Source organism: Chenopodium quinoa, unplaced genomic scaffold, assembly GCF_001683475.1.
Source record: "Chenopodium quinoa cultivar QQ74 unplaced genomic scaffold, ASM168347v1, whole genome shotgun sequence".
Classification (NCBI taxonomy): Eukaryota; Viridiplantae; Streptophyta; class Magnoliopsida; order Caryophyllales; family Amaranthaceae; genus Chenopodium; species Chenopodium quinoa.
This window is the reverse complement of record NW_018743518.1, coordinates 952,071-1,067,837: the sequence shown is the minus strand read 5'-3', so window position 1 is coordinate 1,067,837 and position 115,767 is coordinate 952,071. Positions and strand designations below refer to the sequence as shown.

At 34.2% G+C, this 115,767-nt stretch overlaps 10 protein-coding genes, 2 long non-coding RNA genes and 1 pseudogene across 18 annotated transcripts; 7 read left to right on the top strand and 6 right to left on the bottom strand.

Moving 5' to 3' along the window:
- Positions 1–3,424: 3,424 nt before the first annotated feature.
- LOC110740041 lies at positions 3,425–4,556 on the bottom strand. The gene is made up of 3 exons (XR_002514975.1): positions 4,270–4,556; positions 3,782–3,884; positions 3,425–3,675 (listed from the first exon to the last, which is right to left on the bottom strand). It is a non-coding gene; the product is annotated as an uncharacterized LOC110740041 (long non-coding RNA).
- Positions 4,557–6,512: 1,956 nt separating this feature from the next.
- Positions 6,513–14,559, top strand: LOC110740040. Its single transcript, XR_002514974.1, has 2 exons — positions 6,513–13,783; positions 13,891–14,559. It is a non-coding gene; the product is annotated as an uncharacterized LOC110740040 (long non-coding RNA).
- A 3,688-nt stretch (positions 14,560–18,247) lies between these two features.
- LOC110740039 (RNA polymerase II degradation factor 1-like) lies at positions 18,248–20,153 on the bottom strand. Its single transcript, XM_021920526.1, has one exon. It carries the CDS (start codon positions 19,922–19,924, stop codon positions 18,443–18,445), a length of 1,482 nt encoding a protein of 493 aa, XP_021776218.1. The 5' UTR covers positions 19,925–20,153; the 3' UTR covers positions 18,248–18,442.
- A 14,102-nt stretch (positions 20,154–34,255) lies between these two features.
- On the top strand, positions 34,256–44,593 carry LOC110740037 (fatty acid amide hydrolase-like). 3 transcript variants are annotated; one of them, XM_021920522.1, is made up of 21 exons: positions 34,321–34,500; positions 34,707–34,790; positions 36,727–36,836; positions 36,937–36,997; positions 37,800–37,990; positions 38,075–38,204; positions 38,310–38,387; positions 38,464–38,611; positions 38,937–39,049; positions 39,157–39,232; positions 39,537–39,608; positions 41,148–41,199; positions 41,317–41,397; positions 41,485–41,568; positions 41,698–41,801; positions 41,908–42,000; positions 42,402–42,470; positions 42,788–42,852; positions 43,881–43,942; positions 44,054–44,149; positions 44,261–44,593. In XM_021920522.1, the coding sequence occupies exons 2-21, from the start codon at positions 34,712–34,714 to the stop codon at positions 44,321–44,323; spliced, it is 1,827 nt and encodes a 608-aa protein (XP_021776214.1). In that variant the 5' UTR covers positions 34,321–34,500; positions 34,707–34,711; the 3' UTR covers positions 44,324–44,593. The 3 variants fall into 3 exon arrangements, 2 of the variants coding, with proteins under 2 accessions (XP_021776214.1, XP_021776215.1); XR_002514973.1 differs by lacking the exon at positions 42,788–42,852 and having other exon boundaries at positions 34,256–34,500; XM_021920523.1 differs by lacking the exon at positions 34,321–34,500 and having other exon boundaries at positions 34,712–34,790; positions 44,222–44,320.
- An 86-nt stretch (positions 44,594–44,679) lies between these two features.
- Positions 44,680–49,974, bottom strand: LOC110740038 (phosphoglycerate mutase-like protein 1). The gene is made up of 11 exons (XM_021920524.1): positions 49,615–49,974; positions 48,110–48,171; positions 47,864–47,971; positions 47,639–47,718; positions 46,939–47,101; positions 46,623–46,697; positions 46,456–46,544; positions 45,766–45,885; positions 45,352–45,396; positions 45,157–45,268; positions 44,680–45,076 (listed from the first exon to the last, which is right to left on the bottom strand). Exons 1-10 carry the CDS (start codon positions 49,760–49,762, stop codon positions 45,157–45,159), a joined length of 1,002 nt encoding a protein of 333 aa, XP_021776216.1. The 5' UTR covers positions 49,763–49,974; the 3' UTR covers positions 44,680–45,076.
- Positions 49,975–50,702: 728 nt separating this feature from the next.
- LOC110740035 (protein trichome birefringence-like 12) lies at positions 50,703–55,266 on the top strand. The gene is made up of 4 exons (XM_021920521.1): positions 50,703–51,427; positions 53,401–53,529; positions 54,076–54,325; positions 54,416–55,266. The coding sequence occupies exons 1-4, from the start codon at positions 50,865–50,867 to the stop codon at positions 54,692–54,694; spliced, it is 1,221 nt and encodes a 406-aa protein (XP_021776213.1). The 5' UTR covers positions 50,703–50,864; the 3' UTR covers positions 54,695–55,266.
- A 1,871-nt stretch (positions 55,267–57,137) lies between these two features.
- On the bottom strand, positions 57,138–59,839 carry LOC110740034 (protein RMD5 homolog A-like). 2 transcript variants are annotated; one of them, XM_021920519.1, is made up of 2 exons: positions 59,703–59,839; positions 57,138–58,554 (listed from the first exon to the last, which is right to left on the bottom strand). In XM_021920519.1, the coding sequence occupies exon 2, from the start codon at positions 58,527–58,529 to the stop codon at positions 57,369–57,371; it is 1,161 nt and encodes a 386-aa protein (XP_021776211.1). In that variant the 5' UTR covers positions 58,530–58,554; positions 59,703–59,839; the 3' UTR covers positions 57,138–57,368. The 2 variants fall into 2 exon arrangements, with proteins under 2 accessions (XP_021776211.1, XP_021776212.1); XM_021920520.1 differs by having other exon boundaries at positions 57,138–58,573; positions 59,703–59,791.
- A 113-nt stretch (positions 59,840–59,952) lies between these two features.
- On the bottom strand, positions 59,953–62,945 carry LOC110740146 (annotated as a pseudogene).
- Positions 62,946–67,925: 4,980 nt separating this feature from the next.
- Positions 67,926–70,257, top strand: LOC110740145 (CASP-like protein XL3). The gene is made up of 3 exons (XM_021920639.1): positions 67,926–67,958; positions 68,139–68,329; positions 69,592–70,257. The coding sequence occupies exons 1-3, from the start codon at positions 67,926–67,928 to the stop codon at positions 69,914–69,916; spliced, it is 549 nt and encodes a 182-aa protein (XP_021776331.1). The 3' UTR covers positions 69,917–70,257.
- Positions 70,258–75,178: 4,921 nt separating this feature from the next.
- Positions 75,179–77,876, top strand: LOC110740033 (peptide methionine sulfoxide reductase B5-like). Its single transcript, XM_021920518.1, has 3 exons — positions 75,179–75,571; positions 77,145–77,301; positions 77,447–77,876. Exons 1-3 carry the CDS (start codon positions 75,219–75,221, stop codon positions 77,609–77,611), a joined length of 675 nt encoding a protein of 224 aa, XP_021776210.1. The 5' UTR covers positions 75,179–75,218; the 3' UTR covers positions 77,612–77,876.
- A 931-nt stretch (positions 77,877–78,807) lies between these two features.
- Positions 78,808–85,971, top strand: LOC110740032 (K(+) efflux antiporter 3, chloroplastic-like). 3 transcript variants are annotated; one of them, XM_021920515.1, is made up of 19 exons: positions 78,809–79,057; positions 79,930–80,316; positions 80,826–80,927; positions 81,106–81,186; positions 81,457–81,558; positions 81,656–81,733; positions 82,162–82,230; positions 82,418–82,468; positions 83,041–83,154; positions 83,233–83,334; positions 83,445–83,579; positions 83,692–83,873; positions 83,967–84,102; positions 84,309–84,380; positions 84,476–84,577; positions 84,653–84,814; positions 85,030–85,119; positions 85,215–85,376; positions 85,496–85,971. In XM_021920515.1, the coding sequence occupies exons 1-19, from the start codon at positions 79,022–79,024 to the stop codon at positions 85,706–85,708; spliced, it is 2,376 nt and encodes a 791-aa protein (XP_021776207.1). In that variant the 5' UTR covers positions 78,809–79,021; the 3' UTR covers positions 85,709–85,971. The 3 variants fall into 3 exon arrangements, with proteins under 3 accessions (XP_021776209.1, XP_021776207.1, XP_021776208.1); XM_021920517.1 differs by lacking the exon at positions 85,496–85,971 and having other exon boundaries at positions 78,808–79,057; positions 85,025–85,119; positions 85,215–85,355; XM_021920516.1 differs by lacking the exon at positions 79,930–80,316 and having other exon boundaries at positions 78,810–79,057.
- Positions 85,972–87,741: 1,770 nt separating this feature from the next.
- On the top strand, positions 87,742–96,625 carry LOC110740030 (probable sphingolipid transporter spinster homolog 2). 2 transcript variants are annotated; one of them, XM_021920512.1, is made up of 17 exons: positions 87,742–88,021; positions 88,291–88,454; positions 88,923–89,051; positions 89,830–89,931; positions 90,602–90,706; positions 90,781–90,856; positions 91,158–91,232; positions 92,159–92,261; positions 92,349–92,411; positions 92,566–92,629; positions 93,161–93,240; positions 93,890–93,966; positions 94,124–94,237; positions 94,384–94,503; positions 94,645–94,773; positions 94,995–95,073; positions 96,079–96,625. In XM_021920512.1, exons 2-17 carry the CDS (start codon positions 88,291–88,293, stop codon positions 96,189–96,191), a joined length of 1,593 nt encoding a protein of 530 aa, XP_021776204.1. In that variant the 5' UTR covers positions 87,742–88,021; the 3' UTR covers positions 96,192–96,625. The 2 variants fall into 2 exon arrangements, with proteins under 2 accessions (XP_021776204.1, XP_021776203.1); XM_021920511.1 differs by lacking the exon at positions 87,742–88,021 and having other exon boundaries at positions 88,031–88,454.
- Positions 96,626–97,143: 518 nt separating this feature from the next.
- Positions 97,144–103,226, bottom strand: LOC110740031 (nucleobase-ascorbate transporter 1-like). Its single transcript, XM_021920514.1, has 14 exons — positions 102,796–103,226; positions 101,225–101,322; positions 100,529–100,705; positions 100,209–100,309; positions 100,023–100,098; positions 99,622–99,681; positions 99,353–99,540; positions 99,161–99,257; positions 98,871–98,957; positions 98,560–98,618; positions 98,380–98,471; positions 98,197–98,274; positions 97,965–98,119; positions 97,144–97,792 (listed from the first exon to the last, which is right to left on the bottom strand). The coding sequence occupies exons 1-14, from the start codon at positions 102,869–102,871 to the stop codon at positions 97,580–97,582; spliced, it is 1,557 nt and encodes a 518-aa protein (XP_021776206.1). The 5' UTR covers positions 102,872–103,226; the 3' UTR covers positions 97,144–97,579.
- Positions 103,227–115,767: the final 12,541 nt, after the last annotated feature.

The window sequence follows — 115,767 nt, the reverse complement described above, 5'->3', positions numbered from 1 at the left end:
TGTTACAAAAAATATTTAAATTATATTTACTTATTTTTTACGGCAATTTCATGAAACGCTATTGAGCACTTAAAAAATTCATGAAATGCCATCGTGTTTTCCAGAATTTATCAAATGTCACTGACAGACAGTAAAATGTCATGTCGTGCCATTAATGAGGTATTTCCGTTAGTTGACCATCAGTGGCCGTTAGTTGACCCCACTACTTGCCACGTGTTACTTTCTGATTGGTCCTTTTTAAAAAAAAAAAACCAAAAAAATTAAAAAAAAAAAACAGAAATAAAAAAATTAAAAAATTAAAAAAAAAAAAAGGAATTGAACTCAGAGGTGGCAGCCACCACCTCCTCCTTGCCGTTGAGCCCCTGCCCACCCCAAAACCCTGACCACCACCACCCCCTGCCGCCGAGGCTAGCACCAGGAGGCGCGCCGGCCGCCGGCGACCCCTCCCCTATCCCGTCGCGACCAACTAACCCGCGAAACCCCACCTCCCTTCCTCCACCACCCCTCGCCTCTTTCCTCTTCTCTCGCCCCTTCATCACTGCAGGTGAATTGGGGTGGTCGAAATTGGAAAAGGGAAGGGGAAGGGTGGGGCTTCGTCAGTGTGGAAGGGTGGGGCTTCGCCGGCGAATTTGTGGGTCTCTGGGTTTCATTTCGAGGGTGGGCGGGGATGTGCGGGTGCTCCTGGGTTTCGACGAAGGTAGGTGGATTTCTAAGTTTCGATGGGTCACAAGTAGGTGATCCAAGGTTTCAATGGATCGGAGGTGGGTGGATTATTGCGTTTCGAGTTTTGACAAGGGGTGGTTAGGTGGAGGTTAATGGTGGGGGAATGGGGAATGGAGGTTGACGTTGTTGTTGGTAGTTTCAGGGGGGGTCACTGACTCACTGGTGGTGGTTTAAGGGGGGGGGGGGTCGCTGGCACGCCTGCCGGTACAGGTCCCAGCGGTAGGGGTTTTGAAACCGGCGACATGCCTGGGATGGTGGATGCTGGGGTGGTGGTGGGGTTGGTGGAGGCAATGGTGGATGGGGTGGTTTTATATTTCTGTTTTTTTTTTAAAAAAAAAAATTTAATTTTTTTTGGTTTTTTTTTTTATAAATATTTTTATTTTTAAAAACGGACCAATCAGAAAGTGACACATGACAAGTGGTGGAGTCAACTAACGTGCACTGACGGTCAACTAACGGAAATACCTCATTAATGGCACGACATGACATTTTACTGTTTGTCAGTGGCATTTGGTGAATTCTGGAAAACACGATGACATTTCATGAATTTTTTAAGTGCTCAGTGGCATTTCATGAAATTGCCGTATTTTTTAATTATTAAAAAAATAATAATATCTAACTATAGTTAAAGATTCATTACAAAAATCATCATTAATGTTATTTTTAACTTAATATCAAAAATTCAGGTTTACCAAGGATAATAAGAATTTTTACGATTTACCACAGACAAAATTAAAAACTTTAGTATTACGAAAGAGAATTTTTCCTTTTTTTTATCTATATTATTCACAAAATACGGTCAAAGAAAGGGTGGTGAATAGTATAAAAGTCAAAGCAGGTCAAGTAAAAAAAGAACGGAGGTAGTAGATGTCTAATATGTTACTATGTGTGTGACTGTGTGTGTTGGCAAAGGCCCATGAGCCTTAGTAGGATTAAGCCTTGAAAAGAAAGCCCAATAATAAAGGTTTGAAGTTATGGGCCTACTGGCCCAAAAGGAAAAAGCTTGTGTCAGGGCTGGAAATTCTATCTGAGTCCAATTGCATCCTTAACATTATCTTGACAGATTTTGGAATAATTTCCGAGCTCTACAATTTGTGGTGGTTATTCATAGATTAAATAGTTAATGTTGATCCATTAAAAAAGTTTGTTATTCATAGATTAAATAGTTAATGTTGATCCATTAAAAAAGTTTGTTTACATTGTTGATTATTTACATAATCAGTGATGCACTAAAATGAAGGCTGTATATCTTTTCATTTGAGTGATACAAAGAAATTGGTCATTGTAAATTTTATCCGTTATTTGAGTTTGCCACATTTCACAAGTTTTTGTGTACGTTTTTATATTATTGCAAACTTTAAACCATTCATACACAACTTTTCTTTCATACAATAATATTTGGAGCTCATTAAACATGACTAGATACATGTATAAAGTATACATATGGAGTATTTGAAGCCTAGCCAAGCTCACTAATTTAGCTCGCTTGAATTTCTCGTGTTAAAGTGAAGGAATGATGAGAAATAGAGTTATAAAACCAGTTTCATATGTACGTAAAATTATTAACTTTCTGCATTAAGCCCTTTTCTTTTCTTTCCTTTTCCTTTTCCTTTTCCTTTTGTAACGGTTCTAGATGAAGTAACTAGATCAATTCAAAATGAGGTTCCATAGTATATGTTATTTGCGGATGATATCATTTTGGTGGATGAAACTAAAGATGGGGTTAATGCCAAGTTGGAGCAATGGAGGCAAGGTTGGAATCTAGAGGGTTTAAGCTAAGTCGGAGTAAGGCTGAATATTTGATATGTCGCTTTGGTACTCAAAGGGGGACAAGAGATGAAGTGGTGAGTTTGGATGGAAAGGAATTGACCCATGAGTAAATGTTTTAAATATCTTGGGTCGATCATCCAGAAAAATGGTGACATTAATTAAGACGTGGCCCACAGGATTAAGTCGGGATGGCTTAAATGGAGAGCAGCCATGGAGTATTATGTGACCGAAGCATTCCTTTACAATTGAAGAGAAAATTCTATAGGACTGCCATAAGACCAGTGTTGCTTTATGGTACAGAATGTTGGGCTTCTAAGAAGGAGCACATTAAAAAGATGGAGGTTACAAAAATGCGCATGTTAAGGTGGATGTGCGAGAACACTCTAAGAGATAGAATTAGAAATGAGGTTATTAACAAGAAAGTAGGTATGGCAGGCATTGCAGACAAACTAAGGGAAAATCGTCTGCGTTGGTTTGGGCATGTAAGACGGGGACCCGAGGGTACACCGGTTCGAAGAGTGTAAGAGTGAGACCATAAAGGGGTTAAACGAGGGAGACCGAAAATGACTTGGTTGAAAGGAGCTAGGAAGGATATGAAGTATATGAATTTGCATGAGGATGAAGCATTGGATCATAAGAGATGGAGGATGAAGATTTTTGTGGATAACTACACAGAATAATCAAATTTGATTCATGTAGCCGACTCCACTTATGAAATTAAGGCTTTGATTGATTGATTGATCTCACGACACGATGTTATTTTGTCATAGAGAATATTAACCTCTTTCTTTGACCAATAGAAAGCGAAACTACGTTATAATACTAGAACCTACAACCACATGAGTCAAGAATCAAGCAAAATGGTATACCACAAACTTCTCCATGGTTGAGAATCAAATAAATTTGAAAAAGATCCGATGAATAAAACAACTTTGAAGCATAACACATTCTCTCTGTTTAATAAAGCATCAATAATGTACATTAAATATTACTAAACAAGTTTGTGCAAACATTAAATCATTCCAAATTATCCATAAAATCATAGATGAGTAACATAAATCAAGCTTAGAGTCAGTTCTAAGAAATCATCTACTAATCATCGATTAATCTTAATCAATACAAATAATTGTTGGATCACAGCAACACTCATCCAGCAGGCAACAACAACATAGAGCTGCAAGGCTGCAAAATCAAAGATTAAACCATTAATTAATATTACCATTAACTAAAAATAATTATATCATAAGATTCATGACTATTATAATTGATTGAAATTAATTAAACTTACCATCCTTCCAGGAAACCTCGTTCTTTTCGAGGGGGCGGTGGTGGTGGTGGAGCTGCGTATTGATATTGAGGAGGTGCCATTACCGGAGGACCTTGATAATAGCCTATTTCAATTTTGGAAAAAAAAAAAAAAAAAAAAAAATTAGTCTAATACTCATAAATTTTATTTTATTTTATTTTTTTTTTTTAAAAAAAAAAAAAAAAAAAAAAAAAAAAAAAAAAAAAACTAGTAAGGACTCATCACTATTCTAGAAAATTGTTTTCCTTATACTTTTACAGGCCAAAACTAATTGTCATATCGATAGTTTGATATATATGTGGGTAGATTATATGAAAACTAAAATTTGGACCGACGTCTAATGGTACTGAAAGATCACTAATACATAGTAGACAAAAATAACAAAAGTGATTATAATCATCAACCAAATTAATCACAATCATAGGAAAAGAGATTTAGTTGAAAAAATGGAATAAAATCAAGCTGATTACCTTGAGAAGGATAGGGATAAGCATACTTGGGATCACTCATATTTGTTGTTGAACGTTAAAAAGACCAAAATAGTAGAGTATATGATTTATGAAGTTATAAAAATTAATGAAGGGATAAAATTTTGGAAAATACAGGGAATTGTTTGAAGAGTTAAGGCTTTATATACAGTGGAAGTTTGGAAAAGTTGGAAGATAGATAACGCGGTGTTCACGGCAACATACGTCTGGAAGGCTGCTCCTTCATTGCTAAGAATATTAGAGTGGTTTCCTAAAAAGCCCTTTTTTCGTTTATTTAGGTGATGATAAAATATTCCCTTAGTCTTTAAGAAAAGTATAATGGCTTATGTCAAAATAATGGCCCGTAATATTTCTGTTCCGAGTCTTGGATTTCCTACGTGGGGAATATAGACAGTAGTCGTCTTCTAATGTGATTTAGCACTTTGTTAATTATGTTTTATTTGTTGTTGTGTTGGCTTGTTACTTATTGCTTTAGTATGACTTGTTAGCCTTTTTCAAATTATAATTGTAATTATTTAGAGATAAGGAATGCCGAGAAAAAAATAAAAAAAAAAAAGAGAGGAAGAAATGAAGAAAAAATTTGCTACCACAAGGCACGTGAAGGTGCTAGAAATTGAGCGTTACATTAAATTGAATTTATGAATTTAAAAGCATACATTTTCAAACTTAATAATTGTTCATATATGTAGTTTGTTGAAAGTCATAGCATCCTATGAATCCTTTGTTCCCACTATTAATTTGAGAAAAGGACTAGATTCTTCTGGAATTTATTCTTGCTGTCATCTAAAGACTAAAGCTCCGAGGGAATAAAGACTTTTTTTTAGTTTATATTTTATTTATTTATTAATTTATGAGAGCTTGTGATTCTGCCTTGTTAATCCTCTAACTTTATGGTAGTTTGAAGCTATTATTTAATGGTTTTTTTTTTTTTTTTTAAGAAGGAAAGATACCCAAAGTTAGGCTCAAGACTATAACTCAACCTATCTGAAGTAATAAAAAAGGAAAATTTACTATCTAAAAAAGGATCAATATCCTGGTGCGTTTGCATGAAATGCCCTAAAGAAGCAACATAATCTGCTGCTCTATTGCCCTCTCTATAGATATGTCTGGACTCGACGAAAGAGAAAAGACGAAGGAGCTCCCTAATATCTTCCAGCAGTACCTGATCTTCCACGGGCACTGAATTTTACCCTGCAAGATATTAATTATAAGTAAGTTATCCCCTACAATAAAAATATGAGAGAAACTGTGAGACCAGGCAAGAAGAAAACCATTGCGAAGGGTTGTAGCCTCAACAATAAGAGGCGTACTTGTGCCAATATTATAAGACCGACTACAAATATGATTACCCTTTTTTAATGGTTTGTGTGTGAATTGGCTACATAATTAAAGTTTGGGTCAAGTACATGTAGCATCACAAGATTGGAGATATAAGAAAGGTGGCAAATCTCAAATAAAATTAGGAGGGATTTATTTTATTTTATTTTTGTTTAAAGAGCCACAAGATCGGGTGATGAGATTCGATCCCAAGATCTACTGAAATCGAGAAGGAAGCTCTAACCACTTGAACTATCCCTCACTCACATGAGGGATTATCTAAATGCACATAAAATTAGATTCGTCTACATATCTCAAATATGGATATGTGTCAATCAATTACATACTACTAAAAACGAATAAAAAAGACACTTGTCAATATTGCATTAAAAATTTTCCCTCCAAAAAAATTGTATCTAAATTATGACGTTTGTTTTATATAAAATATAATTCCTTTCCAAAAATATTAAACGGTCCATTATAACTGTTAGTCTGTTACATATAATTTAAATATTGTCTCTTGCTTCTTTTTATTTTTAATATACACCATATTTTTAATACTCAATTCATTCTATTTATATAATTTTTATAATATTATTTTCAAAAGTATTTAACAACCGTGCATTGAACGGAATTTAACCTAGTTTATAATTATTAAGCTTTATGCGAAAAGTTGTGTTTTGTGTAGAAATGACATGTATATAACACATTTAATGACTACCAAGAAATAAAAATTATTACAAGATAGTCGTCACAACAACAAAAGGACTTTGTTATTTTAAGCTATTACGTATGATTTGTTAGATGAATTGCTGACAATTCATATTCAATTCTTTTATCCTCATGACTTGAAAGGTTTGAAGTTTTTAACATCATTCACCCTTCTTATTTCTCACCTGCTAATCGTTGGGGTTTTCTAACTTTATTAAGAGGACAGCAAAAGCTTCATGACAAAATCACAACTTTGACTCGTATTCAGTGGTAATCTATAACTAAACAAGAAAAATAGTCTTTTGGAGTGTTGCGAGTCTTTTAAAGTGTTACATATGTACCAAGTATAAAGCAAAATCATTCATATAACTTTGCATCGAGGTGTCAAACTTGTAATCGAATGGCACATCAGATTTGTTCCATGAAATATTGAAAGATTTAGGGTTTTTAGATTGAATTTTACTGAAATGAGCTTCTTCAACCTATGCTGAAACCTGAGAGGAGAGAGAAACAGAGCAAATATCTCAACTCTCAAATGAGCTTCTTCAATTGCGACATTTCTGTACTAAACAGAAAAATCAAAGCTCTAATTGTAAGTCTCCTTTCATTTCTAACTACTGATTTTTGTAAGAAATTACATTTAAAATTATGTTTTTAACTTTGTGTATTTGAATTCAGCGTATATTAGCTATGCTTTCTACTTTCTTGCTTCAAAATTTCATGCTGAAAGAGTGAAAGTTCAATTCTTTGTTCCAAATTCTAATTCATTCATCTATGATCTATTGATCTGCATTGTGGTATACTGGTGTTTAGTCAGATACAAGTTTTATAATCATCAGTGGAAAAATTATGTTAAAACTGGCTTCTGTCCGGAATTAATAGTCGCATTAATAGTGTAATTTGAACTAATTACGTACTTATGTGAGCATGAGTGTGACCGTGACAGGATGGAGATTGTTTATGTTTGTGTCCTAGTTGTGAATATAATTTGCAAAATCCATGTGTAAATGTGGGTATTCTTTTGCTCACTTGATCAATTTTTGCTTATTTGAAGTGCTCAAATGTGCACAAAATTACCTTGGGTTTGCCTAGCTCTTGGGTACACAATGGAGCCATGGAGGTTTCTAATGGTAATTCTAGCATTCCAATCATTCAAATACACAATTTGCCCATTTGTGAAAGTATACTGCCCGTTTGGGGGCAGGGCGGGGGGAGTGGGAGGTTATAATTGTATACTAGTGCTGTTGAATTGTAGGATTTTCTGTGGGAAGATGTTTATGGGAGGGGAGAAATAGGGTGAGTTGATTGATGATGATTGATGATCACTTACATAGCAATTGTATTGGTAGCAAATGACCATCTAGTGATATCTTCGATATTGGCAATGGGTGTTGACTGTTGTCTTATAGTTGATGATAAAATATGATACACCTAATTTGAATGATTTTTAGATGCATCAACCCAAATTTTAAAAATTAATAGTCAGTTGGAGATATTTGGCCGAATAGTGAAGTCATGTGATATATGTGGGATTTGGGGGTTTGATATGATAAGCAGCTCCCCAGGGATCTCTGCTACTGGTTGATGACCAGATTAGATCCTCTGAACTGACAAATCATAGATCCTAACGGGATGGAATTTCCAATTCATGCACTGCAGGTATGGACACATTCTAGAGAAATTGTTGTTGAGAGGATGTACCTAGGAAAATCCATTCTTCTGACATTGCTGTAAAAATTAATGATCTTAAGTCTGAATATGGGACTCCTTAGCAGATAGGACATAGGAGGTTAAAGCAGGCTATTTCTTGATCTAACTTGGGTGAGGATGATGGAAAGGAGTTCAAGACTCGGATCTTGATGTTAATGTTAGATATTATACTGTGTCCAGCAACATGTGGCCAGCTAGCAAAAGATTTGTTACCAGCTTCAGGCCTCACAAAACAAACTACCCATGCACCATAATTCACCCTCACACTGGACTCCTGGGTGCAGGGTATTCATTTTCTGAGTTTGAGGCTTCTTATGAAACAAGCATGGGAAAGTAATGGTGGGATAATTATGGTGCTTGGATTGTTTCACTTGTTTGTTTTGGTAGGTGGGAGAATTGTTTGCAAGCTTGTGTTTATAATATTTAATATGAACGGTAGGGAATAACTAAGTGTAGTAGTTTTCAATGTGTCAACAAAGGTGTGATAAACTAATGAAAGATTCTAACACCTTAATGGAACCATGGGATACCCAGACACCAATTGGAATTATTTCTTGTGCTCTTTACTATCACTACAACATAATTCCGAAACAGTCTGAACATTAAACCAAACTCGTTTTCAAGGTTTTAGAGACATATTGTTAGGTCTTTATAGTTCCAAACCAACTTTTATGCCCTCGGGAGACATCTCTCTCATCCACTTTAATTTTGGAAATTTTCTCAAAATTCACCAAAAATCGTGGATTAACCTTCAATTTTAGAAAATTTTAAACTTTTTTAAACTTGAAAAAGGTAAAGGACAGGGTGCTTATCATGAAACCTGTGAGACCCCGGGAGGCCACTTGAGTAGTTAGAATCATCCACTTGCCTCATAATGGTCAATTTAGTCGGTTATAGATGCGTGTTCTGCCATTGGGTCTAGGCCACCCATGGGCTTTTATGAAACAACCAAAATCAACAAAGGTGTGATAAACCAATGAAAGATTCTTGACACATTAGTTGAACCATGACTTGCCCAGTCACCAATTGGAATTAGTTCTTGTAGCTCTTTACTACGAAAATCCAAAATAGTCAAAACGTTGAACCAAACTCATTTGTAGGGTTTTAGAGACATATTTTTAGGTCTTTTATGATTTCAAACCAACTTTTAAAACCTCGGGAGACATCCTTCTCATCCACCTTAATTATGGAAAAAAATTCGAAATTCATCCAAAATCGTGGATTATAGCCTTCAATTAAAAAAAAAAAAAAAAAAAAAAAAAAACTTGAAAAAGATAAAGGACAAAGTGCTTTATATGGACCCTATGAAACCCCCGCAAGCCACTTTGGTATTTGCCTCTTAATGGTTAATTTAATTGGTTACAAACACGCGTTTGGTCATTGGGTTTAGGCCACCCCCTGGATTTTATGAAACAACTAGCATCAACAAAGTTTTGATAAATAAATGAAATAATCTTGACACCTTATGGAACCAAGGGATGCCCAGTCACCAATTGGAACCGTATTTTTTTAGCTCTTGACTACCAATACAACAAAAATCCGAAATTATCACAACATTGAATCAAACTCTTTTTTATAGATCTTAAAGACATTGTTAGGCCTTTTATGGTTCCAAATTTTTTTTTTATGACCTCGGAAAACATCTCTTGGAAAAATTTCTCGAAATTTATCCAAAATCGTGGACCCTATGAGACCCCAGGAAGCCACTTGAGTTGTTAGAATCATCAACTTTGCCATCCTTGGACTTGATGAGATCGATTATTGGCTTATATGGCTTTAAACAATCTTTTTTTTATTTCGAGTAACATCTCCCACCATTACTTGAGTTTTTGGCACCGGATCTTGGAGATAATCCAATTTCGTGTGTTAAAATCTTCCATTTAGCATCCAAAGAACATTTTTGGACTGGTTAAGCGTCAAGGTGTTTTCCAAACTTCTCAAGGAACTCTTAGAGCCCTATTTGGTGGCTGGAACTACCTAAATCATGCTTTGGCTCATGACTTTGTTGTTTGCTCCTCTCATAATGTCTTAAGTTGTCTAAGCCTTGTTTTATCTTTCCAAAAATGTCTCTCAAACATGTGAAAACAATACCCTCTATGGCCACATACAGGTAGTATTAGGGATGAAGTGTTTGTATGCCTTGTCCTTGGCTCTCTTTTGCCTTAACCTGCTGCGCATGCCTAGTGCCTTAGCTAGGCAAATTGTTTTATGGCGATTTATCTTGGGTGCTTATTGTGCATCCATTTAAAAATATTCATCTGTTTTTGTGAACAATATATCTATTATAAAGTGCATGAGTTGAATTTTTTAACAGTGATCTGAATTTCTAAATAATAATCACAAAACCCTTTTCAACTCAATGATGACCAATTACTTTTCCGAAAATCAATGTTGAGTTAGATTTGAAGGACCTTTATGTCAGAGTTTTGTTCAAATGCTCTAAGTGATAAATGTATATATTAGTTTCCAAATTAGCTTCAATGGGTATTCTTCACATTGTATTCATCACGCTTTATAGTTATTGCTACTAGAGTGATCTGATCACTACGGATATATTAAAAGTCCATTCTGATCGACGATGGGATACAATCATGGTAGCTCATGTAACTCTTGACTACCACTTCAACAAAATTCCAAAAAAGTCACAACATTGAACCTAACTCATTTTCTAGACTTTAGAGACATATTGGTAGGTTTGTTATGGTTCCAAATCAACTATTATGATCCCGGGAGACGACCCCGACATTCACTTTAATTTTGAAAAAATTCCCAAAATTAAGCCAAAATCGTGGGTTATAGCCTTTAATTTTAGAAAAAATTTAACTTTGCTAGACCTGAAAATGATATAAGATGAGGTGCTTTCATGGACCCCATGTGACCCCGGGAGGCCACTTAGGTGGCTAGAAGCATCCACATTGGGTTTTAACATTCAATTTAGTTCGTTACTGATATGATCTAACATTGAGTTTAGGCCCTTGTGAGACCAACTAGTGGGTGTATATGGTTCTAATCAACATTATATGATCTCAGGAAATATCCTCATTGTAACTTAGTTTTTGGCACCGGATCCCGAAAATGGTTTGATTTTGTGTATTATAGCCTTCAATTTAGCATCTAAAGAACATTTTTGCACCCAACTAGGTTAGGCATCAAGGGGTTTTCCATACTTCTCAAGGGACCCCAAGCTGCGGGTTGAATCCTTTGCTGACTACTTAACTACGCGATGGGGTGGCTAAGCGGCCTTGCTGCCACAATCCACTGAGATTCACCCCTATGTCACTTTAATTTGTCCTTCCCCCCACCCTACTCCATGGAAGCACCTATATTTTGCTAAATGAGGTTAGCGAGGTTAGCTAAGTGTGGGATTAGGACAAGGCACGACGCCTAAGTGTTGGGGATGTTGGATGGTGCAAGGGGGCGTGTGGGCATGGGCACACGACATGTGCACCCAAGGACAAGGAATACAAACAACTATTTTTGGCATTTGAGGGTATGCCGTCTTTGCCTTTAGACATCATGATTAAGGATGGAAAAGACATGAATGAGATAGTTTCGGGCACTAAGTAGGACTCTCAAAGCCCTTTGGTAAAATGATCTACGGAAGCCAAAATTAAAGGTTAATTAATACACGAAATAGAAGCAATTTAGGAGGTTTTGGGGGCTAGTGTCAAAAAGTCATGGAATAATATGGGATGCATTCCAGGGTCATATAATGTTGTTTAGACCCATATACGGCCATTAGTTGGTTACATAATGGCCCCATGAGAGCCTATACACAATACAAGAGGGTGTGCAAAAACAACCATATTGACTGTTTAAAGGCAAAGTGGATGGTTCCACCCACTCAAATGGACTCTCAGAGTGTATTGGGTCTATGGGAAACATCTTAGCAAAAATTTTTTCTGGTTCCAAAATTGAAGGCTATAATCCACGCTTTTGGACCAATTTCGAATGTTTCGGGACCCGGTGTCGAAAAATCTCAGGATATTAGGGGACACATCTCGGGGTCATATAATGTCGTTTGGAACCATATATGATCATTATTTGTTGTCATAAATGTCCGTGGTGGCCTTGAGTTCATGAAGTAGGCTTAAGTTATAAATGGGTAAATTGATAGTTTAAAGGAAAATTAGATGGTCCTACCCACCCAAATGGACTCCCGGGATGTATTGGGGTCCATGGGAAGCATCTCGGCAATTTTTTTTTCGGGTCCAAAAAAATCCAAAATTGAAGGCTATACACGATTTCGAGCAATTTTGGAAATTTTTTCCAAAAATGAACTGAATGCATGGGGTGACCCCTAGGATCATATAAGTTGGTTTGGAACCATAAGACACCTGTAAAGATGTCTATAAAGTCCCAAAAGTGAGTCAGTTATGTTGCTATTTTGAAATTATGTTGCATTATTATTGGTAGTAAAAGAGTTGATTCCAATAATAACCAATATGGAGTTCTTCATCTTCTTTTGTATTGTTGGTTATTCATGCTTTGGCTCCTGATTTTTTAGTTTCCACCTCTCATAATTTTGTCTAAAGTTGCCTGCCTAGTTCATGCCTTGCCATGTCTTGGCTTTCTGAATATGTCTCTCAGACAAGTCAAGACAATACCCTCTATGGCCATGTATAGGTAGTTTTTAAGGATGAGGTGTTTTTATGCCTTGTCTTTGGCTTATGCCTTGTGCCACAACCTGCTGGGCTGCTGCCCATAGGCCCCATACCTTGTGCCTTGGCCTGCTGACTATGGGGTTGTTTGGAATCGGCGGTTAGCTGTGGGCGGTTGGCTTGTTTGCTTGACTTGTTTGACTAGCCGGAAATATTAGCCGTATGGATTGGCTTTTTAAGTTAGTTGTTTAAGACTTTAAGTCAGCTGTTTACAAAAGTGTTTGGTAAAATTATTGGTGGTTGTTAGCTATTTATTAGTGATAAAGTGGGCCAACAAGCCAAAAGCCAATAGAAAAAGCTACTCCTATTAGCTTTTGGCTTTTGGCGGAAAAGCCAGCTTAAAAGCCAATAGAAAAGCCAACTACCAAACATATTTTTTGGCTGTTTGACAAAACTAAAAAGCCAAAAGCTAGGCAAAAAGCCAATTGCCAAACACCCCAATACCTCGTGTCTTTGCTAGGTAACAGCACCTTTTCCTAGGCCTTGTGCGTTGGCTGGGTAGCAGTGCCTATGCCTTGACGTCTATGCCTTGGCATTGTGTCTTATTTGGGCAGCAACGCCTATGCTTAGGGCCTTGGCCTGGGCATAAACAGTAGCAGCACCTAATGTAAGTGATTTGCCTTTTAGTTTTACTCGTAGATTTTAAGTAGTTTGTGATGGCTGCACCATCTGTTTGCAGTACGTGCTACATAGTTGAATATATTGTGCGAATAGGCATGTGTTGTTTGTTATTACAAACTTTTATTTTTGGAACTACGTTCCTTTGGTATTTCCACCACAATCACTGCAGATCTTATATATTGTTCAGCTGAATAAAATGCCTATTCATTGGGGAATGGGGACAATGTCCTTTACTCTAGATTTCGACTAATACAGAAATCAACTGTGCCTGTGTGGAGAACAAGGGTGAGGAGGGGGATTACAGGAAATTTTGGGTCAGTAAATTCATTCTTTGCTCTATCTGCATGTGTATTGTGTCCTTTTACTATCTAGTTATGTGTTGCTGCAATGTATCTCTTTGACGTAGCATATGGTGAGCAACATCCTTAGGGTCAAGGGATTCTTCAATAAAGCGTCATCAACGCTTAGCCCTTGAGGTATTGCATTCTTCAGTATCCAAGGATATCAGGTTCCTTTGCTATTGAATGTTAAACTGTTGAAAGGTCTCATTGTGGTTACTAATATTATCGGTCACTTGACTCAGATTGCTCTGCTTATTCATTCATCTATGGCAAGCATTTCCGTCCAGTTTGCCAATTTGGCCTTCTGTATTACTGTCTAGTCTAGCCTGTTAACTCTAACCCAAAAATTCAGCCAATGCGGAAAGCAACATCGTCCAAGAATTCTTAGCAGCAGAGGCAAGAGTAGGCCGCCAAATTCATCATTGTGAATGTGCTTTCTCTGGTGCTAAATCCGTGAAGATTCATTGTATGACGCCCAAGTAGCAGAGATCGATGGTTAAATAACATAATTTAGTGCCTAACTGAGAGTTGGGCTCGTAGTTACCTAATACGCGAGTATTAGATCTCTGTTAACTATATGATTCAGGCCAAAAATAATGGTACATGGGGATTAGAGTAACAGGTGGGCTTGTTAACTACTCGTATAAGAGTTTATTATGGGTTGTTGTTGCATAGCTTATGACTGTTATGAGTTAGTTACTTAGTTAGGAGTGTATATATTGATTGTTTAAGTTGAAAAAAAATTATAGAAAGGGGGAGGTTGTGAAAAACTCCAATTGATTTTGACTCAATTTTAGTTAATGTTATCCTTATATGAGGTATATTCGGATGACGTTTAGAGATGAGTTTTATGATACGAACACAAAACAAAAAAAAAAAAAAAAAAAAAAAAAAAAAAAAAAAAAAAAAAACTAATGTTACACTTGACAGATCTTTATGGTGTATATATGCACTAATTGATGCACCATACTTCACCTCATGCCTTAGCAAATAACTAAATTAGGTGCTTCAATCATTGGATAAAACACTCTTAAAAATTTTGCGCAGATATCTTTATTTCATATTCTAAAGTCATACAGTTGATAGGAAGGTTAGAAGGAAGCAAGAAATATAGTGACAAAAAAAGTGGGTAGCTTAGAATTGAGTTGATGACAAAAGAGTGTTTTCCCATGGAGTATTTGTTGGTTGATCTTTTTCATGTTTGAAGCCTTTTCTTCTCTCTTTCCTATTGTGGTCCATGCTTAATTTTGCCCTTTTCACTTTCCATTTGTCTTTTTTATCTGGATTTATCATACATATTAGTAATTTAACGACAAATGTTATCCGCGTTATCTTCTATTGTCAAACTATTTAACGATGTAATTTATTTTGAGCTTGTTGTCCAAATTATCTAAATTATTAATAGTCCAAACTTGTTTGACTATGAGTGAATTAAACGCTCTCATAGTTAATTTTAATAACATGTTAGTAATAAAATAATAATAATAATAAATAAAACTTAAAAAAAAAAACCGTTTGTGGTCGAACTCTCATTTTCATTGATATGTGCGACCAAAATTATTAGACAATAAATGAATTAAATCACTCTCATAGTTAATTTTTTTTTAATGTAATAGTAATACATGGTACTTTATAGAGTATTATCTTTTTGAAACATACGACCTATAAGAAGATCGACTAATTGATAAAACTAGTTCATCGTAATCAAGAAATCAAGGGTTTAAGCCGTAACCGTAATTCTAATTTTTTTCCAAGTCTCCAAATTGCAAACAAGGTTACATACATAAAAATGTTACAAAATGATTATAAAAACATCATGACATCAAGAAGAAGTTTGAAAGGAGTTGTACAAAGAGACAAGTGTAGAATGCCATTTCTAACACGACTCTTATCACTCTAAATGATCTCATAATCTATCATAGTACACTAATATCTGCAGGACAAATCACCAAATGTGGTCAATTATAATTTTATAACGACATTGACAACGATACAACTTCAATTACATAATTAACCCTCTATCAAATACATCTTGTTCAAACTCCATTAGAAAAACTTGAATTTATAAAATTTGGTACTTGTGATTTGATAATTAACTAAAGTGACCTTTGGTGTTTATGTAGTGTTCTAGTAGCCTTCCTTGTTTCATTAATCAAAGTTACATAGCGACTTAACAATCCTAACTGCATAAAAGATTTCAATTTCAGATAAGTGCAATAGTATTTCATGTAATCATGTACAAAGTACGTATTAAGCAGATAAACTTTAAGCATCATGGTTATATTTTGAAACAGAAATTCAACTTTCAACAAATCACATTTATATCAGATTATCCCGTATAAATTAACTCATATCGTCATGGTCTCATAATCCGGTATATACTTATTCTTTTTCTCTTCCTTTCAATGAGACAACTCCCAAAGTTAGAGAATAGTTCTAATTTCTAAAGCCAAAATCCACTCCAAAAGTTCACAACTTTCCTTTGTTTTTGGATTTCATGTTACACCAAATTGTTGTAACATAACACACTGCTCCACTAAACAAGTAAAATGGAGTAACTGTAGGATGAATGAGTCAACACCAAACCCGTCTTCTACTTCATTCATTGGTAACACGCCTTCTTCTAAGGCTCTAACATGGCCCACTTTCCATTACCAAGTTTGCTTTTTTTTGTTGAAGGGAAAATATCTTATACGATGTCATTATTTTGTTACCTCATTGGTTTTGTGTACACTTCTTCGGTTGTGGAGTCAATTGATTGGAAAATCAAATTAAAAGGATGTTCATGATTTAATCTTATGTTAAATTTAATTAAAAGGATGTTTTCTTCCATTGAATTTGATATAAGAAATATTTTAAATTCAACTTTGTTTACCTAAAAAAAAGGGGGGGGGGTTATGCTAAGTTCATATAATTTTAATTAAAGTTAAAAAAAAAAAAAAAAAAATTAAAGTCAAGTAAGTTTTGTCAACTTCAAATGAGTTTAAATACTATGTAAGTAAAAGACTCAGGTGAATATAATACAAACTTTTTCTTAAAAAAAAAAAATAGAGAGTTAAACAAATAAATACAAATGGAGTTGGATTTCAAATGTAAAAAATGAACCCTCTCCTCTAAAATCACTATTAATATTATTGTAGGAAACTAAATAAATGTTACTCTAACAAATAACTAAATGCACCAACAACTAATAGTAGTACTAAACTACTAATGTACTAGTGATTGGTCAAAAAAACAAATATTCAACTAATTAGGTAAGTGCTAATAGTTGGAGACTCGGTATAATCCGTGACTAATATTTACATTTTCTATCAAAGACCTGTTTTTGATGAATGCTAAGTGATTCAAATAATAAATTGAGGCATATATATTGAATAAAATGTGATCTTAAGACAAAAAAATCACTATTATTTTGTCCTTGAACATTCCATCACAATCGCAATCACCATATGAAAAGTAGAATAGTCTCTTTCTTATATATTGAAATCTCTACGGTTCTAGACTAACATGACTCATATCTATATGACAATTACATGTAACCAACCCCTCTACAAAACAATTATATCTTTACCACACTCCTTCACATATTTATATAAATCACTCCTTAATGATTTTATATCATATTACTTCATCACCATTCCAACAATATATATTTGAACAATAGATATAAGAAATCAAGCTTCTTGTTTGAGTGATTAGATTCTTTGCTTTGATCATATTAATTAACAAGGTTTGTCTATACATTTAAAAAAACAAAGTTTGTCTAACTTGTTTGGCTATGTCAAAAAGAAGAAGAAAAAGAGCTTAATTAAACTAGTGTTAATCAAGATATGGTCTCGAGATGTCTATTTGGAGAATGAAACTATGTTTCTAACACATTTTTAGCCATTGACTGAAGGTCATTTTGGTGCATCTATCTAATCGATTAGTGAATACATGGTTTCATTAACCTTTTACGGACTAAGGATTCATTCCCTACCACTCCATGAGTTTTCGACGTTGGTTCCTAAAATCAATTTGAGCGATTCCCTTAAATTTTACGAGGTCTCGGGAGGCCAATTAGGTGATTGGAAGACTTAAAACCAATTATTGTCTCTTAAATTTTAATTTTCAATATAGGTGGTACAAACATCCCTCCCTCATTGTCTCAAGACTATGGATCTTTATGTGGCCGAATAATAGGTATAAACTTGATCCTAAATATTGTATTATTCGAGTTTACGATGGAATTCCAAAATCTCTTAAATTAGTCCCTTTTTGTGTGATACACAATTTATGCCTTCAATTTGACCTTCTAACATACGAACATTTTCAAACACGTCAAAAAGAGAAATTTAACAAGATACTGCATAGTAATGTTAATTCATTTCCTATATTATTATGATAATTCTTTATCAAAACTTTATAAGATCCAATTTGTAACGAATTTATGAATGTCGGATTAATTTTGGAACAGAAACAAACATCATAATGTTGAAAGCTCGTCCCTTTAATTTGAACATTCAATTTCCTCCAGAAAAGATATCACAAGTCTCACAATCACTAAAATACATTTGGTCATATTATTTCATAAAATGCCTAAATGAGTGAGTAATAAAATGAGTAAAATGAACAATAATTACTGCTAATATAGAGTATCAAATGTCACATTATTACTCAAACAAAAATAAAATAAAAAACACCAAAAAAATAATAAAAAATAATAATAATACATCTATTGGAGTAATATCTCCCATATTTTTTTTCATCATAATAATAATTATTATCTTGAAAAATAAAAAATAAAAATAAAAATCACACATTAGAATTAGACACAACTTTCTGAATTCCCTTATTACCCTCAGCAGGAACACTGGTTAAACCTGGTGGAGCAGTTACCGGTCTCATTTCACCACTCCCATTTACCGGAACTCCCTGAAACGGCGTCGTTACAACTCCCGCACTTCCCGGCGGCGCAGCATAGTACACCTGTCTCCCACTTCCGTTATCGTACGCCACTTGCGTATACCCCTGATTTTCCGCCCCCATACCTGCTACCGGTCTAGCCGGTAACCCCATCCCTTCTGAATACCCTCCTCCCATCTTCCCTGACCCCATGTTGTACACCTGCTGCTCCCGGTAAACCTGATCTGATGGTACTCTTTGCATCTGGTAGTACCCTTGATTTGGTTGTCCGGTTACCGGTCGCATCATCGGCGCGTGGTATACATTCCCTGGTGGTGGCGCGTGAACCATGTATACCGGCTGTTGTTGTGGGTGTTGCTGTTGCTGTTGTTGAGGATGAAACTGCTGGTGTTGTTGGTGTTGTTGCTGCTGTTGTTGGTGATGGAATTGTTGTTGTTGATGGTGCTGAGGTGGCATCGGTTGTTGTTGCGGTGGTTGTTGTTCGACGTTGACCGGTTGAGGAGGGGGCGGAGGTTGCCAGTAACCCGCCGGAATTTGAACAGACGCCGGAATATTCGCCGGAGCAGTTGTAGCATAGTTTACTTCCTCGCTTTTCTGCCGATTCATCTCCTGAACTGAGATCTGCATCCGGTTCATCTCCTGAATCCGGGCTTCAATTTGTGGATCCGGTTCATGCCGTTGTTGAACCGGTGCCGGAATCTGAACCGGGGCTTGAACCGGCACCGGAATTTGCGCTGGGCCTTTATCTAAACCGAATAAGAAATCCATATTACTGTTGACTGCCGTCGGAGGCGGCGGCGATGGACCGGAATTCAAAGCCTCGACGAACCGGTCGGATTCACGGTCGATCTTACCAGGATCCGACGAAGTAGATCCAAACGAACCAGATTTATGAATCGGAAAGAGGAAAATCCTTAATCGAGCCGGTTTAGTTGAACCGCGATAAAGTCGATCGTATTCATGCATCATATTCTCCAAATCGTCGTCGTTTGTGACGGAAATCAAAGCGTCGAGTTCTTCACCAGGAAGCTGGTATTTGAAGATGAAACCACCGGAAACGGCGTCGTTTACGGCGGAATCCGATGCGAGAGTCGAAGAAAGCTTGGAATACAACGACGAGAATTTAATCGATCGATCGACGGCAAGAATTTTGGTTTCGCCGCCGACGTAAGCGAGGAGATTATCGTGAGAACGAGGTTGAATTCTGCCGCCATAACTGACCATGAATTTGACCTTGTGGTTGAGTGAAGATTGCGGCGGTTGCTGCTGCTGCTCCTCCCATGACGGCGGAGGATTCTCGAAGTCGATTTCACGGGAACGAGGAGAAGAATCGCCGGAATCTGGGTAGGAATACGAAGGAAAATTCTCCATTTTTGGGGGGTTTGAAGGAAGAGAGAGAGAATTTTGGGGGTGGTTTTTGAGGAGAGAGAAAATGGGGAAAAGGGGGTTAAGGGAAAGGAAGCATGGTTTGGGAATTGATTGGAAAAGTGTTGAGAGAGAGAGTGTGAAGAAAGAGAGTATGTTTTAATATATGTTGTGCGGCGAGGGAGAGGGGGGACTCTATAGCACAGTTGGATTTCCCTTTTTCTTTAGGTTTATGGGTTTACTCACTCGTATTGTGTACGATTAAGGATTTACTTGGGCGTGTTCAGCATTAGTCTTTTAAGCTGAGGTTTTTTCTACGGTATTTCATTTAGGCCTATTCTTTTGAGTTTCTAGGCAAGTAAGATAGAGTAGAGCACATTTCACCAGCACAGGTGTTAGCAGAGCAAAACAACTTATTTATACTCAGCGGGGCGGAGCAGGTCACAGCAGCTAAAAAGAACACGGTCTTATTTTGATTTCAAATTACTCGTAGTACGGAGTGAATAAGATACGAGGTATGGGGGATTAACGTGTTTGGTATGAGTAATTGTTGAATAAGGTGATTCTAATGATTTTAAAATTAAGATAAAATCGAGAAGATTTGTGTTTATACAAGTTCGAATAAGGTCTTATGAGAGTTAATAACCATTATTCAAGTTCGTTGAAATGTAAATTATAATAAGTTGTGAAAAGGGTTGATAAGTTTAAATAAGTTTATACAATATAAGATACATTTAGATAAGTAAATCCGGTGAATAGAACATACTATAAGGTTTAAATGCGTTTAAGAGGCTATGCCCATGGATGCCAACTAAAAATCTATAATCTATAATAACTATGTATTAAAGGCGAAATAAATAATGACCCATGTCATCTTCTAGTTAAATTTTCCCTCCAAAAGTTCATTTTTATTTTTTATTTTTTGCCAAAATTTCTTAGACAAGTATTTAATACTTACTATATACCAGTAATAATATTTCACTTCCTATTTGGAAAGTATATTCTATTTATACACATTCAACAGAGATATTATTCTTTTATACAATAATATGCAATAATACTTTCTTATCTATAACTTTGTGATGATGTAATCCATAGTTAATTTTATTAGTCGTGCATGTATAATTCCCTCTATTTTCTTTAATGTGATATGATTTTTTTTAATAATCTTGTCAAATTGAGTTGTACATAGTATATTTTACTGAGAGTGAGGGATAGCTCAAGTGGTTAGAGCTTTTCTCCCAGTTCCAGGAGATCGTAGGATTGATTCTCACCCCGCCCTTGTGGCTCTCTAAAAACCAGAACATATCATAATTTACTTAAATAAACAACTCCTTTCCATATAAAATAAACATATATCTAACATTTTTTCATACTTAAAAATAATTTTAATTCAGCAAAAATAAGTTCAGTTCAGTAAAATTAAATTTCAGTTTAGTAAAAATAATTTCAGTTCAGCAAAAATCAGTAGCTCTAAAGAAGAAATATTATAGAGAATCAGTAAAAATAATTTTAGTTTAATAAAAATAATTTAAGTTTAGCAAAAAAGTGAAGTGAACATGTCCTAATACGAGGGATGAGTGATTGATTCTTCATAATTATTTAGTGCTAAAATATTTCTTTTGTTAGTGTTGCACTGGAACACATCAAATGACACAGATTAACTACGATAGTTGTAATAAATTATTTTACTCTATAATTTTGACTTTTTTATGATGGGGATGAGTTTTGACTTTGAAACAAAAATACACTTCCAACTCTATTGTTTTTTCCTCTTCTCTTTTTACCTTTTTTTTTCGAGGGATCTTTTTTTGCCCATTATATTTTAGGATATTGATTTATGTAATCTTACGGTTACAAATAAGGCCTTATTTAGTTCAACTTATTTTTACTCATTTTAGAAAAAATAAGTTCAGATAAGAATAAATAAGTTCAGATCAGATCATCGTTTTATGTGCAATTTTTTATCGCTAAATATCTTTAATTTCGTAATGAAAAAAATTATGAAAATTACATATTAATAAAATACACATTATTACGCATCTAACAAGATCGCACTTGATATATTTTTTCCTTATACATTATCGTACACTTAAGGTCAAAGTTTGGTCAAATCAGACAATAAGATCACATCAGATCAGATTATACCAGACTAGATCAGATCAGTCCAGACTAAACTAGACAGATAAGATCATATCACATTAGACTAAATCAAATAAGTTCAGATAAGCAAAAATAAGGTGAACTAAATAGGATCTAGAACTTAATATAATTTCTAATTTGGTATTAATTTATAAATGTATGATAAAATCACGCCCAAATTAATGTAATTAATGTTATATTTGTACTCCGTATTTCTTATTTGTTTTCCATTTTTAGCTCCTTATACAAATTTTATACGGAGTACAGTTTTGGATTTTTTAATCGGTACTTTGTTTAAAGATAACCTGAATTATGCATTTTGAGATGATAGTCCAAATTTAATAATTTTTGTACCTCGTACGAAGTATAAAAAGGATTCAGTATAGCCTTTTATTGCAATTTTTCCCTTTTTTTATGTCCTTGCACTATCAAATTTATCATTTTATTATCATTTTTCAGCCCCAGCAAAGATGGAAATTAATATCTCATTTATTACATAGTGATATAGTGCTTTTAGCTTATTTTTTAAAGAAATTTGATCGAGTATGACACTCGATTATGACCGATGAGTGTGTGATAATGGACGATGTTCATGGCAATATGGCATTCTTAGCAACGGTTTGACAGTTCGGTTTGAAACGGATTGGTTTGAAATCGGTTTAGTTGATCAGCGAGTTGGTTTTGGTTCGATTCAGATTATTATCGGGTTAGAGGGAGTAATTGACAACGAATTTAATCGATCTCTTTCTATGCTTGAGATTTTCTTATTCATGTCACAAAGAAAGCTCATATATACTAAGGACATGCATGGTTTATTTTTATTTGGAAAATGTTCAAATAACTCAGCGATTTATATTTATTTAGTGTATGGTGCTATCGTTAAAAAAAAAAACTTGTTATGCTTTTGTGCTGCTCTAATGCAAAAGCTAGGTTGCAATTTAGATATAGTAATAAATTAAAATTATGCTTTAGCAAACATTGGTAACAAATATTTGTATAAGAATTTGATCTCACAACTTTATACTTGTACTTTAATAGACAAAAAACCTTACGACTTACAAAACACCACTTAATTCAAAGTATATACAACAATATGATATTGTGTTTAATCGAAGTATCAAAGAATGTATAGTACTATGTAACAAGATATCGTATTAATTTATACTCCCTCTGTTTCACAAATATTGCAACAAGGATGAAATTACGCACCCCAAAACACATTTTATATGCTAAATATTTATAATTATATAAAAGTAAAAATTATAAAAAAATTGATATTGTGAAAGTAATTTACGAGACGAATCTAACAAGACCTCACATGACTATATTTTACTCTACTTTTAAATTATAATATGTGGTCAAACAAGTGTGATGAATAGTGTGAAAGTCATGTTGTTGCAATATTATTGAAACGGAGAAAGTATTATTGAAATATCTGCTCATAACTTTCTAGATCTTGGAAAATAAGAGGAAGATAAATAATTAGAATGTAGGGTCAAGAAATTAGGCAGTGATAGTTGAGGTTGAAAGAAGATAAGAGAGCGATTGTATTGAATATTGACTAGAAATTGAAAATAAGGACTTAGACTTACAGAGAGAAAAAGGAAAAATGAGTAGGTGTAATTAATTTTATTAAATTATATAAACATGAATAATTAAGGTGGTGGACATGGTGGGCTAACCTCTAATTTCAAGAAACAAGCAATATACTGAGTATCTCATCTAGTAAAAAAAATTAAATGAAAATGTTGCTAATAATCCATACTTAAGTTATACCATCTATCATCTATTATCTATCCATCAATCCATGTGCCCCCACTTCAAAATGGGACGTTGTGACATCAAAACTATACTTGTATATTATACTATCAAAGAAAAATGATGTCCTACCCACATTTGGTTGGTTATTATGCTTCAAATTATTGACCCCAATACCCCATGTCTCTATTTATGGATGTTTCTTAGTGGGTGTGCTATCTCACTTCTACATTACTCTCTATAAATAAGATGTGGATCGGAAGTCAAAAAGTCTTCTGTACTATGTCCGTGATCATAATAAATTATTAGTGATAAAAAAAAAGGCCCAACCCTAATTGGCTTGAAATAACCCGTATTTAATATTTTTAAGCTAATTTTTTCTCTAGTCCAAAACCTGACTAAATTATAAAAAAAACCCTTCCAAACCCGACTTAAAAAAAAAACTTGGCTGAATTTGACTCGATTCACCCCTTGAACAACTCTCTTAATACATACTACCTCCGTTTCTTATTATTTGCAACAAAAGGGTAGTATATTGATACACAAAAAGAGGTAACAACATATTTAGAATAGTGGAAAAACAGCAAGTTTAAGGGGTTTATGGTTTCTGCGTAGAGTTGGTTGTCTATCTTGCTTAAAAAATAATGCTTTGTTTGGAATAAAGAGGAAGGCCAACGTAAAAGTAGGGAGCACAATATAATATAACAAATAAGTATGAACAAATTCACAAGGTGTAGGCTACGGACTTAGAATATAATCCAATCAAATGATGCCTTTTAAGATCAAATTTGACAATAAAATCTTTAGGAAATTATGCCTTTCAAGTTTAGTTAATTATTACTAGTATAATTGTGCTTGTGCTGTATCTATGTTCATATGCATACCTTTCTCTAGAAGGTTAAGGAAGAGTTTAAGTTTGATTATATATTGTACGGAATTGATAGTGTGAAATAAATCATCGGAATATATAAGCTCTTAGAATTTTCTAATATATCATGGGAAAAAGAAAATCACTAATAATAAGGTATAAGGTATCTTCAATGATTATGAATATTGTAAAACACAGACTTATACACAAATTAGATGAAACCTGATGCACAGTTTATTTATATTTTTTCAAATAATATATTTTACTAAATATATATTTACAAAAAACGCGCTAATTTTATTTTTATAATTAATATAAATTTTTTTATCTAAAATAATTGTAATTTTTTTTTTCAGTGGCTTAAATATAACATTTTCCTATGTGACGCTCTAAAACTAATCTTATGTGGCAAAATCCTATTGTAGCGTTTTAAAATTATTAATCCTACGTGGCGTTTTTTTTATATTATAATCCTGCGTAGCGCTTTAAAAAACTAATCTTACGTGGCATAATACGATTATAGCGTTTTAAAAATATTAATCCTAAGTGGTGCTCTAATAATTTTTTTATCTAAAATAATTGCAATTTTTTTTTTCATTGGCTAAAATATAACATTTTCCTATGTGACGCTCTAAAACTAATCTTATGTGGCAAAATCCTATTGTAGCGTTTTAAAATTATTAATCCTACGTGGCATTTTTTTTAATATTATAATCCTGCGTAGCGCTTTAAAAAACTAATCTTACGTGGCATAATACGATTATAGCGTTTTAAAAATATTAATCCTAAGTGGTCTCTAATAATTTTTTTAAAAAAATAAAATCCTACGTGGCGCTTTAAAAACTCGGGAAAAACTCCCCTTTATATATATAACTAGTTTTGTACTTGGGCGATGCCCAGATGGTTGATAAAATTTTAAGATAATATTTTTACTTGAATGTTAATAAATACGGTCATATAATCCGTTATGATAATGTAGGATAATTAGACATACGATATCATATGACTTATATTCATATAATAATGTATTTTTTGTAGTTTTGTTTGTAAATATATATTGACTTGAAATTACTTATATTGAGCTTAAATTATTTTCACTTAACTTAAAGTATTTTTACCAAACTAAAATTATTTTTACAGATTAAACTTATTTTTACCGATTCTCTATTATTTTTTTTAAAAATAAATTAAATAACAATGCATTTTGTGTGCGGCTAGCCACACCATTTGACCGGACAAAGTAACCCCTATAAAACTGACCCAGTAACCCTTGTAATACTAACTGAGTAACCTCTAACATTGACTAAGTAACCCCTATCTATAACACTAATTGAGTAACCACTATAACACTTACCAAGTAACCCCTATAGCACTCACGAAGTAACTCTTATAAAGTTATAATAGTTCGTTGGTGACACGGTTTGACCAGCTACATATAAAAGTTTGTGATTAAATATATTATATATTTATAAAAAGTTATGATTAATTTTGTATATATGAAATATTAGAATTTTATCGATAATAAAACTCTATACAACAATTTCATCTTAAAAAATTTACCCAAAAATCGCTTACTTAGCCTCATGTGTGTCACAATAATACCTATTTATCGCCCACGTGGTACGACACTTGACGAAGAATTGGAATGCCAAGTGTCATTGTCTCGTGGCCTTGTTGCGAGACCGACTTTATTTATTAGTGATATAATTAGATTTCATAAACAAAACAATTAAACTTTAAACACACTTGAGATTAACTCCAATTGCATTGCTTCAAGCTTGACACGAGTGATGTTCTTTGATGTCTTTGCATCTTTCCTTAATGCTCTTACAATGACTCTTAATTTTACTTACTCCCTCCGCCTCTTAATTAGATGCCTACTTCTAAATTTACATGGGAACATGGAGGGGAGAGAGAAAAATATTTCTATGCAACCATTAAATGCCAAAAGCAAAAGTAAACAGATTTAGGGACAATTTGGGGATATTTTAGGGAATAAATTTGGAGAATAAGGATAATTTGATAAAAAAATCACTTACTAAAAGAGGCATCTAATTTTAAAACCCTTAAAAAAAGAAACTAGATATCTAATTAAGGGACGAAAGGAGTAGTACGGAGTAGGATATTTTATAAGTCATACTTAAAATCTATGCATGTTTAAGAGCGGTATATATCATGACCATAACGCCGCATCTTTGCCATACATTCTTAAACTATCACCATCCAATTAGGCTGAACCTTTCTTTAATGTGTATATAATATTGTTAACTTGAAGTATGATTTTGAGTTATATACTGTAATTAGTAATTAAATGTGTCAGATAATCTACACTAGCCAGCTTTAAATTTAGGTTTTCCAGTGTGCATAACCATTTCCAATGTCCAGCCCACAGATTATATTATATTCATAGAAGAGTCAAAGCACCTGAATACACTTCCTTTAATTATGTGTTTATTTACTTATTTTTTATTTTATTTTATTTTATTTACTTATTTTTTTTTTTAAAAAAAACCTTTAATTATATGCTCATTTGCTGTAACTTCTTACATTATTATTAATTGCATTTTTAAAAAAAAAAATTATCTCCTATATACAAGTAATAAATAAATAAATAAAATATAAAGTAGAATATAAAATTTTATGTTATAACGTTATTGGGAAGAGCCCTAAAGTGTAGTCCACATAGAATTATAAATATATACTTGGAATATAAGTGTTTTTTTACAGCAAATAAAGTTGGCATCATTTGGAATTTTCAGTAAGACAACTAAGATTCCTAGTATTCCAATTGATGTTTAAGTTGAAATTATTACTTTAATCAAGCTTATTACTACGTTACTTTATTAGTTTAACAAAAACACCTCATTTGGTTATTTATAATTTAGTAATAAACCTTGGAATAGGAGGAAAAAGGTATATAGGTTTGACCAACCACTGTTGTAATTTTATAAGTTCTATTGACCAACCACTGTTGTAATTTTATAAGTTCCCTTCAAATAATTAAGGTGCTTTGCTAACAAGGAAACGACCACAATAATTAATTTAGAGAACAATCACGATAATTACTACTTCTGTAGTTCTGACTATGTCATTAAAATACAAATTTTACTCATATCATTATTAAAACAAGTGCCCTTTCCCTAAATAATGTAACCAAAAGACTTAATTCACAAATTACAGTCAATTTTTCAAAAATTCCATGGATACCGTCCACGTAAACAAGTGGTAAAAAAACCCGTTTTTTTATCGGTTTCTAAACCCGTTTTTTTTTATCGGTTCAGATAAAAACCGTAATTTTAAGTAGCGGTTTTCAAAATTGAAGATTTTTTTAAAACCGCTATTTTCAAGTAGCGATTTCCTGCTATGATGTTAAAAAAAAAGTTCTTTCAACTTAAAAAACCGAACAAAACAGAGCCTTGATTACATAACTATAATACTCCATAACTATATACCCAAAGTTCTTTCTACAAATTTCACATAACTATAATACTCCAAGATTGATATAGTACTGTAATACTAAGAAGAAAATAAAACAAATCTAGAGTCAATTAAGATTGATAACACTCCAAATCAATCAAAAACAAAACTTAAAATAGATAAAAAAAAAAAAAAAAAAAAAAAAAAAAATAAAACTTAATTTGATTAGATCTAAATTACATAATTACAAAAATTGAAAAAATTAACAAGTGGATTGAAAAAATAAAAACAAGTTAGGGATTAAGTTAACAATTGAATTGAAAATTACCACATAAACTGAAGTCTATACTAACCATCCATCCCTATACAACAGCAGTGAGTTATTGACGGTGGCGGCAGCAACAATTCTCTGGCATTAAGCGCCGCTCCGAATGGTGGCGAAATCAAGTGGGATTCTTCCATGGGAGATGGATATTTTATCAGAAGCAAAACATGAGAGAGAACAAATATACTTCATATGAATGCTATTTTTTTTTTTTCTCTCTTTCTTTAATTACTCGTGTTATTTTGATACCCACAAAACCGCCACTTGAAAACCGCCATTTGAAGTAGTGGTTTATCTTAGTAAACTGCCACTTTAAGTAGCGGTTCTTTGTAAAAACCGTAAGAATAAAAAAATTCGATCAAATCGGTGACGTGGACGGTAACGTGAAAATTAAATAAAAAGAGACAATATAAATGGTATTGGGTCTTTTCTCAACAATATTGGGAAAGGCTCTTAAAACAACTAACATAGTTTAAATTATTCAAAATTTCAACACTATGAATATTAATACTAGTTTATCAACCTACTTACATTTTAACTTGTCATTAATATATACCGTACTCATATATTGATTTTGAAATACAGTCAAATTTAACATATACAGAGTAAAAAATGCAAAATTTATATACTAAATTTAAAATCGGGTCTCATCTACTCATATGTCACTGCACTTCCTATACAAAAAATTCAAAATAGAAAATCACTAATGTGAATTAAATACCATGACTTTATCATTATTAAATAAGTAATCATATCATGCCTTTTATATTTATTTGAATTCATGTGACCAAACACTAGTTTGCACTGCTTCGATTCCGTAGACTACCAAACACTAGTTTGCAGTTTTGCACCAAAAAGCCAAAATATTGTGGCTAACAGAAGGGATGTCTTTCACAAGGTATTTTAATTTTAAATAACCAACTACCGTTGCATAATGTGATTAGGTGTATAAATTCCAACCATTTATCTTAATTCTTAATCAAAATTTTATAATCTGGTACAAAAAATATGATATTCGTGGAATAAGTTCCACAGGTCAACATGATATGTCAAATACTAGAAATTTGGAGTATATATATATATATATATATATATATATATATATATATATATATATATATATATATATATATATATATATATATATATATATATATATTAACAAGATTTTTACTAAGGATTCCAATATAGATCAATCATAATATACTCTAATTAAAATTTTGAAACAAATTAGATACGAAGTACATATAGGGGTGCACTTTGATCACCGGGACCTCTTTATAAGAAGTTAACAAGATTTGTTTGAAATTATCGAACTTTATTTTAATTTTAAATTGAGTATGGCTAACATTTATTTAACCTGAACACAATCAACCTTAACTTATTTCCCCTAAAAAAATTAATATTATAGAGCGGAAAAAAATGGAAGATTCTTAAACTTAGTTTAAGGAGTACAAAGAGTGAGTAAGATAAATTAAAGCAAACCAAGTGGCATGATTTATATTGCTTAAAGTCTTTAACGATTGTTTAAAGAACCATCATTATAGGACACATAATTGATAATTGTATGTGCAAATGCTAATGATGCATGCATGTTTGAGTAAAAAACAATCCTTCAAAAGTGCAAAATTTACCCTTCTATTTTTATTTATTTATTAATTTTATCAAGTGGATTAGTAAAAATTAAGACTTCGTACTATACTTAATGCTAAAAATATAATTATATGTTGGATAATGTGCATTAATAACACTAGGTGGGAGCAAGTGTGAGTAGGACCCAGCTAGCAAATTTAAAAATAAAATAAAAAGGCCAACTGCATACAGTTAAATTAGTTCTGGGTCCTCCGTTATAATCACACAATTCCCGCCGATATTCTCTCTCCTCTTATTTTTGCATCAACCTGTTTCAGTGTTTCTAGCATCATGTTTTTTTTTTTTTTAAAATTTATTGTACAACTTCCTAAATAATTATTACTATATAAGTACTATGCTTATTGTTACAATTAAAATCTTCAATCATATGCTTTTGAGCCTGTTGTTACAATTAAATCTGTGTGCTCGGGTGATCGGATTGGATAACTTTGAGTTTGATACAAGTATAAGTTAGTTTCGGATGTTGTTACATTTAAATCTGTTGCAAAATGATCAAGGCTATAAAATATACCAAAAAAATTGCTACTTGTAGAAATCATAGATATTAGCTAGGTTGCTGTTAGAAAATTATATTGTCTGTTCAAGTTGTTCGACCAATTTGTCAAGAGGGAATGTACAAAATCTAGTTACAATTGCAATTACAAAAATTAAAGAATTTCAGAGCTTGTAATATACTCCCACCGTTCTTGAGTATTTGCAACACTTGTTTCTTTCGTCTATTTCTAAATACTAACAACATTTCCTAAGCTCCTATTTTAACACGAGACTGCTAATATTTTAATGTGCCTTTCTCCCTAATTTTATAAGGTAAGAGAGAAAGTAGTTCCGCTCTTTATTTGAGGTACTTACCCTTAAACATCACCTCAAATTATGTTAATGTTTGACACTTTCTTCCACCCGAGTAACAGTATCCATAAGGACATCAATTCCCCAATCCTTCACATTCACCATCATGGATCGGGGAAAGGAGGGAGGGGTTTTGGGGAGGGAGGGTGGGGAGGAGGAACTCCATTTTCCCAAAATATCTCCAATTTTAACAGGATAGTGTTTATTGAAGAAAGAGGAATAATGAATCCCTCCTTTTCCTTCCCCAAACCCCTTAACCAAACAGCAGAATTTGTTTTCCTCCCTACTTCTTGAATTTCCTCCTTTTCTCCCCATTTACTTGTATCCAAACAAAGCGTAAGGAAATAGTTATGGCAAGTAAAAGATGAGTTACAAGAATTAATGCTTCATAGTAACAATCCAAAGTTCAAACCCTTGCATTTGGAAGCATATCAATCAACACGAATGGTAGAGCAGAAAAAATCAGGTCAAGAATGCATGGGTTCACATGGCACAAACTAAACATCCATTTTCCCAAAATGAGGGCATCTCGAGTACTACAATTTTATTTTATTTTTAACAAATTCAGAGCAAAGATTTAGGAAACATGGAGTTTAAGGAAGAATTTAACCAACTTGAATGTGGGGTATGGCCAGTATGCAGAGGCTATTCCAGAATCCAGCATGTCAGTGGCAGTAATTTTAGACACCTATTGTATTATTGCCAGTTACAACAATACAGGAAAAAGGAGGAAGATGCTATTGGTTGGCTGTTTGCACAATTCTTGCAGCAGTTGCATATGTCTATTACATAAATAGCATGAATTGTTGGATACAACCCTTTAAACTTCATTTCTTTTGTAGGTTAGATAACTTGATTTTTCAGTTTCCGCAGAATGTAAATGTTGAATTATTACAGCCTAGGCTCAAACCTTGGCCTATATTTCATGGATATTTGGAGTTTGAGAGTAATGAATTTCTACAGCCTAGGCTTGAGGAGTCCGAGAGTTACTTATGCTTCCAAATTAGACTGTCCAGAATAATTAAATTACAACGCGTTCCCAATCTTCTCATGAGAACATAGAAATACGCCCAATGGTGCAACGATGCATTATTATTAGTAGGAAAAATAGTTAAGCTTGCCACAAGAGGAAAATGAAGAATTACCATCATAAAAAGTGCAACCCCAACAGCAGTAAGCATCATTGGCATGGTAGCTGTGTCGAGAAACGACCTGGACTCTGGAAGTTCCACAAAAACCTTGGTTTTCTTCATTTTCTCTAAACCAGCAACCTCTCTCTTAAGGCTTTCAGTCACTGTTTCATGGGAAATTGTATGCAATATGAAGAGAGTTCCACGGACAATATGCATAGTAGCCTAAAAGTATAATCAGGCCTGCTAACCACAAACAAAATACTGCTAATTTACATCTGAATCAGCCAGACATGATAAATCCCAACATGGTTTAATCAATTCAAACTCTATTTTCAAAAAAGCAACACTGGAATCTTTAAGTTATAACACAAGTTCGAATTCTTTAAGGGGAAATCGAATGCAACGAAACTACAACAAAACTCGGGCTATTTCGGCCAAATACACTTCTTACTTCTGTAATCCAGTCCTTAGAGAGCGAATTCGACTTTAATACTCCTTATTTCACAACATAAAACAATTCTGATGATTAAACAAGAATAATCTGAAATACAATATAAATTATCACAACAATCTTCTGATTTTGCATCCAATAACCTTATCCATAACAACAATCTCAAATGCTCAATCAACAACCACGAATATTGCTTGTATTAATCAACCATTCATCCAATATACAATCAATTAGCACAAAGGACAGTAAAATGCAGATTAGTTTAGTCTAATCTTAAATATGAGTTAAATAAAATAAACAAGCGCATTGAAATAATATGAATTGTTTATGATTTAAACTATTCAATACCTAAAGTTTTCGCAGTTCAGCAGTTTCTGTCTTCTTCCTCCGTTCTTCGTTCTTCTTGTTAGAAGTAGGAAAACTGAAATTAGGGCTTGAAAAATTTAGGAGAAAATGAAGATTAATTAAGCAAGTAAAAATTACTACAAAATTGAAAGATTGTAATTTTAAAGAGAAATTGGGATTTGTTGATGATGATGATTACAAATTCTAACCAGTGATTTTCTACAATCCAAAATTAAATGTATAGAATTACCAAGAAATTAAATCGATAGAGTAAGGCTTAATATGACAAATAATCCTTATAACACTGATAATAATAACCCCTATAACACGGATCAATAATAACTGTAACACTAACAAGATAACTCCATAATGTTGAAATTTGTGTAATATGACGTTGATTTATAAATTGTTTACATCGTAATTATTTTAATTAAGTATTTCAACTCTTCTCCATTTTAAAACAATTTGTCACATAAGCTACATTTAAAATGTTACAAACTATCACATTCAAATATGGTGAAGGTTTATGGTAAAATTTCATGTATTTGTAATTTTTTTTCCTCGTACTAAAGAACATGACGTGGGATTAATTGTATACAAAGTACTTATTAAAAAAAATGGCATTCCTTGTATTATGAGCAAAATAATCAATTTACTTATTAAAAAAAATGACATTCAATTTATTGATGAGCATATTAATCAATTTATAATAAGTATGATATTCCTTGTATTGATAAGCATATTCATCAATTTATAACGAGTCTCAAACTTTAAGCAATTAGTGTGAGTGTGAGAGGTTAAGGGGGAAGGTGCAATAACAATTAATGAAAATATTAGGTGAAAAGACTAGTAGACACTTCCAGCTAAAACCTAACATACAATATTAAAATTTTATTTCTTGAAAACCATAAAAAATGCATTATATTCACTTAGTTTTTACTTATATGATCTTATAAAAAACTAATTACACTCTAAAACTTACCTTATATACTGAACTTAACTTATGTAGATTTAATATGAAGCTGTTAGGTGCCTAACGTATTTTCAGTAAACCCCACAAAATTAAAACATACCCCTCAAAATAATTACAAATAGAAATAAATTAAGATGGATGGATGGAAAATAAGATTGGACTATTTCTTCCAAAGAGTGTCGTCCTACAAATTGGGATGGACTCATGCAATGGGCAATTGCATAAAAAAAATATAAATTGATCACTTCAGGGCTTGTTTGACATTGTTTTTTGTTTTCTATTTTTTTGAAAATCAAAAACCAAAAACAGGAAGTAAGAAAAAAATATTTCTACTTTCTTACTGCCAGTTTTCCAAATTATCAGAATTCTAATAAATTTAACTAATTTTTTATTTATTATATGACATATACCATATAATTTTGAAAATAAAAAAATCAAAAAACAAAAAACCACTGCCAAACAAACACTCAGTTTAAAGACACTTCAGCCTTAAATAAAAGGCAGATGGACAAATTCATAACTGCCCACCAATAAGATTACCAAAATGCATTTAAATTTGCGGAAAGCGACTCGAAAAACTTGCATATACAGCCTTCAAATTCTGTTGAGCTGAAACTTTCAACGTCATCATAACTGCAATCTTTGATTAATTGAGGAATTAATTAATTGAGGTAAATATACAGTCTTTAATAATTTTTTTATTTTATTTTTTTGCTATTTTATATTTTTTTTTACTATTTTATATTTTATTTTAATAAAAATTTGATATTTTAATTCTTATGCTTTGAGAAAAATTATTTTCTGTTGAATTTTGAGATACCCTTTTGAAAATTAGATGATTTGATGAAGTGGGTTGTTTGTTGATTATCGTTTTTAGGGAAAATGGTGAAGAAGAGAGTGATGTCACCTACAGATGAAGTTGATTTGACTGAAGTCAAATACCAGTATGAGCAGATTGAAGGTTTAATTCTCTTCATTATTTATAAAATTTCGATTTTGATTGGGAAACTGAAGTGGGTTCTTTGTTTGTTAATTGTTGTTTTTAGGGTTAATTGTAGTTTATTAGTAAAGTAATTGAATTTTTATAATCTGATGCTAATAAAATGGTTATATGAATTATGATGAGGTTTTATGATATTTTGGGTGGAGGGTTTTAGAGAGTTTTATGAGAATTTACTATTTAAGCATGCTTAAGTCTTCTTGAATTCAAATGAGCAAGTTTGGGAAAGGAATTTATGAACTGATATAAAGTGCCTCCAAAAGTTATCTTCGAATCAAAGATGAAATCGAGATCATAAAGTTATTTTGCATTGATATTTCTTTGGAGTACAATGTTATGGACAATGTTTTGGCGGAGGGTCATATACTCTTATATCCTCATGGGGGTGATCCTGAAAGGATTAACGAATGTGCTAGCTAGTTTGCGATTAACGACAATTAACAACAACGAAGACGGAAAAACAAGTAATAAATGAGACAAGGAGAATGACTGTGGGAAACCCGAGAACCGGGAGAAAAACCCACCAATTCACTATAGATTAATACTTTGATGAAGATTAATGTAGTTTACAAGCTTTCAATCACCATGAAAGCTCCCACCCCAAACTCACCCTCTCAAACACTCAAACCCTAAGTGTTTGGGTTTTACATTGAGGCTCTCTTTCTCTTTCTACATTTTTCCCTTCATCCTATTACTCTCCTAACAATGACAAAACAAGAGTATATATTGTGCAAGAGTACAAGGAAGATCAACGGCTAAGATTACATCCTGAGCGAAATAAAAGAAATTGCAGCGGTGGAACAGGGGTAGCCGGTTCGACTGAACCTACCCTGAGTTCGAGGTTCGGTCAAACTCTGGGAAGTCAGAAGCTTCTGCTCAAAACCTGATTTGATCGAACTTCTCAACAGTTCGGTCGGACTCCCGCACTGCGCGGACAGCTCTTCGTAAAACGGCCATAACTTCTTCGATTCTTAACCAAATCGAGCTTATGATCAGTCGTTGGAAAGCTCTTGAGACGAGCTATCACCTCCAACTTGAATCATCTCAATATCATATCTAGATCTTGAGATATGCTCATTTGAAGTCAGCTCCTGCTTTTCATTGTTGCTTTGCACCAAGCAAACAATCCATAGCTTAACTCCAAAGCTATGCACCCCCTAGCCTTCTTGAACCGTTCTCCGCACTTCTCAAACCCAACGATCCATGCTTGCATTTCCCTATTAAATGTTTATTTGTTTTTCCTCGCCTAGTGGGAAAAATTGTGAATTAAAATCTTTGATCAGCATCTGATTTTGTTGTATGATATTATGTGACAGATTCTACATCTTTAAGTGACTGATATTTGAGTCTAGAATGTTTGTAATCAATAGTTATAACAATACACAACTTAATTAACAGTTTGTGACAGCTAATGCAATAATATAATGGCCCATACTGGATCTTGCGGTGTGAGATTAAGATACATGTCCAACATGTTTTCATTGATTGGCCAGGTGGAAGCTCTTCCATGTTGCATTTAAATGATGGAATGATCTTTAATAGAATCCATAAATTAATGGTTACATAAACTATAAGGCTTGCATCCTCCATTCCTCATGTTTTTTTGACTGGCTAATAGAACCCAAGGATTCAAGGAAGAATTTGTGGAGAATTGAGTTTAAGGAAGAATTTTTGCTTGGCGAATATGGTCACATTTCTTGTTGTAGATAATCCTAGACCTTGGAAATTCCCTATCTCATTCAAGATAGGACCAATTACAGTATTGGTTTGATGGTCCTTGATTTAGCATTTTTGTGATAAGCCTTCCTAGCTGGATAATATGACTGTCTGATACTATGATGAAACCTGACTTTTAATAACCTAGATGCTTACATGTTACATTTGTTTTGGCTTACAGCTCCTCATATCACGGGATCAACTTTTGGATTCTTTGTTAACATTCTTGAAGCTCCGGTCATAGGTCCTCTTATTGTTTCTTACCTGAGAAAGAAGAATAATACGGTTGAGGTATTTTCTTGTTACCCGCAGATATAAACATGTATAACTTGCTTTTTAGTGCTACTTTTGAAGCTAAGAGTGGTAACATCATACAATTGATGACTAATAGCTGCTGAAGAATACTGTCATTCCAGAGATTCCCATGCATAGACCTGAGTTCCCTCCCCAAGGTTGTAACTTCTGCTCCAAGATTTATTTTATTTATTTATACATCTTTTGTATTTTTTGTTTTTGTCGTGAACTCCCCTATCATCTATAATCCATTATCTCCAGTTTGACAAGCTCATCCTGAATTCTAATCAAAGGATTGGCCTGTGAGTAAGGAGTTATTAATCTTATTATGAGGTGCCTGACACCTATAAATCTCATTGCTTTTGCTATAGAAAATAAGTATATCCTGTATCTCTGTGGCAAGAAGCTAAGTTACATATCACAACTGAAAAGTAGCTCACAGAGAAGAAACCAATGAAATAAAATGTTGTAATTGAGCGACAATATGAGACTTATTGTTTGTATTGTAATAAGGCTATATTGGATATTTAGTAGCTTATCACAGTCCTTATTTACGGGTCAAAAGGATACTGAACCATATAATGCAGACAACCTTTTAACTAGTGAAATAGGGATGTACATGTACCCATTTGAGTATGTGAACGACCTGTATCTTTTGCTATCATAATCTCATTGCTTTTGCTATAGAAAATAAGTATATCCTGTATCTTTGTGGCAAGAAGCTATGTTACATATCACAACTGAAAGGTAGCTCACAGAGAAGAAACCAGACTTATTGTTTGTATCGTATTAGGGCTATATTGGATATTTAGTAGCTAATGACAGTCCTTATTTTTGGGTCAAAAGGATACTGAACCATAGAATGCAGACAACCTTTTAACTAGTGAAATAGGGGTGTGCATGTACCCATTTGAGTATGTGAACGACCTCAATATAACAAGTTTGAACTATGCCTTTCAGAACCGGAGCAAAATGTTTCTGTTATTGAAGAAACTGGTTGCCCTGAGGACCGTGTGGCAGAAGCCTTAAAGTGTCTCCCAGAATATGATCCTGCTGGCTGTTGGGATGGTAATTTAGCAACATCATTTCGTTATTGGAAGATCCGTGATTTTGCTTATGCTTATTGTGCCAAGCTTGTTACCCCATCCAAGGTCTGATACCTTATTAGTAGTTATTTTTCCATTTGCCTTCCACTGTTTTGTGTTTTCATGACATAAGATCAAATATGAGCTCAGGTTGCTGAGAAACTAATCTCAACCTTGGAAGAGTTTGATAATACAAATCCTACTACCCCATTACTCATATCCTGTGATGTGGAGGATATAAGGAAGCAAGCAGCTGCTTCTACTCAAAGATTTGAAGAGGGTAATGCTCTTGTAAATTCGTCTTCGCATTATGTGTTTCTTTGACGAATTAGAATTTATAAATATATTTTAAGGCGTAGCTGAGGCGTTGACGTATATTTTGCAGGAAATCCTATATCAGTTCTAGATGGAATTTTCATGGCAATCAAGGATGATATAGATTGTTATCCACATCCGTCCAAGGGTATAATCATAATGAGAGTTAATTTACTTATGTATCTTCAAGCATGAAACTCAGCCTCAGCATTTTTTTGGTACAGGTGCTACAACATGGTTTCATGAAGTTCGTCCTGTTAAGAAGGATGCAGTTTCTGTCTCTAGGCTGCGCAGTTGTGGTGTAATTTTGATTGGAAAGGCAAATATGCATGAATTCGGTCTTGGGACAACTGGAAACAATGCTAATTACGGGTGAGTTTTAATTTTCATTAATAAGTAACATATTTGCACCACCAGATATGTCTCCATTAGTTCAATCATTTAGGACCTGCTACTATTTGATCAACTCAGTTTACATCTGCTCAGCATCTTGATATTTTCAACAAAAATTAGACTACCCTGGTTGCTGGAGGTGGAAGTTGCTTTGTCAAATGCATATTTGACTATAATTTTTTCTTCTTCAATTCTATATACTGAAAGTTCTTCTGTTTTCACAATCGAAGTATCTACATCTCTATGCTTCCCCATCTAATATCTTCTTTCTATTTGATACTAAAATATGGTTTGTTCTTTTCAGAACAACAAGAAATCCACATGCACATGATAGGTACACCGGCGGATCTTCATCAGGCCCAGCTGCACTTGTAGCTTCGGGACTATGTTCAGCTTCTCTTGGGACAGATGGTGGAGGTTGCTATAAACATAATAAATATAACTCAATGAAATTTTAAGCTAACAGCTCTCTTTTGGTAGGAAGATGTTACCTAGGAAACTGATAAGAACTTTGTGAACTCCAGGTTCAGTTCGCATCCCTTCATCCCTGTGTGGGGTCGTGGGTTTGAAAACAACGTATGGAAGAACTGATATGAGAGGGTAATCACTGCATCATTGAGTTGTAGTCCCTCCATTTCCATATACTAATTTTCACTTTCCGAGTCAAACTTTGACTATGAATATGGGTGTATTGATAATATGGGTGTATTATTAAGAAAGTACAATTTATCTACAGCAATATGTTTCTATTATTTTTATCAATTTGGTTAAAGAGTAATTAATAGTCAAATTTGACTTCAAAAAGTATGATAAGCATTTAAAAGGGAGTGATTTTTAAGAATTGGATATATCTATCAATGGTCTCCTCTATTACTTCTAATCTTAATGAATTTCTTATTTCTAGGTCATTGTGTGGTTCAGGGACTGTGGAAGTTATTGGCCCAATTGCATCATCAGTTGAGGATGCTATGCTTGTGTAAGAAATTATTATAATCGTATCATTCTTGATTTTCAATTTTTTTTAATTTTTTTTTAATTTTTTTTTTCTGCCTAATATGTTAGCATCTTATTGACTGAATTGTGTATTTATTTGCCGCTGTTGTTTGTTTGACTAGCTTTAGGTATGTTTATACTGTTGCAGGCTAGTTCATATATACTTGAGTACTTTTTTCCATTGTAAATGGTTTTTTTTTGGCGTTAATTTAGTAGGGTTGGTGGGTAAGATTTTACTAGTAGCATCCTAAGCTGCAATATAATTTCTGTGTGTACAAGTAATTTAATTGAAGTACAAATTTCAATTGTAACTCAATGCGTATGCAGTATTTTCAGTACTTGATTGTATTTTTAACAATAACTAGTTGTTGGCTCGGGCGATCCCTCGGGTCATCTAATGTAATACAGCATGAGATCAAAGATAAAATTACAATAATTTCAATGTCATTGTAACTAATTATGATACAGTAAAAATAGTTTGCAAAGAATCACGTTAGCCTCGAATTAGTGATTTGATTGATCCCACAAATTTTACAAGATGTAAGTTTAAGTTTATTGAATTGACCCTTGATGTTTGCATCCATTTTTTGGACTCTATATGTTTGAGATATTTTTTTTTATATCATCAATGGATAATCATGATGTACTTGTGTTACAATTAGTGAATGTGGTTTTCCAGCTATATTAATAATTAGTTTCATATTAGGTACGGAGTATTACCAAAACTAAAATGATTTTTTAAATTAATAGTTATGACCATCTAAAATGGGAATTGAAAAGGCCATGAATCATGTTAAGGCGTGTTTATATATTTTAAAAGCTATAACGTTTTCTCTAATTTTAAAGTTATAATTTATTGATAGCATTAATTTAAATTATAATTGGTTGCTTTGCTTTTAAGAATAATATAAATAGATCGATGTGACTATACATATTACTTGGTGCCATTTCATTGGTTAAGAGAAGGTGACATATGGCAACTTAACATATTTTGTCATTGACACATGGCAGCATGGCATGTATTGCCATGAGTTTTAATAAAAATATAGATAGATATAGATGTTTGGGATGACCAAGATTTAAGATTGCTGCCAAAGCGAGATCTTTTAAGTGTTCTTTTTATAGGCTGCTCATGTCTTATACGAAGAATTATGCAATTTGATTCCATGCTAGTTGAGATTGAATATTTTATTTCTATGTGTTTTTTTTTATTGTTCCCTTGAGATCACCATTATGTACACTTATTTCCCCAAGGTAATAACGTGACAGAGAGGCAAGACCAGTGTCAAACTGCTATGGCCAAATCCTTTCCTGCTTATTGGATTGTAGTTTTTTTTCTTGTTGAGCTCCATTATACACATTCGTTAGGATTGCTTATCAAGGCCTTCTTTTATAATTGACTAATTTCTTCAATAACTAAAATAAACTTAACTTAAACGGAACAACTTACTATTTCCCCCTTCTTCGATGCTTGACCCATAACTTCTAGAATGATCTCACTTTATCAATTGTGTTTCTAAAGGTATGCAGCGATACTGGGTTCCTCTCCTGCAGATAGAATTGTCCTAAAACCTGTAAGTTAAATTGCTACCTATATTCCCCCTCCCTTTCTGATTTCTTCTGAATTATTGAGAGCTATTGTATAAGTTATTGCCACACATCAACTGACAGCGCTCTGGATTGTGTTCCAGTCTCCACCTTGCTTACCCAATCTGTCATCTGAAGCCCGGCTCAGTGCTGTAGGGTCATTGCGACTTGGGAAGTACACGGAGGTAATCTAGTTATTCCTTTCACGGTGATATCTTTGTATATTGGGTGTGAAACATTTTGAGGTTGATTTTGTAGCTCTTGTGCTGCAGTGGTTCAATGATGTGTACTCTACTGAAGTCTCTCAGAAGTGTGAGGATGTTCTGAATTGGCTTTCAGAAACTTATAATTTCCAAGTAAAGGGTTTCTTCCAAGTACTTAAATACTGTTTGTAATATTTTGATTTTCCGCCCTCTCCCAGCCCCCAAAGTATGTTTCCAAGGTTAGCATAGAGTATTCTGAGACTTTCTGTTTGTATACATAAGACAGAGGAAATTACTATTCCTGAACTGCATGAGATGCGCACTGCACATGTAGTTTCAATTGGATCTGAAGCTTTGTGCTCACTAAATCCATATTGCGAAGAGGGGTATGTTTTCTTCTTTTTAAGCTTTTTCCTGCCAAGTAGATTCTTATGAAGTAAGAAAGTTTTGAAGGCCATTTTCTAATAGAAGCACAATGATTTCTCTCCTTAGGAATAATTCAAAGTTGACATATGATACCCGCACAAATTTGGCACTTTTCCGTTCCTTTTCAGCCACAGACTACATTGCAGCCCAACGGATTAGGTGAGGGAGCTTTACATGCTGAAAAAATCTTGCTTTTGTCGTGTAGAGAAAACTAACTTGCCTGGCATTATTTTGTGTCTTCATTAGATAATTGGTATTTGAGATTAAGCTCAGTAGTTTCAGATGTGCAACTATTACTATTGCGTGCTATGTCTAAAAAATATATGATATGTCTTCCGGTACAGGTTAGCTTGGTACAACACGAGTTTTCATCATAGCTTTATCTAACTTCCTTTTTAGTCTCATGTTATCTCCTTTTTTAGGGGTAGGGGGGCCTTCTCATGTTATTTCCCTTTTGGTTGTTTATGGATATCTTCCTGACTTATAATATAAAAACTTGGAAATTGAGCTGTATATTCCTTCTATGGTTTGTTTTTATGCCGGTTACTGGCTTAATGCAGGCGAAGGATGATGAACTACCACATGGAGGTCTTCAAGAAGGTGGACATCATAGTGACACCAACCACTGGGTATGCTTAAATTTTTTGACATATAACAATTGCACAAGCTAAAATGGGACCAATTTACTCTTCAGCAGTTTTGTTTTCCAATGTTGGGAGAACTCGTGAGGTTTTCCTCTTTCCAAGATATAATCTGCAGTTTTCCATAAGCTACTCTCGATGGCAACCAAAACAGCTCTTAGCTATACATATTTTTCGCATGTTTAATAATTTTGTGGTTCTCACATTACACTAGTTTAAATGTCTGCAATCATAGATGTAATGTCTTTTAAGTTTCTATAGCTTCAAATATTAATAACGATGCCTTTCAAATTTTTAATGAACAGCATGACAGCTCCACTTATACCCACTAGCGCTCTTAAATCTGGAGAGACAAACTTGCAGGTTTCAGGTGAATTAGATTTCATCATATATTTATAGTTTTATACTAGATTTTGAGGTTCAGTGACTGGGTACATAGAAAGCGGTAAAGGTTAGATACTAAGGAAAAGGGTTGTGAGGCTTAACGATTTAGAATATAGCTGTTGAGGTGGCTCTAGACCTGGTTATTGGGTAGGGAGCCCAATGATGATAGGGTCAGGGCCAAGCTTAAAGGGCTTTTAATGGACAGCGCCTCTAATGGACAAGACCCTTATTGGGTAGGGTCAATACAGGGCTAAAATGTTTTTTCAATTTAATAGATAAGGAAAATAGATATTGTAAAATAATTACATAGATAAATTGTATTCATATATATCTAATAATGGCTATGTCCAAAATACATTTTATTGATATTTTGGTGGTTTGTCCATTATTGACTCGTGACCCTCATTGGCCCAACCCACTATTGACCCTATAAAATGTGACCATTTTTAAACCGACCCACAATCGACCCGCTCCGACCCTGACCCGACCCGCCCAATTAACCAGGTCTAGGTGGCACCTGTTTCTCGGCAGGGTATATGTCCGGCATCTGGATGACAGGAAGAGTGGCACTTGCCTAAAAAACTCTTCCCTCTCACACCCGCCCATGATTCTTATTCTTTTGTTCTGTATAGCCTTATGAATGCCTCAATCTGACTAATGACTTCCATGGCCCCAACAAAAAGAAAGGTTTTGGTTTGAGTTCAGCTGGCCTTAATTGGACTACATTTCTAAAAATCAACATGAAATGGCTACTTCATGCCGTCTTGTTGTTTACATTGATTTGGAGTCAATAACTCAAAATACATTTATACATGGCCAATAACAGATTTTGTTATTATAGATACTAGATAGGGATAGTCATCATCATATGCAATTACATGGTCAAAAGCTAGAGAAAGAAATTGTGTTTGTTTTCTTTTAGTCATGCATAGATATTAGACGGAGATAGTGCAAGATTTTCATACTACTTGGCTAATGCAGTGATAAATCTTCTTCCTGTACTTCCACTAATAGGTTACCTGATGCGCTTTGTTGTGGCTGCAAATCTTCTTGGTTTCCCTGCCATTTCTATCCCGGTGAGCCATCTATTTTGGTTGATTATAAGTGATTTGTCAATCATTTGTTCTAGTTATTGAAGGATAACTCTCTTCACCAACTTAAAATGATTCAATCATATGTTCCTTCAGATTGGTTATGATGAGCAGGGACTACCGATTGGCTTACAGCTTATAGGCCGACCATGGAATGAAGCAACACTTTTGCGTTTGGCATCTGTCATCGAGGTATATGACTTCCATGAATGACTAGTGACAATATCATAATTGTTATCATGCTAACCTTCCTTTGATCACCAGCTTTTCTTAGCCATGTTCAATCGTTTCTCTTATGGTTAGGAATCATATGGGATGACCAAGAAAAGACCAGCTTCGTACTATGATATCTTGAAGGGTGCATAGATGGCGTCTCCCATTTCCGAGTCTCCAGAATTTACATTTTATTTAGATATGATGTTGGGATGTTAAAGATCCTATTCATGTTGCTTCCTACACATAAGCGGGTTCTAATCGGCATTATTGTTCTAATCCATTGTTTACAAGATTCATGTACATTATACATTGCTTCACATTTGAGTACATTATGATGTATTGCATTGAATAAAAATTCATTTGCTTTATATGTCTTATATAAGTTTCTTTACAAAGAAATGGATTGGTGAATTAAAACTATGTAAGACATTTGTTTTGTGATATTGCATAGATATATTGCCATACATATAGTTATAGATTTTTATAAGGCTTAAACAACTCGAAAATGAGAACTAAATATTTGAAGTCTAAACATTTTTGATAAATTTGTACATTTTGAATCCACACCATGTCAATATAGTTCAAATTCCTTTGCAAATATATCAACACAGCACTATCAAGAGAAAGATAAATAAAATTCAGCCTTCATAGAACTAATATAACTGCAGAATGCCTAAAACTCTCAACATCAGCCGAATATCAATAAGTATGTTGAATTTAACAGAGGTGTCTCAAAGAACATTTCGTCATCATCAAACAGGCCCTTAAACTTCTCGGTATGATTTCCATGTTCGGTGTTAACAACCTTGAGTCTGCTGCCACTCCCAATATTTTACCGTTCAAATATCATCATAATCTCAAATTGTTGGACGAGAACAATGCATGAACATCCATCCAACAGATCTGCATAAAAAAAGACTAGAATGTAAGTTTGAAATGAAAACTATCTAATCAAAATCAGTGTAAGTTATGATAGTTCTTACTCAGCAATGACTGTTTTCCTTTTCATCAGCAAGATCACTAGGAAGATCAGGCCCGTCTGGTATCTTGCCGGGATAATTGGTGACTGGTGCATTAGAGTTAGACCCTATCATACTGAAAACCAACTATAGTTAGCTAATGAACTCACCCAGAAATTGAAGAGTTGGGAATATCTCATAGTATAACAAAGAACTCACTTCCTATCGGCAAGGACAATTGAACGAAGCTCACAGTTTTTAAAGCTGCAACGTATAAAAGATAATGTAATTTAGGTTTAATATCAGAGTTAGAAAGTGGCAAGAAAAGACAAAGCCATTGACTCAGTGCTATGATAGATGGGTAGATGTTTGTATGGACATTATCGAAAAGGAATCACTCTCCATTGTCCTTCCACTATTGATGTGGAACGAGTTTTAACAGATAACTTAGCTCATACAGAAACTAAGATCAATTTCGAGCTAGATTGCACACACCATAAAGAATACAACTTATGATAACAGTAAAAAGTTGGTCCAAGTGAAATTGTCACATAATATGAAGCAAACCAGTATAGCTGATAATTGAAACATATAAGTGTCAATGGTGCAATAAAAAGGATAGATGGCACGCACCGTTTACTTATTTCATCCTTCATCAGAGGGTGACAGTCATTTCCAAATTGACTCAGAGTGTGCATCAAAAAACCACTATGAGTTACAACAGCTATTTCCTTCTCCTTCCTTGTCAGTAACCTGTGTAAGACAATTGGAAAGAAGCAGCGTGCATTTGTTATGCAAAGACTGTAATATCTGAAACAGTGTAACAATGATCTGAGAAAAGTATTCAGTTTGTGGGGATCTGGCAAGAGCCATGGCATGAAAAAGGTGATAAGCTTTTATTGTCAAGGGCAAAACAAGATGCTAATCCAGAGAAACAATAACTAACAATGCTCATATGTATTACTCAACTAACTATTGTGTAAGCTCAAATAATGCTCCTCAAGGAAACTTACTATCGTGTAAGCTCAAGTAACTCAAAGTGCAAAAAACATAATGTGAAGGAAACCAGAAGCGCAAACTATTCACATGATCTAGATGACAAATCAACTCCAAATTAAAAAAAAATTTGAAAAATAAAATAAAAAAAATGTACTGTGAAGGTCATGTTTTCACAGTTATTTTATTTTTTTATAACTTTGGTGGATGATGTAGGCATGCAACCCATAACAGTCCATGACTGGATTACTAGAAGATATTGAGGCATGTATTTAGTAACAGCATAAGAAAACCATTCACACATATCATATTACTACATGTACAAACCAATTCATGAAATTCATTCCCCTAGCTGCAACTTCTGCTTTGGTTTCCCGAACATCAGCCTTCCATAATGTATCTTCATCGGTTTCTATCTGCAAGTATAGAAACATATCTACGTTTCATCAGAGTCTGCTCTCCATCTTATGCATTTGAATGTAAAGAGTGCTTGCCTGTGAAAAGTCAATAGCAGGGAAAAGACATTGATAATCTTGAATATGTCTCCTCCTGTCACAAGGATGAACTCCCTGAAATTAGAATAATAAAATAGAGATGATCAGTAAACACTCCTGTTTCTCGAGAGAAATGTACATCTCTAACTAAAAGGCAACCATAGTGACATAGAATATCAGGTAACCGAGTAGTAGAGTACATTTGGTGGGATTGTGGTATAAACAATGCAGAGAACATGTAATATGTCTGGAATGTGAATAATTTCAAAAGTGCAAATGGTGCAATATTTAGGAACAGTAACATTTAAGAACATACCAAATGCTCACGACAAAGCTCAACAGCCATAATAGGTGGGCAGTTTAGGCTTGAAATGGCAGAACGGTCACTGTTTCCAGCATTTGCCACCATCATTGGCAGCACGTCCATCCCATCAGTATAGCCCTCACCGCCAAAAACACCAACTGTTGTTTGCAAAGTCCTGCATACAATAACAATCAGATTCTCATACATTTCATATGCAAGATATGATTATGTGTATACTGGCCACCTTTTTTTTTTTATCTTTTTTACTAACTCTTAAATTTGTTATAGAAAAGCATTATTGCTTGCAGACTAATGGCTAAAATCAAGTCATTAAGATAACAGAGCACAAGGAGTAGAGGAGTGAAATAAAACAATAACTTCATCTAAGCCATGTACAAAAATAAGACACTTGCGTGACTTAGGCAACAAGATTGCAAGAACAGACGTTCTTGAGATCATGGCTATCCCTAAAATTTTGAAATATGTTACCCCCATCTTCTTCTCGTGCCTAATATTTAAGTTTTTTCCATAAGTAGATATAAGCTAGTCAGAATTGACTAGATAAAGTACCAGTTGAGTGTAAATTTACCTTGGGAGAATAGGCATGAAAAGAAAAGAATACCACAGTTAAAATCTAAGCAAACCTTATGCATAATTTGGTTAAAATGAGAAAAGTGGATTATGCATTGTATATTGGTCCCAAAGATATTACCTTAGCAAAGGGGATGTTATGACTAATTCAATTTTATTATAGAGGCCACAATCACGAACATGCCGTCGTAAATTATCAACCTGCATGAATAACAAAAGTTTCATTGGTGTTTCTAAAAATTGTTAAAGACAATATAATTATTAATTTTCAAAAATAACATTTTTTTCCTGTGCAAGAAACAAATATACTCGTTAGCATAGGAGGCATACATGATACTTTTGTTACCTGCTGCCAACCTAACGGAGTCAAGGGAGCATCAAAATATTCAGGTTTCATATATGCCTTGTAATTCTTCTCGCCTTCTATATTGTGAAGTCCTTGTGCATGCCTCACCTAATTCATGGTGTACAAAACCACAAACAAAAAGCAAGAGAACATTCTTGACTTCACAAAGGCGAAAAAAAATAGCATCCTTAAACCCATGATGGCATGATGAAGATTCGCATGTGTAAGAAAAATACAGGCACCAACCAGGTGAATAACTTTGCAATGATGCAGTGGAAATAAACTTGGACTGCTCACGTTGTCCATGGCTGGAATTAAGGTAGAACATGGTTAAGTGAATGAACAAGAGTTAAAGCCCATGATAAAAACATCGATCAAAATGGGAAGAAGAATATAAATACATCAAGAGAAGAAAATAATATCAGCTTGCAGAACTGACAGTTCTTACAGCTGAAACATATAAAACAAATTATTAAGCAAATGCCAGAGTTTTACCACAATGTAACAAGGCCTCAATCTAACTATTTTAGACTTTTTAGTAATCATTTACCATAGAATAAGAGCCAGTGCTCTCTATTATTCTAAAATTCAGCCAAATTACCGAGAGCAACGTGCTTTCCACTGGCATTTTCCTAATCTATATCCGACGAAGTTTTGATTGCAAGAATATGCCAAGATGGCCAGTAGCCTAATATTTGTTATATGTCCTACGCACACTACCAGCAAATCTAGCACAATCTAGGGGAATTGGATGCGCCTTGTGGATTGGCTCCCCTAATGATTGTTGTTACATTAATTGAACGAATATGCTCTTGCACAATCTAGGCGAATTGGAATTACGGATTGTTGTTACATTAATTGAAAGAATATGCTTCTATGTTATGTACAGATGGTGTATCTAATAGGAGCTGTCTTTCTTTTGTTTGGTATAGTAAGCTAACAATCCATATAGGCATTATAGAGAATTGAAATAAGAGAACTTCCTTAAAAAGGAGAGAATATTCTTAATATATATATATATATATATATATATATATATATATATATATATATATATATATATATATATATATATATATATATATATATATATATATCATTTTTTTTCAGTTTGAAGGGAAGGCGCAAAGGTTAGATAAGAATCGAACCCTCAATCTCTTAATCGGGGGGACAATGGCCCCGGCTATTCTAGCATCTCTTGATTCTAAAATTCCAACAATTTGCTTTGAAAGGAGTCCATAAATACTTTAAGACTTAAGTTGTCAAGTTAAGTCATGGAGCCTAAGGAGTTAGTCTTGTGCATTAATTCACTTCCATTGTTTTCAAATCTTGCACATTTAGCACACCAAAAATGAGAAAGCGACATCTTGACTATGACAATCATTTCTTCCAATCAAACCTATTTACAACTCAAATTATACAAATAATTTGTGAAATAAACCTAATCAGCTTAATACACATTGAATTAATCATCAACACCTCAGAACCATCAATAAAAAAAAGCCAAGAAATCATAAAATACCCATTAATCAAATACCAAAAATACTAAAAATCCAACAGCAGAAACCATTTTTAATCACAAATTAGGGCAATTTACATATCTAAAATGCATGATCCGGAAACAAAGATTGGATTTTTATCAAGAACTTAAGGTTAAAAGGAAGAAAAAATAGCTCACCAAAAATAAAAAATCAAAAAAAGATTGGATTTTTATCAAGAAAACAAGGTTATGGAGAAAAAGAAAAGCTCACCAGAAGATAAAGAAATACAACGAATTGATGGAAGAGAGGAGAGAGAAAATCGTGGACGAAGAATAGCCGCCAAAGAAATGGAAGAAGAATGTGATGGTGTTGTTGTATGAAAGAAAGGTGGTGGAAGAGTAATGGCAACGGTGGTCATGTCAATAATAATAATAAGTGGATTCTCTAATATAATTCCAAATACATTGGAATTTTGGATATTTGGAATTTTGGATGGGTGGTCAATGAATTTTTGCTTCGTCTCTTTCTTTGTGTGATTGATGATTGGATTTTATTTGGGAAGAAAATTGAATTATTTGATTTTGATTTGTGGTAATTAGCTTGTTGGAAATTATAGATTTTTGTTTTAAATTAAGAATGGATAAGAAAATGTCTTTTTTAAGTAAATGATTTATAAAGCGTCTTTAGATATTTCCTTGGTAGGTGTCACCGTGTCACTGTAAACAACAAACATCAACAATGGTGCAACGTGAGAGCTCTGGGAAGTTAGAACCATTTACATTGTTTTTTTAAGTACTTTCAATTGAAACTATTACAGAAACACCTCTCGTCATTGATTTAAGACCTTCACATATGTGATCGGTTAATGGGCGTGTATGGTCTTAGATATCCTTTTATGACTTTGGGATGCCCCATAACATCGCTTGAGTTCCAACACCAAGTCTTGAACATAGTCTAATTTTGTGTACAATATTTTTTTCTAGAGTTGAAAAAAGTTAGAAGGCGAAAGGCTTACCATGGACCTCTAAGACCTTGAGATGCAACTTGGGTAATTGAAAACCATTTACCTTGCCTTTTAACTATCAACTAACCAGCTACAAAAAACGTTTCCCGTCATTGACTCTAAACCTTCCTGAGCCCTTATGTAGCCAATCAATGAACGCATATGTTTTACGAATCTAGGATGCCCCACCGCCACTACTACTTGAGTTTTCAACATAGAGTTTCAAAAGTGTTCAAAAATGAGTAAATTTCGTGTAATTAAGTTTTCAATTTTTTCTTTTAAAAGCATTTCCGAACCTAACAAGGTTAGAGAATCAAGATGCTTTTCATTCTTATCTAAAGACCCGAGAGTCCTATTTAGTGGTCAGAACCATGTATAAACCGAACCACCCCATTGTAGATCCTTAATGAATCACTATGCTCTCACCAGGAAATCGCAGTCCAAATTCGTCCTCTTTCCTTTTCCTACGCCATAACAGTGGCTGATCTCCTCTACTTTTCGCCATTAAAGAACTCCAATGAAAATGCATCTAAAAAACTCCACTACTCTCTTCACATCTCTAATCTTCTCAACTCTCATCCTTCTTTACCTCTACTCTTCTCTCCTCTCTTTCTCCTCTCCCAAACAACTCCCAATTTCCCATTCCAAACCCGAACCCGATCAAAAAACCCACTTTACTTCTCTAAATCAATGCAATTTCTTCAAGGGGAGATGGGTATCCGACCCGAATCGAAAACCCATGTATGATGAAACTTGCCCATTTCACAGAAACGCCTGGAATTGCTTGAGAAACAGGAGAGAAAAAATGGGTATGATTAATTCTTGGAAATGGGTGCCTGAGAATTGCAATTTGAATCAGATTGATCCATTTGGGTTTCTAGGTATGATGAGAAATAAGAATATTGGGTTTATTGGGGATTCTTTGAATGAGAATTTCTTGGTTGCTTTTTTGTGTATTTTGAGGGTTGCTGATAATGGTGCTAAGAAGTGGAAAAAGAAGGGTGCTTGGAGAGGTGCTTATTTCCCTAAGTTTAATGTCACTGTTGCTTATCACCGCGCTGTTTTGCTTGCTAAATACCAGTAAGATCACTTCTTCATTTGAAATTATGATTACATTTTTTTTTTTTTTTTTTTTACCAATAGTTCAATTTATTATAGTAATAATATAATATCTCTGTTGATGGAGAGATGAATTTCTTACAATTTAATCCCTCCATTTCTCTCCCCTCCAATAATTTATAATTGTTTACTTATTATAAAAAATATCTATAAATGTGCACTGTTAACAAATATTGAAAAGAATATATTTAGAAGTAATTGAATGCTAAATATCAGTAAGATCACTTCTTCATTTGAAATTATGATTACATTTTTTTTTTTAATGGATTTTAGAAGTTACATTCTTTACAACATGGTTTTATACATGTATATGACAATTTTGTGATGCAAGAGTGATGCTTTGATAAAACTTTATGATGTGTTGATGTCTTGTTAGTGTAGGAAGGTAATTATGAATTGTGACAATGTTTGGAGAGCAAGTATCATGAGCTCTATATGAAAGTATGAAACCTCATTTTTATCAGAATGGTGTAACTGGCCGATATCATATTTAGATCCATTGTAATTTAGCAATTTGGTAGATGGATTTGACCATAGTTGGTTCAAAGTTAATCTCTTGAGATGTGGAACAAAATTTTCTTAGTGATACTATTTGGAAGGTGATCAAATGATATGTCCTAGGATGGAAGCATGGTGTATGTCTTAATGTCTTAGGCATGAGCGTGCAAAGATAATTTTTTAATGGGATGTGAAGCTTCATTGTAAGTTAGGTGATTGGGAAGTATTATTAATTGATAGAAGAAACTGTATGATATAGCATTAGAAAAATATTAGTTTTAGGGTTGATATTCTTAAGAAACTCTTAGATGTGCTAGAGTGGTTATAAAGAATTGACGGGAACAAGGAATGCATAGCTTTTGAGGGCAGAAGTGGCCAGTAGATGGAATAATGTGATAACCAAGATTTGCTCATATGTATTATTTTTCATTCTGAATCATCACAAGGCTCAAAATAGTGAAATACTGGTTTAACTGAGGCCTTAATTGTGTGTACCAAGGTCTAGGTTTCAATTGTAGCCTGCAGGAATTGGTTTATGGGATTATAGCTCATATAAGGTGACGTTAAGGAGTAAGGACTAATTCACAACCTTGAGAGATAGGAGGATTCCTCTCTCATTAATTATAGCTTTCAGCTAATTATAGATTGCATAGGAAGCAGCTGGTGAACTTTGTCAGCAATAAGCCTTAGTTCACAAGCTGTTTCAGTAGAGAGATGCTCTACTAGACTTTGCCAAATTCATCTATCAATTATTGATAGGAATGGGGAGTAACTTAAACAACTCTCTAGGAAGCCTTGGATGGTATTGGTCTTTTGTCCCTGCCTTTGGTGTTTGTTATTGCTCCACAGGCATTGCTAATTTAGCTCTTAAAGTTATCTATTTATGATTTATGTGACATTGTGTTGGTAGAAGTCCTTTCATCTAGATGCTAGAAGTTTTTTTAATTTTTCATCCTCTATTGATAGAAGTTGGGCTGGCATCTCATGATGTGAATCATGTGGTAATTGTACTAGTGACTAGTAAATATTTTTTATGCTTATTATTGTTATGTTACCTGCTGATTACAGCAGACTGTATACAGAAATCAAAACATCCTCCATACAAATAACTGATATAAGATTTTGGTTATATTATGCACCCTGATAGTTAATTGAACGAGAAAGTGAATGAGCGGAGAACTTTACAATCTTGAGACAGTTTGACTTGGATTATTCTAAGAGAAATTCTTGCACGGTGATGAATTACTTAAGGGGTTGGACTTGAATTTCTCTCTCTTTTTTTTTTTTTTTTATTGTCGCTTTTCTTTTCTGATCTAATTCAAATTTCTGCCTAATTTAACAGTTATAAACACCATTTTTAGGTTGTGGTGATTTGTTTCTGATATTGACATTTTTTGCAAAACATAACCTGTTTGTGTATGTGTGACTGAGTATAGGTGGCAGCCAAAAGAGTCTGACCAGGATGGATTAAAAGGCATATATAGAGTGGACGTTGATGTTCCTGCAGATGAATGGGTCCAGATCACCAAATTTTATGATGTCCTCGTCCTTAACACTGGCCATTGGTAATCTTATGTTTTCTTGGCCATTTACATTTCGTTAAGTTATACTTCCTCCATTTTTTTTATAGTTGCAACATACACTTTATCACGGTATTTTAAGAAAAGTGGACCTCACATGATATAATACACTTAAAATGGGATTATGAGGTTGTTAGGAGTATAATCAAGTGGGCCATGAGTTTTAATAAAGGTGATAATACAATTTTCACCATAAAAACCTTCCTTCTACAGTGTGTGCAACTATTGTGACATTTCCATTTTAGGGAAGTGTTGCAACTGTAAAGAAACGGAGGAAGTATACCAAATGAATTAAGGCACACTGATTTGGTGCTATCAATGTGATAGTACATGCAGATAGTAACTATTCTCACCTGTTTGGGGGATCAGTTTAGATCCCTGTTTTCCTATTGTAACATCATAGAAAATAATGTGAGGCTGTTTTATATTTCAGCTTTATTGCATTATTTATTTGGTTTCCTTTTTGTTTCTTCACTTTTGTTGAGTCACTTCTTAACATGGTTTATATTCAAACAATTTTGTGCTGATTAGGTGGGGCCCTCATAAATTCCCAAAAGAGACGCCTCTTGTGTTCTATCACAATGGAAGGCCTATTCTCCCCTCCCTTGATTTTCAGGATGGGCTTAAAGTTGTCTTGAAAAGTATGATATCATACATAGAAAAGGAAGTTCCTAACACTAGGCTCAAACTTTGGCGGATGCAGTCACCAAGGCACTTTTTTGGTGGAGAGTGGAATCAGAACGGCAGTTGCTTGTTTGATGAACCCCTTGAAGAACCTCAGGTTTGGACTGCTTTAGGCTTTCTTTTTCCAGTTGCTCTTGTTGATTCATGGCAATTCACCTTGAATTCAAAAGAACTAATTCCCATGTAGCTTGATTTGTGGTTTGATCCCGTCAACAATGGAGTCAACAAAGAAGCAAGAGAGCTTAATCAAGTGATTGATGAGGCATTACGAGGAAGCAACATTCAAAAGCTCGACTTGAGTCATCTGAGTGAGTACCGAGCAGATGCTCATCCAGCAATATGGCTTGGAAAGAAGGATGCCGTTGCAGTTTGGGGCCAAGATTGCATGCATTGGTGCCTTCCTGGTCTTCCTGACACTTGGGTTGATATATTATCAGAATTGATTCGCTACAATTTTGGGGATTGAGTGTTCAATGTGAATAGAATTTGAACCATTTTAGCAAGAAAAGAAATCAGAAATCCTATTTTCTTATGGTCTGAAAGGGTATTTGCTGTTCAAGACTAGTTAGACAACTTCCCTTGAAATGTTTTGATATCCGGTGCTTACAATGTCAGGCAAGTTCAAGGGTCACCGAACAGGTTTTGATTACGATGTGGAAGCTCAACATCTGATTTCATCTGCTTAAGTTTATATCTTGGGCTGAAGACTGCGTTATATATTTCAGATTTCACATATTCACATAACTGGTCTGCCGGAAGATTAGGTTAAGTCTGCTGGACGACCTTGGATATGCTGTTGCAGAGTCCTTGTAGCTGTAATAGAACACAAGTCCTAGATGATTTATAGGCTTAATTCTTTCATTTATACATATGCTAACTTAGTAATACGAAGTATTACCCTGAAAATGTAGAGGCTTTCTTTTTCGGATTCGTTCCACTTTGTTAAAAATATGAAGTAAATTTTTGTAGGCAACAACAATACAATACTGTAATGAACTGGTGAGACTTCAGAAACTTCTAACATTATCACAGTGAAAATTTGTTTATCTGATTGGCAACAGCATCTTGCTATTATGTTCAACTCGTTCCTTTTCAATATTCTGTTGATGTTTTGGTTCATGTCGACCATAGATTAACAATCTATGATTATTAAGTTCAATTAAAACCAGTAAAACGAGTTTAAACAAATTCAAATAAGTTCTCATGAAGAGTTTCCAATGAGGGTTATAACTTGTAACCTTATAGGTTAAAATAACAAAGTCTAAAGTCTCTAGTAAGATTTTATCAACCGAAACAGCTTCATCCAATTCAAGCTCAATTTTTTTTTTACCTAAAATTCAGCTTGAAACTAACCTAATTGACTCAGTAAAAAAAAATAAAATTGTTGTCAATATGTTATTATCTTATTTGCCCAATAATAACCACCATTTAAGCAAGTCACTCATTCATCACAATCCAAACTCAAGAAAAAACTCAAACCTTCGAAAAATCATGTCTTTCTCCTTTAAAACACCTTCCTTTCTTCCTCTCCCCAATTTCAGAAACCCTCTAAAACCCTCAACAAATCCTCTTTCTCTCTCCTTCTACCCTCAATCTCAAACCTTCCTCTGTTTCAGCAGAGGAGACAACAACCCAAATAAACTCAACAAAATCAGTGATTCAGACTTAGCTTCAGACTTTGCTGCAGAAGTCAATAAGTTAAATACCCAGTCAAAGGAGAGAGAAAATGCTATGAAGATAAGCAAACAGCTGCTTTTCTCTGACCTCTGCAACTACCTTGATATGAACCCAGATGATGTTATGAGCAAATGGAGGAATTTGAGCCCAGATGATAAATTGGGTTTGGTTAAAGGGTTTGTTTCTGATTGGGGTTTGAATTTTCATCCATTGTCACCTAAATCTGTTAAAGATTTGGTTGAAGAGTTTGTGATGAATGATTCAAAGGAGAATGAAAGTTCAGATTTTTTTCAGAAAGATGAGTTAAAATCGAGTAATTCTGATGTTTTATTTCCTACTTTGAAGAAATTAATCATGGGGTTTTCCCCTTATAATTAGTGTTATTGGAGGAATTGTTTGATTTTTGGTTCTTTGAATTTTTGGGGATTATTTCTCCATTTGTGTAGTTTGATTATCTTCGACTTCATTGAATATGTTGATTATGAACAATGCTTGCTCCCCTTTAATTGGAGCTATTTTTGCAGATTTCTCTTGAATTTTAGATTTTTCTGTTCTCATACAAATATTGTTACTATTTATGGAGTATACTTTTTAGTTTGAAACATTCCATTAAATATGCTAATGTCAATCCATTTGGTTGAACTCAATTAGTGGGGATTATGTTCATATATTGCTTACACTTAACTTTACATTGTAGCAAGTTTACTACGAAGTATACTAAATGTTAAAACTTTACATTGTAGCAAGTTCGAAGAAAGATAGGCACTCCGACTACTCCCTCCGAGTCTCCGACCTATGTCTTTGACCCAAAATAAGCTCTAACCGAATAATCGGGCAATTCTAGTGGGATGGGAGGGGTATTCAACTGATTTACCTAACTAGTTTTGGCTTAGGCTACTGTGAAGGGGGAGGGCCGGAGGGGGAGGTTGATAATGAGGTAAAACTCGATCAATCTTTCTGGCTTAGCGGCGTACTAGTGAAATAGTTGGTGTATTTTTAACACTGAATTCTCAACAACTAACTTCAACAAGTGCATTGATGAAAAATTAAAATCGTTTAACCCTTAACAATTCCGAATTTATCAGGCCCTTCTCATTTAACTTTGAATTATACTTCGTATATTATGTCTATTTCAACAGACAGTGTGGCCTCGAAAGGCTTTCACTGTGCATCAACTCATTCAACTGTGTCCAAGCGGGGATATTCTGTCAAAAAAAAAAAAAAAAAAAACAAAAAAAAGCATAGGGATATCACTTCACTATTTACACAAAATATAAGCATTGACAAAAATATACTGTACATCAGAAATGTAACTTCAAAACATACCAACTGGGCTGTGAACTGTTACTAGCTTTATATAACGAGAATTGCCATTTGATAAATACAAATACTCTAATCCTGAGATATCTGTTCTCTGAATCTCTACGCATGAGACAACTGTAACTAAAAGGACTATACAATCATCATGGTAGATGCAGTTGCCTGCATTGTGCAACTGCTATATTATCACGGGGGCAACATGGGCATTTAAAGGTCCTGCTGTTATTCTTGGAGATACTCATGACTGATTGCCGACACAGCACATGTCCACAAGGCAGCAACATGGGGGGATTTTCTGGAGTTCCTTGATCCCTAGTCACTGGGCATATGAATGTCGAATGGAATTGAAAACCCATTCCAAGATCCACAGGAAATGGAAGCTCCTCCATCCCTTGCCAATCCTGTTTCACAGCCTTCAGATTCACAAGCTTCAAGAGAATAGGCAACGCTTCAGATCCTGCTTCTACAGCCACCGCCAATGGTGGACGACAAGAACGGCCTAACAGCACACAAAACTGCTGTGATAGTTCATCAGCTAACTCTTTCCAATTAGTCATAGCCAACTTTTCCCAATAAGGACATTTATCAAGCTTTCCTATCCATAAAAGACAGGCCATGAGCTTTTTAACCTCATCCATATGCAAAGTAGCCAAAGGAGCAAGGTTGTTTTTGGCATACTCTAGGGCATCAGTTTGGCTTCCCTGCTTCAGTAACTCCACATATCGCACCTGATGAAGTTTCAGCTCAAGACTTGAACCATTTTCTCTGAGCTTTTCATGGTTGGCAGAGACCCAGTTAAAGGCAGGTTGTAAATTCTCACTGTGAAGAGCCTCCAGAATCTGGGACATTTCAAAAAACTGAGATCGTAGCACATTAACTTCTGGGACAACTGCCTCTTTACTTAAACAGTCTCCAATATCAAACAGGCCTTTGAAAAAGAGATGATCTATGATAATCAGATTAATTGTCTGAACATCAAAGTCAATCTTTCCGTTCGCCTTAGATATATCAGGATTCAGTACTTTCTCAAGGAGCTTTTGAGACTTGTTGAGATGTAAGTTCAGCTCTTTCTGTGAGTTTTCCAGCTCCTTTTCTGAGCCATAATCAGAAAGCTTGGACTTCAGATCCCTCAAAATGGATTTAGGATCCTCTGGAACGGTAAGGTTTTGATCTGATTGCACTCTTGATAAAGCATGCTCAAGCTCATGGTTGATAGTATCAACCACATCATGACACTTGGAAGATGATAATTTTCGCTTCTTTACCACGTGCTCAAAAGATCCTTTGAATTTATTCAGCTCCATAATGTACAAGTAAATGTACTAGCGCCTGCAACCAAAATAAAGTTCTGGGGAGTTGTAGCAATTACATATCACAAAGGTGTTAAGTCACTTTGCTTGCCAGGCAAGAGGCAACCAGAGTGTTTGAAGAGAACTAAAGAAGGGATTAATTGTACATGTTAATCTTTCAGGAAAGCACATAGTAAGAACTCAGAAGCAAGCAAGCCCGGCCATTTCTGCACACAATTATATATAACTAAATTGCATAAATTAAGGAACTATCTGATGCACACACAGCCAATTACTTCAGGGTTCAGAACTGAAATAAAGCGTCCAAGGGGTTACATTACATTTAGGCTCGACTGCTGCATTTTTCCCTTGGTTCCTGAAGAGGTTTGAAAATCACACATATTTTGGAGATCTTGAAGCACAATACTGTATTATTGTGCGTAGGTGACGTGATGATCAGGAAATGGGATAACCAACAATCTATCAGTATTTTCCACTAACTGTAGCCTACTAAATTTACTATGAATTTAAGCCTTTTCCCTCTAAAAGAAATAGATCAGCTAAACAAATGCCAACAAAATAAACCACCCAATTTAAGCTGGCAAGATACGATCATACGAATGGAGTAAAGCACCCTTTTTTATTCAAAATTCTATGATGCAATCGGAGCTTAGAAATCATCAGCAACATTAAAACTAGCATGATAATGATTAAAAATTTTCCATGAAAACAATACAAAATCAGAACTGGTTGTAAATAAGGGAATCGACTTAAAGTACAAGAAATTAGGGGTTATAAAATGATTTTAAAGGGTTAATTTACCTGGAAATCACCCGTACATAATAAGAATTCCCATGTTAAAATTGCATTTTATTAAAATTGAACGACATAATTTGATCACAAAAAAAATCGACAAAGAAAAGAATTAACAAACATGGTACAATTCATCTACGTTACAAACAAAAAAATTAACGAGAATCAAACAAAAAACGATAAAAAAGAATAATCTGGAAAACCTATCATAAAATTCCCAAAATTTCCATGTTCAATATCGCAGAAATTACAAAATACAATGAAAATGGGAGAAATTACAAAGAACAACTAAAATCATAAAATTGCGAGAATAAATCGAAGCAAAAGAATTGCAGAAATTAATCGAAAAGGCGAAAAAATGGAGGGAAAATTTACCCTAGAAGTGAATGAATTTCCACCAGTTAGTTGTTCAGTATCTCTCCTCAGTCAGGAGCAAAGAGCGTATTGGGCGAATCGGAGTTGTTGTAAACTTGTAAACTGGTTGTTTTACGGCGTCGTTTGCTTTTTAACACACCAGAGCATCATGCGTGTCATACTTATCGTTAATTCATTAATTAGTGCGTGTCATACTTATCGTTAATTCATTAATTAGGAATGTTACTCGGAGTGTGACTTTTTTTTTTTGTTACAATGATAACAATAAATTATTTTAGATTTTTTCCTTTTATTCTACATTTTAATATGTACTTGTATTTTTACGTGATAGGTATAACATTATTTATTTCTAGCTAAGTTGGTAATGAGTGTGATCTTCATTCAATGAGATTCGGTGTTTAAAGCTCACCTTTGTAATGTAATTTTAATTAGTGATGCTTTGTTAAATTTAACCAAAATAATTGAAGAGAACAAGGCTCGATGAAAATAAGAGAAGTATATGATTCTTGACAGAAATCACAATGCAATCACATACTAATACATCAGGAGCAAATTCTCAAAACTGTTATACTGATACATGCCCTTTAAACAACAAAATTTTATGAGAAAGATCCCAACATAATCAGCTCATTTTCGTGCAAAATCAAGAACATTCTTGGATTTTGGATACGAAGCGAATTTTTTTTTCAACAGCATCGACCTTCCACAGCAAAAGGCGTAGGATCAAGTTTCAAGGAATTTCCCAATACCATATCTGCAATCAGTTCAGCTGTCCCAAGAGCCTGAACATAACATAAAAAAGTCAATTTATCTACCAAAATTTACATAATCTGATGTATTTTTCAGTTTCCATAATTCTGCTGAAAAAACAGTAATTTACCATGCTGATTCCTCCACCTTCATGTCCGGTTGCAAGGTATACATTCGGCATGGAAGGAATAGGCCCAATGACCGGCTTTCCATCAGGCACTTCATTCATATGTCATAGCATTAATATGTTATAAGCACTTGTTATATATGGAGTATAAAACAGAAGTTACTGAAAACTATATAAACTGTAACTCGTTCCATTCTTGTTTAATAGGCCACACGCTTCTAATTGAGTAATTTGTTTCCTCTCATAATAATGAGGATTGTTATATTAAACTCGCTAGGAACTCATATATGTGGCCTATTATCTAGGGACGGAGTGAGTCTTTTTGATCTTTATAGTTAGGAACTTACTGTAAGGGCGAAACCCTGTTCTAACTTTCATTTCTTGACTTAAACTTTCAAGGGAGATGTTTCACAAAGCAGGGAAAAACTCTTGAGTGCGCTTCCATATCTGCTCAACAATATGCATGTCCAGGTCTCCATTAAATCCAACAAACTGTCTGCTGCTCCCTAAAACATGTATATTAGCATAGGATATCAGATGACAGTAAGAGATCGAACATGTCTATTAACGATTACAGTTCATTGGCATGTACTTGCAACATTTCAATAGTGTACACAATTCATAGAGGAAGTATATATCATGGAGTACATATTGAGTAATTTTATACCGACAAGAAGATTTCCCTTTGCATCAATCGTTGCTGTCATTGAAATATCAGTTGATTTGCTGCTATTTTCAGTTGATGTTCTTTGATAATTAACATAGCCAGCTTCCATAGTTGCATGATTGAGTCTAAGATTAGACTTAATATTCTCAAAAACAAGTAGATAACCCTGCAAAAAACCAACAAAGCAAAAAGGCGCTCATCTCTAGGCTAAGCATTTTACTCCGTTGATAAGCTTATAGTGATTTTACCTTCCTAGGCTGTACTGGAACGTTAATCGTGACATCAAGATCTCTAGCTAAATTGTGCATCAATGATCCAGTCCAAGAACCAGCTGCAATAACAACAGCTTCCTTGGCATGTAAAATGTTATTGTTATTAGTCTTAACAGCATCAACCTTTCCATCCTTGCTAGATCTGCATAAAGATGATCAGTGTGACAGTATCATGCCATCTTTAGAATGTCCCTAGAATTAAAATACAATATGTATTTTCGAGAAGAAAAACTCTCACCTCATCAAACATACAGCTGGATCATTATAAAACTCGGCATATCTATTATGTGGTATGAAGTGTATGTTGTCCTATTGAAATCATACCAAATTAGTAGGCAAATTGAAAGCTAGATTGAATTTCCTAGAAACATAAGTGTGTATTTTTTAAAAATGAACCTTTTCGATTAGAGCAACTGCACTATGCACTTCTATTTGGGCATCATCTGGTAGAAATGCAGCACAACCTTCAGGACCAACAGTAAGTTCTGGTTCTTTAAGCCGTAGGTTACTGCTAGACCAGTATTCTGCTCTCAGTCCTGCATTAGATAGCTGATGCACCCTTATCTTCAGTTGCTCGGTTTCTTCTTTGGTTCTACCAACTAACACACTGCCTGATTAAAACAAAAACAGCATGAAATCACTAAATCTCCAACTGTTCGTCTCAGACATGTTACTAATCACACCATTACACCAAATTTACAACATTAGATCCATTTTGCCAATTATCTGAACTCGCTATCAGCTATAACTAAGACACTGCTTATTAAACTTCATGCAGCATTGCAGTGTACATCATAACCATGTGAGATAACATTATTCCAAACAGAACTAGTACATACGAATTCTGTACATGATGCTGAATGCACTAAAATTTTACCGCGAGTGAACTAATTTTCAGTAAATCACAAATCTTTATCAATGACCTGTTTTCTTCCATCCTACTGACTGCAGAGGACTAATGCCTTGATCTTGTAAGTTGTCGACAAACATCTGCCACAATTGTTGGCTTCTTTTAGCCAGATCCCACAGAGCAGTTCCTGGTGTTTTATGTATCATACATAAGTAGCCCTGCCCTACAATTAGTCAATATTAAGATTTTTGAATGAAGTATTGTCACATGAGTATATTCTTCAAGATTATACGACTATCTAATAAGAGAAAACATTGATCAAAGTTTGGTCTTGGAGACCACGCAAAGTCTATGGAAAGAGTACTAGTTAACACATACCAGCACCGGTTGCACCAGAAGAGAGAGGAGTGGAAGCATCAACAATGGCAACAGATAGGCGAGAATGAAGTAGAAAGTGCCTGGCAATGCTCAAGCCTATTATCCCAGCTCCTACTATAACCACGTCGTATGTATGGTAACACTCTGAAGCTAAAGCACCAACTTCTGGAGTATCATTGTTAGCTGCAGTTTCAGCCATTGATGTTAGAATGAAGTTACTATATTCCACAGGAATCATTCACTACAATACATACTTTGCTTAGTGTAGAATTGTTAATTAATAGTAGCATTATTTTAATATCGAAAAATTGACTCTTGGAGTCTTGGATACCATTACAGATGCTTTGGATGTAATAATAATACTGATAATAATTTATTAAACAAAAGATCATTGACCCTGAAAAAAAATATTCCTACTTATGCCTAGATCTTTCACCGGAAATGATAAGATATGATATACAAAGTATATGAAGAACGATCTATAGTTGTTAGTTCTAAACACAAGTATGTGTATTATGTACCTTAAGAGATGGGACTAATTGATCCTAGAGAAAAAAATAGCACAACACAATTACATCATAAGATTTCAGAAGCAAATTCTCAGAACTCTAAACTGTGATAATACTCGAAACATTAGGCTTGTTAAGTTGTTATGTAGCATATAAGTACAGGAAGCTATGTGAAACTAACTGCAAGGACTGCCTTAAACCTATCTTTGACTTCCATTTCTTGACTTACACTTTCAAGGAGAAATTTTCGCAATGCGCGTAAATTGTTTAGTACTCTCTCATGTCTCTCACTAGCTCAAAAGGTCTGGAAAGTGTATCAAATGTGGCTGCCGTTGAAAACGGATAATTTTCCTTTTGCATCAAATGTCTCTGACATTAAAACAGAATCAGGTGTGTTATTTTCTGTAGATATTGTCTGATAAATAATGTATCAAGCTTCTGTAATTCCATGATTGAGTCTTTATGAGTCGAAATTCTCAAAGACAAAAGTTGCAGAAAATACACCAGAAAATTAAAGCAGGTTATCCCTTAGCTATGTATCTAATCAATTAACATACTTTCTATAAGTCTAGCTCGAATAATCAACCTGCATTCTGATGACTGTACAGTCGTTTTTATCCCTTCATTTTGTATACTCCGTAATATATTTGGTCATAAGTCATAGGCGGATCTATTAAGGGCCTGAGATGATGTTACTAGACTAGTAAATTTGACAGCCACTTTAATAATCCTATATCCGCTTCATAAGTTGATTAGTTTCGTGTTTTACCTGGCCTTCTGCAAATATAATGGTCTATTCAACTCGATCAACATCAAAATCTACAGTTAATTTGTGCACAAATGATCTAGTCCAACAACAGGAAAAGAATAAATTGTTGCTAGACAAGTATTATGCCCCTATAATTGCGGTAATAAAAACCCTGTTAGAACGAAAAATCTGCCCAAAACCCAAATAAATATAACTCGAAAATACAAGCATAGTGATCCAAAAACCAACTTTTACAGTACCCAAATTCATCGATCATGTAAGGACTTAACTGATTGATTTCAATGTTATAGTGCAAGCATAAAACATAAAAAGTGTTACCCTTAACTGAATTAAATAATGTTTGTTTGATTTAAATTGAAGTACTTGCATAAGAACAAGACTAACAATTATCAGCACATTGTACAAACATATTATTTAATGAGATGGAAGTTGTGAACTTGTAATGAATGAGCTGTCTTTTTCCAACCCAATGCTTGGAAAGCTAGGACTGATGCCCTTATCATATGTAAGCTAAGTTGTCAACAAATTTTTGCCACAATTGTTAGGATGTTAGCTTCTAATTATCAGATTCCACAAAAACTTCCAAGTGTTCTATAGATCATCCATATAAAACCCACTTACAATAACAACACAACGTAATTTCTTAAGGATGGGGTCAGTCACATGAATCGAGAATCTATCTCTTGTGGTCATCCATGATGACTTTCTTCTTCCATTTTGCAGATTAAACCCTTTTTTTCAAATCATTTTAACTCCTTCGATCTAAGTCATGCATTATTGGCGAGCTTGCCCTAGTTTCTCTTAGTAATAAACAAAAATTAAAATTGTTTATCACATGTCATTTTCGTAAATACATCAACAACTTTATCCAATCACCATCAACTATAGAAGTCACCACATTAATGAAAAAGTTGTTGATTTATTTATGAAAACTTCATGTGATAAACAATTTTTGTTTATTACTAAGAGAAACTTGTATTTTCTGATTATTGGCCTCCCTTGACTTAATGAAATTAAATTTCCCTTATCCAAATCTTCTACCTTCTTAATTATTCTGACAATAATGATTCATGAAGTTTTAATTAAAATCATGTTATTCATGCTCTTCATTTCTTTTCAAATATCATGTTGGATTTGCTTACACGTACTATTAATAGGCTAGTCGTGGAGACACTTCATTTTAGACCAAAAACACTTGAAAATTAAATTTTGTTTGACATTTGAACACCTGCACATGTCTAGCACAGTACTCACTCACATTACTCTGTTGTAGAAAAAGTGATATGTGATTAGTACAAAAGTTAAAGGGGGATCGGAAAACAACATATGAATATGTATATACGAAAAAAGAAGCAATTATTAGGCTTTAATTACTTGTTAAACTTTCTAATCTTTGAATTAAGCTAAGCATTGAAATGATGGTGGTTGAGTTGTAGGAATAATAGAAACTTCATACTAGAAAGGGAATGCAGAAAAAGAAAGGGAAAGAGACTGAAATTAAAATGCTATTAAAACAATCCAAGGCCAAATCAAGCAGCTTTCAAGCCAAAGAAATTGTTCTTTTAAATTTCACTCTCACTATCTTAAGCCCTACAATCCTACATCATAAAGGTTTTCTAGGCAAATATCGAATGGTCATTAACAACTTATATTATTTTTTTTTTTTTTTTGCGAATGAGTTATAAAGGCAATATAAACTATAAATGAGGATAGGGAGATTCGATCTGGTAACCATATTTTAATTGGTCTATTTGTTAATCAATAAGCCAATACATGGTAAATGGCCTACATTTTAAATGTTGATTTGTAATTTGATTATTTTATATTATAATATTTTGATACATCTAAAAGATTTGCTATCTTTTTTTTTATGTGATTTATTTAATATTTTATTTTTGTTTTTGAATAGTGTGATTTAATTATTTTATTGTTCAATAAATATCTTATTTTTTGTAACCTCTTTTTAGAGATTTTTTGTGTTGCATAATTGAAGATTAATATCAAGATGAAGGTCGGATTCCGAGATCATAAATTAAATTAGTTGTATGTAGCTAATGTAGGGTTATTTTGTCGCAATGAGAGATATCGAGTCATTGATTATCAATTCGTTTAGGGTTGGAACATAATTATCAGTTATTTATATACTTCTTCCGTCCTTTTATTATGAGCATATTTGGGTTTTTTCACGAGAATTAAGAAAGTTGTTGATTCCTTAAAACTAATAGTAATTGGGAGTACAAATATGTATGTGGGGTTAAAGAGAGACGGAGAGAAAGAAAAAGTGGTTGAGAATTATTGATGAGAGGAAGAGAGAAAGTATGAGGAATTGATGTCAAAAGTACAAAAAAGAAAAAGAAAAATGATGACAAATAATCATAAAAGAGAATAATATTGTCAAAAACTACAACCTTTAGATAGAAATAAGCTCTTAATTTTGATTACCTCAAAATGGAATACAAGCTCATAATAAAAGAACGAAGGGAGTAGGGAATATTAGATTTGATGAATATTTTGATGCTTTAAATTGTCTTTTCCATGATTAATTTATCATTGTAGATGGTCTAAAAAAAATATTATTGTAAATGTTGTATGCCTTTTGTAATTCAACACAGTACTCTCATTTCTCGTTAAAAAGCATAGCAATTGAGCAGGCAAGGATATGGTTCCAATAAATATAATAACAACCTCCATATATATATATATATATATATATATATATATATATATTTTGATTATAACCGACATATACTTTTTTTTTTCCTACCCACTGTTTTCACGGTATAGGTTGCCTTATATTGGTAAACCACATCGAATATAAGTCTTTTGCCACACATTTTAGTGATTATTGTTTAGTGATATAAGTTTGAATACCACCTTTTAACACTTTAGCCAATTAAACCAGTTTTTATTATCGACTACGCCAACTCAATTGTGTGTCGGTATATAGTAAAGGATCATCAAGGGCTACGAAATATGGGAGCGTGAGGGAATGTACGTGGCCAGCCTAGTATAGGTATGGGCTAAGGTATAATTTGGGCACTTGAATAATTTTCATATTTTATAAAAAAAATAAAAAATAAAATAAAAAATAAAAAATTCTAGCTATACTATATGGTTGGAAGTGCATACTTAATTTATGTCATCGAAATTTTGGGTGATCTATTTACATCAAACTTGATTATAAGATGTGACGTATTGCTTCCAACTAAGAATTTAATGCTACTACTACTCTTACTACGCGTGTTTTTTTTTGACTCGATTAACTTCTATTTTTCCTCTTAAATTTACATATATCCAAATTACCGGGATCATAAGATAATCATGTACGTACCATTTTCAAATTTGATTCGATTGGTCGAGCGACCTTATAATTAGTAAAGACGTGATATCGTCTATGCATACTAGCTACACGCAATATAAACTCAATTTAATTATATTAACGAGATTAGAGTTGGATACCATCTAGCTTAATTATAACGAATGATTAAATTTAGGACAAATAACGTGAAATAGAAAGAAACCTAAAACAAGTCTATTAGCTAATTTAATTTATTTTAAACGTATGTACTAAGAAAGTAAGAATACATCAGTATTATATAGTGACATTTAGTATGGCAATATGATAATGCCTCTCTCTCTCTCTATCTTTCTTTTTTTTTTCAATATTAGATGGCCTCTGTAATTGTCATCTATAAAAATGTCAACAATTCATCGAAAGTTCCACTTACCTAGAAGGTTTAAGTATACATCTTTCATCTTATAAATAATTTTTTACGCAGTATATTTTTGCCGACTAATCAACTTCTCATAGTTTCGTTTTCGTATGTGTCAACTTCCCATATATATCCACGTCTAATTTAACAAACGGACGCTAAATAATACGATTATACGAGTACCAAAGATGGGGATTGCCGATTGTAGAGATCATGGTGTGGTACGACATTAATAGTACATACTAAAATAAATGCATCGATGAATATATTACTCGTGGACCGTTTGTAGCCTCAACTATAACACTTATACTCTAGCTAACTTGGCTACTTGCCCTAGCCCTTTAAATATAAAAGCTTATAAACTCAACTATTTAATTCATAATCAACAACAACAATAACAAAAATACGGTCACTTTCTTATATTTTCTCTCAATTGTTTTACTAGCAGAGTGAAAATTGAAGCAATTTTGAGACTATGTGCTTTGTTAACACTTTTAATGGCTGCCATAATTATGATTACAGACGTCCAAACCAGGTTATACTTTGGTGTGTACAAAATGAAAGTCAGCTATAAATTGGCGGTTATTTTAAAGTAAGTTTTCTTCTAATCTTTTTTAGATTAATTAACTTCAATACCATACCATAAGTTATTCTCTTTGTTTCATAATATAAAATATCTGTACATATTTTTTGAGATAGGACTTTCAGAGTTGAGACAAGTTTTAAAGTCTCGAAAATACATGCAGGCATTAAATATTTTGAAACGAATAATACTATAAATATTCCTATGTTTCATCTTCTTACCTTGTTATAAGAGATTACTTTTAAATTGTATACTTCATATGAATAACTTTTTTTTTAATGAATAATATGATCGTATATTTTGATATCAAATGTCTGTGTTTTGTTATTGACTTGTAAGTTTTGTTTGCATAATTTGTATCTTGATTATCTTTATTCTTTTCATCTTTCTGGTAATCTTTTTGCTACTTCTATAAGTATATTTCCGCTTTAGCCACCAATTACATCTAATTTTCCAATTTCCGCTTGATTAAAAAAATGAGTTACCTGTCTAATTATAAAATGACCAAAATTATACTATGTAATTAAATACATGTAAATAATCATGGGTTAGATTAAAAGATTTTTTTTTTCTAAAGAAAAACTAATTTATAAATGTTTGAAAATTGTTCCAATAAAGCCATTAGCTAGCTTAAGATTATGTATATTTTTTGAAGGTTTTTTTTTTCATTTTTTTGAAGTTTTTATTTTAATGGACTTCACTCATATTTCATGGCAGGTATAACCTTAAAAGGCTAAGGCCGAAAATTCTAGCTCAATTGGAGTTAATTTCTTTTCTGGTCACAACGACTAGTGATGACTGAGACACCTTCACAACGACTAGTGATGACTGAGACACCTTCACAACGACTAGTGACCAAGACAATTTCACATAAACTCCACCACCCCCTTCCTCAAAAAAATAAAAAAATAAAGTAAAAAATAAGCTCCCTTCTAAAATAAAATGGTGGGGCACACACTTACCTAAAAATAGACATAAGTTTGTAAAGACATAAGTAAATTAAATAAGGGTTTAGATTATGGTTTGAGCCCTTTAATTTTGCCAATCACCCTTGAGTATACACAATGATGAATTCAATGTATTACATCCGAATAACATAAAGTGCTCCAACTCATATAAATACATTTAACATAACTATTAATAAATGTAACAACCGTATATTATTTTAATATATACTATTCTCATTAAGAGTTTGAAGTTTATCTAACTTAGTTTCAACTAATTAATCACGTTCGATAATTATATTTTAAAATACTTGGTATATTTTAACTAATCACATTCGATGCTGATTTAATTTTCTTTCTTATCGTTGTCAAGGTGGTAGCGTACGTTGTTTTTGCTATAATGTGTGCCTCGACCCAAATAGCATTCCTCGCATTATTTGGCTCCCATGATCTCGAATGGATGAAACTATGCAGCAAATATGTAAGGTTTTGCGTTCAAATTGGTGGTTCCATAGCTTGTGGTGGTGTGGCATCCATCTTACTGGCTGTAATTTCGGGCATTTCAACCTTCAATTTGTTTAGATGGTATTCTCCAAACTTCTTGTGCTTAAAGCCCAAGAAGATTGGTATAGCAGCGCCTACTACTCGCTAGCTACATACATGAATTATGTTTTTGGTATAAAGACATAATTCAATGTACAATAATTTATGTATACCTACAATATATAAATACATATGTTGTATACGAAGTATCGGTTTAGATAATATAAGTACTAATAGTTTTTAGACATGACAATTTTCTTACACAAAAAAAGTGTACATAGAGTTAATATTGTACTACGTTACTACTACCTTTGTACCTTGTGTTCGGACCGGAAGGAATGGGGTGGTTGGTTACTTACAGTATTTATTACTAAGGGTGTAAAAGATTTTATTCTTAGCTTGTTTATCATATTGCTAAAACTTAAAATCTCGATAATCTTATTCTCCTTTTGACTTTCTTGTAAATATTCCTCATTTATATCATCTAGCAAATACTCACTCTTTACGTACAATTTTAAATTAATCAACTTTTTTAAATGTGAATTAAAAATATGAGACAATTTTAATGGGTATAATAGTAAGCGTGCCTGATTTCTTGCACTATTTAAACAATGCCAACTAGCATCAATATTAAAAAAAATAAAAAAAAAATGCTTTGATCCAACCACTAATTTTTATTTTTATTTTTTTTATTTATTTATTTTTATTTTTTAATTTTTATTTTTTTTTGAGAAAGAGAACTAACAAAGAAACAACAAACTAAAAACGTAAACAAAGAAAATGACGACGACGAGCCAAACCAACCAAGCTGTGGGCAAATTCCACTGTAACCCTGGAAACCTTCCAAACATTGCATGTAGAGAAACACAAAATAAGCTGACGAATCTCATCCAGGACCCAAAACACTGAGATATCACTCTCAGGATTTCCCCGAACTAACTGTAAAACCCTACTGCAATCCGTAAACAGCCGAATATTACGAAACCCACAATCCCTAGCATGTCGAAGACCCTAGTAGACACGCACATAACTCAGACTGAAGAGCCGAGTTGCTAAAACCAGCCTGAGTCCACCTAAATACTAAGGAGAATTATCATTCGAAAAGAACCAGCCTGCTTCAGAGCATTTACTTCCTGCATCCCAAGCTCCATCAACTACAAGGCAAATGGCAGAAGTAGAATCAAGGGAGTCCCTAGTCATCCTGGAACCAGTAGAAGTAGAAAAACCCGGAGGAGAAGAAGGCAACCAAACAGAAGAAAGAACACGAGCCTCAGAACTCCTCTCTCTCCAACTTGCAGCCAAAGCAAAAACAGAAGTCTGCGAATATTAAGGGACCAAATCGCCCAAAAGAACCCAAACACACAATCCAAAGCATCCCAATTCTTAAGGGACCCTATATGAGAAATTAATTTCGAGAATCATACCTTGAACGGATGATTCATAGCAAACGGAATGGAACAAGGCCAAGAGAAAGAGTCCCATAATTGGCGAATAAACGGACAAGCCCGGAAAAGATGAGAACAAGTTTCTTCAGCCTAATGATAGAAACCACACCTGAGATCCACTGCGATCCCTCTCTTCCGAAATTGGATAGTCGTAGGCAGTGCATTATGAAGAACTTTCCAAGCAAACATTTTCCACTTTGCCAAAATGGAAAGACCCCATAAACGCTTCCACCAAGTAGAGTGCAAACCAGGCATGCCACTCAAATTCTGAAACACCTGACAGATTAAAAAAGCATAAGCTGATTTGGTAGAAAACTCACCATCCCTAGTGAATTTCCAGCAAACAATATCATCAATCGGCGTCCGTGGCCTATCTAAAACCAGAATAGAGGCCGCAGTCATAGAAGGAAATTGATTGTGAACCTTCGTAGTATCCCACATTTGAGAATGCGAATCAATAAGCTGAGAAACCTTTAAAAGACGGGACGCCTGAGGGATCGTATTCTTGAAACGTACCTCAACCCCAGGAACCCAATTATCCTCCAATATATTAACACGTAACTCGGAACCTATCTTCCAAGCTACCCCTTGCGAAAGAACTCTAGCCCCCTCAAGTAAACTCCAGCTACCCCAAGATGGACGAGAAACTCTAATTGAAGCAGAATACTGAAGAAGACAAGGATACATAGCCCGGAAGACCCTAGAAACTAAAAGCTGAGGATGATGAATAAGACGCCATGTTTGCTTAGCCAGTAAAGCAGAATTAAAGCTAGGCAAGTGACGAATCCCAAGACCCCCTAAACCCTTCGGTAAATGATGAGCTTGAGAACCAGCTAGAGCCAAACCCTTGGAGGAAGAACCCGATCTCCACCAGAATCTTCATAGAAGATTATCAATTCGGTCACAGATAGTAGAAGGCAGCTTAAAAACTAAGAGAGCATGAGTAAAATAAGCCACCAATACCGAGTTGATAAGAACAAGTTTGGCCGCCGCAGAAAGATTCAAAGAAGCAAAAGCAAAAAGACGTTGAACGACCTTATCTACTTGCGGCTGAAAGGCCTAGCATTTACTTCTCTGCAAATTCATCGGAAGGTCCAAATAGGTTCCTAGAGAAGGACGGGAATGCATTTTTAAAGAAGCACTCAGGTATAGACAATAATCCTCAGGCGTATTCGAACTAAATTTCACAAAAGATATCTGGACATTTATCATTTGACCAGAAACTGAACAAAACCTGTTAATAACCCCAAGCATATGATCACAAGCATCCGGAGAAACACGGAAGAACAGCAACGCATCATCTGCAAAGAAAAGATGAGAAACAGATGGAGCTCTCCTAGATACACGCAGCCCCTGAACATACCCTAATTTCTCCGCTTGAGTGATCATAAGAGAAAAAACCTCCATACATAAAACAAACAGATAAGGAGACAAAGGATCCCCTTGTCGCAGACCACAAGACGGAATAATAATCTGCGACGGACTCCCATTAACCAAGATCTGGTAAGAGACCATAGAAAAACATTGCTTGATAAGGCCTAACCAATACGGAGGAAAGCCAAAGAGCTGCAAGACTCGCCATAAAAACTCTCAATTAACCCTGTCATAGGCCTTGTTCATATCTAATTTAATCGCAGTTGAGCATAACTTTATAGACGAAGTATTCATATAAGAAAGCACTTCATGAGCCACCAGAGCATTATCCGACATCAACCACCCAGGAACAAAAGCATTTTGAGTACCAGAAATCAGGGATGGTAGATCCCGTTGGAGCCATGCAGTGATACACTTAGCAATACACTTGTATAAAACATTACAAAGCCCAATAGGTCGAAACTGAGAAGGATATTCAGGTCGGTCCACCTTAGGTAACAGTACTAAGAAAGTACAATTCCATTCTTTCAGTGAATAGCCATGAGCAAAGAAGTATTAAATCGCTGAAATCACCTAAGAACCTAACCTTAGACCAGTTCGTTTTAGAAAAGGCCGCTAAGAAACCTTCCGGACCAGGAGTTTTATTGTTACCAATGTGAAACATTAGCATCTCTAATTTTGTCTCCAGAAAAAGGTTGCAAAAGAAATCGGCGATCCGACTGTGAAATGGTAGGAAAACCCAAGTCCGACCACCAATCGTCCTGAACTGAAAGATGAGGATTCTGACAACAATAAAGGTCCGAAAAATGATCTACCAACAAGGCTTTAACATTTGCAGGATCACAAACCCAGTTACCCAAAGTTTCCTTCAAACTAAAAATTTTATTCCGGCGACGACGATCTTGAACAGAAGAAAAAAGGAGTCGTGAATGAGAATCACCATATCTAATCTTCGATCGCTGTTTCCAATACAAATACGGGGTCTGTGTTTGAGATAATTTCTCATCTCTAGTAGCAAGAAACCGACTTCGATCTTCAGCATTATCCAGCCTTCTAGCCTTAGTCGTTATCGAGTCCTGTAGATCCTTCCAATCAATGCCCCAAGATTTTGTATGCTCAACACACCAGGTAAGAAGCCTTTGACGAATTTTAACCAGTTTTCTGGAAATAGAAAACATTTTTGACCGGAATAAAACTCTGCCGTTCTGACCCAATAATCAAATCCACCTCCCTAATGTCCAAACACCAATTTTCAATTCTCGTAAGACAATCGTTGCATGGTCCGAGAATAAAATAGGGTGGTGTATAATTACAGCCTCCGGGTGCAAGTCCAACCAACAATTAGTAGCATAACCCTTATGTCTATAGTTAGTTGTTTGATTTCTAACTGGTTACAACTTTTATCACTAATGTATCACAAACACAACTCATGCACTATATAATCGGTTGTAAATTTTATTTGCTCAGATCATTTGGTTTAATTGAATATTTTTATATGTAATAGTTAGAAACATATAATTTTAATTTTGCTTTGAATGGGTAAAAATAATACGAAGTATTTGTTTGGAAAGTGAAAAACTTTGCCTTGGTTGAATTTATGGAATATAATTAATATTGTTGTTGGGTCATATAGAAGCTCTATTTCGGTTTTTTATAGTCCGTAGTTTAATAGTAAGTAAGCAAGAAGAAGGGCTTTTTTTTTTTTTTTTTTTATTATTATATTTTTATTTTTGAATTATATACATAGAAAGTAAACAAGCGTATTAAAAAAGGATTATATTATCATATTATATACAAGTAAATTACTTTGAATAATTAATTTGTGAAAGGACATTGATACTGGTACATAGAACATATAAGGAGACATAAGTAAAAATAATACGAAGTAAGTTACATTGATTGACACGTGATTTGTCATGCAATATAAATATATCCAATGCTTTATGCTTACATGCAATCTCCAGGGATATATACATTAATATATTTTGTTTAAAAATACTTTGTAATTGATATGCATGAAAAATTGAATGAACTTCTTATATATGTATGTGAAATTGTATTTCATTCGTTCTTTTTTAATTGAAATGTATTCTCTTTTTTTATTGAAATATAATCCAACCCAACATAAATCATATTTTATTAATTTCATATTCTCTCTCCTCCAATTTTTTCAACTACTTTTGTTTTTTTTCAATTTTTTATTCTTTTATTTACCCCACTACATCCATATTTTATTAATTTCTCCAATTTCTCTTAAAGCTTCGCACATAAAAAAAAATAGAGCAAGTAATTAAAAATGAAGGGAGTAGAAATGTTATAGAAACCAAAAATATGCTCCGTATTTCGTATTGGATTAGATTTCTCGAAGGGTCCGACAAAATTGTGTTGTAGAGGATAGCAAAATGGCCTCAAGTGTATTTAGCATGTATGTTGGTACAAATTCAATGTATTGATGTGAGATTATAGCCCAACCCAAAGATCTTGGAAACCACATTATTTTTGAGCTAAACTATTACAAATATGGAAAAGTATAAATTTTAATATTTATTTATCCCATAAAATAATTATCTTAGTTTGGAAAAGTCGAAGAAAATGGGGTTGAATATTATGAGAACAACCTCACATCTCTCTTCTTCATCCATTACAATCGCCACCACTAAAATACTGAATCCCAAATTTCCATCTAAAAATTATTCTTCTTACCTTCATTATCCCACTAATTATTCCATGCCCATTTGCTTAAATACATCAAAGTTTATATCTTTGGTATCAAAACCTAAAAATCACGCCATTTTTTCAACTGGGTTTTCTGGGAATTTGCACCAAAAAAGCTTGAGGTTTATAACAATGGCGGCTGCTCCTGCTTCAGTTCAAAAACCAGAGGAGGAATGGCGTGCTATTCTCTCTCCTGAGCAGTTTCGTATTCTCAGGCAGAAAGGAACTGAGTATGCTATTCTCCCTCTTATTTTTCGTTGTTATTCTATTTTTATATTCTTTTTTATTTCGTTATTTTGTGATCATTTTGTTATTAATTGTTCATAATTAATGTATTAGCATCTAGGTGATGAATTATACCAAGAAATATGGGTATCAAGAATTTGATAATTTTTCTGAGAATTGGTTGAAATGGTTGAAGAAGTCATAAATAGTTGTAATTAATGATTATTTATGAGTGAAATCACCACGGAATTTATGTTGTTGGTAGTGTTTGTAATTTCATTCACGTTTTATGTTATGGATTAAATGGCTTAAACCTGATTGAGTGATTGCTAATATTGAATAAACCAAATGGATCTTTCTCGAAGTTTAGAGTAACGAATTTGATCATGTTCAAATTAGAGTAGTGAATTTGATTAAGCTGAAAAACCCTTCAGTGTGAGGGATGAAAGAAATATTGGTAGTTGGGAATTTGGTCTACTATAATCTACCTGAACAAGGAGGATTTTAAGTTGTAAGAACTCTTTGAGCACGGTGTGATTAGCCGGTCCTGACCTTGGCAATGCGCTCCTCCTATACACTGAAACGACATGACTACCTGAGCGTGCTAGGGCGTTAACTAGTTCATGCCATGCCCATGTAGCTTGTCTTTACTTCAATTTGCAAAACTTATCTTTGTGCTTCTAGGCCCTGCACTGCTAACTGCCCACATATTTGAGATTTTGAGTCCCAGTTGTATTGCTTGAATGCTAAGATGCCGATTACTCATAAGGATAACAATGTGACGGAGTTGTTGCAAGAGATGATCCTCCACACCTCCTATTTGCCCCAGATTTGTATATCTATCCCTTAAATATAAGTGTTACAAGACCACCTACAGTAGCCTAAAATTCAGAATGTATTACACCATCACCTGTGAGTACCAATACACTTTTTACACGCTGTATCTGGGAGTACCATCACCTGGGACTCTGGGAGTACCCAAATTTGGGTTGATTTGTCATTTTTGGTGTGCGAAACAGTTCAAACCAAAGCGTCAAACCTGGAATTATAATTTACATTGCTATGTCTTTCAAAACATTAATAGACATACAATGTTAGTTATTGTTGATACTTGATATGGCCTTCTAATGAGTTTCTGTAATTTCCTATTTAATGCCTTCCAGAAAAACTCAAATTAATGAAAATGGGTTTCAATCCTCAAATCAGTCATATGCCCTAATGCCCCTAAATTGACATGTTGATGTCAAATGAATGTGAAAAGAGAATTATATCAGTGTGGTTAGTTGTAGAAATGTGAAGTACTCTGTTCTGCTGTCTACTTCAGAGTTGTCATGGTCGTTTGTAGACTGTTGTATACTATAGCTCAGCATGGCTTAACCTTACAATGACCATTTTTTATCCAAATTATGTATGATGAGCTAAGTGAAAAGTGTGCCTTTTTATTTTTTAATTTCTTTTTAAATTTTGTTACTACTGTTTTCTGGGTCTTATGCCAATTATTTTCTGTTGCATAATTTTCTCACATACCATGTTATTTGTGTAGCATCTTTATTATGTTCATGGTCGTCTTTGCTGCAGACTCCCAGGAACAGGAGAATACAACAAGTTTTACGAGGAAGGAATCTACAAGTGTGCAGGATGTGAAACTCCTCTATACAGATCAACAACCAAATTCGACTCTGGTTGTGGTTGGCCAGCTTTCTATGAGGGACTTCCTGGAGCCATAAATCGTACTGTAAGTATCTTCTTTTGCCGTATAGTTCCTGTATGTTTTTTTATTTCACTATGGATTAGTTGTTTGCATCCACAATATGAGAATTGCATATATTTCCAACTTGAATTTAAAAGCAATGAGTTGTAATATTTGTTATGATTTGCAGCCTGATCCCGATGGTAGGAGGGTTGAGATTACTTGTGCAGCATGTGGTGGACATCTTGGTCATGTCTTTAAAGGTGAAAAATTCCCGACTCCCACAGATGAGCGCCACTGTGTCAACAGCGTCTCTTTGAAGTTTGCTCCAGCAAATTCTGATTCTTCTCTGTGAGAGATTGTTAGTACTGCTGATTATATAAGCTCTGATATCTGGTGTTTAGGAAATGTAGTTTCTGGAGTCCTAAAATAAAGTCTTGAATAATTTTACTCTTTCCTTGTTCTACTATGATTTCGTCATGTTTCTTTGTGTTGAGAAAGCTGGCTGACATTGTATATTGTGGTTTCTCAACTTCACCTGACTGGTTAATGATGTTGATTTAAATATTTACCGTGTGAATGATCTCTCTTAGACTATAAAGATGAGTATTAAGTGGGCATTCTTGAATCATGGGAATGACAATGAATTTATATGATATACTGTGAATAAATTCTCATGTCATTATTCTTGATTTTGTAAATCCATTCCCTATTACCTCATTTCTTCGTCAATTTTCATTACCATTCATAACCATATAAGAGGTGGGTGAGTCATGAGTGGTTATGTAAATGTATGAAGAAAAACCCATGTGCCAAGATAATGAACGTTGAGATTCGTTACAAATTTTTGATTACACATTAATGCATTATTTTTCCTGTGATATATAATTGCTTACGAAATGTCTTCATAAATTTCATTACCATGCCGTCCATGCAACTATGCAAGTATGTAAGAGGAGGTGAGTCATGAGTGGTAATGTATATATATGAAGAAAAACCCATGTTTGGGATGGATTACCATGATAATGAACGTGGATTTTCGTTACAAATTTAGTAATTTACACATGAATGCATTAGGCTTCCTATGATTTATAATGGCTTACCAATGGGGTTTGTTAGGGTCATATCAATCACAAATTCTATTCAATGGATCCTTGATCTCCGGTAAATTTGCAATATTATGATTCAATTGCGTGATAATTGTGTTTAAACTTATGACGTTTTTCTATTCAACTTACTTTAGAAACTTAAACTTTAAAGCATTTACTTTTATACAGGCAAAAAGTGAAAAACTTTTAAATTTATCCACGCTATCAAGTAGCAACTACATTCACAACAAACTGTTCTTACAACAACTAATTTTGCTGAACATAACATAACCGTAGCGCAAATAGTCTAAATATGTAATTGGTCAATTCTAAGGCATGAGGAGAAGAATTTTAAGCTTTCTTTGATGAAGAATTATCAGCATCTAAAAGGATAACAAGTTGTGAACAGAGCCACGTAGGCAAATAATTCAAGTTGAACAAAATCCAATCTTTGGTTGAAAATGAAAATGTACGCTTCTCCACATAATTTCTGGGCAAATTCTGCCCATTGTGGATTCTCCGTACACACTTTCTCTCTCCTCCTTACACCACCACAAAAATATTCACAAGTTACAGTTGCTTATTACTTCTAATCTTAAACTAATTTACTGCTAACTATGAAGAATATGAGTTAATCATTATGCATTTATGATTTATGCTCATAATTTTTGTTAATTATGGCGGATTCTATGGTCTTTTCTCATTGCTTCAAGGTATTAATTGTTTCACTCTTATTCACAAGTTTTTTTCTTTACTTATTTTGGGTTGAGTTGGGTTTGAGAATTGAGTTCAGTATATGATAAAATGGGTTCTAATGATGATATTTCCTCTGTTTCTAAATAGTCGCAATGTTTAGTTTTACCTGTCCACAAATTTTGATCATTAATATCTTTATTTAGTTATGTATGTACCCGTTGTAATTTGGTCTATGTGTGACGGATAACGGTATGTTTACTACTAAGCTAAGATCTCATTTGCGTATTTGTGGATTTTTATTCAATTATTTCTGGGAAAATTAGAACATTGCATGTTGAATTTGGTTTAATGAAGCAAAATACTGTATCTTTTTATGGAACTTTTGCTTGTACTTAGCCAATTTTGGATAGTGGAACCCTCTTTGGACTACCTAAAGGCATGAACTTTATTTGAAGAGCCTTAATATTGTGTTGGAATTGAAGATTTTGAATATGTTAAAATGTAGATATTAGAGGAAAGATGATAGATGCTATAGGATATTAGAGAATGGAGACTAAGACATGTGGTTTGACACTTATTGTTTTGGCTTTGGACACCCAATTAACCGAGGTATACCTTTGAACTAGAGGCTCGATGACCTGATAATCCGTTAATGGGGCGGATGTTATTCATGTAGAAAGAGTTGTCCCCATTGATATGAAACTTCCTGTCAGTGAACACAAGAGGAAAAACTTTCTGCCTGTCTTGGTAATAAGATCATGTATTGTTGGAAATTTGATGGTCTATCAAAATGTGTAACAGGATAATAATGTACTACACTTGCAAGATGATTCAGTGTTTGAATGTAAACCAGTATTTCTGACTACTGTGTTTTCTGGTATTCTTGCAGGGTTCTGAATTCACATATAAGAAGATTTTCAATAAAACCCCCTCTACTGAAAACTCAAGTTTTCGTAGATATTCGTTTCAGTTATTATCTTCCAGGGATCGTCTATTCCATCGGCCATCATACAGCAGCTATCCAAGGTTACAAGAAAGTTATGTTACAAGAACCGGATGGGAGAAATTGTCAACATCAGTTCCAGCAAATTTTAGTCATAGAAAATTATTCTTTTCAGGCTCTAGAACAGGTGACAGCAAAAGATTTCAGTTGCATGCTGTGGTTGATGTAGCCAGTGCTGTTGATGTCATTAATGACTTGGGGTTGGATACCTTGACATTCTTGGTGGTTACTGTCGTTATTGTCCCTGTATTCAGAACTATAAGGGCTAGCCCTGTAAGGCATTTTATACCTTCTCATTCAGTAACTTCGATGTCTGATGTGTCTGTTATTGTTTCATACAAAATTTATGTGGCATGCTATAAAGTCATACTTTGTTTATAGGCTCTTCAGACATGGAAATACCAGCATATAGATGTTTTCCCTAGTCATACAGAATATGTTTTACTTTTGAAGTCAATGCGACAGGAGATAGATTCTAGGTACATGCACCTGACCCCAAGGCTTTGGCATTGTTGTTAAATTGACCACTAGTCCACTAGTCCAATTTCATCTTCAAAGTCTCTCTGAATGCTGAGAGTTAATCCTCCAAGGATTAGTTTGCAAGTCTAATAATAGAGATCTGCAACTTTGTGCCATGTTTTTTATTTAAAGATTGCATTTATCATGTGTATCTGAAGCATCTAGATGTGGCTTTTTGTTGGCATGACTTGTAAATATGAATCTGCAATAGCTGTTTCTTTTACTTGCTTCTAAAATGCTTAAGTCTTGCTTTCTGAATGCAGATACTTGGATTCTTTTTTGCTGGCGTTGTTCTAAATCAATTTGGCCTCATCAGAAATCTTACTGATGTTAAAGTTCTCTCAGAGTGGGGTATCCTTTTCCTGGTAAGGTTTATTTTTTCTGCTTGTAGCCCTTGTGATAGTTAGATGTTACTTTAAATCTCTTCTTTAGCCTCAAAAGAAGCATGCTATTGGTATACAGCTTCCCCTAGATTACTATTTTATGTTACTTCAAAACTCTCATATGGTCCTTATATGTTTCATTATCATTTTCTTATGTCAGCTTTTTGAGATGGGTTTAGAGCTTTCACTTGCGCGATTGAAGGCTCTTGCTATATTTGCTTTTGGTATTGGATTGCCTCAGGTACACTCTGTGTCATGCTGGTGCCATTTTATAACTCATAAGTGGATCTGTTATTTTGCTCCTTTAATGGCCCTTATTCGTCGTCATTGGTTTATTTTACTGTGTGTTTGTGTCATCCATTAGTCAACAGTACGCCATATTGTTTTTAATTAAGGGGTCGTATAGATTTCTCTTATTTGTGTGTATGATACCTCTATGAGTCATGCCAATGTTATGTCCTTGTTATGTTTTTATTTTAACTCGTTGTTTTGTTCCTCGCATCTCTTTTAGGTTCTGTTGTCCACACTTGCTTTCTCGGCATTTGAGCTTCCTCCAAATGAGGCAATCGGGACTAAACTTTTGATGTTTTTGTTTCATTCACGGCCCGATTTGGTACGTAATTTTCTTCTTAAGCTTTCCACTGGTACAATTTGTATAACTTTTATTCATGTTGCTGAAGTTACTTCTGTGTTCTTTGAGTCAATTGCAGGTTAACATCAGGAGTATTGATGAGGCTATAGTCATAGGTGCTGCTCTATCATTGTCATCGTCTGCCTTTGTTTTACAGGTTGGCAACTAAACTCTACTACTTTCTTAGTTATTATTCCTTTCAACTTGTAACTAGCTGCAGTAAACATGAATTTATGTAGTTAAATTTAGTTTTATAATGCAGGTAATAGTGTATTGACTGTATACTATTAGTCTCTTCTAGTTAAGTATTACAATATCATTCTTATATTATCAATATATGTCACTGCCTTTTTATCCTCCTTGTCTTTCTATTACAACTATGGAGTCTGAACTTTTCAAAGTTCACTTGCTTACATAGACTCTGTTACTAATCCTTTGTGTATTTTGGTGTTATGGAACTCAAATCTGCATCCATTAACCTCCAATAGATTGTACAATTTGACTTGGATGTTTGCTTGCTCCTATTCATTTACCAAGTACAGATTTCTATGAAGTCCTGACTTTCATCATATACCTGTTTGTTAGCTTCTTGCTGAGAAGGGTGAGCTTCCAACAAGATTTGGCTCAGCTACTTTGGGCATTCTGCTGCTTCAGGTTAATACTAATATGACCATGTTACTGATCCTCTTATAGATTGAGTTTAATATAATTACTTGTTATGAGATTTTACTAGCAATAGTCTGTAATCTTCTCAATTTCTTTTGGATAATGAGTGGAATATATGAAAGCAGAATTTTAGTAGAGCAATAACCCTGTTTCATGAATTTGTGACCTTATGCAGGATATAGCAGTTGTCCCTCTCTTGGTGGTACTCCCGGTGTTAGAAGGCCAGGTAGATTATACTCTTCATTATTCCACCGAATTCTCCCCCCCCCCCAACCAACACACGCACACACAAACAGAAATTATTATAAAAAATTGCAAGGCCATTGGGTGAGCCTCTTTATTCATGTTTCTGAGAGGAAAACATATTCTGTCTGATGTGTTTGACGGGTATCTGGCAGAGTAGTCTCATTTGTATTTAAGACCTATAACATTCTTTTGGTTGGAAGAGCATGGAGTGAGGTGGGATGGGTGGGTGAGGCACTGTTTCTATAGTCTCTTCCTGTAGTTGAATTTTCTCTTCTTTATTATTATTATTATTATAATAAAAATGTCCTCTAATTAATGAATAAATTGGAAAATGTAGGAAAGCCTTTCATGCTGGTGATAATTCATCTTTTTTTTCTTTTTCTTTTTTTTTTTTTAATTATTATTATTATTTCTGTTCTTCTGTCCCCTTTCTCATGCTTTGGATGAGTTCTAACTTCACAACAAGTATTATATCAGCCTGTTCTTTTCATTAGGTTTATTACTGCCAAACTGAGATCATTCATATGTAACACATTTGTTGTTGCTCTGAAGAATTTAGGAGAGCAAAGCATATGGCCTATGCTTGTCAATGAAAGTCTGAAAGCTTTACTCGGACTTGGATTGCTCTCTCTTGGAGGGAAATTCCTTCTGAGGCGAATCTTTGAGGTAGACTTGACATAGTTTATCTACTGACCTTAAGTACTTGTATTATGTACTTCAATTTAAAAGTTGACATATTATTAGGTTGTTGCAGAAACAAGGAGCTCAGAAGCTTTTATTGCTCTTTGCTTACTTACAGTTGCTGGGACTTCACTTGTTACGCAAAAGCTTGGCTTCAGTGACACGGTTCTGATGCATTTGTTGTTTATCATGGGAATTGTTGAATCATCGATTATATTTTTGTTCGACTCACATTTACTTATTTATCTTTGTTGCTTGCATTTGAAACTCATCAGCTCGGAGCTTTTTTGGCTGGTGCCATACTGGCAGAGACAAATTTCAGGACACAAATTGAAGCTGATATAAGACCATTCCGGGGTTTACTTCTAGGATTGTTCTTCGTCACCACAGGAACTTCTATTGATATGCAGGTACTCATCAAGTCCTAGTGGTCTTGAATAGTAGTAGGTTTTGGTGTTCATTTCTTACAAGAAGTCCAAGTGGTCAGTATGTTGATTTTATGTTTTTCATCTTGCTTTGCAGCTTCTTTCCCGAGAATGGCCTAATGTTCTCGCGCTCTTGGGTGGCCTGATTGCTATTAAGACCACGATAATTACAGTCCTAGGTCCCCGGGTTGGACTAACCTTACGAGAAAGCGTAAGAATAGGATTTCTTTTGTCCCAAGGAGGTGAATTTGCATTTGTGGTTTTCTCTCTAGCAAATAGGCAAGTTATGCATATACTGCAACTCACTGTTAACGCTTTTTAAGATTTTTTAATTTTATTTTATTTATAACTGATGAGACTTCATGGAAGCAGGCTGGGAGTTTTACCTCTTGAGCTCAACAAACTTCTCATAATTGTTGTTGTGCTATCAATGGCACTGACGCCTTTTCTTAATGAACTTGGACGGCAAGCTGCTGATTTTGTTGCTGAAAAATTTGAAGCGGACATTGTAAGTTTTTGTTAGTTACAATTAGTTGGTATTACCGAGAAAGAGTCAGAGAGGAGAAAAATGTATTTAATTGAAAACATTCTTGCTTTTAAAACTGCCTTGTCTCGTTACAATAAAACCTCTGTATTCTATTTCCCTCGTCTATGTTTGTATGTGGAATCTTGTGAGCATTCTTGATTTTTTTTTTTTTTTTTTTTTTTTGACAGAAAGCTGCAGATAGCTTGAACTATGATGTTAGTGAACCAGTGGTTATTCTTGGATTTGGACAAATGGGTCAGGTAGAGAGATCCACCAGATCGTTAAATAGAAGTTATCTACTTATAGCAATGCAATCAGCATTCTGATTGCTGTCCATGTGTGACTGCAACTACAGGTCCTTGCAAACTTTTTGTCAGCACCATTGGCATCGGGTGCAGATGGTGAAGCTGCGGGTTGGCCATATGTTGCTTTTGATCTTAATCCTTCCGTTGTCGAGGTTGGTTCTGATTTTAATAAAATATGCATTTATAAGAGATCACTTGTAAGATGGATTTTCTCTTCTTTTTAACAGTCAGCCAAGAAGCTTGGGTTTCCAGTCCTATACGGCGATGGATCTAGACCGACAGTTTTGCAGTCCGCCGGCATATCTTCTCCTAAAGCTGTTTTAGTCATGTATCCGGATAAGAGCAAGGCAATCAATGCAGTTGAAAGCATTCGACTCACATTTCCATCGGTAATTACTCAGTCATTATCCTGGCATAAAAATGATATATCACTTGTAAGATTATCTTCTACGTCCAAATGATGTGAAAATGGCTAATTTTTCCTCTGACAACGCTATCAAGTGATATTTAATGGACTCTTCCGATAGGTTCATCTTTCTTGTTAAATGCGATAGATGGAGAGACAGTTATATATCCTTGACCTGACAAAGTTTGTACAGAACAGGTCCCAATATATGCTAGAGCCCAAGATCTTCAGCATCTGTTGGATTTGAAAAAATCAGGTGCAACTGAGGCAATTATTGAGAATGCAGAGGTAAACATCTGTGTAATATGGCTATCAATTTGTCTAACTTGTTTTGCTCCGCTAGAGGGTAACATCGTACTTGTTGGTTGTCTTTCTGTGAACAGACAAGTTTACAGCTCGGCTCCAAGCTTCTTAAAGGATTCGGTGTAATGTCTGATGATGTAGATTTCCTGAGTCAACTTGTCCGAAATTCCATGGAGATTAATGCTCAAGACACAGTGAACAAAACTAAAGATCAAGAATACAGTGTAATGCAGCCTGTGCAGGTAAGTGTAACTGAGCTTTAAATTAGTTCTGCAAAATTCTGTCCATTACAACAATTTTCTTCCATTATTTTTTCTGTTGAAACAATCCTCAACCAATTCTATTTTTCTTGTCTCAAAAGGTTCGAGTTACAGATTTGATCACTCCAAAATCAACGGGAGTTGCTGATACTGATGATAGCTTTTCGGATTCAGTTCAGCTGAGTGAAGATGATGTTTCAGACGTTGAGGACGATGGTGTCTCTTATTTGAAAATGGGCAGTGAGAACAATTCAGTGATTAAAGGCGAAGAGAGTGATAATCTTTCCCTCAAGTCCCCAAATGACAGGATGTGAAAAATCAGACAAATTTTGTACATGATGTTGTATTGTTTTGTGATTAATGTACTTCTATTACTATTCTTATACAATTATAGAGTTTCTCCGGAATGTAACTTTTTCATGATGATTTTATTATTGCGACCAATGTAGGATAAGATACAATGATGGAATTATTTTGATGTAAATAGTGAAAATCTTAAACTTTATATTGATTTTGTCTTTCAGTTTGCCTAAAAACTTCGTTTAGGCAAGTAAGAAAGGCGCATAATTATGATAAATTGACAAAGTGCTTTGTGTTATAGCTAGGTATAGGAAAAACACTTGGCTTTAAATTGGGTGAACACCGATTCCTACACCAACTTTAAGCCATGGGTACGTCCTACCATCTACAAGCTAAGGCACAACCGAACAAAAAGTGATAAGTGTACTAGTAAATCATACAAATTTACGTATAGTTAGGTGCAACCAAAACAAGTTTACTATTGTGTCTTCGTGTGTGGTCATATTAGTCCGCACATACAGTTTATCTCATTTCCATCTCCTTTCACTCATTCATTCCCCAAAAAAACTTGCCAACCTACTTCTTAATGCATGAATGTTGATCAAGAGATTAACTACTATAGAAAAGAGTCATTTCTTGATGAGAGTTGATTAGTAGTTACTCCTACTTCTTTAGCCTAATAAATGTAGCTAAAATTCACCAATAAAAAGAGAATACTTTCCATTCAAATAAAAGCATTCTACCACTATCAAAAGTGGGATGAAATTTTTACCAAGAAATGTTGACCTTTTTCCTCATATTCTAATAGTATTGCAGTTGTCATTTCTCATTACAAAAAAATGATGCCTATATGATGTTGATAATGTATTCCTTGCCTTTTTCTACCACTAGAATCCTCAATCATGCAACTATGCAACCCCTTTACGGTGCATGCTTAATGTCTTTTCAATGTAGTTGCTCTTTTTGCCCTAACCTACGAATGTAACCTTTTTCATAAGATAGGGAAAGTAGGAAAATTTTAGATCATCAATATAATCAAAAGTTCTAGTAATCCTACTCCAATGACTAGAGTGAATTTCAATTAAGAAGAATAAGAGAACGATTTCCTTAAATAATGGAAAAAAAAAAAAAAAGCCTAAAATTTATCAAATATGTTGTTTTTATTTTTTTTTATTTTTTTTTTAAACAATCAAATATGCTAGTTTTATAGACAAAATCTCTTCAAATCAACTAATTTTTTTTTATAAACAAGTCGTCTCAATACATACATATAATTTTACATTTATAATACCTACTTCTAATTTGACCTAATGACCTTGTGAAAAGTGTAATATTGTTTATAAATTTGTCACAATTTTATCTAAAGCTTTATTTAGTCATCTAACCGGTCCAAAACACTAAAATTAAATGTCCATCTAACCGGTCCAAAACACTAAAATTAAATGTACATTGATCGAGATAATTAGATGAAGGATTATGAACATGACAATGAGTAAATTATAGTAATAATGAGGTAAAACAAGTAAATCAAAATTGTAAAGACATTATATTAACCATTTATCTAGGTTAACTCAATTGCAAATACGATACTTCATATTGATAATAAGTTACTTTAATTTTCTTTTGTGATTTATACTTACTTGAAACAAAAATAGCTATATAGTCGTCTTTTTTTTTTATTAGGATCTTGCTAACAAGCGTCCCATGGCGTTAGATAAAAGATTAATATATTACTTAAAATAGTATTAACTTCGGAATGTATGACAAAATCACGCGTCGATCGGTGTAGTTAATGTTAATTTCACTATAACATTTTCATATTTAGCTCTCTTATCTAACGTCCCGAGACGCTCATTAGCTTTTGTCTTTTAATTAATATAGGTTATTGAAAACATAGCGAGTAATATTTAAAATCATGCATTAATAAACGCGTTTACTCGTGTCTACAGATTATAGAAAGTAAAACAAGACGGAGGGTGAAACTTAAAACTGACTAAACTTACACGTGATGACGTGAATACAAAAACAGCAATCATAATTCATAAACCCAAATGACGAGGTTAGAGTATGATTCAGAAAACTGTAAAGAATCCAAATTCATTTCACAACTTCCGCAATATCCTACGTTATCGTTTCTTCTTTTATTTATTTTTTTATTTTAATTTTTTGACCCACCTTGAATTTTATTTGCTATAGTTTTCCAAAAGATTATTGTGTTTTTTCAAAAGAAGGTCGTAAAATAATCAATTTTCTGTTAAAAAAATAAACTAAATTATCATAAACAGCGACATCAGAGATGGGTGATTAAATTCTTTGATCTATTATAGGTAAACTTTTAAAGAGATAAAATTTCCAAATTTTTTTTATATTTTTCGCATTAATTGCTCAAAAAATTAAGAGGGGTCGTTTTTTTAATTGCCTTTTCTGATTATTTCAACCTACCATTCACATCAGATTGCGTGATTCAGAAATTCAGTACCACTGAAGTCAATTCAATTACCCAGAAAAAATCAATTAAAATTAAAAAAAGAGAATTTTTTACTCTTTTTTTGTTTTTTTTTTTTTATTTAATTTTGGTGGGTGGGCTTATTCATAGATGGGAGAAGAAGAACAGACAAAACCAGCAGAAGAAGATTCAAAGAATTCTTCAGTTGTTGTTGCTGTTACTGGTGAAGAACAACCAAAAACTCGAGAAGAAAAAATGGTGGTTTCAGATGTCAGAAATTCTGCTCTTCAGCCTTCTTGGTTTACACCTAAAAGGTATCTCCTTTTTTTTGGGTGTTTGACTTTATAATTGTTTATGATTTTGGGGTTTTGCAATTTTCTTCAATCTTTTGGGTGTTTGATTTGATTTGTGAGGAAGATTTATGATTTGGGTGATTGGTTTTTTTTTTTTTTTTTCGTTTTGTTTGAGGTGTTGATTTGATGGGTTTGTGTAAACATGTGAGGTTTTTGTTAGCTGATCATAATGTTGAATTTAGAGAGGTTTTGGGTGAAATGTTGGTGTTAGTAGAAGATAAGCTTTGAGAAATTAGGGTAAAATTGGTGTAGAGTAGAAAGTCCGATCACCACGAATTGCAACCCAAAATTAGGTTTTAGTGTTTGTGGTGAATGCATGCTTCTCTAGAATTGGAAATGTGTTGTTTGGATTGTGTGATCTTCCTTTGTCTTTGATAATTGGGTATACTGCGAATTTCGATGTATGAGCTCACTGTGTGTTTTATGCAGGTTACTGGCACTATTTTGTGTGATTAACTTGATAAATTACTTGGATCGAGGAACAATTGCTAGCAATGGTGTGAATGGCGAACGCAAGACTTGCTCTGGTGGCAAATGCTCTGGTGGCAGTGGAATTCAGTAAGCTCTATATAATGACTACTTCTAGTTTTTGTATTGCTTCGGAGTTGAGATATTAGGACTCAATGTTGTTATGATTCGACAATGTTTGAATAATAAAATGGTGAGGCAGTGTGTTAGTAGTTCTCTTTCTAATTTAGCTCACTGGTGGATCAGACATTGGTGTACAAGTCGACATTGACATTTATTTCGGACATTCCTTTTCACATGTTTTGCTGAAACGTCCTCGTGATTCTTTGTCCCTCTGAGGAACGAAGTCGGGGACTATGGTGCTTAATATTGGAATCAGATGATTTTGTAAATGGGAGTTTGGTACTAGTGGTCTCCTGAATTTAGTATTTGGAAGTCTGTTAGAGCCTTTATTTCGCTACCTAAATAGGTGCATAAATAATTAGCTTGCCTGTAATCCACATTTCTTGATAGTGTAATTGACTGATGGGAAAAGAGTATACAATATGAAATTGGGACAGGGTGCATTCATATTTAGCTGCGCTGCCTGCACTTGTACACACATGAATCCTTGAGTACAGAACAGTGTCTATTTTGGCATTTTTTAAATCAACAAGTATTATTTCAGTTTAACCGTCTGATTATTGTCTCTCACATGTTAGATCTTGAATGACATAAATGGACTATATTTGTCTTCTCGCTGGTATTTAATTATTCGTTGTGCCCTTTTGGGGCATACCCTGTTTGTGAATGGATATTTGTTAGCCATCACTACTGACCTTGTTTTTTATGTCTTCTAATGATTGGATCTTGTTGTCTTGCCTTCTAGGGGAGAATTCAACTTAAGCAATTTTGAAGATGGTGTGCTATCATCAGCTTTCATGGTTGGACTCCTGTTGGCTTCCCCTATTTTTGCTACTTTAGCAAAGAGGTGGGTAGTTATGCGTTCTGCTTCAATATCAGAATTGTGCTTTTTTTTTTTTTTTTTCTTCTTTCTCGCAAAGACTCTTGGAATATATATTGGTTGAAGAAGCTGGGGCGCTGACCACTTTTATAATTTGAGCTGGAAAGTTGTGACTTCACTGAACAAAAGAAAATCTGACACCCCCCCCCCCCACACACACACACAAAAAAAAAAAAAAAAAAAAAAAAACACACACACACACGTGTGCACAACTGTACATGTACACAATAAATCCCAATTGCCCATATTATGTCAAATTTTGTTGATTTTTTTTGTCTTATTACCTTCTCACATGAACATACTCCTAAGAAGACCTAATCAAACTTACTCGAATAATCATCCCAAAGTTAAGATACTTTATATTGATTGTTGACAATCTTACCATGCCTTGACCCAAGGGCCCGAGGCTGAACCAAATCCCAGCTGACCTTGCCCAAATCTCACCCAACCTATTGGTTTTCACCCCAAAGTTGCTTTTTCTGCAATCCAATGGACAGAAATCTGCAAATTAGCATCTTTCATCTGTAAGGATAGCTGTACTAGGATAAATTTATTTACTGTTGATGTTCATAAAGCTGTATGATGAGACTGATGATAGTGTGTATGGTTCTTTTTTTTTCCTCTTTTGTCTTTGCAGTGTGAATCCATTTAGATTAATTGGAGTTGGATTGTTGGTCTGGACTATTGCTATAGTTGGCTGTGCGTGCTCATGGGGTTTCTGGTCCATTTCCATTGCCCGGATGTAAGTCTAATTTGATTATGTCCCTTGTTCAGCATATCTTTCTGATCTTACTCATAAGATTTTTTCTTTCTTAGGCTTGTTGGTGTAGGTGAGGCATCATTTATCAGCCTTGCAGCCCCCTTCATTGATGATAACGCCCCTGATACGCAGGTACCTATTTTCCCTCTTTCTCCCCTTGAACTTAAAATTGTAGCATCTTGTATTTTGTATTCTGAAATGCATAAATTGGGCTATCATTTTTATGTTCAGACTTCATAGAACATAAATTGCGCTATCGTTTTTGTCCTCAAAGGGACTACTTAAATGTTGTGAGTTCATAGCTGTCATCCTGTCAATTTTATTGTTCCTTTACCCACTTGCCCTGGCATGAATGGGCTATCGTTTCTGTCCTTACCATGCAACATGATCAATCAAACTGCATATTTGATTACTTTGTATTTTGTTATGTCAGAGAACAGCATGGCTTGGATTTTTTTACATGTGTATACCAGTTGGATATGCAGTTGGCTATATTTTTGGCGGCCTGGTATGTGTGCTGAATTTAGTTATCATAGTTAATTATGCTTGGAGCTAACTTTTTAAAATGTTGATGATCTTTTAAATGTTGCCAATGTAATTCTGGCTACATATGTTTGTGGCTGCAGTATTGTCCATGTATGAAACTTTGATTTTCTGTTCAGTCAGAGTTTTGCCTCACAATTCGGTCAAAAAACGCTTTGAATTTAGCTGAACTTGGTTAAAATTTACTAACTTGAAAATTCCTGGCTTGTATAGAGTATATATTGTGCCAATCTTTTTTTCCCTCGTCTCTATATTAAAGTCCTTGTTGCCTTGCACACATTTTTTAAGGAAGGTGAATTAAAAACATAAGATTGTGGGGTTTGATTAAAGGTGAATGTGAAAAAAAAAAAAAAAAAAAAAAAAAAAAAAAAAAAAAAAAGTAGACTAAGGTGAAATGGTATTTTTATTTGGGGCAGATGGAGTAATACCTTTAAATCATAATTTATTAATATTATTTTGTAGTTTGAAAAGTGCAAATTAGAAAGTGGAAGTCATTCAATAAATTTAACACGTCATATACGTAGTATAAATTTTTCTAACATATTTAAATTAATTGCTTTAATAATGTGTGTAAACTACAATATATCAACAAATAAATTTAAGATCATATTCAATATTTGCTGCGATCACCTTAGCATATTATGAGTGATAAATGAATCATTTTAAGATATAATTTACTTGAGATCAATTCAATTTAAACTATACTATAGCTCAATTGATGCTAACTTATTTGTGAGTTTTTGTTAAAGCCTGAATTTGACCTCAGTTTGTATTAATATCACCTGCGCAAATGAATTTAATATATCATTATCTGTGCTGCTTGTGCTTGAAATAAGATAACTTATTGGGCTGATTGCCTTTACACCGTACTGTCTTGTTTCAAAATTTTAGGTTGGAAGCCATCTTGCGTGGCGTTGGGCTTTTTGGCTTGAGGCAATCTTGATGGTTCCATTTGTTATTTTAGGATTTGTTATGAAACCACTGCAGTTGAAAGGTTTGTTATTTCTCCGTACACTAGAATTTAAGCTTATGCTGCTGTTTGCTTTCACTTATTTTCTTCCTTTTCTCCTTTGATTATCAGGATTTGCACCTGCTGGATCCAAAAAGGCGGCTTCTGTTGAGACAGTTGCTCCTGATGCGTTAGGTTTGCATAATTTAACGCCCCTTTAAATACTTTTATTTGTTACTTGGTATACCAAATTTTCGAGCATTTATATGTGTTGAAAATAAGTGAAGGTCATATTTTTTTTTATTTTTCCTTCGATCTATATAATGAGTTGGTGTGCATTGTCTTGCAGATTCACAGATTTTAGTTACTGATGACAGTGAGGAGAAAAATGATAATTTGGGCGAAGCTTCCAAGTAAGTTTAAACCTTCCTCTGCTTAGAATTTTAGTTTGGCACTTGACTTGAGTATGTCTTGCTCAGTAGAATTGGAATGCCATTATTAAATCGATAAGATAAAAGCAACCATATAACAGGAGGGTCATGGAAGTAAAGACTCTTGATGCCAGATGCAGAAGAGATGCTAATATCTTCCTGGTTCAGATATATGAACTGCATGAAAAGATGAATGGTTATGATTTACTTGAAAATTAGAGACAAAAGCTGCAACGTTTTCCTAAATAGACGTTGAATACTATCTGTGATGGAAGTAAAGACTCTAAAATATCTGATGTTTAATACTACGTACTTTATACGAGAGTAATAACTTTTATTTGTAATGCAAGTCCTGGTTTTATAAATCACAATCTTAAACACCCCATCTTTTGAAATGATATGGAGTATTTGTCTTCTGATATACGACATATTTCATACTTCATAGCTCATATAATTATCTCGCATTTTAATCCTTTTTTTTAATTATTATTTCCTTCAATATTGAACATACAGATCAGGGAATGTATTTACAAGATTTTTAAGTGACATGAAGGGGCTTCTTTCTGAGAAGGTTTATGTTGTCAATGTTCTAGGTACTTCTATATCCTTCTGTAGTGATAATTGTATCATGACCCCATGTATTTTTATTTTTAATTTGTTGACAGAATCACCCCATATTGTTTGATGACCTTAGACCCTATATTGCTTGTGAAGAGTAATTTTCTCTCTCAGTACTCCTCTACTCCCTCTGTTTCAAAACAATGTACTGTATATTTTGATATGTGGTCAATCATTGTCAATGTTGGGCATTAATTGTATGTCATTATTGCAAAAATAACATAACACAATATACTGTTAATTCAAGAATCACTATGAAATCATTATATAACCCATCATATCATATACCTATAAATTAGTGGCTAACATTAGAATGGGTTGACCCCTGAAATCAAATGTTTTCTATTATTTTCAAACGGTCCTTTTTATCCTAGTCGTAACTCGTAATATGGTCCTGAAATCAAATGTTTTCTATTATAAGGATTACATATAATATGGTTTTAAGCATGAAACTTATGACAATCATATGTCATTCAATGATGACAATTGTTTAGTAATTTTACTTTGGGCGATGTATTCAATTATTCATTGCCTGAACATAGCCCTAGGGCTACTTTTGAAAATTTCCTGTTTTGACATAAAAATAGTCCCTGATGCTTTGAATGTCTGTATTGATTTCTCCAGGTTATATATCTTACAACTTTGTTTTGGGTGCGTACTCATACTGGGGACCAAAGGCTGGTTACAATATTTACAACATGGTAAGTTCTCATTTAGTTCATGATACCAACTTAAGTCCCTGAGCTATCAGCTCTGAAACTTGTATTCAATGAGATGTAACTTGTGGCAATGTGCTAGTAATAATAATGCATTTAGTCTAAGGTCTAATTAACTCAAAGTTATGGGTGACTTTGATAGGCTAATGCAGATATGGTCTTTGGCGGGATTACAGTTGGTTGTGGATTGGCTGGAACTATAGGTGGAGGTTTCGTTCTTGATTACATTAACTCCACACTTTCCAATGCTTTTAAGGTAGATAATTACTTGTTTTTTTTTTTTTTTTTTTTTTTTTTTTTTTTTTTTTTTGTAACAGACTCACAGCACTTCATGCGAGTCATTGTCAAAGATCCTTTTTCATCATTTATACTGATTGTTGATTTCCTTCGGAAAATGTGCAGCTTCTCTCTGCTTCAACTTTTCTTGGAGCTGTGTTTTGCTTTAGTGCTTTCTGTTTCAAGAAAGAGATATATTTCCTCATTTTCTTCGCAATTGGTGAACTGCTTGTCTTTGCAACTCAGGTATAAGAAATATTATATATTCAATTGTATCCTGGTGGTTTATTTGCTATCATGGCATTCGTATTAAAGTAATTTGACAGAAAGAGAACAAAAATATAACAGAATCATGAATCAATTATATTATCTTTCTCCCTCTTGCAGGCCCCTGTAAATTATGTATGCCTGCACTCTGTTAAGCCCAGTCTACGACCACTTTCTATGGCCATGTCTACGGTTTCAATTCATGTGTTTGGTGATGTACCATCCTCACCCCTTGTTGGTGTTCTCCAGGTACGTTTGCACTTCATTTCTTTCCCGTGTGTTCTATGTGCTCCTTATTTTCCATTTGAAGGCTTCATATTATACTCTTTGTTTTTATGATCATGGCAGGTCAACAAAGTGGTTCACATCTTTTATTAGAATTGTGGTATTCTAGGATGAAAGAGCATACATATTACAGATAATTTATACCATTTTCATGCCTCCACTGAAATGGTTCATACATGCTGCAGGATCATATTCATAATTGGAGGAAGACAGCTCTAAGTTTGACTTCTATTTTGTTTCTAGCAGCTGCAATATGGTTTATAGGTAAGAATATTGTCTGCAATCTGCATTCTTTTTTTTACCTTTGATTTTGGAGCTCAACCTTCCCTCCTGCCACTTGTCTCTGAAGAAAAAGGAAAGAGTATATTGTCTTTACGACCTTTGATTTTGAAGCTTAAACTTTCCTCTACTGCACAAAATGTGGAAAACCTTTGTCTTTTTTCCGAGTCTATTAAAGACTAACACTTCTGAATTGGTTCAGTGAGGATCATGCATCTCCTCTAGGATCACAACTCCTCTGGAACGCTAGACTTAGTACTCCCTGCAGCTTGACTTGACAGCAAGTATTATGTCTCTACTAGGTTATCTGGAATTAAAACTCCCAAATGAGTCTGTTGGGTCAGTTGTAGGATGGGTTTATTTTCGGTTAGGTGTAAGTCTGTCTTAAAGTGGCTTTTGGGTAAAATCAATCTTCAGTTGGGTTATTTCAGGTTTTGAGTTGGAAAAAAAAAAGAAAAAAATTGTTCTAATCCTGGAATTCTTATCTCTTAAAGAATGCCACTCTTGAGCCTTGACATTATAACCTGTAAGGTGGTAAACCTTAGCTCTTATTGGCTTAATTAGTTAAAATCTGCAATATATAATGGTTGTATAAATCTAGTGTACCACTTCATGCTATAAAAAACTTGCTTAGTTACACTAGTTTGGCCCCATTCACTTCATGCTATAAAAAACTTGCTTAGTTACACTAGTATGGCCCCATTCACTTCACCTTATTTTTGCTGAAGTTAAATTATTTTTAATGAACTGAAATTATTTTTGCTGAATTAAAATTATTTTTACTGATTCTCTTTTATATTTCTTCTTTAAAGTTACTGATTTTTACTGAACTGAAATTATTTTTGTTGAACTGAAATTATTTTTACTTAACTGAAATTATTTTTACTTAACTGAAATTATTTTTACTGAATATTATTATTTTAAGGTGAAGTGAATAGGGCCATATGTGTTGCTTACTGTGAAATTTACTAATTTATGTTACCGTTGCAGGGATCTTTTTGCGCTGTCCAGACAAATTTAATGAAGAGAGCGAGCACAGTATCAGTGAACTTAACAACACAAACAAAGCACCACTGCTAGATGACGAGGCAAATACTGCATAGTTTGTTTATTGCAGCCTATCTTGCATAGAGGTTCAAACTCTTTGCGTTTCATTTGACACTTGGACGCATATACCCGTGTCCTACATCAGTACGCAAGTTTGAGTAACACTGGTTCCTGCTATAATTCTCATAGAAACTGGCGTACACGTTCCTGCAATTGTATATAGTCTCTTTTGTGAGTAATTGTTAGGAATATCTTTTTGTCAGCTTACATCTCTCACGTCTAAATTTTGTAGGCGTTCAATTCCTTCATTTTCAGCAGTATAGGATCTTTGTGTTAGCTTTTCTTGAACAGCTAGTTGCATGTATAGTTTATCATGTAGTAGGATTCAAGAATTACTATGGTTCATGATACTAAAGTTACCCAGAATCGTGCTTATCCGAGATATCAAGCAATTGGAAATCTTTTTGGCTTTTATATGCTAAATTTGCTATGTGACAGGAATCTATATGTATTTGGATGACTTTCTTCTGTGGTTTTGTTCTTTCTTTTTTTAGAAGTAAAGAATGAAAATGTTACCCAAAATGATCAATTAGGTTTTGTGATTTGTGAATTAAACCGATGAACCTGATTAATCCTCTGAAATTCCAAAATCTTTTATTTTCAATCTTTAATAAGATGGTTCAATATTGTTCAATACATCTAATTACCCAAATCAAATCTTTAATAACATTTTATTACCATATGAATTTATTTAAGTCTCTATCCATTGAATTAATTAAAGTCTCTATCCATTAATTCACGAGCACTGTCATGTTTAATTGAAGCTCAAGGGTCGTTGATGAGCTTAAAGTGTGTCGAAAATGGCTAAACAAAATTTGTTGTCTCGATTTTTTAGGATCCAAGTGAGGTTAGGGAATAGGAATCGACAATTCGTAGGATAATGTTATCACCAATTCAGCCTCACAACAAACCCAGAAAAACCAACTTATTAGAAGGAAAAGAACAAAATCAATTGAATTCTCTGAATTGAACTGGGTTACCCAAAATGATCAATTACATAAATCATGCATATAACCATGCATTCTTTTTAGTATAGTACTGCATCTTTCTAACAGTCCAGAAATTAGACATATTTATATATATATGAGCTGCACAATTGCAAAAAGTTGAGGCAAAGCTAAACATGCTAATTTTATTGCATGCCATTTACATCTGATAAGGCATTGAGAAGAATGATATACTATCCTAACTCCTCGTGGACCTTACTGCACACGGTCCACCAAAACTTACACCGGATAAGTTAGAAGGTTTAGCGCTCTTATGATCAAAATATATCCAGTGTTGCTGAATTTCCATCGACAGTCTGAAATCAGCACGGGTTAGACTTACCAGAGCCGATAAAAAAGTGTCTGCTGGTCTCATTTCTGACTTCCAAGGGCAATTACTACGTAGGAGGAAAGAATCTGTTGAGATTGAACGGCAATGTGTAAAATTCTTCATTCCTGTTATCTCCCCTAAAACTTCTAAACTTCACCCACCACGGCATTCCTCTATCTTTCTTCGATCTTTCTACTTCTAGTGTGTTGTCCAGGAACACTGATATGATCAAGCTCACTGTCGGTGATGATATGAAAATGGTTGTCACAAATGCATTGAACTGCCAAAAAAAAAAGAGTCCAACTTCAGAAAATGAAAGGATTTCGTATAAACAAAATGTTATTGTGAGCCTATAGCAAATGGCAGGTGAGTGTGAGTTCTAACTTTTTAACTTTTGAAAAAAAGTAGTAAAAAAAAACTAGCTAAAGTCCATGCTGTATAAGTGAACTCACCCATCCTGCATTAGTCCGAACAAGTCCATGATCTAATCGATAATCATCGAAAAGTTGAGGTATAGATATCCCGAGAAAAAGAGAGAGCCCAATAATAATAAGATTCCTCATAGAGTTCATATTTGTGAATTGTAGAAATGATAATCCGACTGAAGCTGCATACGAAAAGAGTTCAGTTAAGTTTACTAATTTGAGGGCATGAAAAACTTACAGATGAAGTTGAGGAACATACCCACAAGGCCAAAGAGAACACAGTATAGCGCAGAAAATATAGGGAATGGTATGGATGCAAAAACAGCACCAAATTTTCCTGCCACAAATATAATTCATTATATTATGTAAAGCGGGGCTGGTTTGGCAATAGTATGTAAAACTAATATTTACAGGAAAATAGTCAACAAAATATAGCACCAACCTAAAGTAGAGAAAAATATCATAAAACCAGCTGAAATTTGAACAACTCTCCGACTTCCTACTCGTGTAAGCCCTAGCAATCCGACATTTTCCCTGAAATGATGCAGAATAGGTTGCTTTAGCATGAGGGAGAGTAAAACAAGTCAAGGCGACTAGACCATCATGGTACATTGGTACTTACACAGAGACAGAAGATCCAGTGCCCGTTCCAAAGAGACCATCCAGCAAAACTCCGATCCCCTATGAGAAGATAAAAGAACAAATATTGTCATGCAAGAGACACCACAAACAGGTGTACACGTGGGAGTCCTGATTCCTGACCTAGCACCTAGTATTATTTCACATATTGACATAGATCAAGTAATCCACAAAACTGGCTTTCAGCTTGCTTTAGCAGTTTGGCTACAAACAACGAGTAATTCTTATAAAGCCACAATCATGATTCTCAAAGACAATAAAAAGTTCACAACGATAAATCAATTAGTAATTTACCTGCCATCCTATGCCCCGACTCAAAACATAAGCTGGAGGAGGGGTAGCAATTGCAAGTCTGGATGCTGCCTTATAAGCAGCAGTTGACTGCAAAATTTACAAATACCAAACAAGAAAAAAGAATCGTATCACTGATAAGCCTAAAATAAAGGTACATACATGAAAAACAAATTAAACTGTTCTCTTCAAGAATTTTTGTTCTTAAGACACATTTTCAAAGAATGGATGCAAATTTAGCTAATTATGGCAAGGAAAGAATGGGAAAGAGGGTCCGATACAAGGTCAGTTACCTCAATCATCGAAACTAAAACAGATGCCATCATAGCTATGGAATGGCCAGCTGCAAAAGTAGGAGGGCCCCATTGCAAAGGATATGGGAATTTGAACCTGTATTAAGTTTAATCATAATAACATTTAGTTAAGCCAAAATTTTTCACCTCCTCAAGATGCACATAACTGCAATAAGTTTCGTTAGGGATTACCATGGGGCAGTTGATATAAGATTTGCCCTATCTGTACGACAACTGTTCTGAGTATGTCCTGGCTTATGTCTGTAAGCCCCAGCTGCTGTCAGGATAACAGCATAAAGCCATACAATAGAGACACAAATAATGACAGGAAATCTCTCGAATATAGGGACATCTTTCAGAGGTCTGATATGCTTCAGATACTACAATGAACAAAACCAGAATACCATTTATTAAGATTTCTTAGAGAAAACCAGTACAAGTTCATTTAACAGGTTACTCACTTGAGACAGTCCAATCACGAGCAATAGCATTGGTAGCCCAATTTCTACACAGTTCCCTAGCTGAAATGAAAAAGGAGCTTGAAAAACTTAGCTTTAAAATCCAGAGAAGGAAAAGAAAATGTATGTTACTTGGACAATCCCACATAGGTATGGACACTTGACACTTTAATCTGGACCGAGTATAAGAATGATTTTACATAAGCTAATATGATAATTGGTATTATGGGTGCCTGAGTTTGAATAACATATAAAGTAAGAGAATCATTCTAAGGGGAGTTCAATGCATCAGATATCAGGTCCATTAAAAAAAAAAAAAAACTGTTTGGTCAAAAGTATTTATCAAGGTCTAGATTAACCATAAGCTACGTGTAAATCATCTCCTTAGTCCATTTGGTACCCACCGCAGGAAATCCTCTGTGAAACAATCCTAAGCCGACCAATCCAACAACTGGTGCCATGCCAAGAGGACTGAAGAATCTGTATAAACACGCAAATGTACACAATCAGCACAAGATCGCCAACTAATAAGAGAAGAATGTCACTTAAATACTAAGATAGTCAGTTGATTCAGAAGAACCAATACATACCGTGAAAAGAGTCCCCATAGTTGGCTGTAACCTAGAATAATCTGTATACTAGAGGAGACAATAAGAGCTCCTTGAATAGCCCTCATAGTTTGAATAAATCTCTGTAAAAAGAAGAGAAAAAAAAGGGTAAAAAGTGGCATTTTGACTAAAAAGTTCAACATCATGCAGAGAACATTCAATTACAGATACTCAACTGAAAATCAATGCAAAATCCAGATGCATAAGTGCATCGATTCTATTCCAATTAGAAACCTTGCTAAACCAAAGAAAGGACAAAGCTAGGAAGTGCTATGGCCAAACAAAGGGAAGGATGAACTTACATCATGATTATCCGGAATGCGCTGCAGTGATGAGTCATTTATTATGTATGCTACAGGAATAAGGTAAGCAAAGGATCCTCCAACTACAGCAGGTAGCCTGGTCCCAAACAATGCTTGTAAAAGGGTGTTGATCCCTGCCACAAATAGGAGAGTTTGTATGACCCGTGCCTTGTCACCCTGGTCATGTTAACAAGATATCACAGTGTGCAGAAGGCATAGTAGACTTACAATTACCACAATCAGATAGCTCAAGAGACGTAAATAGAAGTTCAGCATGGTCTAATCTCTTGAAAGACATTAATCTTGATATTCTTAAACAATGGAAAAATCCTACATATTATTTTCTCTAGGAGATGGTAAACAATCTTTAAGGTGGTTTCCTATAGTTGCGTTATCTTTCCCTACCCTTGTCTTGAACATGAAAGTATGGTTTTCATCTCTCTTGATCCCATTGAAGATACTCCCTCCATGTTACAATGTCCTTGTTGACACAAATTTAAAAGAAAAAATGGAAAAGAACCAATAAAGTAGCTTTTAATAGACCAGTACGTGCATTTATTCTACAGAAAACATTTTGGGGTCAAAAGGACACATGAGAACATAACCAATCTTACAGCTTTCAATTGTTATTTTACCCAAAAATGTAACTTGTAAATCAATATTGGAGAAATTAGGGACTTGGTAAAAAGGGCTTACATCAGATCCACCCATTGCAGGGACTATCAATGTAGGAATCATCACACTTGTACCAAGCATCAAAATGTAGTTCTGGAACGCTAGAAGTATGGTTTCGACTGCAATATTGCTTCCAGTTATTAACAGATAGAGGACGCTAATAGATCTACCAACCATACATATAATATGGAAAAAAAAAACAAAATACGAAGATAGATTTTTCTTTTATGTATGTAGATTTATATAATCATTAAACTACCATACTTGAAGTGTTTATTTCTACAGGGTGTAGTGGTCAATATACTGATCAACGGGAAGATATCCTTAAGAAGCTGTTTTATAATGGTTTCCAATTATGACCATAAGTCCATAACCACATCCAAGATTTAAAACCCACGCTCACACTCTATCTTATATGAAATTTATTGTTTTGAGGACTCGATTTTTAATTAGATTAACACTCTTATCGAATTTTCTTGGTTTTTCATACAGTAATATGTACAATTTCTTTCCATATTAGTGATGCTTCTTATTTTTAGACTCCTCTAAATCTCATAATTGAACTTCAACTTGAACTTGTACTTCACTTATCAGCCAACTCATCACAAAAAGGCAGTACTCAAAATTTCATCAATAAGCAACATTGTTTAATCCATTTTCATCCCTTTCTCGTGACAAAACAAACTCCTTAATCTCGGTGAACGAAAAATCACTCAATCACACAACAATCATTCAAAGTTTCAAACTTCGATGCGATTGCTCTCATAATATAAACAACCTACCATAGTAATTTAAAGAGCAATACAATGGATACATTAATGTCATTAGTAAGGAAGCACATTGCCAATAATAAATCATATATCCTCACAAATACAATAGAAAATCAACATCGTTAACCCATTATAATAAGTAAGTCATAGATTGTTTATAAATTCGATCAGAAAACTATATAAAATTACCTAAACACCGCAAAATTAGGAAAATTCTTTCAATACTAACAAACAAATTAACATAAAACAAATAGAGAATAAAAGTTGCAAAAATTCAAACTACTTTGTACTTGATAATTAACAAATGTGGTTCTTTGAAAAGTGACACACCCTAATATTAATAGAAACAAACAGATAACTGAGAGCAAGACTATGACATTTTGACTAAAAACACCTATTAATACCAAAATTAACTTGAACTTTCAAAAACCTAATAAATACAATTAAATTTCATTCCATTTCCACAATTTTTGGACCACCTGAAACAAACACTTTAACTTTCATAATAAATGTGGCAGATATTAAGGTAAACCAATAATTAACTATATAAAACAAGTATATAACCAAATTCAAATTACAATAAAACTCAAAAAATAAATAAAGAAATTGAAAAAAATGAAAATTAAAATGAACCCTTTTCATTTTTCGAAAAACCCATGAAAAAAAAAACCAAAAAAGAAAGAACCTTTTAGAAGATTCTGAATTGCGGTGGGACATTAATAATGAGCAAATAAGGATTATGTATATAATTAATAAAGTTATTAAGTAATAATTACAAAAATTTAATGACTAAAATTGAATTAAAAGTGAGTAATACAGTACCCCAAGGAGGATTAGAGTCTATGCAATATTCAAGGTCTTGAAGTTGTTCCATGGGAGGATGACTAATGTCCGCCATTGTTAAAGAGCTTAAAAAAAAGCAGAACAGAACAGAGTTCCCCTGTTTTTAGAGAGAGAAACAACAAAAATGAAGAGAGAGAAAGTAGAGAAGTGTGAAAGAGAAGAGAGAATATAAATTTTTTTGATGAAGAAGAATTAAAGTGGAAAATTGTATTTAACAGATAGAAAGGTGGCTATACTATAGAAGAAGAAAGAATGAGAAATAATAAAATTTTATTAAATAAATAAAAGAAAGAAAATAAAAAATTAGAAAGTTAGAGAGAGAAAGAGAAAGAAAAGTGGAGAAAATTTATTCTTTGGATTTTGGGTTTGGTTGCTCTTTCTGCGCGAATTTCCAGTGATAAATAAACTCAAAAAATTTAACATCTGTTTTTTTTTTCAATTTTTGTCATGGAATATTAAGTTTTGAACTTGAGGAACCTATTTTGGGAGTTTACAAAAATAACCTCTATGGTATACATAATACAACTACGATAGCAACTTGGTGAGTAAAGGAAGTGATCGGTTGTATCATGTGCATGATATAAACTACAATCATTGTTTCTACGGAGTAAGGTGTAGTATAGTGTTAGAAAAAGAAAATGAGAAAAATTAACATGCCGCATTGGTTATACAACAAAAGGTAGTGGAGGTCATGTGATGATTCAAGTATAATGAGGCTCAAACGCTCAATGTACAATCCTTGATGTTGGTGAACAATTGACTAATGTAAAAAATATTCTACTATTAGGAGCTAAAAAGCACAAAAAACACTAAAGGGTTATTATCAAGTGTCCATAAGTATTAAAATATTTTCAAATTTATGAATTTTGTAGATGTCAACTAGCTTATTTAGCTTAATATCTTTTATAATATCTTAAGATGCTACCTAATATTAGAGATAGAATATTGTATTTTATTATTGTACGCTCAAATTACAACTCTTTCTACACCAAAACTCTATTTATTATTAAATTAACATGTTACCCTATACATATTTATTCATAATAAGTCGTTAAATCCGGATTGTCTAGATTAGTACATCAATATAAGAATATATAAGGTTTATCCTTCTTCTTGATTTAGAAATCTCTCAAAATAACATTCTAATTTCATCCATAATGTAACCATTGATGGAAATAATCTTGTTGGATTTTAATTTTTAAATATGCTAGTCGTAATTATTTATTTAAATTGTTTTAAATTAGTTAAGAAAATTATAATTTTTGAATTTGAAAATTTAACGTAACTTAATACTATGAAAAGGCATTTTGTTAACAGCAATATTGAGCTTAACTCAGGTCAAAACTAAGTACTAGAATTAGATAGACTATAAGTAGATTAGTACAAAAATACGAAGTACTTACATAAATTTGTCAGCATTTGGAAAATATTTATGATAATAACTCAAAAACAAAACTCATGATTTTTAGTATGAAGAAGTGGGGTCCAGAAAAGGTCAGGAAGTCAGGAGTATTATTCAAAAACGGTCAATAACATCATCAGAATTCACAGGCTTGTGTTGTGGAGTCAATATGTTCTCATTTTTTTATACGGTTGACTGTTTTTTTATTTTATTTTAGTTTTGTAACATTTTTAATCATAGTAAATCTATGTTGTCGATCAACGCCCCATGAATCATCATAATTTTGTAAAGAGGAGAGAAAATTCAGTAGCTTTCATAAGTCCAGAGATCTCGAGTTACAGGCTTACAGCCTTATTGAATATAGCTTAAGGGAGATATCGAGTTTGAGCCTTAACGAATATAGTTTAAGGGAGCTTAACGAATATAGTTTAAGGGAGATCACCAAATGCAGAAAATTCTTATTGGAAAACTCACCCACCATAAATTATATGTGTGACTTAAGTCAGATCCAGATGTAGTTGTTTAGCTCCGGTGAATTAGGTGGGGTTTTATCATATATTTGTCATTCTATTTCAATGTCTTGTTATTGACTTCTCTACCTAGAATCTAACTCCGGAGTTTTAGACTTTTAGAATTTAGAAGATCTTATATACTCTCTTCGTCTCGCAATAATTTTACAGTATTGTAGGATATTTTGATTAGTAGGAGTATGATTATTTAGGAGGTTACGAGAGAATGTAAAATTGTTAATGAATTGAGAGAAGAAGTATAAGAGAATAGTTTATGTGATAGAATATTAGGAGGAGGTTGCATATGACCCTAAGATTAAAATACGAAAAAAAAAAAAAAAAAAAAAAAAAAAGTGTGAATGCAGCTACCAAAGGGATACCTTAAGTAATGTCTTGTGGAATAATATTGTTTTACAAAATTCAAGTCTATTTACTCCAATTATCTTCATTATCCCTAACATATTAGGGCCCAATGGCCATAATTTCTCCAAATCTTGTTTAGTGATGTAATTGGTCTGCTCGTGTAGGCAATCTAGCCAAAGTCTCATCTAATAAAAATTAGGGTTGGTAATCAGATCAGGTTGGGTCAAGTCGGGTTCAAGTCGACCTATTTAAATAAATGGGTCAACACCCCTAAATCTAAACCTGGCCTGTTTATATAAACAGTTCAAAAATTCTAACTCAACCCAATCTGTTTATAAAGGGGTTGACTTGAACCCGACCTATTTAACCTTTTTTTTTTTAAAGCGTGTTTATGAGTCTTAAAAGTTAAAATCAAACAAAATCATTATTTACCCAACTCGAATTAACACATTATAACCGTTAATATTCTTAAAAAATTGAATCATTTAAAACGTATTTACAATCACAATCAAATACTTGTACTATTCATTTAGTATTACAATTTTCAACACAAAATAACTTTTGCAGAAACCAATAATCAATATTCCATTGATTCTTCTTTTCATGGGTAACTTCATGGTAATGCAATATCAAATTAAGAATAAACCCTCACCTCACCTCATCTACTACCTTATTTAGGGTTTAGGTCCCGTTTACTTCGCCTTATTTTTGCTGAGTTGGAATTATTTTTACTGAACTGAAATTAATTTTGTTGAACTGAAATTAATTTTACTGAATTGAAATTATTTTTACTGATTTCTTATTATATTTCTTCTTTAAAATTACTAATTTTTACTGAATTGAAATTAAGTTTGCTGAACTGGACTTATTTTTACTGAACAGATATTATTTTTACTAAATATTACTTTCTTTGTTCCACAAATATTGCAACAAGGATGAAATTACGCATCCAAAGCACATTTTATATGTTGAATATCTATAATTATATAAGAGTAAAAATTATAAAAAGTTGATATTGTGAAAGTACTTTACAAGACGAATTTAACAAAACCCCACATGACTATATTTTACTTTACGTATAAATCATTATATGAGGTCAAACAAGCGTGATGAATAGTGTAAAAGTTCAATTATTGCTATAATACTAGAACGAAGAAAGTATTTTTAAGGTGAAATGAACAGAGCCTTAGATTATACTTATATGACTATTTATTGCATTGGGCTTGGCCCAAAAAAATTGAATTTGCTAATGGGTTAAACGGGTTATGGTAGGGTATTTGACCCAAATTAGTTAAACGGGTTAGGCGGGTTATTTTCGGGTTGGGATTTCCAACCCAAACCTGACCTGTTATTTTCAGGTCGGGTTTGGGTTGATCCAATTACATAAACGGGTTGAAAATTTTAATCAAAACCCATTTATTTCGGGTTGGGTCAGCTTTTGTCAGCCCTAATAAAAATACATTTCTTGTTGTTAGTCTGTTACCACAAACTCTTTTAACTCAAACTAATTTTTCAGCAAAACTAATCATTAGATAAGTACTCCGTATATGGAATAAAACTAGATTGCGGCTCGGGCGATGCCCCGAGTATTGAAATTACCTTAAGTTTAAATACTTGTAGATATTAGTTATTACCATGTATATAAATACTTAATTGGTATTGATTCTAGGAAAATAGCATCCAAAGAAACACCCATTAGTATGTGATTGATTTCTTCAAATTAAATTGTAGTTTAATGTGCAATTATTTAGAAGTTACATTATACGGGAAAATGAAATACGAAGGTTACACAAATGAAGAGTTTAGAGTGATGATATATAGGGTGACACATAATGATGATGTGACGTCAAATCACATTGAGGGAACGATAACATGACGATATCATGTTATCCCTTTGTGTTTTAATAATATTATAGATATACTTATGCTGCGTATAATATTTATATAAAAAAAAAATCACTATTTTGTTATATTGTGACAATTTTAAGGATTTATTTATTTTTTTAAAACAAAGTACGGAGTAACTAAACTAAAGGACCCCGTCAAAAAAAAGAAAGAAAAACTAAACTAAAGGACAAAGCAACGAGTCTTTTAAAAATTGCACGATATTAATAGACAAGAACCTAGTGAATTTAGTCTTTTAAAATTAATTAATCAGACCCATGTAATGCTTTATGCTTTGAGGTTGATTTATGCGAACAACAATAAACAATGTTAAACATTAATTCTTGACAGTCGTAACGATGCTACTGACAGTATTTTTGTTCCTCACTGCTGTCTTCTAGGAATAATCATTTTCAAATGGGCAAAATACTTAAGCCTGTTTGATCTCCCCTTTTTATTATTCTTATGAAAGAAGCCCATTGTTTTTGGCCCAAATCAAACATTTGAAAAGATGAATGGCCCATGGTTGCAAACTTGAGTAAATAAGCCCAAGCCCAAACTGTGTGTGTTTTTTTATTTTTTTTTTTTTTTTTGGGGGGGGTTGGGAATTGGGATGATAGATTGATAGATTCTAACTAATTTTAGGTATTAATTAAAAATAAATAAAATTATACTCTTAAGTCTCAAAGTAATTTCCCACACCTCTTTAAATAGAATTTTATACAAGTGAAAAAGTGAGTGGACAAATATAATACCCTAAACCTGGGCACGGGCCGGGTTGGCCCGCGTGCCGCCCGGCACGGCCCGTCGTTCGGCGCAGCCCGGCACGGCCCGAAGTCAAGCACGACACGGCACGAAGTTCAACTCCCGTGCCACGGACAGGGTTGAGAATTCCCAGGCACGGCCAGGCACGAGCACGGGCATGGCCCGCCGTGCTGGCCCGCAGGCACGGCCCGCGGGCCAACGGTAATGTTACCGTTTCATCTAGCTCTAATAAGCCAAAAAAACGGCTATAAAACGGCTAGTTTTTTGCCAATTTGCTCCCCAAAAATTCTATAAATACTCACCTCCATTTCATTCCCAAATCACAAAATCACAATCTCTTCTTCTTATCTCTTATATTCACTAAATCTCTAATAATCCTTATTTTCTTAAATTCTCTAATTATTCTCTTAAATTCTCTAATTATTTTCCTAATATCGGAAAAAATTAAAAAGTTCGTAATCGTAATTAGTGGAGCGTTGAAGCACGGTTGTAAGATCTAAACTAATCTTAAATTTATTATTGTTTTATTGTTATTATTAGAATAATCTTGTTTAATTATTATTGTTGTTAATTGTTATTGTTGTTGTTATAATTGTTGTTATTAATTATTATTATTGTTACAATTGTTGTTATTATTTGTTTTTGTTGTTATTGTTATTGTTATAGTTGTTGTTATTAATTAATATTATTGATATTTTTATTGTTAAAATTGTTGTTACTAATTATTATTATTATAGTTAACCACTTTTTATTAAAAAATTAATTGTTAATTATGGCATCGAACAACCCATCATCTAGGTTTAGGGGGAAAGGCCGACTTATCCGTAGTAGTAGTTATAGGGAACCACCAAATACAACGAGCCCCCAAATTACGAGTCAAACCAATGACCCCATTTACTTCCCCCCGGGCTATGAGCCATATAATACGTCGGGATTTCCAGCACCACCACTAAACCAATTTCCACTACCACCATACCAATTTCCACCTAATTATATCGGTGATCAACAAAACTATTGTTCTAGCCAAGGTAGCCAAGAAAGTACCCGAATTCCCTCCGGTTCTACCCCTTCTACTGCCACTCCCACTAGTCTCACTACTAACCATCACACACATCATGAATGGTTAACCGAAACTGAGATGCTACTTTTGAAAAACCGAAGGAGTGAGGTATGGCGTTATTTTGTCCTAAGTAAAGATGGTGAACAATGGGAAAAATGTAAAACATGTAATAGTGTATTCACGGCAGTTACCAAAAACGGGACGGGACACTTATCTAGACACATGAAAGCTTGTGCAAAACCAGCTAGTGATCCAACCCAGCCCAAAATTTCCCAATTTCATCCATACGGCTTTACATACAACTATGAGAGGGATAGGGATGAACTAGGAAAAATGATAGTACACGCCGAACAACCTTTTCTTTTCTCGGAAAGTGATGCATTCAACACCTACATTAACAAAGCACTACAACCCCAACATAAAAGAATCTCTAGGAAAACCGTTCGTTCCGCCGCAATGAAAAATTTCCTAGAGTACAAAGTCCGGTTACAAGCCGAATTGAGTAACCTTAACTGTAGAGTATCTTTAACAGCCGATTCTTGGGATAGTGGTTATAAATATCACTATTTATGTGTGACTTGTCATTGGGTAAATGATCAATGGATGTTACAAAAAAGAATAATACATTTCAAAATGCTGGAATACCCACACACCGGCATTAACATTGCTCACCATTTAATGCAAGCAATAGACGAATACAACCTTCGAGATAAAATGATGTCTATGACTTTTGATAATGCAACCTCTATGACATACACAGCTAATCTTATCAAACAAAACTTAACCGATGTACTATTAGACGGTGAAGCTCTTCATACTAGATGTGTTTGCCATGTACTTAACTTATGTGTACAGGATGGAGTTCGGGCAATTGGCCCATACTACAGCAAAATCAGAGATGCTATTATGTCTATTAATAGCTCTAACATGAGATACCAAGAATGGAAGAGTTTTCTAAAACAACAAAAGATAAGGGTAATAAAAATTAGAACCGATTGCCCAACTAGGTGGAATTCCACCTATGACATGTTAACAAAGGCAATTGAGTACAAGGGCCCGTTAACATTATTTTACAACCAAAAATTTCCACAAAATGCTTTGTATGATGATGATTGGAAAAACTGTGAAAGATATATGCAATTTTTACAGTTATTATATAACATGACGTATTGTTTTTCTACTGTTTACAATCCTTGTGCTCAAAACTTTCTTTCTAATGCATGCTTACTCACCCAACTTTTCGCTGATCATCGCCATCAAAGTGATTATGATCAGTATCTTCCAGCAATGGAAAAAAAGTGGCGTAAATATTATAGTGAGATTCCTTTGATTTATATTTTTGCTTCCATATTAGATCCTAGGCAAAAGTATGAAAACACATTTATGTTAGTTGACATTTACTTTCAATGCATGTTTCTTGACGATGATGTAGAAAACTATAAGACTAATGTGAAGGATCAGTTTTTTGCTTTATATAGAGTCTATGAAGCCAAATATGGCATCGTTCCTCGCTCAGGGCCTTCCCAACCATCCAAAAACGTAAGTAAGAAGGCCAAACATTTATTTTCACAAGCTACTAACTTGATTTCAAGGTTTTCAGGTGATTCATCAATCAGGAGAACGCAAAGCGACGTCTCGGAGTTGCAGATGTACCTGAGTTACGACTTCACCAAAGGCATGGACGACGATGAGATAAACAGCCTCGACCTCCTTGCATGGTGGAAACAACAAAGCTCGAAGCATCCAACTTTGGCGGCAATGGCACGAGGCATTCTTGCTATCCAAATTTCCTCCGTCGCCTCCGAACGAGCTTTCAGCGCATCCGGAAGGGTTTTAGACGATAGAAGAACAAGTCTAAAACCCGAAACACTAGAAATGTGCGTGTGTTTCAAAGATTGGTTGGATGCGGAAAATCGCTCACAAGACCGTTCTTACGACCACAACGACAACGAAAAAGGAACCTCCGCTTCCGGTTCGGGTTCGGCTAGTTCCCAATCTATGCAACTAGCCGATGACCTTGAAGGCGAAGGCGAAGACGAAGACGAAGACGAAGACGAGCAAGAAGAAGGAGAAGAAGAATAGACAATTATTGTATATTGTACGATTTTAAAAATATCAATTTTATCATTTTCCAATTTTTGTTTAATACCATCATTGTATGATTTTTATCATTGTTATCATTGTACAATTTTCTCAACTCAAGTAATAATAATATAAAGTACGCATTATTCACATCCAAAGTCCAATTTGCCTTTTTTTCCCGTTTTGTTACAATTTGTAAATTCATATCAAAAAAAAAAAAATTATACCAATTACTAATAAATCATAAACATTAAATTTTAAAGTAATAGTATAAAGTAAATATATAAATATAAATATTGAATATACAAATTATAAAACATAAATATTCAACTTATAATTATAAAATTCATAACTTAATAGCTTATAAGTTATAAACTTATAAGTTACCTTATAAAACTTATAATTATAATTTTATAACTTATATACATTATAAACTTATTAATTTATAATGTTGTCATATAAAAAAAAAAAAAAAAATATTTGAAAACTGCACCAGCCCGCTGCCAGCCCGCAGGTCGGCACGTGGCCGGCACGGCACGAGGGCCGTGCCGTGCCGTGGGCTGGCCTGTGAAAATGGCCGGCACGGCACGGCACGAAATCCTGGGCCCGCCGGCACGACCGGCACGGCACGAACCAGCCCGTGGCCCGCCAGGCACGGCCCGTGGCGGCCCGGCACGGCACGGCACGGTGCCCAGGATTATAATACCCACATGAGAAAAAATACGGAGAAAATTCCTACTCCGTACAAAGAATAAGGCAAGTTAAAAAAGGGGTAAATATTCATTTGTATTTTGTAACTTGAAGTTGGAAATTCATAATTCACTTTAAAGTACATGTTTAATACGAAGTAGAAAGTTCATAACTTAATAATACTTGTAATATGATGCATACTATATTACTAAGGTGCTATAAATTTTTTAATTTGCTAAGCTAGTCAAGCTGAATTAGGGAACCACTTTGAACTGGTCTCAAAACTTAAATAAAAATCCTCATCTAATTTTTTTTTAATAATCTTGTTGTTTGAATGTACTTGAAAGAAGAAGTAGATGAGGCATGAGGTACACCTGCATGTGATAACTAAGGAGATAAAAGGAAATACACACATTCGTATAGAAATAGTTTTGTTGCAATTACTTTAAGCTATGTTCAATTCACAAATTGTGATCACCGACAAAGTGTTGGTTCACTCGGTAAGTTTCTTAACTTAGATTCTAGAGATACTAAGTTAGTGCCTGTGCGATGCAAGGATTTAACAAAAAAAATTTGCGGAAATTGAAGTTGTATATTATTGATATAGTTTTAATATCAATACGTAACTCACTACAATAACAATGTCTGATACTCCAATCCTTAATTCAATGGTGTGTAGGGAGTATAATATTGGTGAGGAAAGGTTTTAGACGGTTTGCAAGCATCTTTGTGATAGACTGATAACAGATAATGCTTTGATTGCTTTTGAGGTTTTCCATTCAATGAAGAGGAGGGGGGAAGGGAGATATGGCTCGGTAGCATTAAAGTTAGATATGATGAAAGCCTACGATCGGGTGGAGTGGAATTTTGTGGTCAGAGTGATGGAGAAAATGGGTTTCAGTAGTATGTGGTGTGGGAAGATATTGGAGTGCTTATCTGGTTTTAATTTTAAAACCAGAGCGAATGGGGACACTTTTGGAGACATCATTCCCCAACGTGGGCTTCGACAGGGTGACCTTATTTCACCCTATTTATTTCTTTTGGTAGCCGAGGCTTTTTCAGGGCTTATACATTAAGTTGTCAATGATAATGTCATTCATGGTATTAAAATTTGTAATGGGAGTCCCCGTATCTCCCATCTCTTCTTTGCAGACGATAGTATGTTATTTGCCAGGGCAAATATGGTGGAGTGCTTGAAAATTGTTGAGATCCTTAAAGTGTATGAGGAGGCTTCTGGACAAAAAATTAATTTCTGTAAGTTTGAAGCTACTTTTAGTAAGAGAGTGTCTGCAGAAGTGAAGAATGACATTTGTAATCTTCTGGGAGTGAAGGAAGTTGATAAACATGAGAAGTATTTGGGAATGCCGACGGTGGTTGGGAGGTCGAAAAAAGCCATTTTTGGATGCCTGAAGGAACGTATTTGGAAAAAATTGCAAGGGTGGAAAGAAAAACTGATGTCAAAGCCGGGAAAAGAAATCTTGATTAAAGCCGTAGCACAAGCGATCCCTACTTATCTGATGACTGTTTTTAAAATTCCGGATTGCATTATTGATGAAATCCATGCTATTATTGCTCGATTTTGGTGGGGAAATGGGGATGATCGAAAGCTCCATTGGAAGAGTTGGGACTCCCTGTGTAGGCCAAAAAATAAGGGAGGGATGGGTTTCCGGAATCTAAATTTTTTTAACCTGGCTCTTCTTGCAAAACAAGGATGGCGTCTTATGAAGGGGGGTGACACTCTTTTGTTCCGTGTCTTAAAGGCAAGGTATTTCAAGCACTCTTCTTTTGTGGAAGTGAGGCGGGGTTTTAATCCGAGTTACACATGGCAAAGTATATGGGGAGCAAAGGCTTTGTTGCTTGAGGGTTTGAGATGGCGGGTCAGTGATGGTAGAGATATTCGGGTTTGGAAAGACAGGTGGATGCCTGATGGTCATAGTTGTATCTCTCCGTCCCCTCCTCCGAATGGCCTCCATGATCCAGAGTTAATGTTGGGTGACTTGATTAATCACGAGACAGGACAGTGGGATAGAGAGAGTTTAAATCTTCATATGCGAGTGGAGGACATCCCAAAAATCCTCACAATTCCTTTGTCTCCTCATACTCTTACTGACACTCAGTTTTAGGGTTTGACCAAAAACGGGAATTAACCGTTCGAACATCCTACTGGTTGGGTATATATGGTAGTGAGCAGCCTGCTTTGGATGAAGCTTGGAGGATCGTGTGGAATGTGAAGGGGCCTCCAAAACTGCGGCATTTTCTGTGGAGGGCCCTCGCTAATTCCCTAGCTGTGAAGGTGGAGCTGCATAAACGTCACATTATAACGGACGTTGGATGCCAGCAATGCTCTTTGGAGGAGGAGTCCATCTCTCATGTGTTGTTTCGGTGTACGGCTGCTAGGAAGATATGGTGTAATAGTCAATTCTGGGAGGTGATCCGTGACAAAGGGGATGGCAGTTTTCGGGAGGTGCTTTTATGTGTGCCTGAAAAGTTGGATGGCAATGAATTCTCGGTGTTTGCAACGCTGGCTTGGGCTATTTGGACAAGTAGAAATAAAATCATCTATGCTCATACTCCCCACAATATTGAAGTGCTTGCTGCCAGCTCCCGATTATAATGAGTATGCTCTGAAGGTCTTCAGTGGCAAGGCTGGAAGCGTGGGGCTTTCTGCTTCAGCATGGATGAAGCCACCCCCTAGTGTGCTGAAGATCAATACGGATGCTGCTGTTTTTAGGTCAGGTGAGATGGGCTTGGGTGTGGTGGGCAGGAATGATCAGGGTGCGGTAGTCTTCACTGCTTCAAAAAGATTACTGGGCTGTTGGGAGCCATCTATGATTGAGGCTCAACTGTTTGTTTCGGGCTGGAAATGGCAATGCAGCACGACTTCTCCAATGTTTGGCTGGAAAGTGATGCGTTGAGTGTAATACAAAAGATCAGAGGCAATAGCAAGGGCTACAGTTATGACTTTATTTTTATTGATCGTATAATGTCTTTATCTTCGGGTTTGTGTTTTTGTTTCTTTAGTTATGTTAAAAGGGGGGGAAACACGGTGGCACATTTAATTGCTAGATCGTGCCAGTCTAGAACTATTGAGAATGTTTGTTTTGGACCATTTCCGGAAGGTGTGATTAGGCTTGCGGAAATGGATATTGAGTAATATATTTCCCCTCTTTTGCTTCAAAAAAAAAATGGTGTGTAGGGAGTGGATAAGAAAAACAAACAAAATAGGGGATGAGATAGGATAAGATGAGATTAAATAGAGGAAAGAGATTTTAGCTTGATAGTCAAAGTGATCTTGTGATCTTTTGGAAAAAAAAAATAGTAAAATCAGTTTATTTTTTCAATACAATATAAATTGCATCTCATTAAATAAAAAGACATGATTACCCAAAAATATTACCAAATTAAATAGGAAATCATATTATACAAATATTCTTTTAAGAGATTTTGGCAAGAAAAGATACGAATTATAACATAATTAGTATAAATTTTTAGTTGAATGTGTATATATATAGAAGAAATAAGAAGACCAATAACAAATCATAATATTCTTTTTAGTTGAATGTGTATATATAGAAGAAATAAGAAGACCAATAACAAATCATATTATATAAGTATACTCTAAAAAAATTTTAACAAGAAAAGAGAAAGGATGATTTTGGAGGGAAAATATTACACCAGGAATTGACCTGTGTCATTCCTGGTGTCTGTATCAGATTAACCCTATAGTATTTTCACCTTTTTAAATCTTCTTCAAAGTATTGTTGTGTTCTTAAAAATATCCCTGGATATAGGACAAAAATCAAGCATATGGTTACTAAAATTAGGAATGTTTGTAGTCATATATCTGCCCCTATTAAATTGGTCCATGTGATATACATTATCATATAATTTGATGTTTGACCATTCCACACAATTTTGGTGTTACATTGGCTCAATAATATATTCCACAACGAGGTGTCAATTCGGATGATCGGATCGGAATTGGTGAGGTCGGATCGGTTTGGGTCAAATTTTAAAGTTGAGTCATACTGAATTATTATATCCACGCGAGTCAAAATCTAAATTGGATATTTTTTCGGATTGGTTTCGAATCAAGTCGGGTCGGATGTATTTTTGACACCTCTAAGCCCACAAGTACATATTCCCTTTATCCAAAATTAATAGTCATATGACTCACGTCAATAGAGACCCTTATT

Excerpts from the sequence above, each read along its gene's own strand:
- LOC110740039 (XM_021920526.1), bottom strand. The coding sequence starts at position 19,924 with ATGGAGAATTTTCCTTCGTATTCCTACCCAGATTCCGGCGATTCTTCT.
- LOC110740037 (XM_021920522.1), top strand. The coding sequence starts at position 34,712 with ATGGTGAAGAAGAGAGTGATGTCACCTACAGATGAAGTTGATTTGACT. Across the intron at positions 36,837-36,936 it reads AGAAGAATAATACGGTTGAG|CTGCTGAAGAATACTGTCAT; the intron begins GTATTTTCTTGT and ends GATGACTAATAG. Across the intron at positions 42,853-43,880 it reads GACAAACTTGCAGGTTTCAG|GTTACCTGATGCGCTTTGTT; the intron begins GTGAATTAGATT and ends TTCCACTAATAG.
- LOC110740038 (XM_021920524.1), bottom strand. The coding sequence starts at position 49,762 with ATGACCACCGTTGCCATTACTCTTCCACCACCTTTCTTTCATACAACA. Across the intron at positions 48,172-49,614 it reads TTGTATTTCTTTATCTTCTG|CCATGGACAACGTGAGCAGT; the intron begins GTGAGCTTTTCT and ends CCTTAATTCCAG. Across the intron at positions 45,269-45,351 it reads ATTGTCCTTGCCGATAGGAA|TATGATAGGGTCTAACTCTA; the intron begins GTGAGTTCTTTG and ends GTTGGTTTTCAG.
- LOC110740035 (XM_021920521.1), top strand. The coding sequence starts at position 50,865 with ATGAAAATGCATCTAAAAAACTCCACTACTCTCTTCACATCTCTAATC. Across the intron at positions 51,428-53,400 it reads GTTTTGCTTGCTAAATACCA|GTGGCAGCCAAAAGAGTCTG; the intron begins GTAAGATCACTT and ends GACTGAGTATAG. Across the intron at positions 53,530-54,075 it reads GTCCTTAACACTGGCCATTG|GTGGGGCCCTCATAAATTCC; the intron begins GTAATCTTATGT and ends TGTGCTGATTAG.
- LOC110740034 (XM_021920519.1), bottom strand. The coding sequence starts at position 58,529 with ATGGAGCTGAATAAATTCAAAGGATCTTTTGAGCACGTGGTAAAGAAG.
- LOC110740145 (XM_021920639.1), top strand. The coding sequence starts at position 67,926 with ATGGGGATTGCCGATTGTAGAGATCATGGTGTG. Across the intron at positions 67,959-68,138 it reads ATTGTAGAGATCATGGTGTG|AAATACGGTCACTTTCTTAT; the intron begins GTACGACATTAA and ends CAACAATAACAA. Across the intron at positions 68,330-69,591 it reads AAATTGGCGGTTATTTTAAA|AATCACATTCGATGCTGATT; the intron begins GTAAGTTTTCTT and ends TATATTTTAACT.
- LOC110740033 (XM_021920518.1), top strand. The coding sequence starts at position 75,219 with ATGGGGTTGAATATTATGAGAACAACCTCACATCTCTCTTCTTCATCC. Across the intron at positions 75,572-77,144 it reads CTCAGGCAGAAAGGAACTGA|ACTCCCAGGAACAGGAGAAT; the intron begins GTATGCTATTCT and ends TCTTTGCTGCAG. Across the intron at positions 77,302-77,446 it reads CTGGAGCCATAAATCGTACT|CCTGATCCCGATGGTAGGAG; the intron begins GTAAGTATCTTC and ends TATGATTTGCAG.
- LOC110740032 (XM_021920515.1), top strand. The coding sequence starts at position 79,022 with ATGGCGGATTCTATGGTCTTTTCTCATTGCTTCAAG. Across the intron at positions 81,187-81,456 it reads TTGGTATTGGATTGCCTCAG|GTTCTGTTGTCCACACTTGC; the intron begins GTACACTCTGTG and ends CATCTCTTTTAG. Across the intron at positions 84,815-85,029 it reads TTCGACTCACATTTCCATCG|GTCCCAATATATGCTAGAGC; the intron begins GTAATTACTCAG and ends TGTACAGAACAG.
- LOC110740030 (XM_021920512.1), top strand. The coding sequence starts at position 88,291 with ATGGGAGAAGAAGAACAGACAAAACCAGCAGAAGAAGATTCAAAGAAT. Across the intron at positions 91,233-92,158 it reads GCTATATTTTTGGCGGCCTG|GTTGGAAGCCATCTTGCGTG; the intron begins GTATGTGTGCTG and ends TCAAAATTTTAG. Across the intron at positions 92,262-92,348 it reads GAAACCACTGCAGTTGAAAG|GATTTGCACCTGCTGGATCC; the intron begins GTTTGTTATTTC and ends TTTGATTATCAG.
- LOC110740031 (XM_021920514.1), bottom strand. The coding sequence starts at position 102,871 with ATGGCGGACATTAGTCATCCTCCCATGGAACAACTTCAAGACCTTGAA. Across the intron at positions 101,323-102,795 it reads AGACTCTAATCCTCCTTGGG|TCGAAACCATACTTCTAGCG; the intron begins GTACTGTATTAC and ends GCAATATTGCAG. Across the intron at positions 98,275-98,379 it reads GATATTTTTCTCTACTTTAG|GAAAATTTGGTGCTGTTTTT; the intron begins GTTGGTGCTATA and ends TATTTGTGGCAG.